This window comes from Pseudonaja textilis, chromosome 12 (genome assembly GCF_049901715.1).
Source record: "Pseudonaja textilis isolate UNSWEBS1 chromosome 12, rPseTex1.2, whole genome shotgun sequence".
Lineage (NCBI taxonomy): Eukaryota > Metazoa > Chordata > Lepidosauria > Squamata > Elapidae > Pseudonaja > Pseudonaja textilis.
In genome coordinates this window covers 20,403,720-20,527,343 of record NC_142001.1, presented here as the reverse complement: position 1 = coordinate 20,527,343, position 123,624 = coordinate 20,403,720, and the positions used below count along the sequence as shown (strand labels likewise).

The window sequence follows — 123,624 nt, the reverse complement described above, 5'->3', positions numbered from 1 at the left end:
CGCGGCTGGGCTGGGCTGGGAGTTGGTGGCCGAAACCCGGATTTTATTAGCCCTTCCCATTGTTTCCCAAACCCCCCCCCTTAAGAAAAGCCCAAGGCCTGACTGAGTGGACATGGCTTAGTGGTCATGTTATTGGCTGGGCGTGGCCAACTCAACATCCCTCACATCGGGGCACGCATCTCCTCGCCTGGCCTCTCATGACTGTGGGGATGCTGCAACAGTCGTAAGTGTGAAAAACAGTCATAAGTCACTTTTTTCAGTGCCATTGTAACTTTGAAGGGTCCCTCCACACAAGCAAAGTACTAGGAAAGGAGGGGAAAAATCTCCAGAGAAGTTCCTGGGACAGGAAGTCTAGTCCTGCCAAGAATGTAATAAGGGTTAATGGAGAGGCAGTTTCTGTAAGCAACCCCAGAATGTTTCCTTCCTGCCTTCCTTACAGGATTAGGCCAGTAATTCCTTCTAACAACCGGTTCTCCGAACTGCATAGAATGTTTACAACCGGTTCTAGCGAATAGGTGCGAACTGGTAGAATCCCACCCCTGGCGCTATGGCAGAAAGGTCTGAACAAAACCAGCGTGTCAGTCACTCCTTTGTAGAGCAGGATGATGGTCTTCAGTGCCCGCCAACCTGGCCCCTGCTTGGCTCTCCCGTGCCCCAGAAGCAGAGGTCATCCCAGGACCAAGCGCTTCGGAGCCAGCTGTTCCCACTCCAGGGCCTGAGAAATGAAGAGCATTCCTGGCGGCTCCCCTTGCAGCTGTGCCTGCTTGTCCAGCAATTTGGCCCCTTCATCAAATTCCAGGAGTTCAGGTAAATCAGTCTCGTATCTAGCAGGGTTGTTTACTTTGCAGATTGAGTTAATTGAGGGCAAAAAAATGAATCCAGCATCAGCTGGAACCTTTTTTTACGGCAGTTCAAGGAGTTGGAACATCAGTGGTAATGAGAAGAGACACTGCTGGGAATTCCTGCCATAGACCCCGTCAGAGAGAAAGAGAGAGAGAGAAGGAGAGATGAGAGCGAGATAATAGATGCTACCAGAGAATCTCCTCCACACGGTGGCATTGGATCAAAGGTACACAAACAAAGCAACTTCCCAAGATGCCACCTAGGCCTTGAGAAACTTGTCATGGTTGCAGCCTGGCACGCGACTGTTATTTGGGCCCTGAGTTGGTAGCAACGCGATCCAGGGCTCCAGAGAATATTTTGTTTACCTGCAAACCAAAGGGCCGTTGCATAGAATTGAAGGAGCTTAATCTAACTCTGGGGAAGTCAGAGTGGTGCGTAAACCTGCCACAAGGACGGAAGGCTTGTGGGGGGCGGGGGAGCCTGCCATGTCTTTGCACCCCTCCTGTTCTAGGCATCCCTTGGTTCGCATAAACAGGAGCTCTTTTGAAAACTAAAATAAGTGAGTGCTCCGTATGTCCAAGAAATATTGACTACACAATCGCGCCTGTGCAGGGAGGAGAAAAAAGCTTTCCAGATCCATAGAAAGAGCAGTTGGACTCCACACCCGTCAGAGAGGCAAAATGGGTCATGCTAGGAGAAGAGAAAAGAAACCAATTTTGCCAGATGCCGATGAAACCCTGGATGGAAAAGTCTCTCTCTCTAAACGGACAATCGCCAAATCATTTGGGGCCGGCTGGAAAGCCCCAGAGGAAGAGATTTAATTTCCCTCTTCTAGAACTGGGGCAGGGGAGGGAGGGAGCGAGCGAGCGAGGGGAGGGCTGGCAGCAGCGACTCTGAGAAAGCCAAAAATTACCCCTTTTTTTTGTGTGTTTTTTTGGCAAAACCCAGACTGGTCCAAAATAATCCACTGCCACATGACAAAGTAGCTAAGCCTTTGCCCAGAGGAGGAACAGCTGCCTGGCATCTGCCGGATGATGGAGAAAGGAGGCAGAACCCAGAGGAGGAGGAGGGGAGGCAACGGAGTGCGCGAGATGAGGGCTCGCAGGGTAGCCTGGGAGAGCTGAATTAAAGTTGGTGCCACCACCTCTTGCGGCAAAGCCTGCTCCCCAGCAGCTGTCAGTCATGGAAACATCCAGACAGTTCAGTGCTGGAGGGGGGTGGGGGTGGCGGCTAAAGCCACCCATCCCTGCTTGAGGATAATGGAAGCTTCTCCCTTCTTCATCAGCCACTCCAGCTGATGAACTTCTGGCAGTCCCGATCCCCACAAAGCCGGAGACACACTCCAGGAGAACTCCTGGAAAGCATCTCTGATGCTCTTTGGCTACTGATCCTGCACTCAGCTCGGCCTCTCTCGCATAGCGTGCACCCCTAGACCCTCTTCCCAAGAGGAAGTCCCCGCAGAAACTCCTGTGGGACTTGTGCCAAGTAAGGAAAGGATTGAAACGCTACGCCTTTCGGTCCAGGTAGCATTCGGACTTTAATAACTACGTGGACCTATAAATAACGCTCCGGGATCAGTGCTGTCCCTCTTCCTCATCCTGAATTTCATGGCAATCACCCCCTTCCTTGGCCTGCCCCAGATAGATTCCCAAGACCGCCAAGTTTAGCAGCCCATGCGAAACGCGGCGACGTAGAACATCCGAGCATCGGTGGCCTTCGCTCCACAGGGACCACGCGGGCTATTAGGATAATTCAGGCTATTTTGCAAATCCAATCTGGGGAAGCAAATTAAAAACCTCCAAACCCCTTCATTAGATCGCAGGGGGTGGATTTCTCAAGAGGGGCGGAGAGCTGGCACAATCGGGGCATGGACGAGCCTGGCGTTGAATCCACCCGCTCCTTTCCAGCAGAGAAACGAGGCGACGCAGCCGAGCTCCAGAGGCAGGCCAGAGAGCGGCCAAACGGAGCGCCTTGAATCCCAGCTCATGGAGCTGAGCCCAGCTGAGGGTGCAGGATTTGCCCTTAGAAGGGAAGCTTAGCCTGGGCCTGGCACACGTGCGTTTCGCCCAGCTAAAGCTCCAAGCCTTAAAAAAAAAGAAGAAGAAGAAAGAAAGGATGGGATGGCTCTTGGCAAGCCGACTCTGCCCAACTGGTTCTGCTGCTCCCCAGAGGAAGGAGGGGAGGGCAAGGCGTGGCACCCTCCCTCCACGCCACTTTCTGCACAGCCTCAGCAAACCGGCCCCTGCGAAAGGCTGGGTGAGCCGCCTGCAGGACGCTTTCCGTGGGGGCTGCCGGGGGAAGGCGGCTGAGGGCAGGAAAGAAAACCGGTCTGCCATGCTGCCACCTGCTGCGTCGACGGCACTGGTTCCCAGGCTCTTCCCGCTCCTGCTTCTGGCATGGGGGAAAAGATCCGCGTTTGCAAGGGCAGCATTTAAGGAACTGCCAGCTCCCACGTTTATAGTTTCACTGATTATTCACCGCCCGTCCAGGGAGTTTTGGTGGCTCCTCAAGCATTTCTCCACACCCATTCCTTCCCACCTCTTCTCCTTGTAGTGCCAGAAAGGCGGCCATGGCCCTACCGTGGGTTTAAACCCTGCAGCCTGTAGTTATGCTGTTGTTGGGTTTTTTAATGATTTGCTTTGTAGCTTTTGGTTTATCGTTAAGATGCACCATTTCCTTTTCTCCCGTGAGAGCAGGGCTTAAACCAGAGGTGGGTTTTCAGGTTCTGACCAGTTCTGGAGAACCGGTAGCGGAAATTTTGAGTAGTTTGGAGCACCGGCCAATCCCACCTCTGACGGGAGATTTTACAGTAACCTTCCCCTGCCACGCCCACAGAACCGGTAGTGGAAAAAAATTGAATCCCACCACTGGCTTAGACCCTCCTGCAATAGGGGAATTGTGATGGGGTTGAAAAAGGAAATAATAGGAACTTTGGAGAGTCGGGAATCAAAGCTCTGCTTGCAAAGGAACCCATTTCAACCCAAGACCCTGCTCCTCCCAAACACCTCACTTCAGACGGTTGCAGTTGTCTGGCAGGCCTGCAGCTCCTTCTCGGTTCCGTCCTTGGGAAGCGGAAGGGAATGTGTGTCATTCTTGTGAAGCCTCCCGAAGGACGAAGGCTTGAAAAGGAAGGGCAATTGGAAGTCTGCTTGTAAGTCGAGGGTTACAAATTATATAGCCCATCCCCATAAGGATCAAGGCTTTAGATCAGGGCCCCCCACAAGCTTGGCTGGAGAATTCTGGGAGTTGAAGTCCACAAGTCTTAAAAGTTGCCAAGTTTGGAGACCTCTGCTTTAGATTAATATGCCTTCTCTCAGGCCTGTGAACTTTAAGGCGGGTGGACTTGAGGTTCCCAGAATTCCCCAGCCAGCCACAGTTGAGTTGCAAACTCATGAGGTCTTGGAGTTAGCAGCTCTTTTCCGCATTTCAAAATTCATGTGAAAGGCCACCGGAAAGGCAGAGCCTCCAGTAGGAGGAGCTGACAATTCTGGAAGCAGCTGGCGGATCCATGCATCTTTTTGGACAATGAAATTAAAATCAGACGACTGGGGGAGGGGGAGAAGGAAAGGGCCCTCTATGAGAAATACTATAAATCCCATTTTCTTTGCTTTACTGCCCCCTGCTGGCTCTTTTCTCTAGCTGCAGGGGTGCGGATGGGGGCTTGAAGTCTTTGTTCGAACCAGGGAACAATTACCTCTTGCGCATATACACACTTCTGTTAGGCAACAACTTTGGAGCAGGGAAAAACGTCAGGGGAGTTTTCCATTTGCCCAAAAGCAACCGAAGGAAATCTTTCTGCGCGAAAAAAAACAAAACATTGATGGCTCAAGCATTTGATAAAATATGCATACAGGACATGCCTTAAGCCAAATAAGTGTCCTAAGTAATTACATGTTTTCTCCCTCCTAATGCTCATCGAATGAACTGAAACCAGCAATGATGATGTGGAGACTTAACAAACTTTGCCCCTATTTTCAATTGCACCCTTTGAAATTCTATTTATTTTGGTTTTCACCATGGGAACGGAGAATATTTTGACCGAGATCGCTGTTGAATTGGCTTCTGGAATGCTCTTGTGGGCTGCCAAAATCTTCCCCCAAACTTCTTCTGAAGTTGGTTCAAGAGAAATTCTAATATTCCCTTCCTGGGAATAAAATCCTGGCTTCTTGTTTGTCCCAAAGATGCTTTTTGAAAAGGCAACTGGACTTCCTTGTTTTTTCCTTGAAGGGGAAGAAGCTGAAGAAGCTTCTTGGATGAGAAGAGAAACGTCTTCAAGGAAAAACCAAGTCCAGCTGCCTCCCGAAAAGGCCCCTTTGGGGAAATCCTGGCTGCTTATTAGTGTTGGAAAGAGACAGGCATAAGTAATACTCAGAATATCATCACCCTCCCCTCCATTAAATGCAGACTGACATTAATCACGGGGATTTTCTAAGTGCATCCACTGACTTAACCATCTGGAGAAAATAAATATACAGGCGGTAATAAAACTCTTATCTATGATCAGAGGTGTCCTGCCCCCTTGTGGCCACAGAGATGCATGCAGCCTCCTTTCAGGGCTGCTCTCCAGATATCCAGGAGCTGGAATGTTTCCCAGGTTGCAAGATTTACCTTAAGGAAGTTGGTCCCTTGGATGCAGAGGTGGGTATTCAGGTTCTGACCAGTTTTGGAGAACCGGCAGCGGAAATTCTGAGTAGTTCGGACAACCGGACAACCCCACGTCCGACTGGAGATTTTACAGTCTCCTTCCCCTGCCACGCCCACCAAGCCACGCCCACAGAACCGGTAGCAAGAAAATTGGAATCCCACCATTGCTTTGATGGTCCCCTGAAGTAGGCACTGGGATACCTCCGCTTTGATTTTGTCTACTGTAAAATGGGGCAGAGAGAAATTTGCCCAAGGTCTGTGATTTGGTGCCCTGATATTATCTAGACTGGGGTGTGCGTGTGTCTCCAATCTTGGCAACTTTTTAAGACTTGTGGACTTCAACTCCCAGAATTCCCCAGCCAGCTCTGTTGTGCAGGGGAATTCTGGGAGTTGAAGTCCACAAGTCTTAAAAAAAGTTGCCAATTTTCGAGGCTCCTGATTTGGACTGCAGGGGGGCTATGCTGTTTTTTTCACACACCAGAAACTCTTTGATTGTGACGGTTTGTTCTTCCTTCTTGTTCTTAGCCGCGATGATTCCCGTTTTGTTAGCCAGCTGGGTTTCCTATGAAGATGTTAGCGAAGAGGTACCTGTCCTTGCAACCGATCCAGCCAGAGCAATTTCAATAACCAACCCACAGTCGAAGACAGTAATTCAAGTTTATTTTTATCAACTCTATTGATAAATGATGCCATCCGAGTCCATTGAATCTGGCTAAACCCCTCCCCCCACTTCCCATCTTCGCCAGTTGTAAACCTATACAGTAACACAGAGGCCTATACTGGAAACCAGAAGAACTTGTATGGTTATGACAAAAATCATAGGCATACTGACCCCTATATACAACAAACAGTATACACAAAGAAAAGGGGTTTTTGTTGTCATCGCCGTCGCTGCTGTAAACCATGCACACCACAGCATAAGGACAAAATTGTGTCTCTTGATGGAAGAGCTGTTCAAGGGCGTGGAATCAGGTCAGCTAATTTGTTGAGAGCCGAGCATCTCTCCCTGTTAGAATCAGTGCTAGATGCTAGATGCTAAATAAATATTTTGTTTATTTCAGTTTTAAAAACACTATGCAAACCCCACCCCCCGCCGCTTTTTTTGGCATTTTGCTAAAGATATGCCCCACCCGGCTCCTCTTGAATTATTAAAGTTTTAGGGCTCCGAAGCAGCGTTTCTTAATATTAGCAATTTTTAAGATATGCTGGCTGGGGGATTCTGGAAATTGAAGTCCTGCTATCTTAAAAAGATGTTGCTGGCCTAAAGGAACCCCCGTTGCAAGGAACTCCAGATTAACTTGGCCCCAAGTTCTACATTGGTTCCTTGCTAACTTTGCGACCTCCAGATCTGTCAAACAGGACAGAATTCTGTGGACTTCAGTCCCAGCACATCTGAAAGGAGCAATTGGGCCAGGCCAGTTAGCCTGCCAAACCGACCTCCAAATTATGTCTTTCGCCTCAAGGCTTCTTATAATGTAGTGTCTCAAATTTTAAAAGACTTATGTTTTCCCCCCCAAAGGCTGGTTAATATTCAGTATGCCCAAAACAAGGGTCTCAACTTCCTCAGAGTCGAGAAGGAAAGTTACATTAACTTGTACAGCAATGAAGTACATAAGACTGAAATGAGCCATCAAAAAGCTTCCAAAACACAGAGCTATTTATCACTGCAGTCTTCACAAAGAGGTTTTGCATAGAGATTCACACTGTCCAAGTGCATCCAGTTTCCCGGTTATTTCTGAGGATCAGGAAGAGAGAAAGAGAAAGAAAAAACACCAAAGTGGAGCTTTTCTTAAAGGGACCAAGGAACAAAAGCCCTCAACGGATGCCAGGCTCATTCCAAAACATCTGGAATGCTGTAACTCCTGCCCCTATTCTAGACACCCACCAGTCAACGGGGAGCCAATGCTGTAGGCTAGGGATGTTCAACCCTGGCACATCCAGTGGACTTCCATCCATGCTGGCTGAGGAATTTTGGGAGTCGGAGTCCGCAAGCCTTACAAGCTGCCGCGGTTGGGCACCCCTGCTCTTGTAGACTTGGGATTCCTGCCTGGAGAACTGTGCGCTGGTTTCCATCGGTGCAAACACCGAACGGACATTACACACCAGGGACAGGAAGGGCTATTTTCCAGAAAGAGACCAAGGATGGAGGGAAACTGAGCCAGCTCTCAAGCATCTGTGGATCCTCCATCCAATTCTAAAACCCAACGCCTTGAAGGACCCAAGGGCAGAGCCAAGGAAGGAAGCTCTGCGGGGACGGAGAACCCAGAGCATCAAGACAGATGAGACCATAATTCAAGATGACCACTCGTTTTAGACCCCTGGAAATGACACCACTGGACATTTAAGAATCTGTATGATATTTAGCAACTGCTTCAACTCTACGTCCCCAAAGGCTGTCCTGACACCTTCCTGGGTTTATCGGTTCAGTTAGTTTTTCAGGACTTTTATCTTCCTACTTTTCCATCTAGACAACCACCACCGCGTAACCAGAAAAGCTGAATTCCTTTACACAAAAATTGCTGTGTGCCATTGGACACAACGCGTAGGTGTCTGTCTCTCCCTTGTTGACAGATGTATGGGGCAGGCAATTTTCTTACACCCCCTACTCATTGGATATTCAGGGCACGGATGCAGGGTTGTGCGCGTGTACGTCTAAGATATGGCCAACTAACCTTACTTGGCAAATAATTCCCATATGCAGGGGTCTAACCTTGGCAGCTTTACGACTTGTGGACTTCATCTCCCAGAATTCCTCAGCCAGCATGTCCACAAGTTATAAAGCTCAATAGTAGCTACCCTCAAGAGTAGCTACAAGAGCAGAGGACACTTCCTCAAGACCTTGTAAGTCCGATACTGAGGAAAGCCGCCCCTTTCTATTGGTGGTCTCCTCCTTGCAAGCAAAGTTCGTAACTGCCTTACTGAATTGGTCCAAAATACAAGCAATATTGCATCATCCTTATTTTTCCAAATCTGATGATAACTGGAATCCATCCTCCCAAATGCTCAAAAGTCACGCTGGGTCATAAAAAGTGTTTGAAAAGCAAAACGAAGGCTGGCGTTGCCCCCTCTGATGAAGATGGCTGCTTCGATTGGGAAACAGCTTCTGCTATAATGATTCAAAAAAAAGGAGAATTTTTCCAGGATAAAAGCTTCGCCACCCCCTCTCCCTTCTAAAAGAATACACAGGTTGCAAGAATTATTATTAAAATGGACAGAGGGCATGGAAGGCCACCTCTCTTTCAAAAAAAATGTTCACATGTTCCCGTATACTTTTAAAAATGCATTAAAATCCAGCCTCCTCAGAGAAGCCTACGGTTGCGTTTTCTAGTGCCAACACTCAGCAAACCGTTGGGGCTTTCTCTCGCGTTCTCGCTACCTTGAAAGAAAACAAAGCTTGGGCTCCATCAACGGCCGTGGCAGTCAAGGTTTTTCTTTTTAAACCCCGATTAAATATTTATAGGCCAAATCTTCTTATCTTTGCTAAAAGCCAATTTACACCACCAGGTCCTCATCAACCGCTTTCCTCCTCAGGTTTTTTTCCACTCTATACTTCAACCCATCAGGTCTTTTTCTGTTTTGTGGCCTTTTGCATCCTGTCAAAAGATGTTGATGAAGCCAACACCAAACTCTTTTTTTTTTTTTTTAAGGATCTGAAATGGGTCTTTTTGGAGTTTTGAAAAAAATCACTTCGGGCAGGGAGGGTGCGTGTGACAATTAAGCCTTGTATTCCCACTGAAATGAGGGTGCTGAATCCATTCCCCAGTAGGGTAACGGACCTTAGAAGCAGAAAGAGACTTGACATGACTCGACAGTTTGTGTGGCAAGGCTGACCCAGGCAGGTCATTGAGGCTTTGCACTCACTTTGGCCACCCCTGTCCATGCTTTTAGTGGCCAGAGGCAGCCCCCTCCTACCTGGGTTGGCCGGATGTCGGGTGGAGCTTAAGAGAAGCCCCACCTACTCAGCGAAGACGCCTTCCAGGGCAGGAAGAAGCTACGGCCAAGAGGCACAGCACAGTTTTTGCCACGAAAAATATTAAATAAAGAGTATTAAATGGAACCGTTGGCTTCTCCAATTGACAATCCTGAAAGGCATAAGCGAATGGATCTGCAGCTACCCACTGCCCAATTTAATCACCCCTTCCCAGGTGTTTCCTGATCTCTGAGACCTGGAGGGAATATAAAAAACGTACCAGAATCTCGGGCCACTTTATACAATGCAGAGACGGCTCCCCATCTCAGGAAACCCTCCTCCTTCCCCCCATCGTAGTCCTTTTAGCGCAGCCTTTGCTGTTCCCGCTTGGGATCTGCCAAGCCATCATGGTGGACCAGAGCCTAGCCCAAGAGGCCAAACCTTTCTGTCTTTCTTGGCAGGGACAGGTCCGAGACAACACAGATTAAAAGGTTCACCCACCGACAGCACAACACTGAATGCAAAAGGCCTCCAACCCTCGCCCCAGCTCTGTGCCCTTCCTCTCCTGCCCCCTCCTCATCGCCACTGTTCCACGTTCCCGATGTAATCTGCGGTCGCGTTCCGTCCCTCCGCCTCCCGGGTGCGGCCCAGCTTGCCGCGCGAGACCTTCTGCTGCTCCTGCCGTTTCCGCCGGGCTTCCTGGTGCTCCTTCTGCCTGGTGAACTGGTACCGCTGGAGGAAGAGATCTTTTGCATAATCGTAGAGGTCCGTGTCTAAAAAATTGAGGGCCTTGATCCGCTGCTGGGTGGCCCCCTCGATGTCCACGCTGGAGGCCCTGGTGCTGTTGTACTGGGTGAAGGGCGAGATGAAGTTCATGCTGAAGGTCTTCTCAAAGAGGTACTGGGTCTTCCGCTGGAATTCCGTCAGGCCGAAGAAGGCCATGCGCTTGAGGTTCTCCTTGGCGCTGTCCAGGAGCACCTGGTTCCGTTGCTCTTCCGGCATGACGGACAGGTTGTAGCAGCCCACCAAGCTCAGGTCAGCCAGCATGCGGACTTGACGGTTGTTGGCCAGGTTGTAGGGGCAGTCCATGAACTCCTGCAGGGAGCAGCCCGACCAGTCGTCCCCCGAGTAGCAGCTTGGAAGTTCCTCGGAAGTGGGGGGCCGCCCATCGCAGACGTGCAGGGAGGCCTTCCAGGTGGCTCCCCTTTGGACATGCCTCCATTCGCTCAGGTAGCGGGAAACCGGGTCCCTCAGGATGGTGATGTAGTAGTAATTCCTGAGGGACGAAAAGAACGAGAAAAAAGCACCTTTAAGGAGAGAAGGGCTCTGCGGGACGTTCATCGATAAGCAACTGCAGTTGGGCTACGTCCCTGCCCAATTCAAACCCACTGAACCGACTTGCAGGGAGTTCTCGGCTTACGGAAGCGCATTTAGTGACCGTTCAAAGTTACCACAGCACGGGGGGAAAAGTGACTTATGACTGCTTTTCACACTTAATGATAGTTGCACACTTAACAACGGTTGCAGCGTCCCCATCATGGTCATGCGGTCAAAATTGGCAACCGTCTCAGATTTACGACGGTTGCCGGCCCCCGGGGTGTGTGCCGTGCAATTCCCCCTTTTGTGACTTTAGCCAGATTCGCACTTAACAGCCACGTCACTAAGTGAACAGCCGAAGTGATCCACTTAACAACTTTGGCAAGAATGGGACCCAACTCACTTCACAACCGTCTCGCTCAGCAACAGAAAATTTGGTCGTAAGTCAAGGGCTACCTGCATTTATCGTTTCAAGCTCCTGAACAGGCAGAAAAGGAGACTCTGAAGGAACCACTACCGAAGACGTCAGACCCACTTAGGCCCAAAGAACTGTCCCAAAAATAGAACTGCAAAACTCACACACAAAGTAAAATTCTTTAATGTCAACCCCCGTCTTGCTTGCTTTACTAGCGTACACCACAAGAGGTCGCTGTTCCACAAAAAGAAAAGGAAAAAAACCCCCAGAGCCCAGGGTTATTTTAACAGAAGAAAACAGCTAAAAAGTAAACTTTCTCATTAAAATCTGGAACAAAAAGCACCATCTCTCTCAGATGCCCCTTCAAGAGAACAGGACCTGAACTGTGCCAAGCCTTCAGAGAGCCCAAAGCAGATCGCTATACGGAGACTTATGGAGAGCTGCAGATGCCAGTGAATCAAGTTGGCTTGTTTTCTCCCCCTCTGTGGACTGAAAATCTGCAGATCCCACTTTCCTTTTTGACTGATGACATTTTAAGTGTTTCTTTCCGACTGGCAGAAATCAAGCAGCATTGAAGCAGAAAGAAAAGGGGACATAAACATTGCCTTAACCCATCTACCTACCCAACAGGCACCTTTTCACCCCAAAAACACAAAAAATGCACCACCCCAAGCCCCAGCACATCAATAACACAATATGCATCACCATGTAGGTACCTGCAGAGTGCAGTAAAAAAAAAAGGAAAATCAAGATAGGAGCTACAATATTGTGGTTGAAATCCCACCTGTGTTTGATGCAATAGCAATAGCGCTTAAGACTTATTTACCACTTCGCAGTGCTTTCCAGCCTTTTCTAAGCAGTTTATAATGTTTGTCCCCCAACAATCTGGGTCCTCATTTTATTGATCTCGGAAGGATGAAGGGTTGAGTCACCCCTTCAGCCAGTCAAGCATCAAACTGCTGGCAGTGGGCAGAGTTAGCATGAAATGCTGCATCCTAACCACTGTGCCACCAGGAAGGAGAATGAAAAAGGGAATAAGAGGGAGGGAGGAAGGAAGGAAAGAAGGAAGGGAAGAGCACTAGCACTCAGGCTTTTCCCCTAAAACCCTCCTCCAAAATAGCAAGGAAGTTTTGGAGGCTTCCTTTGGGCGTGCAGCAACAGGGTCTCTTGGCCACGTTCATTAAAAACACCGTCTGCAGGAAAATGCCTCCTCCCCTCCCCTCTTGTCTTAGAAGTTTTTTCAAATATTTGATTAAGGGAAGGAATAAAGGAAGCCCAGCTTAGTGTGCTTAACTGGGGATGTGCAAGCACATTCAAAGCAGGAGATCGTTTTTATGAAAACGCGCATTGCTATTTTAAGGTCCTACAATGCAGCATTTTTTCTCCCCCTTGCTTGAATTTTAAAAGGAGGGGGGTGGGGAATGAAGAAAGGGAAAAATGAATATCTAAGCACATCCAAAGAACGCAAAGTGTTCGAAAGTTAATTACAGGTGAGAGTGCCAGGGCATTTTAATAATAAAATTGTGCTTTTCCACTGGCAGCAAAGCTATCTCACACTGCCATTGTCCACTGAGCCCCATTTAACCCTCCTCGGGCTGCATTTTCACACAAAGCGCCATTTTTCCATCAGGAAATGTTCTCCGCCTTTTAGATACAGATTAACAGACTTGGAAGGGACCGTGTAGGTCATCTAGTCCAACCTCCCCACTCAAGCAGACCCTTTGCCACAGTCCAAGCTGTGGTCCTGTGTCGATTGTTACAAAAAATCAAATCTTTTGATGAGGAATCTGGCCTCGAGCCTTCTTGGCTCGGAAAGGAGGGGCCATTTGATGGCGGTCATCCTTGAATTACGACCATTCATTTGAAGTTACGACAGTTCTGGATGAAGGGAGTTACGAGCAGTCCTCACAGGTGGCTGGGGGATTCTAGGAGTTGAAGTCCACCGGCCTTAAAGCTGCAAGGTTGGAGTTCTCCTGGTTCAGACCCAGAGCTAACGGGGTCTCCAACCCGCCACTCAACCCACAAAGAACACACACCATCCCCAAGGGCCAAAGACGTCACCCCAGCCCTCTCCATTCCCAGCACAGGGAGTCACTCTGCAAACATTTCTCTGCTCCCACCAGCAGAAAACGCAGACCCAGAGACTCCCATGCGAGGGACACCATTAGAGAAGAAGATCCGGCTGTTGTAATTAATACAATTAAATACAAATATCTTCCCAGTCTCAAGGCAAAAAATTAATTTTTTTTAAAAAAACCCGGACAGGGTGATCAAGCGGTGCCAGCAACCCCCAGTAATTTTAATTTAAGCTTCCACTTAAGGCAGCTTGGGTAGGTGATCTGGGAGTTGGTCTCAATTGAAGCAAAATAAGTATATATTATCGTAGCCCACCAAACAGCCCTCCGGTATCCTCCCCGCCTAAGCGGAAGGGGATTCTCCTTTAATTGAATTGGAAAAGCAACCCGTATTAGCTAAGGAAACTTAATCAGCAGCGTCAAATTGAAACGGGGCCGTCCGGCAAGTGCCGCATCCCTGATTAAGTCGCTCGCAAACCGCTTGGCAAGAACTGCAGAGGCTTGTAATGATCTCAAGTCCCCCGGACTCCCTCCGGAGAGGAAACGGGAATCTTAGAACTGGCAATTAGAATATTTTATGCGCATTTTTTCTTTCTCTCCCTTGCACGGCACAAGGGCCCCTCGCTCCTTTGCCAAAAGAATTGAAGGGCTAGCCAGCAAAAAAGAAAAGCCCATCATTTCTTTTTTTGCATGCTCTATTTTTCCTCTAGTCCTCCCAATTTTAGGAAATCAGGGGTGAGGGGTTTCTGCCCCCCCACCCAGAGGACTAAATCCAAGGGATGTTCTGGAGAAAGCCCCACTGGGTCAGGGAGGGAATCTCTTGGTCGACCTCTGATTCACAAGATCCTCAGGCCTGCAGGACGAAGTCGCCCGATGAAAAAGAGGATCGATCCCTAACTTGAAATGCTCGTTTCATTCGAGGTGCTAAAACTCGTCTGCTCCCAACAGCTTCTCAAGAGAGGTTGGTTTTAGCTTGATCTGATGCCTCCAGGAGTTGTGGGGGCCTTTAAGAAGAGACTGGACAGCCACTTGTCCGAAATGGTATAGGGTCTCCTGCTCGAGCAGGGGGCTGGACTAGATGACCTCCAAGGTCCCTTCCAATCCTATTATTCCATGTCCAGTTCTCCAGAGCCCCCGAGGGCGGGACAAGAAGCCACAGGATGGAAACTCATCAGGGAGAGAAGCAACCTAGAACTAAGGAGAGATTTCCTAACAGGGAGAACTCTCAACCAGTGAAAGAGTTTGCCTTCAGAAATGATGGGGGCTCCGTCACTAGAGGTTTTCAGGAAGAGATTGGACAGCCATCTGTCAACTGAGCTCCTATTTCAGCAGGGGGCTGGACTAGAAGACCTCCAAGGTCCCTTCCAACTCTGTTGTTCTTTATTCTATCACCCCCATCCTCCTTGGCCGCTGTGGGCAACAACTGTGGTGGATAATGGGACATTGATGGAGGGGGAGAGAGGGAGGGAGGAGGAGGGAGGGAAGGGAAAGGAGGGGAGGAGAGGAAGAAGGGGGAAAGGAGGGGGAGGGAGGGAGGAGAAGGGAGGAAGGAGTGAAGAAAGGGGGAGAGAGGGAGGGAAGGAGGAAAAGGGAGAAGGGAAAAGGGCGAGGGAGGGAGGGAGGAGAAAGGAATGAAGGAGGAGGAAGAGGGAAGGAGGGGAGGGAAGTAGGATGGGGGAAAGAAGGAGGGAGAAGGGGGAGGCTGGATGGAAAAATAAAAACAGTTTGCTACTCATTGTTCTACAAAGCGGGGCGGGGGGGAAGGGGGAGCAAATTAAAAAGGCTGACAAACACTCCCCGATGTTGTCAGCGATGTACAAACAAGAAATCCATCAGCTCACAAAACCGAGCCCTTCCCTTCCAAGCAGCCGAGAAGGCAGCCGTGCCGCCTTCAGCTCCTCTCTCCGTGATGGGTGGCTTGCCCCTTCCCTTCGGAGTGGGGGAGGCTGGGATGCTGGGCTCCCCCCCACCCTGGAATCTTAATCAGGCTCATCACAGTTCTGTAAAAACAAATCAATAGATGCTCTTGGCAGGATAAGTTAATTAATACCAGCGCACCTCTGCAGCTGTCACTCTTGCCCCCTTCAAGTGTGCTGCTTCCACAAAAGAAAGGAAAAGAAAAAAGAAAGGGAGGGAGGAAGAAAGGAAGGAAAAGAGAAGAAAGAGGAGGGAGGAAGGAAGAGAAGGAGGAGGGAGGGAGGAAGAAAGGAAGGAAAAGAGAAGAAAGGAAAGAAGGAAAAGAAAGGGAGGAAGGAAGGTGAAGAAAGAATGAGGAAGGAAAAGAGGAAGGAAGGAAGGAAAAGATAGAGAGGGAGGGAAGAAGGAAGGGAAGGGCCAGTCCTGAAGCTCTGAGCCCTTGGGCCAGGTGCTCAGCAAAAGCTGAACACTGATCTAAGTTGCCCCTTTCCGACATCACAGGCAGGCAGAGGCGTCAGGCTCACCAGACAGACTTGCTCTTAACCCGCAAAGGTAGAAAACTAGCAGGCCCAAGTGGACCCCAGAGTCACATTGTGATGATGAGCAGCTATAAAAATCAAAGAAGGAAAGAAACATGTTCAAAAGTGGAGCCCTCCCTGGCCCACTCATGGATCTAGATGGAGGAAATTGGTGCAGTACCTGGATCAGAAGAGACCAGGTGATCTTTTCTCCCTACGCAGGCTCTGCGTTTCAGGATTTGTCTGCAAGATTTTTTTTCTTGAGGTTTTCTTTCAGAACGTTCCAAGATCACCAGGATTGACTCCCTAAAATACCCAGAGGATCAAATCTCTCCAGGCCAGACTCAGGGCGGAGAAAACCAAAGCTTCACCTCTAAAGATCCTTCAAATCAACCTGTCAGGATTCCGGCAGTTGCCCTAACTAAACCAGGAGCCTCGAGCCAAGCTTCAAAAACTTCCAAGGATTTATTAGGAGTGAACACCGTCAGCATGACCTGTTTGAAGCCGATTCTGAGGCACGTCATTCACTGTCACCCTCGACCCTGGTTTTTCCCCACCCCTCTGGGTGTATCTTAATTCATATTCTCCAACCGACACACGTCCATAGCCAAGAGTCATCAGTCACATTCTCCAATTAGAGATTTGTGTGGCAGAAATTCCGGTAGCTGAGTTATAACCTTTGCAAGATAAGAATGGAATGCACTTTTGGTTCCAAACTGCTGCACTGCTCTTTCAAATTTCTTCCCTCTCCCCACCATGGCAACTCTAAAACAGGCACAACAATTAAAAGCAGGACAGTTGTCTCACACTCCTGACAACCCAGCTGAGACAAAACCAGAAAGAAAAATGGACCACCTTCCTCTGAAGTGTCATATATGGCTGTCCGCTGTTCTATGCTTCTCATCTCTACTCTGAGAGTTTAACAGAAGGTGTAGAGAGCCTTCTGATAGCCAAGGCAATAAGATGGTTTCCTTCAACTTGGTTCATTGATTCTCCCCAGTTGGCGTCCCACCACACAATCACAAACGAGATGGAAGTCAAACATGGGATGTGGGTGCAATCTTGACAGTCTTGCACCAACAAAAAATGGGCAGGAGAAGCATGAGGACCAGTGTTGGCCAGCGGAAAACTTAAGACCCAAAGGCTGGTTGTCCAAGCAAGGCCACCACTGTTCCTGCAGCTACACGAAGAGAGGAACAACGCAACCGTTTGACACACACTCCACATTAATTACACAGTGGCGCATGTGAAAAACATCCATTTCCACCTGCACTTCCAAGAGTGGACTTTTGGTGCCTCCAACAGACAGGCATCTGGATCAGAGCTGAAAGCACCGATTAATTGACATGAGTAATTGGCTAATTCATTAATTGCTTTGGGGGGGTGGGAATAAACCACCAAAAAGCAGTTAGACACCAATGGCATTTCTAGAACTGTCTCTTCAGAGACAATTCCTTCCCCCTGGCATATACTCACACGCACGCACAGCCAAAATAAATGATTGCTTTGCCTTATTCTGTAAGCAGATATATGAACACAATTACCAATGCCTAGTCAGAAACTAAATCTGGCAGGAATTTATCTATGCATGGAGAAAATTTATCTATCAACCAGTTGTTTAATTTATAGAATTCCCCGCCAAATAACTCAAGAGAGCCAATGGCTGAGACAGTGTTCAAAGAGAATTAAACAATTTTATGGAAAAGTCCCTCCACAAATTTTCCAAAGCCACATTTATAAGCAACAGGACTACAGAATTAATAGAAGATCCTTGGCCCCACCACCAATGGTCTTCATCCCAGAGACCCCTGGTAAACAACCTCAGGGATGATAAAGGTTGGATCGCCAACATGACTCAATCAATCGGAATAGAGCTGGAAGGGATCTTTGAGGTCTTCAGTCCAATCCCCTGCTTAGGCAGGAAACCCTATGGTGTTGGGTTGAGCACTGGGTTGGACTAGAAGACCTCCAAAGTCCCTTCCAACTCTGTTATTCTATTCCATTCAGTTGCCACGATTTAATCTTTTTAGATACGGGTCATGCCTACCGGGACCACCCTATATTGGGCATTTGCAAGCTCTTCTTCCATGCCAACCTTTCTGTGGAACCACCCACCACGTGTCCCCAATACACCTCCAGAAGATCCATCATCCAGGCAGAGATCTTTTCATCAAGGAAGCCCCATCCAAGATCTCCCCTGGGGTTACAAGGGATCCTTCACCTCAAGCAAATCAGGAACCTGGTTTGCAAATCACAACCTGTTCGGCCTAAAATACCCACTGAGTCACCTGGGAGGGTTTCCATCCTTCCTCTGCCCCCACTTGTCAGATGCCACTCCTTAGCATGGCCAATGCTCGTGACCACATGCTCCAGAAATTGTGATCCTCATAAATTTTCTCCACAAGGACAGTGGATTTTGGAAAGCATCTTTCTTCACTCCAATCCATATTTATAGGCCCCGGAATATATTTGACCTGGGTTTATTTATTGCAACAAAGACCAATAAAACAGGAAAATACATCATCCGGACGCCCAGGAAATACAGCAACCAAGAACAAATTTGCATTCCCTTGAAGCTGTATTTCTCGCTGCTGCTGCTGCTCCTCCTGGCAAACCTCTCCTTCCCAACCGTATCTAAGCAAGCTTTCTTACTTCCGTCAGGTCAAGGAGGATGACCACCGTAGCTGAGATTAACACCCACCTTGGCTTTTATTTAATTACAGAACCATGTCGAGACTCAAAAGGAACACAAGTTCAGCCAAGCGTGTGCCCAAGAACCCTTCCTCCCTTTAATCTAATCTACGAGAGTCGTTCTGCCTTGTAGAAGTGTTTTTGTTCAGTTCTGGGTCTTTATTATGACTACCCAACAGGAATTCGGCAAGCATTTAGCAAGGACCAAATCCTCAGCGTCTTCTCCGGGTCCCTCGTGGAGACCCAGGCCTTCCTGACAAAAGGAACCCATTCCAAAAGGGAGGTCAATGCTCAAGTCCCCCCAACAAAACCCCCCAGCCTTCACAAGAAGGCCCTGCAAACTTGTATGACAAAGTGGGGTGTGTGTGTCTCAAATACGACGTTTAATTACGTAGAAGAAATAAATACCCTTGGGGTAATCCTACTGGTTTATTTAATTCTGAACTATTCATTTTATTTTATTGAATTGGTGTTTGATCTCTAGTTGGCCTGGCTCAGGCGCTACGCCGGGTCAGGCCCGGTTATTCCTTGGATGGGCGATCCAACTGCAAGGCAACGGGGTCGGTTAATCCCTTTAAATAGTTCCTGTACTTCTCAGGAGAGTGAAAGTCATGCTGAAAAAATGTCACAGCACAAAGCCCCAAACCCCCAAATTATTTATGCACGCCTGCAACCTGCTCAAGCATTTAAATAGACATTCGGCTCATCTGACGTTGAATCTGTTTCTTAAACGAAAGGGAGGAGGCTGCTTTGCTTCAAGGTTCTCGGTTCCCCACAACTTCAAAAACACCCCAGCTTTCCTCTTTTGCTGATTCGGCTTTGTGCTGAAACGGACCATCTGTGTCCCCTGAAAGAGGAAACCAGAAGGAAGCCGAGTCATCTGGACCAAGGAGAGACAGCTGGGCCTCTGCGGGTTGCGGAGACGTTCAGCTGGCGAGGTGGTCTCCCGAGGGAGATGGCTGATTTTTCTCACAACCAAGGATCCCCCCCCCCCCACGAACATGGTCTGATAACAGCCAACGTGGCTTGAATGTGATGGTTTGTGGTGGCCTTCTTCAGCCTGGAAGAGTTAGGGGTAAAAGGAAACATGGCTGCCAAAGAACCCAACGGCTGGAGACCATCAAAGCTGGCCTCAGCCCAAGCACAGAACAACTCAGAGAAGTCGCGGAGGGTCAGAAGACGTGGAGAGACCTGGCCCAATGAATCGCCAAGACGCGGACATGGCTCAATGGATAACATTACCAGCACCTCCTCTTACCTGGAGCTACCTTTCCTAACCCTATGTACACAGATATTTTAGACACCAAACCCAGAATCCCCAGCCAGCCCTGATCCTAGGATTCCAAAGCCGTTGGAGGCATCCGATGTGGGAACATTGGCTCAGGGCTTAAAGTAGCATTTCTCAATCTTGGCTCCTTGGAGAGGCGGGAGGGCGGACTTTGGACGAGCTAAGCTGGCTGCGGGATTCCGGGAGTTGAAGCCCATCCGTCTTCAAGAGACCACAATTGAGAAACGCTGACTTAAGAGACTGTTTTAAGAGGCCGCTGCAAACCCAACCGCTGGATGTTTTATTCAGCAAGCGAAGATTAGAGCGAGGGTGAGAGATGACCTACTAACCTTCCTCCGATTCTAGGTCAGGATCATTTTTCCATTCTGGATGCACAGAAATTCCATTGTGTTCAGGACAGGAGCTATTGATTTTCCGTCACTACAGCTAATAAAAAGTGTCCTTGAAGGGCTGCTCTGATGTTTAAGGAGACTCTGCAGCCCCTGCCTGGGTTGGTGTGGAAATGTGAAACTGTGAAGACCTCCACAGAACAGAATTCATCAAAGCCTGCCATGGTGGAGGTGCGCATGGTGATGTCAGAAGGCATCTTCCACCAATTGTCCTTCCTAGTCCCCTGCCTCAACTTCCCCTTCAGGAGACCTGATGCAACCACAAACCAGCTCCTCTGTTGATAGCTGAACGTCAGACCTGCTTTCCTGGCCTGTGTGGATGAAGGGACTGGATACCCCAGACAATCCCTGGCAGAATTAGAGTTAAACCATACCAAGAAAAATGAGTGTTCCAGTGCTGAACGATTAGCCCAGCGGTTAATTATGCAATTCGCCTGAAATAGTGCTAGGCCCCTGGGATGGCTTCCACTTCCATTGTTTAGTTTGTGTACCAGGAAGAGATATTCCAGGCAGCTGCATAAATCCTTCATAGGTATTGATAGGGCTTGAATGGCAAGAGCTGTTATGCAAATGGATCGTTACGAATAAGGAGGGAAAATCCTAGTTCAGTGCCTCTTAAGAAGATTCATGCAGCCAACAACAGGGGTAAACAAAGCTATCTGGTTTTTTTTCCTTTCAGATCTTCCTTCCTTTAAAAAAAAAACCCTGCAATTGTAAGAATTCAACCTGCCAATCCCTAGTTCCATGTGGCTAAACACAGCAGGATTGAGAGAGGAGGTCCATCTTCCTAGCATATGAAGACATTCAAGTTGATTGAGGCAACAAAACCAAAGGGATTCCTGCCAGCATCTTCCTGGGAAAACTCATTAGTCAGCCAACTTCAGGGAAGATTAGACACATATGTTGAATTGAGTAGATCCCACCCAAGGTCCCACGGAATCTCCAGCACTCCACCCACTTTCCCTGTCTAAAAAAAACAACGTCCAGTTTATCTACCCCTGCATCTTGCTGGTTGGGTTCCTCTGGAGGCATCTGGCTGGCTTCAGTGGAAGGAGAATACCAGTGCAGTTAGACCTCTGGCCTTCTCTGACTCTGGGCTCCCTCGTTTTTCTCTAACTCAGGAGGACAAATGTACCCTTTGTCCTGCTCCCAAGGCTCGGCTCGCCTACTTAAGAACCCTTCTTCCACCACATTGGTCAGAGCACGGAGACTTCATCCATTCGAAGGGCCAAGGGCCAAGGTCTGGTGAACGCCGAACAATTGTGGGCATGTATTCCGAAAGAACAGTGAAGCACAGCAGCGCACGACACCTGCCTGCTCATGTCTTTGGTGAGCTTAAAAAAAGCCAAGCTTGTACTTATTACCTTCTTCCTCAGCTTGTTTCCAGATTCCAGGCATATTTTCTTGCACGGTAATGATTTCTGGCAACTTCCTGTAGTCAACTTCTCAATGTAGCTCCGTTCTCACTTTCCTTCTTTAAGGAGCCCTTAAATCTCCCGAGACTCTGCTCAGAAACCAGGCAAGAATAATGGTCCCTGAGCTACAGATTGGGTTCATATATCACAGAGCTAAGCCATTAGGTGGTCGCTTCATTGTGGCTTAAGAGTGATGGATAAACAGTCACAGGTATGTAGAGCGGACAGCTTTGTAACGGTATGAACCCAGCTACGGTAGCTTTCTCAACATGCCGTGGCTCAATGTTTTGTGTGCATTTGCGGCTCTAAAATTTAGCTATACTGCCTAACTACAGCTAGAAGGGGAAGGCTGTAATCCTGGCTTAAGCTACTCTAACAGTGGCATGAAACACGGCTAGTGTGAAATACAATATTCACTCAACCAACCGCCCCAAAAGAAAACCAAACCCCGATTAACAACTCACACTACCCAGGGCTGCCGTGAATAGAATCTTAACCAGGTTCATTCCCAAGAAAGCCAACCCGAAAAATCCCGCGTGAGGCAGGAGACTGGGGTCTTGTGCAATTTGTGTCATGAGGATGTAGCCAAGACATGGCTACTCCTAGTCCCTTCAATCTGCAGCAAAATTCAGGCTAAATTCAGAATTGCTGGGAAGACACACACACACACACACACACACACACACACACACACACACGAATAAAGCCACCACTCGGTTCCAAATTCAGTACAATTTTAGCTCTTTTGTTCTCCAGTGATCACGCTGTCGAATTGCTATTTCTGCCTGGCATCCAATACTTGGCTGGAGACTTCAATACATTTTCTACTGATTTATTAGAGCTCAGCACGGTGGGTAATTTTCAAGCGTCTCACTTATTCCAATGTTATCCAAAGCAAACATCGTAACAATAGTAATAATATCACATGTCAAACTCCGCACTTTGCGGAGAATGAAGGATTGTAGAAAGAGCAGAACTGCAGAACTGGGGAGAAGGTGATGCTACGAATCGTGGGGGATGCTTAATGCTTCAGTCTATCTTGATCGAGGGGGCTGTCTTGCTTCACAGCAGAAATTACAGAATTATCCACCATCATCATAGACTGCCATTACTCATTCCTGTAAGTATGGCCTCAGATGATAGAAACATCTCCCAAAGCCAAGCTTTACACTGTTAGCCTGCCTTAAGATGGATTGTCCAAACAGAGTTTTCACTGGGGAACACATATTTCCAGCCAGCCAGAATTGAAAGAAAGAAGGAAGGAAGGAAGGAAGAAAGGAAGGAAGGAAGGAAGGAAGGAAGGAAGGAAGGAAGGAAGGAAGGAAGGAAAGAAAGAAAGAAAGAAAGGGGAAGGGAAGGAAAGGAGGAAGGAAAGAAAAGGAAAAACATCTGCATCCAGTTGGAAGAAGGCTGAGCTATTTCCCCCCAAAAGAATCTGGTCCAATCCAGCTGCGTCTTCAACTTACATCACCCTGAGAGAATGTTCTGTAAATAGACACACACACTGGATGTCCTCAGAGGACATTCCTGCAATTTCCCCCGTGAGTAAAAGCGGCTTTGAACAGCAGCCCTCCTTCCCAGACAAGTTAACGGGTTGTCTCCAGCCTGCATCCATCTTGACTTCCTTTTAATCTCTACATCTTGGAACCTTTGCTTGTAAAATTCTGACCTGGTAGAAGATGTCAGAACCTGGACCATAAACATTTTATTTCAACGCTTCTACGGTTCGATGCGGCGCCGGTAAAGCTTCTGTAATCAAGTGCTCTAAAAAAAGAGGCGAGTCAGTAAAAGGGGTTTTTATTTATAACCCCTAAACACCCCTTGAGCCCCTGGTCTCACCCTCCCGATGGAAAATGCCAGGAAAAAGGATTCTGAGATACAAAGGTGGCCTCGTGCAAGCAAGGAGATAAATGCACACACACACACACACACACACACACACACACACACACACACACACACACACAGTATATATGTTTAAAGCCACCTACAGCCACTTAGTGCCCAATGGATAGAAGGAAGGAAAGAAGGAAAGAGGAAAAGAAGAGAGGGAAGGGAAGGAAAGGAAAGGAAAGGAAAGGAAAGGAAAGGAAAAAGGAAGGAAGTTAACCCTAATCTGGTTCTTATGTCCATTGTATGTGCTGGGTTTCGATCACCTCATTGAAAGAAGTCATTTCTCATAAGACAGGAGCCATTTACATTTGATAAATAAATAAATCTTGATCCTTTTTTATCATTCCCAGTGGATCTTCCTGGGTGGTACATTTCTTTTTTAAAACAAAAAAACAAAACCCCAAAATGGACTGGAAATGAAGTGAACATGTAACCATCATAAATATTCACACAAAAACAAAGCATGCGAAGACTACAAAATGCTCCGAGAAAAGGCAATTTTCTAGCTTCTCAAAAACAAAATAAAGCAAAGCCAAAAAACAAAGCGAGATTTCATGCCTGGATGAAAAGAGCTGATTGCTTTGAAAGGGCCAGGGATGAGTAAGGAGAGAGTTTGCTTTTCCTGCCAAGCAGCTCCTGTCTCTTAAGCGTGCACTCTGTACATGCTCGTCTTTACGCTGGCTTCTGCGGCAAGACCAGCCCGAATTAGCCCAATTGGACGGTTTGCAATAGCCACAGCAATAGCTCTTAGACTTATATACTGCTTTCCAGTGCTTTACGGCCCTCTCTAAGCGGTTTTACAGAGTCAGCCTCTTGCTCCCCCAACTATCTGGGTCCTCCTTTTACCCACCGTGGAAGGACGGAAGGCTGAGTCAACCTGGAGCCTGGTGGGATTCGAACTGCCAAATTGCAGTCAGCCGGCAGTCAGCAGAAGTAGCCTGCAGTACTGCACTCTGACCACTGCGCCACTGAGGCTCAATAGTGGGGACCATCTGTAGCTCAGGTGGAGAATGAAGGCAGGGGTCTGTTCTCCAAGCTTGTGGGTTGGTTTTTCAACGTTTTGTTACCATGCTAGGTAACATCTTCAACTCCACTGAAGTTCTTACCTAGCCTGGTAATGAAACGTTCAGAATCCAGGCCACAAGCCTGGAGAACGGACCTCCGCCCTGACAATAATGTGTGTGGAGATTCTCAGCCGTCCAGGTGATGGTTGTCCGAAAGGTAGCTGACTCTGAGACACATCATTCATTGTCACCCTTGACCCTGGTTTCCCCACCCCCTTGGTTGGGAAAAAGGGTGTAAAACCCACCGTCTGCTCCCCCCCAAAATCAGAGTCTGCCTCTGCAGAACCACACTGGATTTAAAGGAGAAACCTCCCGTCTGTGTTTCGTAGCGTAGCGTAGAGTAAAAGCAGCGCTCACGAATGAATTCAAATAGTTGAAATTCATCTAAAACCAAAATAGCAATCAAGAGAGCCAGCCAGCTCAAGGCTTCGAGGACGGCATCTCAATAGGCTGCAGAGTTGGTGGGGAGAATTTTTTTAAAAAAGCCATGCAAAACAGAACAACTCTGACCAGGAAAAGGAGAAAAAGGGAGAATAAAGCTGTCAACCATCAAATATTCATGACAGCATTAAAAGAATGACAGTAAATCCCCATCCCGCAAGTGCTGCAATAAAGAATAATTTGCTGGAATTAGCTTGTTGGAGAAGAACATTTTGTTAGCCATGGTCAGCTCCTTCCGCAATCTTAACCAGGTTTTGTCAGGGTGGAGTTTCCGTCCAAGCCGCCTTCTTGCAATTGACCCACAGGCCTCAACTGGGATAGGGATGCGAAGCATGGTTTCCGGAATTAATCCTAAGGCATTCTTCACTTTGAGATCCCCAAGGCTTTTCCGTTATTTTTCAAATTGCCGAAACAAAGACTCGGCAATAAGCTCATGGATGAGATGGATATACCTGATTAGTTACCTGCCCCCCAAATGAACTTCAATGTCTGATCATAGCATGGAGCAACACCCACATATAACCTCTTTTTCTAGTCCAGTGGCCATCGGATGCCCCAAATATGTGTATTTTTGTTTGCTGGTCATTGCCTCCTCAAAAGGTTCTTGCCTTTATCTGATACAAAATTGATTTCTCGTCCTTCCTCGTCCAATTTGTGACTCTTAGGTAGCAACCATGATCAAATTCTTAATCCAGGGACATCTATCTTCTACCTCCTTTCTTTCAACTCCCCAACAGCACTGGAAAAAAACACCTCTCTTTAACTATTCTGAATTCAACTGTCGTGGAAACGTCCTTATCTTTCCTGATCTTGTCTAAGACGGGCACTGCTTTCTTTGCTATAATTAATCTCTTTCCTTTGTCAGGAGACTGTTGATTTTCATACTCCAGCCCAAGAAAGCAAAATTACCTATCGCCTTTGTTTCTTCTCCATCGATTCGTAAGTTCCCCAGTTATACAAGATGACGTTTCCTTTGTCTGGATATTTAACATTAACCCCGTTTTGCTCTATTCATATTTTACTTCAACAGAGAGTTTAAGTCTCTTGCCTATATGAAGACAGGGTTTCGGTGGCAAATCCCAGCTATTAATGCTGCCATTCTTAGATTTGGATTTGGGGTCTGGATTGATGGCAGACCCTCCCTCCCTCCCTCCCTCCCTCCTCCTCCCCAGTCTCTTCATCCATCCACCTTTTCCATTATCATATTGACGTAGAGCAGAGCGTCTCAGCCTTCTCTAAATATCTTTTGTGGTCACGGACTTCCAAGATTTAACTCAAGATTTAAATCATAACATTTTTCCAAGCCTTCGTGACCCACAAGTGGAGAACCACTGATGTACAGGATTACTTCTCCAGGTGTTCCTTTTTCATTGTTTAATTTCTAGTTCCATTATTTTATTTCTGTTCCGTTTACACCTCTTTCGTTTTCTTTTTTTTATTCTTGTAAGTTGCCTGGAGCAGCGGCAAATAAATTTAAGAAACAAATACATAATAAATTTGTGCTATAAGTGAAAAGGATAGGGCAATAATAAAGAACCAATTTTCATCCTTGGGTGCTTGGGGGGGGGGGTGGACTAGATGACCTAGAAGGTCCCTTCCAACTCTGATTATCTGTTCTGTCCTGTTCTGGATCGCTCAGTTTCCCCAAATTCGGTTTATACAGTAGTCGCTGCAAAGATCCCTCAGAAGAATAATTAGCCTCGATTGCTCTAATATCTTTTACATAAGTCCAACCCTGAGCACTGATAGGGTGTGTGTGTTTATGTGTGTGAAAACAGCTACTGCTGTGGTAAATTTCTTTCATCTGCGGGAATTATTTTATGCCCCAAAATTAATTTTGGCATTTTGGGGCAACAGTTCCCTGTTCAGCATTTTCTTACTGTATTAACGCAGGTAAACCTAGCTAGGAAAATCTGATTAAAATTAATTCCTGCTGCAAGGAAAACTTCACCTTTCATCACTCAGTTTTCAAGGTTACTGAGAGTTTTCTGGCCCTTCTACATAATTAAAAAGAGCTGGTGTCCCCAGCCAAAATGTCAATTCAAATTTCAGCCCACGGAAAGTAATTTATTTGCATGTTCAATGAACAAACCAATTTTGGTGGGGTCAGTTGCAAAGAGCTGCTGCGTGATGGATAAAGGGAAACTTAAAGGTCAGGGGATTTGGGAAAGAAAGTCAAACTTCAGATTTTCCAGAGCTTTTGAATTCCCAATCCCACCCTTATTGGCTCTTATTTAATTAAAGCACCAAATAAAAATACCCAGTCTGCAATCCACTTTGCATAGATTAGCCTAGCGACAGGATACTTACTATTAAAACTCTAAATGGAAGGCTTATTCGTTTATAATCCCATCTTTTAAAGGAGGGGAAAGTCACACATTTTTGACTCGCTGATCACCAAAGCGGCCACAAACATTTGGAGCAAAAATAGGCTCCGTAGCCATGGGTCAAAGCTGAGAAAACATTTCCAAAATAAAACCTCAGGAATATCCGGAGAAATTGTCAGGCCAGCTGGCCATGAAAACACAGCTAAGGGGCTTTGAAGCACCCTGTGCCTGTGATGGACCCATTTCAACAAATCCAATCCAAAGTCTAGCAATGGAAGAAAGAAATAGGAAGGTGTTGATTTTCTGAGCCTCTTACGCTCGTATGATCTTTGAGAAGCTACTGCAGATTTTGCTCTCCAGCTGTATCAACTGTAGAAAGAAGTTTTAAGGACAATTCTTGGAGGTGGCTAGATAATTTGGGGGGGGGGTTCAGAACGGATCGTTTAAAGCAGGAGAGCTGAAGATATCCAGGGCGACCATCAAAATGTCCTCCAAGGACAACCTTGACGACTTCAAGACTTGTGGACTACAACTCCCAGAATTCCCCAGCCTGCATGAGGAATGGCTGGCTGGTCAATTCTGGGAGTTGAAGTCCACAAGTCTTAAAGTTGCAAGGTTGGACACCCCTGTGCTAGACCTCGTTCTTAAACTGATCCCAGCCTCACTTCCCAAACTCCTCTTTTTCCTGGAGAACAAACCACCGGTCTATATTCATCCGAATGAAGCTCCTCTCCTCCGAATGAAGCTGCTTCTCTTTATTTGTGGTTCTGGGTGAATTACCTATTTTACCCTGGACTCGGTTTGCAGAGCGTATCTTAGAGGGCAGATAAGGAGTTCTCCGATACCCTTAGAAACCCATCAAAATAGCCAGCCCTGAAGGATGGCGCGGAAAGAGGCAGCGATAAATATCTCACGGCGTTTATCTAGGAGGAAATCTTATTTCTGCTTTATGAGAGGCTTCGGCTATCTATCTTGGCCTCCTCACGGGAAGACGGGAGGTCCTGTTGCCTGCTGAAAATTCTCCTTTCTTTCAAAGCGCACGACAGATCTTGGCTGAGGCCACACAATGGACCAAATGCTTTCAGCCAGCGCTGGTCCATGGGGCTCCAAAGGGAGTTCGGAGGCGCCTGGAGGACCCACTGAGACGGGGTCGCAATGAAATGCTCGACGATGCTCTCAAAAACCCCCCCCCCTGGTTTTCATGCGGACTAGAAACGGGATTGGCCCATGAAATAACACGTCCCTGATGCTGGGTGACAGGCTTCAATCAACGGAGACAGCCGCCCTCAATCGGCTCCCTCTGACTTTCCTTGTTGAGTTGGGAAACCCCCAATGGCCTCTGGGTGGGAACTTGGGTGGGTTCTCTCCTCTCCATCTCACATCGGCCATGAAAGAAAAGGAAGCTGCATCACACACTCACACACACACACTCCCAAGTGACAACAGCTCCCGACTTTCCCCAGCTGCCAATGGGGGTCCATCCTGGCCTGGCCGAGCGTCCGTGCCTCAAGCTCCTTGGCTAAATTTAGCAGGCACCTCTCCCCAAAGCCGCCTTTGGTTTCCGGAGTGCCCAGTTGTTGCTTCTCCCCTCTCTCTCCCTCTCTCCTCTCCCTCTCTCTCCCCTCCCTCCCGCTCTCTCCCCCTCCCTCTCCCCCTCTCCCCCTTCCTCCCTCTCTCAGAGCAGTTGCTCAGCAGCAGCTCACCTCCTTATCTTGTTCTGCAGGAATGAGGCGGGGGGTGGCGGGGTGGGAAGGGAAGGAAGACAACTCTACTCGGGAGTAAATGATCTTCAAACCACCGAGGGATGGAGAGCCTGAACATACCAGCCATTCCTTTTTCTTGACAGATGGGGACACAGCGCTAAGCAAAAATTGGGGTGGATTCCCAGTCACAGCCTTTCTTTTCCCTTTCTCCCTCTTTCTTTTGCTCTCTCTCTCTCTCTCTCTCTCCCTTCCTTCTCTTTTCACCTTTATTGTTTTTACAAATAATTCAAGGTGGCAAACATATCTAACACACCTTCGCCCTCCTATTTTCCCTACAACAACAACCCTATGTGGGTTGAGAGAGAGAGAGAGGGCGGGGGGGCGGGGAAGGGAGGGAGGGGAGAGTGAGAGAGAGAAACCCTCCGTGCACCGACACACACCTCCTTTGGGGCACACAGCGCACAACTATTGCAATATTGGATCAGGCAAAAGAAATAGGAGCCTGGGAAAAGCCTCAACCCACTGCACATTTGGCTCGTTTGGTTGCCTCCTTAAAGTTGAAGGCAGATGTAATAACGGAGCAGGTAGGAAGCAACTTCTCTGCATTAAATTGAAATCTACCTTGTCAAGAATATTCCCGTTCTGGGGGTGGGGGGGAAGCTCAGCATTCGATGCTTGCAGCAGAAATCCCCTGCTGCAAAGGATTGTCAGGGTGTGTTTTCAAAACGCCCCTTTTAAGGACAAGGAAGAGAAGTCGGCAAGGCAGTTCGGAAGAGGGTGGAATAAATGGGGCAGGAGAACAGGAAGCCCATCGCTTGGAAATGCCTCTGAGATGTGGTACCCCGTGATCTTCTTCTATGTATCACCTTAGTGAATTAAAAGAAATCTTCATGTAAGGATGCTGAACCCCAAGAACGAGCTGTCTTCACCCAGGAACCCCAGAACTATTTCCAGGTCTTAAGATTGTCCTTCCTACATCTGGGGATTCAAAGGGGGCATTTTAAACCCCAGATGTAGGAAGGACAATCTTAGAAGCTCCGCAGGACTGTCATACACATTTTATCCATCCCTTGGTTTTCTCTTTTAAAATGGGATTTTTACCCTTGTTTCGATGAGAATCTGAGCGGTTTCTATCGCTTTGGTTAGTTCCTTCGTGAACCTTCTCGGCGAGCCGCGTGAACTGATGCCGCAAAAGAAAACGAAGGATGTGATTTCGAAACGAAAGAAACTTATTTATTTGGAAAGCCATCTCGTTCCTGGAACCCAAATAAGGTAGGCTATAAATGTCACGACAAGCAAGTTTAAAAATCCGAAGGCTCGGCCTGTTCAGGAGGATGAGAAAGGACCAGACAAAGAAACAGAGGAGAACAAAAAGAAACATTTTAGTTTGTAGTAGAATACAAAACTTATATAAGAACAGAAGAACAGAACAGTGGGGGACAAAGCTGACTTAAAAACAGCCCTGGAAAATGATAAGCAAGACCAACTGGTGTGCTCCCGATATCCATGATGAAAGCTTGCTCCACAGGTGCCGAACAAGAAAGCATCTCTTCTCAAGCTGCAAAAAACATTCGTGCATCTTTGTTTGACAGAAACCTAACCGGCTTCCTGATGCTCTGACCCAAAGGACACTCAAAGCCTTGGAGGCATCACGTGAGGAGTCCCTCGCCAGAGAGGCTGGGAAAAGAGGGCGGTCACTGCGGATCCGAGGGGAGCATCAGCGGAGGCCTGAGTTGAGCTGACAGTTGTCATCTCTTTCTCGGCACAATTGAGCTGTCCCCGCACGACAACACACCAGAAGAGCTAAGCTGGATCCAATCCAGGCTGCATCTCGCTCAGGTCTCAGCCTGGAGTGGGTAGAATAGAATTCTTTATTGGCCAAGTGCGACGCACAAGGAATTCGTCTCCGAGGCAGAAGCTCTCAGTGTGCGTACAACAATAACGATAGATCATTATCATAGCCATTGTAAAAAAATGCATTCATCATAGATCAGGTAGTTTGGGAAAGATCTCTTCAGTGAATCCCTGCCCAGCACAGCCCATGAAATTATGATTTGCTTTGTTCCTCCCAGTTGGTCCAGCCTGCTTATAAACTAGCTTTTGTCTGTAAACTCTGCTTTACAGCCTATAAATCACCATTTAGTCATCCATCCCAGATCAAGCTCAGCAGGGTCATGTAAGCCCCAAAGAATCCAGGTCTCCAAACTTGGCAACTTCAAGACTTGTGGGCTGCAACTCTCAGAATTCTCCAGCCAACTAGGCTTGAAATTCAAGTCCACAAGTCTTAAAGTTGTCCTAGACACACTAAAGCCAAAAGCTGGAGCCAATCCCAAGGGGTCGGTCCATCCTGTGGCCTCCCTGGAGGTCAGAGAGAGGTCAATTACCCGGTCTAGACCACTAATTGCCTCTCTGGTGGGAAGCCCTTCCAGGAGCAGACGCCACCTGGGGCAAGCCAGCTCATGTGCACACAAGCCTCTACACCTCCATGACGCATCTTCGGATCAAGGTTGCTTGGCGATCCTTCACAAAACACACAGAGCTCCTGGCTCATTAGTGGGCAACACCCTTCAGGGCCCATCTGTAAATCTGCGTACAGTTCATACCTGCCACTTTCATTTGGTTATCTCCCAAACCTCCTCCAGTCTTTGTTACAACAGTCCAACCATTCCGTTTAGTGACCATTCAAAGTTACGACGGCATTGAAAATCCTGTCAGGATTCCAGCAATTGCCCTGATTAAATCATGATTCTGAAGCCAAACTTCCAAAAACTTCAAAGCATTTAATTGAGGCAACATACTGGCACTGCCCTGTATGAAGCCAACTCTGGCATACGTCATTTACAGACCCCAGTGACCCTGTTTCCCCCCTCCCCCCAGGTGTCTCATAAACCAGGTTCTCCAATTGAGCCTGTTCACAGGCTGGATATCATCATTCACGTTCTCCAATGAAAAATATTCCTGGGCAAAAGCTCTGGTAGTTTAGTTACAATCTTTTAAAGAGAAGAGTTGGAATGTACTTCTGTTTTCAACTGCTCTTCCAGATTTCCTTCCTCCCCCTTTTTTATGGCAACTACTAAAACAGGCCTAGGAATGTTTTATGAGTTGACATTTGGCTCCTCTCACTTCTTGAAGGTGACCTGTATTAAGCAAAAACAAGCTGAGTGCAGATATAGAATTTAGGGTTGCTATAAGGCGATCAGCCTGGACGTTCTCTTTACCCAAGAGGCCCCTAATAATGGGTAGCCCTTCCACTTGATTTGCTGTCAGGATTCCAGGAATCACTCTAATTAAATCATGATTCTCGAGCCAAACTTCAAGAAGCTTCAAAGGATTCATTAGAGGCAACATACTGGCACTGCCCTGTATGGCGCCAACTCTGGCAGAGGTAATTTACAGCCCCCTGTGACCCTGTTTCCCCCCTCCCACCCTGGGTGTCTCATCAACCAGGTTCTCCCATTGAGCACCTTCACAGGCTGGGTGTCATCATTCTCATTCTCCAATCAAATATATTTGCAGGCAAAAGCTCTGGTAGTTTAACTACAACCTTTTAAAGAGAAGAGTTGGAATGTACTTTCACTTCCAAACTAGTGCACTGATCTTCCAGATTCCCTTCCACCACCACCCCTTTTTTGGGGGGGGGTTGCAACTACTAAAACAGGCAGAGGGATGTTTTACTAGTTGACAAGAGACTCACGACCGTTTTTCAGAGTTACGACCTCTCCAGCATCCCCATAACCACCAAATGCAGATTCGGATGCTTGACAACTGGTTCATTCTTATGACCGTCACTGCGTCCCAAGGTCACATGATCCCCTTTTGCGACAAGCCAAGTCAACGGGGTTCACACTTAACAACAGGGTTACTAACTTACCCATGGCAGTGATTCATTTAACAACGGAGGCAAGAAGGGTTGTAAAAGGGTAGGAAAAACCTCAGTTAATGAACATCTCAATGACAGAAATGTGGGGTTTGATTGTGGTGGCGGGTCTAAGGCCCAAGATTTCCTAGTTGTTCAAATACTCTTTTGTCCCCAATGAACAAGCAGGCGCACCCAACGCTTTGTGTTTTACAACCCGGGTCGTTCCACTCCTCTGGTGAGAGAAAAGCACCTCCGACAGCATCTCTCCGACAGCACCTCCAATTATGGGTATCAGTGCAAACAAACATTTCAAACCGCTACTTAATTAAGTCTCTAAGGTTCTCCCCATTAGAATTTTCTTGTTTTGCTTTCGAAGCGACCCAAATCTTTGGTAATTCGGCAGGGCTGCACAACTTTCTTTGGAACACACTTTGCAGCGGGGGGTGGGGGTGGGGATGTTATGCTGAGCCAAACCCTGGTATTTTCTTTAACACTGAACCCTGTCACTCTCACCATGACCATCAACTGGGCTTCAGGTAGCACTTGAAGCCAGAAGCGACCATTAGAGGCAGCAGGTCCCATTTCATCCCACCTGTGCCACAACTGTGAGAAGAGAAGAGAAGAGAAGAGAAGAGAAGAGAAGAGAAAAGAAGAGAAGAGAATTAGAAATAATAGAATATAGAATTAGGATAGTAGAATAGAATAAGAATAAAAATAAGAATTAGAATAGAATTAGAAATATTAGAATCGGAATTCAAATTAATTAGAATTAGAATAGAATATAGAAGAGAAAAGAGAAGAGAATTAAAAATAATAGAATAGAATATAGAATTAGAATAGAATAGAATAAAAAAGTAGAATAGAATCAGAATTAGAATAGAATTAGAAATATTAGAATCAGAATTCAAATTAATTAGAATTAGAGTAGTATATAGAATAGAACATAGAATAGAATAGATATTGGAATAAAGAACAGAATAGAGTACAGTAGAATAGAATGGAATGGAATAGAATGGAATAGAGAATAGAACAGAACAAAACGGAACAGAACAGAATAGGGCTGGAAGGGACTTTGAAGGTCTTCTAGTCCTACCCCCTGGTCAAGCAGGAGAATAGGGATAAAGAGCTGGAAAGGACTCAAATTACTGAATCCTGATCTCCCTAAATACAAACCCAGCCCAGTTGTATTTTTAACTGTTGCAGTTGTATATTTTAATAGGTTGCGAGCAGGTCAGAGTCTTTTAGAGTGGCTGGCCACAATAAATTTAACAACATCGACTAAAAACCACCGTGAGGCTGTCACCGCATTTATCTTCCAGCCAAGTTGATAAATAGAGCTACAACAATTTTTGAGGAGCTTGAGCCTATTCATTGTTTTCATACTGATCTTCATGACTGGGTGATGATGTTCCTTAATTATTATGTTAGCACTCTAACAAGCAACACAAATGGGGTGTTGTTGTTGTTTTTGCACTGTTTGGGTAGGCCTCCCCCCCCAATATTTTCCACTGTTTGGAAGCTGCCTTTAAGGAGCTGGAAGTTGGAAGCTGACATCTTTTAATTGACTTTATTATGGCACAGACAAAAAAAAAAAAAAGCAAAAACCAGCTGTGAGAACCCACCTTTTCTCTTTCCTGTCCTTCTAAAGCGAACACAGCTGAAATACAACCCAGCTGAAGGGCTTGCAAGAGGAGGAAAATTAAGATTTCTAGGTTCAGATCCCAAGTCTTGGCAACGTTAGGCACACACCTTGATCAGAAAGAGGTCTCTCTTTGGTCTGCCGCTCAGAGAAAACCGTCACTAAAGAAATCAGTAAGATGTTGAGTGCGCCAGATCCCTAAAGGAATTGTGAGGAGATCAGCAAAAAAGGCTGCAGACTCTTGGATGATGGAAACAGCAAGAAAGCAACCATGTACAACATCTTGGCTGATCAAAGGCTGCTTCCACACACACACACACACCCCGAACTCATGACTGTAGGACAAATGCAAGAAACACATTCGAAGCAGCAAGTCGTTAAGAGGGTTGCACGTTCCCAAGGAGAGGGAGAAGGAATCTGGGCACACTCAGAAAGCAAATGCCAACGCTAAGGGCAAAAAAAGCGAGAAAGAAACCAACATTTGGGGGAAGACAAGGAAAGAGCCCCTTTGCCATCTGCCTTTTGGAGGGTGCCAACCTCTTTGAGATCTGGAAGGTTTGTCTGGGCACAGCAGCATCTCAGCTAAAAATCCGACAGGTGCCATTTGTATTTAATGTTAGGCTGGAAAAAAATACCCGGCAAATAAAAGAATATTTGTAGCTCTGGGTTGAAATGAAGAGTCCTTGCTGCTCTCTGATCTTGGTTGTTTTCTAGCAGACGTTTTATTACCCAGCTAGATAACATCATCATTACCCATGAAGTCCTGTGGGGTGCTTATAGCACTGATGATGTTACCTAGTCCGGTAGTGAAACGTCACCAAGTTCAGAGAGCACCAAGGATCCCTGAGATGAAATTCAAACTGAAAAAAAGGGGGGCAGGTGTTGGCAAGGACTCCTCTGGTTCACAGCCTTCCTGGGACCCCGTAAGGCCTTTTTTCGCCCTGGATTTACTCCACATGCTAAACTACGAAAGTTACTCTATTCAGAGAGTTCATACAATACACCGAAGCACGCTGGATGGACTGCGCAAGATACCATTTCATACAAACCACAAACCACATATCGACAAGCACAGCTGCAAGGTGGGGAAAACTCACCGGAGGAGCTGATTCCACAGATTTTTGTGACCATTGCTCTCATGGGCACTCAGGTAGCACCTGCAGGAAACTGCTTAGAACGAGCTTGAGAAAAGAGCTGGCTAATCAGAAGGACAGAAGGATAGGGGAACAACAGAATAACAGGCACAAAATCAGGTAGGATTGGAAAAGGTCAGGAAACCGACCCTGCAAGAATTACAGTGTAATAACAGAACCTTAAAAGGCTGCCTGGCTTTCTCCCTGCCCCATCAGATACCAGAGAGGATCAAGGCAAAAGTCCATTGACTTTCCTTCTCACCTTTTCCCTCTTTCTCCTGTTTTTTCCCCTGAATGGCTCATCCAGGCCTTCCTCAAGGTGATCTCTACCTTACAGGCTGCCTCTCAGCAGTTAATTTTTCAGCTGAAGTCGGTTGTTGTTGTTTTTTTAAATTATAGTCTCTAGTTTCCTGCCTCTGTTTTTACTTTCTACCGCACATCCTTTTTTTCAAAAGTTGGGGAATGAAGAGCAGCCCCCTCGGGATTTCCAGAGACAGGCTAGAAAAGAAAAGTTGCCAGGGTTTTCAATAAATATATTTCCGAAGGGTTGGCTCCGATACCGCTGTGGTTTGCGAGGCGGCTCCTTGTTTTCTTCCTTTGCCTTCAAAATGAAGCAAGAATAGAGGGAGGGAGAATCACCCTTAAAATGGTCCCCACAGGAAAAGGAATAATAAGTAAAAACTATATCCAGGAGCATCAAAGTTCAGAAGAACACACTGCCTTGGATTTTGCATTCTGCACAAAGTAATGAAACTCCAGAGTATTAGAAATTCATGATGCCGTGGAGGGAGGAAAAATTAAATTGATTGGATACGGCCGATCTGCTCCCTGAGTAGAAATGAACATAAACAAAAAGCAGGAATATAACGCCACCAGTTAGATCTGGTTATAATTTCCAGTGATTACAGGCCAGGAATACAAGCAAGGAAAACCCCAAGAATCTTGAACTGGGGATGGTGTTGAGGAACTACAAGCCGTACTTACATCCACACATACGTAAGAGCCAAGCAAAGAGAGAATCTTAGCTGTCCTAAGAAGTCTCGATCACCAAGAGACCCCTATAATCCTAAATTGCATTAACAGAGGGAATCAATCAAGATCAAGGGAGGTACTAATACCACTTTATAAAGCCTTAGTAAGGCCACACCTAGAGTACTGCATCCAGTTTTGGTCACCACACTATAAAAAAGACGTCTAGAGTCTAGAAAAAGTGCAGAGAAGAGCAACCAGGATGATGACGGGACCGGAGGCTAAAACATACGAAGAACGGTTGCAAGAACTGAATTATTGAGTCCGTCATCTGCACCTCTATAACTGTCTGGTTTGGTTCCGCAACCCAACAAGACAGACACAGACTCCAGAGGATAATTAGGACTGCAGAAAAAACAATGGCTACCAACCTGCCTTCCATGGAGGACCTGTATCCTGCACGAGTCAAAAAGAGGTCTGGGAAAACATCTACAGACCCCTCACATCCTGGACATAAACTGTTTCAACTCCTGCCCTCAAAACGATGCTATAGAGCACCAGAACAACCAGACACAACGACAGTTTTCCCCCCGAATGCCATCACTCTGCTAAACAAATAATTCCCTCAGCACTGTCCAACTATTTACAAAGTCTGCACTACTCTTACTATTAATCTTCTCATCACTCCTTAACACCCCCGCTCCCACTTGTGACTGTATGGCTGTAACTTTGTCGCTTGTATCCTTACGATCTATATTGACTGTTTCCTAGTAGGATTTGATGACTTATTGTACCCTATGATTATCATTAAATGTCGTATCTTATGATTCTCAACACTTGATGAATGTATCTTTCCTTTTCTGTACACTGATAACATTTGTGCCAAAGGCAAATTCCTTGTGTGTCCAATCACACTTGGCCAATAAAGAATTCAATTCAATTCCTATTCCTATTCTATTCTTGTTCTTATTCTTTCATTCCATTCCATTCCATTCCATTCCATTCCATTCTATTCTATTCTATTCTATTCTAGCGAAGAGAAGGACCAGGGGAGACAGGAGAGCTTTTTCCAATATTTGAGGGGCTGCCACCGGGGTGTATGGGGGGTGTCAAGCTATTTTCCAAGGCACCTTTGAAGGCCAAACAAGGAATAATGGATGGAAACTGAACAAGGAGAGATTCCACCTGGAAATAAGGAGAAACTTTCTGACAGTGAGAACCATCAACCCATGGAACAGAAGTTGCCTTCGGAAGTGGTGGGAGCTTCATCCCTGGAGGCTTTCAAGAGGAGACTGGACTGCCCTCTGTCAGAAATGGTGTAGGGTCTCCTGCTTGGACGGGGGGTTGGACTAGATGACCTACAAGGTCCCTTCCAACTCTGATTATCTGTAAATCTATAAGCAGTCCTTGACTTATATTCTTTTAGCGACTGTTTGAAGTTACGACAACACTGAAAAAAGTGACTTACGACCATTTTTCACACTTAGGGGAATTGCAGCCTCCCCCACCGTCACGTGATCCCAATTCAGACGCTTGGCCACTGACTCGTAGTTATGATGGTCGCAGTGTGTTCTGTGTTCCCCTTTCACAACCTCCTGGCAAGCAAAGCCAATGAGGGAAGCCAGATTCACTTAACAATCATGTCACTAACAGGGATTCACTCAGCAACTGAGACCAGAGAGGTCGTAAGATGGGGAGAAACTCACTTAACGACTGCCCCGCTCAGCCACAGCTATTTGGGCCTCCATTGTGGTCGTATGTCGGGAGGATTACCTGCATATATCTGGGTACTTACAGGCGGTTCTCAACAACCGTTTGTTTAGAGACCGAAGACCAGCTGCACTGAAATGGATTCCTCCTAACGGTTTGTTCCAGCTTGCGGGAAACAATGATCTGGCTTTTCGGTCTGTTTAGCTGCGTGTTGATTAATAATGCAAAATATTAAGAACGCAAAGAACATTAGTTGGATTACACCCAGCCTCCATCTGTCTCCAATTACCAGGAAGCAGCAAAGAACATTGTGATGGAGAGGCCCTCGCTGGCGCTTGACCCTTTGCAGCCCAAAGGGAAACGTTCTGAGTTGGCTGGAAAAGAGCTAAGAAACGTCTCCTGGCCAGTGGCCCAAAGCTACAGCAGCCAGGCAATTATTCTGGCGCACGCGGAAATGGAGCAAAATCCTAACCCGGATCACAGATAACTCCAAAGATGGTTTTGCTAAACCATAAATGATGACATCAAGAGCAGACGAGACGACAGCGCTAGAGGTTCCAAAGAGGTCTCAGCCTGTCCATCTGGCCTGGTCCTAGGGCTCCAAATATTAAGTGGACAGCCGTGTCTGGCCCTGAAGTCCAGAAGGCTCATTGTGCAATTTATGCAAATGTAAAAAAAATGACTTCAAGATGGAAGCGGCTTGATAGCAGGAGGCACTTTTCATCAATAAAGGAGAATATTTGTAGCTCACGGTTGAAATGAGGGGTCCTTGATGCTTTCTGAGCTGGGTTGTTTTCTTGTAAACATTTCATGACCCAACTAGATAACGTCATCAGTGCTAGAAGGATTGGTGAGAGGAGGAGGAGGAAGAAGAGGAAGAGGAGGTGGAGGAGACTGTAGGGTCCTTGGTGCTCTCTGAGCTGGGTTGTTTTCTTGCAGACATTTCATTACCCAGCTAGGTAACATCATCAGTGCTTGAAGGATTTGTGAAGAGAAGGAGGAGGAGGAGGAAGAGACGGCTGTGGGGCCCTTGGTGCTCTCTGAGTTGGGTTGTTTTCTCACAGACATTTCATTAACCAAACTAGGCAACATCATCAGTGTAACAACAAATGGGGTTTGCTCTCTGTTTATATTTTATGGGGGATTCTGGGAATTGAAGTCCACCCACCTTCAAGTGGCCAAGGTTGGGCCACGCTATCCTCGGGGAAGCCAGTAGAATATAAACGGAGAGTAATACTGGCGATGTTACCTAGTTTGGGTAAGGAAAGGTCTGTGAGGAAGCAGTCAAGCTCCAAGGCACCGAGGCCTTTTCCTCTCGTGCATATGAATGGGCCACTGACTTCAAGAGAACTTTATGCTGATCTAAGAGGGAGATAAACTTGGGTTTTAAGCAAGAAGGTCCCGATAAAGAGGAGGAGTTGAAGGTTGAAAGAAACAGGCCAGTATCTTTTAAATCCAAAGGATTATTCTTTGTAGCTTTTAAGGATTACTGACAGGCTGATTTTATCGCTCCCTTCTTGTTCAGGATGTGCATTTACATCTCGGTCTACTCCACAGCAGAGGAGAAGGGAAGAGCCTTCATTTTTCTATTTTTTAAAAAATGGGAAACTTCCCTTCATCATTTAAGGAACAGAATGCTTTTCTTTGCCCTCCGAGAAAAAAAAAGAAAAGAAAAGTAGTCAATTAGCTAAACGTTTTCCGGTGGTTGAAAAAGAGACACAAGTTTGCGGGTTAAAATCAATGGCGGACGGATTTCGGTGCCCAGAAACACATCTGTAATCAGAAACAGTTTTTTTACCTATAAAGGATGCTGGGATCTCTCCTGCGAAATTTAATTTGCTTCCGAGGCTATGGACTGCTCTTTGCAAAAATTCTTTGGAGGTCCCGTTCTTCAACCTGGCTCGTAACCACCGTGTTGAATTACACTCTTGTTCCCAGTCAGATTTCCAAGGAAGGAAATCAAGAGTTGTGCAATTTACACAAAATCAAGACACTCCGGAAATACTAGGGGCCCACCTACTTGGAGCAGAGTTCCCTCCGGGGTCCAAAAACAAGGGCTAAGAATGACAGACCGGATACAACATCCCTTCTTGTGTGGAGGTTTGCAAGGTCATTTCTCTTCACCGTTGAAAAGAATCCAAAGGACAGGTGCTAAACAAGGTGTGGGCAGACAGGTGACCAGCAGCTAAGCTGAAGGAGCCCCTAGTTTCAGTGGTGGGATTCAAATAATTTAACGACTGGTTCTCTTTCCCCTAATGAGTTCTTCCAGCAACCAGCTCACTAAACTGCTCAGAAAGTTAACTGAACGGGTGCGAACTGGCTGAATCCCACCACCGCCCTAGTTATTGTTCAAGTCAACCTACTGACAACACCAGCCCTAAAACCAAAGTCTTCGTTTTGCCTTTTTACATTTGTTCTTCTTTTCTCAAGAACTTCCCCCCAAATTACAGAAAAAAAAAAACACCTTCCAAAACACATTCTCCCTTCCTCCTTATTTCTAACGGGTGGGCCGTCTCTACTAAAACGAAAACTGCCTTGGCCGGTGCATGTATCATCTGCAAACAGGATCTGCTGCTTCTCCTTCATTAAGGTCTTCAGTTAAATGCATGCAAATTAAAGTAAATGAGCCAATGTTCGTGGGGGCTTTTTTTTGTTCTTTGTTTTAGCAAAACAATGCTCCTAACTTTGCATATTTGCATTCAGCAGAGAAAGCACACACTATACGGCCAGCCAGGCAGGTAGAGATAACCAAAAGGAAGCCAATTTCTTTTCCTGTCAAAACAATTCTTATTTTTCCCCCTTCAAAGGTGCAGCGTCATGCATAAGAATATGCAGTATCCCACCAAGTTCATTCTCAGCTCATCTTGCCAAGTATTTACACTAGCGGGTAGAAGCATCTGGTAGACTGTGTCGGGACTAGGAAGCTAAGCAGCATTTGTTTCGGTTCCTCCTTTGGATGGGAGATCAAGGAGGATCAATCCGAATAAAATGTGAGCAGGTGTCAGTGGAAATCCATGTCTATATTGTGGCCACGAGAACCGCAGAGCCCTCTCTGGAGAGTCCATCAGCAGCCTGAGCTCAACCTGAGGACATTTCTATGTTTACCTGCCAGAAGATAATTTAATTAGACCGGGAATCAGATCCTCAAAGGCGCAGAAGTTTATTAAAAAAAAGCTAGTCACAGTAGTTCTGCTTGACAAGAGCGATTTACGTATGAATCAGTACTTGGACTAATTCATTATTCAGAAGGCTTGTTATTCACAGCCTACAACAGCTTGGTAAATTATTTATACCCAACCGTCCCTTGTCTATGCGTGCTTTTCTCCCTTAAGAAAAGAAAAACATTTATAATGGTCCTCGGAGGGAGATGTTCCAGTCAGAGGTGGGATGTTGATGAAGCTGAGGGGGGTCTCATGGTTCGCTCCTTGCAGTTTGCTCTGTTTTTCTTTCCATCCAACTAGCGATGGACTTCCTAACGCGCAAGCCACACCATAAACGTGCAGGATTTCCATGCTTCTCGGTTACCATGAGCATAGAAGCCCAATCTACGTTGAAGACGTTCTCAGGATTGCTTGACATCTTAGAGGAGTCAAGATTTGTTCTACTATCTGCCTTTCCTTCTCTTGATACCCATGATTTCCTCTACAGGTGGCCATATTTGAACCAGCAGGACACAACAAGGTCCACTGTCAACTCGTAAAACATTCCTGGCCTGTTCTTGAGTTGCCATAGGTAGGAGGTGGCGGGGAGAACTGATGGAGAAGCTCAGTTGCTATGACCAGAAGCACATTCCACGCATACCTTTCTCCAGATTGTATCCCAGGTTACTAGAGCCAGCCAGAGAGGTATATTTTCTACAGCCCGTGAAAGTGCTCCGTTGGAGAATGTGATTTATGACACACCATGGGAGGAGGGGGGAAACAGGGTCATAGGTGACCAGTAAATTATGTGGGGCAGAGTCGACTGCACTTGCCGACATGTTGCTCCTAATAAATAATTGGATTCACTTTGAAACTTGGCTCAAGGCTCATGAATTAATTAGGGCATCCATCGGAACCCTGACATCTACATTCCAAAGGAAAGGAAATTACTTTTCTCAACTGTCTTCTCACCTACCTAAGATCTTGGTCACAACAGTGGAACTGAAGACCGAGGAAGATGGAAATCTTTGTTGTTGTTGTTGTTGTTGTTGTTGTATGTGTTTGCAGAGAGGCCAAATATTTGTCTGAGAGAGATGTGGTTTTGTCCAAGAAGAGGATTGGACAACCACATCCTAAATGGCATCCTCCATCTTTCACATCTTCTGAAAACAAAATGCAGAAACCACCACATCCTTCTGCAAAACCCTGGCTCGCAGTTTATCCAAACTGTTTGGAATGACACAATCCTGTTTCAGGGATTTATTGTGGTTCTTTTTAAGCAACACAACCACAGTGAACAGGCCCAGCCCAAGGACGAAGTAGAACAATCCAGCCAATGTTCAGCTATTTGCCCACACCCAATAGACAGAATCTTGCCTGATTAAACCTATACTATTCTAACTCTGATGGATATAACCTGGGAGATCCTAAGGAGTGGCTATCCTAACTCTCTTCCTCAGTCATCTATCCGGTTCAGGGCTGCTCTGCATCTTGTCTTGCCCCCGCTCCTTCCTTGGGATGTGATACGCCTCCTTCCTGGGAAATGGCCGCTTCACATCACCTCCCCCTTTGTAGACACGATCCATCACAGCAATTCTCCAGTTCAAAGTGGACAGTGAGTGAATGGTGCAGTGGCCTAGGGGCGGAGCTCTCGCCTCACAATCAGGAGGCTGTGAGTTCGATCCTAGGTAGAGACAGATATTTCTCTCTCTGGGCACACTGAGAATATATCTGCTGAAAAAAATAACTCAGCCCTGGCAACAGGAATGGCATCCGGCCAGTAAAACATTCAGCTCCAGTCAGTTGCCCAGACTCCACGCCGCAAGGGATTGTGGGGACATTGAAAGAAAAAGATGAGTGGGTGAGGATCTGAGTCATTAAATGCATAAACGTTTGAGTACATTTGAGGAGCAGATGGGTTTTCTGGGGAAGCAGGTATGAAACAAGCAGGGATACCTCAAAATCCACCAGAGAGGCCCTTTCTGGGCTCCCCAATCCTGGACCTTTGACTCTCCTTGTAGAAAAGTGTTGCCTCCTTCACTGCTTGTACTTCATGAACAAAGAAGCTTCTTCTGGCCTTAATTAATGGCTGGACAAGAAACCCTTGAAAGCTGTAATTGCTCTAGAAGTTTATGGTTACGACGTAATAAATGGGAGGCGATATCAATAACGATTATTGAACTGTTTGCATTGGGAAATGCTGACAATTATGCCAGCATGGCATGTGAAGGGGATACAACACAAGAGCCATCAAACCCTAGTCAATTTTTTTAGAGGTGATAAATAAATCCAACCATCACAACATGCGGCCTCCCTCCATAAAAACGGTCTCTCCTTCCTGCTCAGAGCCAACCTCAAGCCCTAGAGCAAAGATCCTCAAACTTGGCAACTTTTAACACTTGGGGAGTTCAATTCCCAGACTTGTGCAGTTCAACTCCCAGCTGGCTGGAGAATTCTGGGAGTTGAAGTCCACAAGTCTTAAAGTTGCCAAGTTTGGAGACCTCTGCCCTAGAGTCACTTTGGGTAATGAGACGGGCTGCATATAAATTTCATAAATAAATAAAATAAAAAGGGCCAGGCATCTGATATCATGAAGGTACCTTCCAGATGTTGGGCTATACCCTCGTCCTTCCTACATCCTCATCCTTCCTACTGGTAGTAGCAAACACTGCCGTATCTGGCAGTTAAGCTGGCCAACAGAAGGCGCTTCTTGGTGGTCACTACCTTAGGGAATGAAGACCCACCTAACCCAACTTGACACCTTCTCTTATGACACAAGACAAATTTTCCAACTGATGTGGACCCGTCTGCCAGGGGATTCCGCAAATCCAAGTCCCATGAATTCTTCAGGACAGCTATTTCTTCAAATCACAGCCTGAAGTGTGACAGGCTGGCCCTTTCTCACTAGGGTGATGTTATTTGGGATTGACTGAATCGTTACATGCGATCAAATCAGTGTCAACTCTTAGAATAGGTCTTTTTTCCCCAGGAGGTTCTTTCCCCAACATGGTTCTTCAGATCTTCCCCAGCACCAGAGTCCTCCATCTTACCACTAGTTGCTTTCTACTTCTCCTCTTCCCTTCCACCTTTCCTACCATTGGAGACTTCTTCAAGAAACCAGGTCTTCAAATCACATCTCCAAAGTTTTATTATCTTAACCTCCTCGTTTGTGCCTCCAAAGTAAGAGCTCCAGATTGACTAACTACAAGGATCTATTCTCTGTTTCTTGTACTGACAACCCCTCCCGACTCGGTGTTGTTCTTATCACACCTGTTCAGCGCTCTTCCTCTAGGACTTTTCTCTTCTCTCTTTGCAATGCCACTGCTCGCTTCCCCCACCACACACACACTTCCTTTTCACACCTGGAGCTCTCTGTAGCAGAGAGCCCTTACAATGAGCATCCAGCCAACTCTCCTTTGCGCACATGCATGCAAGCACATCCACGGGCTGCCTCTCCCACATCCTCCTCCTCCTCCTCCTCCTCACCGAACTGGTGAGATCGGCAGGTGGGTTTGCAGTCTTCCCTATTATTTCGGCAGACAATGCTGACGGCTGTCCCTTGCACAAGCTCTAACTGTCACCTCTCCAAGTGGGCGTCTGGCATCCCCTCCAATGACAATGCCGTGCCTGCCAAATGGTGCTCAAAGTGGCACCGCGGATATGAAGGCTCCCTGCATGGAAACAGAAGGAGGGCAACACAGTTGTCGATTCATGCCAATCACAACTCCTTCCCACCCGCATCCTCAGGGGTGGGGGGTGGGGGGTGGGGGGTGGGGGGTGGGGAAGAAAAGTGGGCTGGAGCCTGTCTTTTGCCGAGAAACAAACCCTCTGCCTTCTAAGATGTACCTTGTGGCGCTTTGACGGCAAGGATGGAAAAAGACGGGGGCGCGAAAGGCAGGAAGGCTATGCATTAAAATAATAGGATTAATGGGCCCCTGTTACTGAATGGAATAAATAAATTAATGAATCCGGAGGGAAGAGAGTAAAGGGTTGTAGGAACTCAAGCAGTGGGCAGCAACGGAAGGCCAGTGTCGCACAACCCGGAGAGAAACCCTGAAATGGCAACAGAGCATTTCCAATCACATTCAGGGACGTTTCTCCAGTGCCCAGGCAAAAATGCAGCACCTAGAAAAACTGCACAGAAGGGAAAGGAGGCAGGTCCTCTGCCCCCCACCCAGACACACCCCCTCGGGAACCAAAGAGGGCCGAGCAGAAGACACGCGGAGTCACCAACACGGTGGTGAAGACTTCGGGATACCACCGACCTTACTCCGTCCCCGGCTTTGCAACTCTCCGATGTTTATGTGATGGTTCTGAGCGCCCGTCAGGGGCTGAAAAGGATGACAGGCAGAGCCCTTCCTCTCGGTTACGACTCAGCGGTTGAGTTTTTCGCGAGCACCCGCCTTTCCCTTTGTAGGCACTTAGCTGCATCCTTGACAGTCAGCAACTAACCTTGTCAGGGAAGGGGGTCACGTTCTTCATCGGGGAGGAGAAGGACAGGAGAGAATAGGCAGGGAAGTGACAAATTTGACACCTGTCGGATGCGCGATGCTCGGTTCCTTTCCTCTCTGATGGTTATCAGAGATTCTAACGGGTTTTTTTTCGACACCCAGCCATGCAAACGATGCCTCTCGATTGCAGCCAGGAAAGAGGTGCCATCCAAAGGATGGAGCCGGCACTTCCTCCATCCCTGTCCTAGGATCTCCCTGGACAATCCGATTTCGGAGTGGAGCAGAGCCCAGCCAGAGAGATGCTTCCCCTGGTGCCCCATGCATGATGAATGCGGTGATTGTTTTTCAAGGAAGCCAAAACTGAGACGGGCTCATTGCTGAAATATGGGAGGCAGGAAAGGACCTCCCGGTGGAGACTTTCGTTCCAGCACAAACGTGTTCTTCACCGGTGAGAAGAGCATGTTGTACATCAGGGGTCTGCAACCTTCAACACTCAACCTTCAACATTTGGACCCATTTCCCACAGACAAGAAAACATCGGGAGCCACAAAACTTGGGTGGGCATGGCCAACTCAACGTCACTCCTACCCAGTCACATGACGCACCTACCCAGGTTTTGTGGCTCCCAGTGTTTTCTGTGGGAAATGGGTCTCTCTCCCTCCGTCCCTCCCTCTCATTTCTGTTTTTTGTGTTTTACCTTCTCGGGCCTGGCGAGGAGTGACTGGGAGGAGAGGGCGAGGCATGGAGCCAGCCAGTGGTGGGATCACTCAGCAGGGAGCCACAGCAGAGGGCCCAAAGAGCCCCATGCGGCTCCAGAGCTGCCGGTTGCTGACACCCGTTCTACATCAACGTGATTAGGGGAAGGGGGGTCCAACCTTGGCAACTTGAAGACTTGTGGACTTCAACTCCCAGAATTCCCCAGCCAGTGCCGGCGGGGAAATTCTGGGAGCTGAAATCCACAGGTCTTCAATTTGCCAAGGTTGGACACCCTTGAATTAGAGGGCAAGTCAAGCAGCGTCATGGAGATTGGGGTCTTGTCAGCCACAAAACTGAAATTTTTGATCCTGGGAACCAACCAAGATATGATTTTTTCCCTCCTTTTCCAAATCAAAATCTCAGCCTCCTTCAAACAAAGGAAACACATTTGAATTATGCAGGTTGCATTTTGGAGCGTTTCAGGTCTCTGATCCTTACCAACCATCTCATCTTCTAAATCTCATCTATCTATCCAAATTCTTCGACCCTCCCTCCACTCTTTCAAATATTGTTTTGGAAGCTTCAACGTCTTTTTAAAATTAGAACGCCTTGGCCCAAACTGTTCTCCTAAAATATACCAGTTCTCACCATTTGCATAATTTAAAGACGCAGCATCTGTGCTCCTACACTGCAGTATTGGATTTCCCGCCTCTTTGTTCTTTAATTGATTTTCCTTCATCGTGAACAGAAAGTGGCTGGGTGGGTTGCCTCACCGTACAAAAAAATATACTTGATATCCCCCCCAAAATTGGAAACATATCTGACCCCTCTTAAAGAGATGGATGGAATTTTTCTAGAATTACCTTTTTAAACCAAAGTGGGTATTGTCCTCTCTCCTCCCCTTCCCTCCTTTCCCTTCCTTCCTTCCTTTTTCTCTTTCTTTCTTTCTTTCTTTCTTTTTCTTTCTCTTTTTCTTTCAAAAACTTTGTGAGAATCTATTCTTTTTAGCATGTGCCACACTTGAAAAAGGCTACAGTGGCCTTTGCAAATACCACTTCCTTTGCACCACACACGGGGCTAATGAGTAGCCATACACAGGTACTTTCTACTCCATCTTTCCTTTTGGAAAACACATCTCTAGTTGTCTTTCCTTCTTAAGTAGTTTATTCACATAGTGTTAGATTATTTCCTGACAAGCACCACCCTGGGTGAGTCCAGGTGTAACAACTGATGGGAGAAGTTTGAGGAGGTCCATGAGGAGGCTGTCCTCAACTACTCAGGATTGAAGTCAGCCAGATTGTAAATATCTACTTAATGTTTCTCAACCTTGACAACTTGAAGATCTGTAGATTCCAACTCCCAGAATTCCCCAGCCAGCGATGTTGGGACTTGAAGTCCACAGATGGAGAAAGACTGATCTACGGTACAAATTAAATATATTGGAGTCCAAAAGAACGGTAGATCAGGACTCAGCCACTTTGCTATGATAGTCTGCACATGCCTTTCTACTTGTCTACTTTTTTGCTTTTTAGCAAAACCCAGCTGAGTAGTCCTTCCATGCTTTGTATCTCAAAGGTATCAAATTAAACCCCTCATGCCAGCATTTTTAAAGTGTCACAATGGGCAAGATTTTTGCCATATATTCTTCTCCAGCACTACCTACCACAACAATTGACAAAATGGTGCACCCACAATGGCACAATCAGGTGAACGCTGACGTCACAGACGTTGATTCCCACGTCTGATGCGAATTCAGGAGACCATTCGAATGATGAGATTCTCACGCATGTGTTATCTCTGTCCACCTCCCTTCAAGGATGCCCCTGTCAATCATGGGATGTCCTTTTCGATCTACTGGCCTTACAGTATTGAATTCTAAACAAGACAAGTTTATAAATAACTTAAATAAGTCAATAGTGAAACGGCCACATTTCTAAGGACATGGCGAAGAATCTCAGAATTGTTGCTGATCAGAACAGGGTAGGAGATAGTGATGCAAACGATGCAAACAACAGCTGCAGTCATGACAACAGAGTTTACAAACCACTGAAAATCAAAGGTCCATTAAATTCTTCACTAACATTAGGTTGAGGAAGGGCAAGGAAGATCTTGGATCAGGTTAAGCAGCCATGTTCCTTTGCTATTACAGACCAAAAAAACCCTAAGCCACTAGGTGTGTGTTATACTCTCACGTTACCTACACCCCTCACAGGTGTCTCTATATTTACTCACCAAGACCAGTTTCCAATTTACATCCTTTGAAACCCTACATATTTATGACATTTATTCTTTCCACCTTTGGGCCTCTTTCATTTGTTGCTCAAGAGTTCACCAGGAGAACAAACTCCGCTGAGAAAAATCTTCAGCAAGGAGGGAAAGAAATCAATGCGAAATCAACTATGATTAATGCCGGTTTGACCATTTTCCAACATTAATCACATTCCTGGGCTCTGGAGCGTGCAAAGCGGAAAAGTCTATACTCATAAAGAGTGTAATTGGGAACATTCTTTCTCCTTACTCCGAGTTGGGGAGGCGGTGGGTGGTAGCGCAGCTCGGAATTACAAAGCCGCAGAATCGTCTGTGTTGAATAAATATGGATTTCTTGGTCCCAAAGTTGGATGCGCGTTGAAAAAGACACAAACGCAAGGAGAACTCATGAGGAGCTGCCCTTCATTCAAACTTGAAACAGCTGCTTCTCCAGCTACAGTTCTGTGCAGGACTTAAATTGCAGCCCAGCTGTATAACAGACACCCAAGGATATTGCTGACTCGCAATCGCGCCCTCCCTATTGTCCAGAAAGTTATCACAAGAACACCAAGGACAACTGTGTCTTAATGTCACAACAATCTACCTCCAAGGAAGGCAGCCCCTTGGCTCTTTGCAGGCACGGTATTGAGTGACCCTGAGGATAATAGAACATTCTGACTGATTTGGGATTTAATCTAATGTCCTCTCTGGACAGAAGTATATACACATTTCTGGGAAGAAATTGCTATATATCATTCATACATACATACATACATACATACATACATATATATATATATATTTATTCTTAAGTTTCCGTGGTACTTACATTCGCTTTTCAGTGGTATTCAGCTTTGTTCAGGTATTTTCCCATCTGTCATCATAGCGACACAATACAGAAGCCTGATGATGGCAGATTTTAAAGTTGCACAACTTAGCACATATTGACGGGAGAATCTCATCAAGCTGCCATCATCATGTACCAAACACAAAATACAGATATATATACATACATGATGGCACAGATGATATATACACACACACACATATATATATATATATATAATATATAATGATATATATATTATAATAATATTATTATATTATATTATACAATATTATATTATATAATATTATATTATATTATATTATATTATATTATATTATATTATATTATATTATATTATATTATATTATATTATATTATATTATATTATATTATATTATTAATTATATTCCTGGGAATGAAAGGATTTCTATATTCTGAGCAGGCTGAAAAAGAAGCAAGGCTTCAATGCTGAATAGTCTGCAATCAATACTTAGGAAGAGAATGAAGAATTTTCCCTTTAAACCTCCCCTCCTTTTTTTCCCCTTGTTCTTTGTGTTTTGTTCTTTTCTGAAATTCGATAAAGTTATAGGGAAAAAAAACAACTACCAGGGAAAAAATAGTTTGTCTCTAAGGAGACTGTGGTGTGGAAGGTAGATTTGTATGGTTCCTCGCTGAACATGATGGAAGACAGAGTTTTAACACTCTTAGGATGCTACAAGTTGCTGATTCAGGCAGGATGGCTAGAGTTCAACCTTCAGGGCTGACTGTCTAATATTAGGAGGGTTAACTCCCAGTTGGATCTTTGAGAAGAAGGGGGCTGGTGGAAACAAGACAGGCAAAAAATCCACCAGGAGGTTGTCTTTGGCGCCATCGACATCTTCATCATCCTCATCCTCATCCTCATGCCATACAGGAATATTTTTTAAAAAAACAGGAATTAAATTCAGCTATTAAATTCACCCAAAGAAAAAGCTACAGAACAAACAAAGAACATTTTGATGAATTTCACCGGATCTGAAGAAACAGCCCAAGGTCTCTATTTTCTAAATAGGGCAAATGAAATCCTACAGAGACATTCACACATTTTCATTCCAGGGTCAGTCTTCAGTTCACCCAGAGATAGGAAAGCCACAATGTTAGCCAATCGTCTTCTCTTAAACCCAACAGCTCCAAAAGCCAACCTCTGCACAATTTCACAGAAACCCCCAATGCACCAACGATTTCCCATTACAGATGTTTCCAGCTAGAGCTATTGATTTCTCTCAAGATGTCTGGAACTAAACTTTACTGACAAGCATGAACTTCTACCAGAGCTAACCTAATATAAGACTCTACACACACACACACATACAAGCACACACATACACAACACTCCAGCGTCCAGCACTAGACTTCATGTCAGGTGGGATGGTAAATCAATTGTTTGTTTGTTTTCATGTTGGAAAGCTTCATTCCTGGACAGGTTGGACAAACCCACGATCTATTCAAATCTGATGGGGCTTCCTTGGAAGATATTTCCAAAATGAAAACAAATAAACAAAAATCCCCAAAGAGGGTGAATTCTGAATCAGGAGGAGGAGCCAAAATAAATTCAGGGGTCAACACACCCACATCGGCATCTCTTCCTACAATTGTAGGATCCCCACAAATACTTGTGAGCTCGAATAAACTGTTCTGAGATGATGCCAAGTCATTAGAGTTAACATGGGTGAAAAACCTATCAATTATAGGGAGAACCAAAGAGTACCCAAGACCATTCTCCTTTTCCTCAAGTTTTCCTTGGGTTGAATCAAGAGCAAGTTAAGTTACAGACCTCCAGGAACCCAAGTTGACCATACAAATTCTTCCCAAGTGTTGTCCTCCAAACTCTGAGAACTATGTTCCAAGAATTGGAGAAGACTTATCCTTCAGGTCATGGCTTTTTAACCTATCAAGGGTTAGACATGAGACAGAGCTATTTTCCTTCCTGCCTGGGGTCTTTCTCAACAGATAATTCTCAAGAGCCTCTCCTATTCTCCTGTGTTCACTTTCCCCCTTCCTAAGCTACCGTTCCTTCCACGCATTTCCGTCAGCCATCTTATGCGTGGTGACGATGCCCATGGCATGGGCGATTTACTGCTTAATTAATAACTTCACTGTGTCGAAAAGGAGATAATACTTTTCTTTCTGCATGAAAGCATCCATTTTTCCTTCAGCAAACAGTTGAATGCGTACAGTAATTAAACAAATGTTCACTTTAGTGCCCTATTTTCTTCCAGCAATCATCGCTTCCACTCACTGCTCAAATTTTACTGCTTTTTCATCACAGCCCCCAAATGCAGGAGACACGCAAAGGAGAGTATTGCCATCCTTCCCTTCATCGCTGACAATTCCTCTGTGAAAAACTGAAGATCTTGAACAGCAATGAAAGCTCCCTTTTGAGCTAAAAGAACGAGAAAATTGAATTCAATATAACTGAGAATTCAGAGTGACTTGTATTTGGTGTAAATCTAGCCATATTAACGTTTTTTTAATCTTGCCACAATCACAGTAGAATCTGGGTGGGTTGCTATAATGTCAAACAAGACAATTTAACAACAAAAAATATATTAATACATTAAGACATCCCAGAATAACACCCGGCATAGGAGCCCCAAAGTCCTGCAGATAAGTTTTGCTTTCCATTTTTTCTGGACGTCTGATAATCCTGGAGACTTGTGGATCTCCAACAGGGAAGCATTCTTGAGAACGATCTCCATCATGATGGAAAACCAACACTCCTGAGCTTAGTCCCCCAAATCTCCTGAAATTAGGAGACAACCCACTGCTTCTCCAAACACAACTGAAGTTTCAGGCTCAACTCAAATGGGGAAATGAGGTCTTGCTATGTTGGTACAGACTGTAACCCAGAAAAAGACTAAAGGGTAATGTGGATAACCCCATAAAAACATCAAGCCATTCAACGGATTGGATCAGTGGACGAACCACTTGCAGATTCCTTTGAATGGCAAACAAATCCTTCAGACAACATGCCAAAGAAAGAAAGAAACAACAAATCAAGTTTAAAACCAATCCAGATTAACAGCTGCTAGCTTTGGAGCAGACTTGGATAAGGAAGCTGTGTGAACCTGGCCACTGTATGAAGGAGAAACTAAAATGTTCCATGAAACTGTTGCACAGCAAAGCCGGACTGATGACACCAGATTCAAGGCCTCACTTAGACCTCATCATCCCTGGGTGGGATTAGGGAAGGTCTAAGATTGATGTGAAGATAAAATTGGGAGTCCCACAGAAATTGAGTAATAAATGGCAATAAAAAACCAGTGAGCTGGACTACTGCCCAGATTTGCTGTCAGACGGGCAGCCTTATAAATCTAGCCTACAAATAAAGTGTTAAATTTACGGCTATCTTCCAAGACTCTGGAAAGGCCACCTCTGAAGGTCGGGGTCTGCTTTCTTCTCCAGAGCCCTTTGGGAAGGGGGCTTATTCTAGGCAGCTTCTGAAGGTTGACACCACAGGTGGTATTCACCTGGTTCAGACCAGTTCTGGAGACCCAGTAGTGGAAATTTTGAGCCAATCCCACCTCTGACTGGCCCCACCCCTGTCTATCCTCTGCCTCCCATCGAGTCCCAGCTGATCAGCTGGGTCTCCTTTGGTTGCCCTGCGCAGGAGAACAGAGCTGGAAAGCGGGTTAGTGGGGTGGGGAAGGAGATTTTGCAGTATCCTTCCCCTGCCACACTCACCAAGCCACACCCATCAAGCCACACCCATAGCTGATCGGCTGGGTCTTCTTTGGTTGCCCTGCGCAGGAGAACAGAGCTGGAAAGCGGGTTAGTGGGATGGAGAGGGAATGGGGATTTTGCAGTCTCCTTCTCCTGCCTCCCACCAAGCCACACCATGCCCACAGAACCAGTAGTAAAAAAATTTGAATCCCACCACTGGCTGACACCAACGTAACGCCAGTCTAAAAACTCGTCTCAAAGTCTTCAGGTATCTTCTGCCTTCATCCTATGCTTCATATTCAGTTTTACCCGTTTTTATTGCATAAACTGTCCTTGTGCTCAGAAGAGGAGGGAGATAAACGTCATTTCTTTCCAGTAGCCTCCAAGCTACTTCTCTGAGAGTAACTTTCCAAACACAATTATATTCTTTTGCTTTAACAATATAGACCCGCCTCCTGGTATGGAGTCATTAGTGGAGGGGGAGCAAAACCGCAACTCTCTTTTGGAAGGATTCAATAAAATTAGCCAAATGGAACGGCAAGAAAATGGCAGATAAAAAGTTTCTCTATAGCTGATTGCAGCCGGCTCATTCTCCCTCCATCAGCATTTAATTCGTTCTAGGATCACAGATTCTAGAAAAGGCCTCGATCATCTGGATCAACTGTGGAACGGTGGGCTGGGGAGGAAACTGGGGTGGGGTGGGGGGGGGACAAGTAGGACCAGAACCAACCAAACTCTCCACAGCCCACTTGGCGGAGACATTTGCCAAGTCAATGCCAAGTCAACAACTTCTTGCAAAAGTTTGGCATTCCTGTTTTGTGTTGTGTGCCAGCCAACAGGTACAAGGGTGGGTATGTTCCCAGATGAACAAAAAGGAGGCTGTGTGCAGGTTGGGTAAACAAACATCACACACAAATACACACACACCTCGACACACCCTGGCGACCTAAATCAAAATTTTAATGACGCAATGTGACTAACGGATCCCTCAATGGCAGAAGCCAAGGAACGTCAGAAAGGGCAGAGCGCGGCAGAGATGGGCACCGGATGGGGGGCACCAAGGAGAGCATCCAAGGGAAGACTCAAGTTGAACACAGAGGAGACCAGAGAAGAGATCGCATGAGCTTCAGCAACACACACCTGGACTTCACCTGTTTTTGTGACTTCGTTGCTTTTGTATCCCACCCTGGGTCATCACAGGCCCCGTGGGACACCGTCAAAGGAGGAAACTGCCCCCCAAATATTTTTTTAATACATGTACCACAGCCTCCTCCTTTCTCCAGCTTAATGGCGCGCATAGCTGTGAAACATCAGTGCGCATAATTATATTTCCCAGGAAATGACTGAGCGTTTAGCAATTAGGCTGCAGCAGAGACACCAAACAATTCTTTCCAGAGGCCTGGACTGTCAAGGGAAGCACCCAGGGGCTCCCCCTTTTAGAGGAAGGGGTGGCTGAACCCCCAAACCCAGAATTCCTGAATATATTTTGGGAAGCCGGTGCATTTCTGACGAAGACCGATCCATACTGGGAGACCGCAGGGTTTAACCTGGTGCCAGAAGAAGTCATTACGGCCACTGCAGTCAAACTTGAAGCCAGCCACAGAGAAGGCCGTCTCACAGATGTTGGAGGCCAGGCATTTAATAAACTTCACCAGAGGCTGCCCTGCAACTGGTGGCCCACCTCTGGCCTGCCCGACCGACCACTGGGCAGAAATTCGCAGAAATTTCCAACAACAGCCCGAGAGCTGGGGAGATTAATTATTACCAATTACTTTTCGAAACAATCAAACAGCAGCATAAAATTGCCAGGTGGGTGTTGAGCCTCACAGCGCCAAGCCTTGAACTTCCTTCTCTACACCCAGTGTGTGTTTGTGTGTGTTGTTTGTGCACGCAACACACACGCCATTCCAGATTTAGCCACGGGGGTGGGGGGAACCGCAAAGGAAGGCTGGTGGAGAAATACATTTTTTTTCCTGCCTATTAAAAGTTTCCTACCTGGAGACCAGCCAAGGCTGGGAATGAGAGAGAATATCCTTTAATACGTTGGTAGTGGAAGACTGGCAGTGCCCCCCCCCCCGTGCAAGCTTAACAACTCGTAGTACATTACAGAAGCAAGAGAAAGACCCAGCCCTGCTCAACCAAAGCAGAATTATGGAATTATTTCTAAATGACAAATGGATGCAAAAGGTTTTTAGGGACGTTAAAAGCAGAGGGCATCCAAGGAAGATTTTCTGCCGAGAATAGTTCATAACCGGAGGGCTAGCAATGAAAATGATTGATCCTAGGCCGGGGTTTCTCAACCTTGGGAATATTAAGACGTTGTGGACTTCAACTCCCAGAATTCCCCAGCCTGGGGAATTCTGGGAGTTGAAATCCGCAACGTCTTGAAGTTCCCTCAGTTGAGAAACGCTGCTCTGGCGAGGCTAACCGAAGGGATCAGAAACAGACGGTGGCAATTACAAAGCGAATTCTTCAGGAAAGTAGCTCCAATTTCCCACCTTCTTCCCATCCTTCCCTTTCCATCAATTTTGCCTTTGCCTTTCCGGCGCCTCCTTGCTCCTCTTGGCGTCCTACATCTAAAAATAAATGAATGGGACGCTAGATTCCCCTCGCAAAGACGCTGTGAATGGAGCCTCTGAAATGTGCCAAATTTCCCCTCCTTATTTTGCCAACAAAACCCGGGGCTACAATTGAGCCTTCTTCGCGAGAGCGTTTCCTTTCGGAGAGTAGGAGAAACACCACTGCAAACCCAAGAAGGAGCAGGCAGAGAACAGAATGGAAAGGGAAGGCGCCCCGAGACGGAGGCAGAAGCATAAAAATCTCTCCCGGCGTGTCACTCTTAATATTGTTTTTAAAAACAAGCATGAGACTCCGCTGCCAAGGAAGTGCTTCTAAATGAAGACGAGAAGAGTTACCATCTGGAAGAGCTGAGAGGAAGACAGAGGAGGCCTTTTCCAACACTGTGAACCCCCAAATGAGTAACTAAGCAAGTGGAAGCAATCCAAGGCGGTAAGTTAATTAAGAAAAAAACGCGGAGGAAAGATTACAGGAAATGCACCATCAATTCCAAGGCTTCCGTTCTATCCATCCCTCAAGAAATCCCAGGCAACTCCATCTCTGCAGCTTCCTTCCCAGAAAGAGGTCTACAGCAAGTGGTTGGTCCTCAAAGGTGTTGTGCTATGTTCTGGATCAGGGGTCTCCAACCTTGGCCACTTTAAGCCTGGCGGACTTCAACTCCCAGAATTCCCCAGCCAGCTTTGGAGGGAGTTGAAGTCTGCCGGGCTTAAAGTGGCCAAGGTTGGAGACCCCTGGACTAGGTGATCCTTCTGGTCTCTTCCAACTCTATCATTCATGGATGGTTGGAGAATTGTGGGAGTTGAAGTCTGCCGGGCTTAAAGTTGCCAAGGTTGGAGAGCCATGTTCTGGATCCTGTAACCAACATCTTCAAAATGAGTTTGGGGAGAAACCAGGCTGAGTGAAAGGTTGGAGTCCGAAATTATGGATCCATGGGCTCAAGGATCTCAGAATCTGAGGCCTTGCACCAAACACAGTACCTAGCCACCATCAAACAGGGTATGGTAGGAAAGGTGGAATTATCATGGCTTGTATTTGGACCTCCAATGCATGTTCTTTAACACCACCTCATACTCATTGGAAGGGCTACTAAGACCAACAAATCTAACCACCCATGATCTGTTCTACACCCTCCAGACATCTCTCTCAAACATCCTTGAGTGACATCAATCCAGTGGGACACCTCCTGGAAAAGAGAGCCTTCACCACTTCTCCAGATCTCTGCTTCTGTTATCAAACTGTTCATTCTCCTAGGAAGGATTTGCTAACATCCATCTGACATCTGCTTTCTTTCCTATCCTATCCCTTTTGGGGGGGATGGTAGGACTCCATGTGATGTCTTCTTCTGGGCAACAGATGGAACCCAAGGCAACTCACGTGGACAAACTAGTTCTTCCCAAACCATCTGCTTCGCTGCTCCAGGGTCAGCATCAGACCCACCAAAGCCATCTGGGTCCATTTTGCAAATCCTTTACAGTGGAGAAAGGCTTCATGTCCAGGCACAACAAGGCTTGCTAATATTTTCTCTGAAAAATGTAACATTACTGACCAAAATTGGAGAAGCGTGAAGTCCTACCTTCTCTCGATGCATGGTTAGAAGACTGGAGTGCTCAAAGCATTCAAATAGTCACCAGAGATTCCTGCATTAATTCATTGAGAAGAGATAGATCCAGACTAACTGCATTCCCAAGGGGTTGGACTACAAATCCCATCATTTTTAGGGATGGTGTTGGCTTGCAGACAAGTCCGACAAAGTCCAACAGTCTAGAAAATATATTGCAATAGTCGTCCCCAGATCAACTGTTTAGAAAAAGCCACTTCCAATCCGTGCTGGAAACACGAATGACAAAAGGGAACATTCGGTCATGTCTGGTGGATTTGTTTTAAAAAAAGCTAAAAAAGGCATACACCGATTCAGAGGATTCTAAAGATTAATATCCAACTAAGACCAGGGGTTTTTCTTTTGGGATTGACAAACAGTGGAGGAAAAAAAGTCAGTGGGACGTTGTTTTCATTATGGGATAATTGCAGCAAAGATTACCTCCACAATGGAGCAATGGATGGGGAAGATGATGGAACTGGCGGAGATGCCCAAATTGACTTCTTGGATCAGAGGAAAACCAATATCTATCTACCTTTATTGCTGACTGGAAACCCTTTATGGATTTTGCTTTTTCAGACATGGCAAAACATGAACTCATGATTTATGGGTTTTGACGATTAGACAGAATTGATTATAGAGCGAAGAAGTGATGTTTAACCATAGAGTAAGAGGCAAATTTATAATCGGAAGAGCTGTAAAGTAGATGTTTAAAAACTGGTCTTTCCAGAAAGGCTGGAGACCTAACCTCTGGAGGGCATCATCGTGTCAGAGAAAACTGGGGCACCGGCCTTTTCTTGAAGCTCAAAACAAACCCAAAGGGATCTTTGACCAAGATGCTACTCAACGCTCTTTTCAATATGGATGAATTGGATGAATTAACCCTCACAGCCGCCCTTGCAAAGGTCCCCCTGCCTCCAAACACCCCCCTTTTCGTCTCGGGGACACTAATGTGTTCTTGGAAGCCCAAGTGCCAGTCAAAGAGCCCAAAGGGGATCCAGCTTCCAATCCTCTTATGCTCCTCCTGGATGGCTGCCAAGAGGCCAAACCACATGCGCAAGCGGCAGTCATCCATCATTCCGACAATCCCTGTTCCCAGAGAAAGCAGCTCGTCCCTCCAGGCTGGCATTCAGACTTGAACCTTTTAAGAAAGTCTGGCGTCTTAACCTGCCCCAATGCCCCCTCCCCAAAGCCCAGGGGTGGGAGCATGCTTTCCACTCCTTGGGCCCTTTTGAAGATAGACAGCTTGGTGTCTTGTGTGTGGAGCTGCCTGTCCAGCTGAAGGCTAAATAAATACTTACTGTGGCCCAGCAGAGTCGGACAGTAGCAAGGAGGTTGGGGAGGAACCTGGGCCAGTCTTGGAGGCTGAGGGGGGCTCGGACGAGGGCTCTGCATCAGAGGCAGAAATGTGGCCAGGACAGGCTGGCAGTCATCAGCTGCCTTCAGACTCAGACAGCAGTGAGGTGGGGGGGCTTCTGGAACCGGTTCCCAGCCTGCGCATGGACAGGGCCACCAGAAGACAAGAACAATTGAGAAAGCAGGGTCGACTCGGGAGTAAGGCCCATACCTCGGAGATGATTGGCCCCTCCCAGTGGACATAAAAGAGGAGCAAACGGGACGCGAGCTTTTGCAGGAAGCAATTAGTTCGTCTCGTCGGTTCAAGCGCTGAAAAGTCCCGTTTGACTCTGTGTCGAGTTTGGCCTTGCCCTGCGTTTGGCAATTCGTTCTCTGGCCGCATTCCAAGTGCGATAAGGGTGGGTGTTTATAAACATTCCCCTGAAAGACTGTTTACCAAGCCTTGCAGGCTGTGAATGAACGTAATTCACAGCTGTGGAAATAAAAGAGGTTTTGCCAGGACTGAGATTGTGTCTTATTCTTTCTAAGGAAGCCAAGGTCAGAACAATACTGGACATTCCTGAACCCCAGATTCCCGGCTCTGGTTCCCCAAAGGCCTCCTCAAATGAGTCCTCGGTCGGCATCAACGTGCCTTGCAGACGTCGCGGTGGCTTGGACAGGAGGAGAAGACCTCAGCCATCTTCTTCTGAGAAGAATGGGCCCATTAATTCAAACACACATCAGTTTGGAAAGGAGGAAAGGAGGGGAACGCCACCTAATGTTGTGCTTTACTCCTGTAGGAAAACTGCGTGAAAGCAAAGCTGGCTGGGGAATTCTGGGAGTTGAAGTCCTCCAAGCTTAAAGTTGCCAAGGTTGGAGGCCCCTGCTTCAACAAACGGGTTCCACTCACCTGCTGTCACAAACAAAGCACAATCCAGGTGAGGCTCACAGATCAAAAAGAAGGTTTGGCACCCCTTCTACAAGTTCTCCTCGCGACATCTCCTCCATCCAGTGTCAACCACAGATTCTGACATTAAACTGGGGTAGCCAAGGACACCCCCCTCCTCACCCTTCCAAATTCACAGAATCAACCCAGCAACAGCCCACTCAGATGTCTCCCGAGTGCCAAAATGCTTGGTGCTCTTTTATTGCATCCAGAGGAACCATCTGGCTTAATCCCACCAGATTAGCGCTTCTCAGACACACAAACAGATCACACCTACGCTACTCTTCCTCTTCAAAGCCAGGTGCTTGAAAGAAGCGTAATGCAATCGGAATTGCACCCCAGATCTTCCCCGGGCATCTGGGCCCCATAATTGGCTCATTAACCATTCCACAACGGGAAGCATCAAACAGCCCACATGCCATGCAAATCTGGCCTTGCAAGATTTATGGGAGAGGCAGGAAGAGAGCCCATAAATCATCCCAGCGGCTTAAAAGTTCAGCAAAGAGAGGTGCCTGAATGGACACTCTCCCACCCCCACAAAAAACACCCCCCCCCAATCCGTTCAAAAAACAAAGTGCTAAAAACCTGGGGCCCAAACTCTTCTTGAGATTCTGGACCGCCAGCTGTTTATTTCTCTTCTAAAACAATGAACGCTTGCTTTTTCTCACGTCAAAACCACACAGGCAACACACACACACACACACGCACACACACAAGCATACAAAGAAACAGGCACTTCTGGAGAGAGTCCAGTCTCTACTTATCCCCGAGTATTGTTAATCCTACTTGCATAGAAGCTGCCGGGAGAAGTTGTTGGAAGCTTACCAGCAAAGACTTCTGGGGTGCCGCCTGCCCGTGTAATTCCTGCCCCGGATTATTGTTAAACTTGGCTATTTCCCAGGCAAAGCCTTCAGGAATTCCTCCAAGCTAAGCTAAGTTTGCTATTCCAGACTCTTCCACTTGATGCAAATCAGCGCAATGCACACTTCAGCTCCTCCAAGTCACTCATCCATTACGGACCGAGCTTCTTGCAAAGAACTGTTCCTCAGGCCCCTCAAGGCCCCTCGGGCCCTCAAACTGAAAAAGCAATCGCGTTTACTAACATGCTCCTTGTAAAGGACACAATTCTTGGCAAATTCCAGTTTAAACACACGAGGAACCAACGAGGCTCGGTGCGCGCGCACCCACCAGAGTGGAAATCTGCATGCCTTTGCTCACCATCACCCGCGTTTTATCTTCCTCCAAATCAAATCACCCAACCATTCTCCTTCGGAGAGTTGGTCATTTCATAGAACACGATGCCAAATCCAGGACGGATTGCAAGCTATAAATATGAATCTCCTGTACTGGCTCGATGGATTTCCACACCATTACAAACCATCATTGACAGCTCTGTTTTCAAACGGATCGTGGCCCAGGGAACGCCACAAGGAATGCCACACGTGGTGGAGAGAAATGGCTTCGGTTGCGCCAGGTGAAAGGCGGGCTCACTAGTGGGAATTAGCCACAGCTAAGATCCCGCTCTGTGGCTGGGACCACGGAAGGGATGAAATGCGACAGGATGAAAAAGGCATGCCAGCTCGGCTCACCTAGAGGCACATCTTCCCCTAAACCCAAGTTTTTCAAACTTGACCACTGTTAAGTTGGTTGGACTTCAATTCCCAGAATTCCCTAGCCAGATGAATTCTGGGAATTGAAGTCCACCCACCTTCAAGTTGCTAAGGTTATGAAGCGCTGCTTTAAAATGTGGCTCCTGGATGCATTCCTACCTAAGTTAGGATGCGTTTTCCACAGCAGTGAACCCGATCCATTTGCGTGACTGGCTGGGGAATTCTGGGAGTTGAACTCCCCCCATCGTAAGATGGCCAAGTCTGAAAAACACTGCCTTAAAATCATCACCTCCTTTTCAAGAGGGTTTCCCCTTATTATCCTGTGTTTCTTTTTAGTGTTTATCTAGACAGGCAGCGCTGCAACTGAATTTCAAATAAAAGAAAATACGGTTCCTTTCCATCTGGATTGGAAAGATTTCCAGGATATTTGCCATTCATACCGTTACCTTGAAAATACAACCTACCCTGAAAGTAAATCATAGATTTTTACACGTTGCCCAATATAAGCCCTACCCCCCCCAAATAAGCCCTAATTAAGATCCCGCCCACTCCAGAGTACACGGCTTAAAAATTAAGCTAGGGTGGGGATGAGGGATGGTGGAGCTGCCCTACTACTTAACTTTGGACAGTTGTAGCCAGCCTCGCACACCCCGACACCTGCCTGGCCGGCCCATTTCTTCTGCAGCTGGCAAGGCTTTCCTGAAGGCCTCTGTAGCTGAGAACAAAGCTCTGGATAGACCCAGAGCTCTGTTATGGGCTGCAGAGGCCTTCAGGAAAGCCTTGCTAGCTGCAGAAGAAGTTGTTCCTGAAGGCCTTTGACAGCGAAAAGGAAGCCAGGGCGTGCGACACATGCAAGTGAGGTTAGTTAGTGGGTGACATCCTCCGAAAATAAGACCAGGTGCCTTTTTTGGTGCCAAAAAAAAATACATAAGACAGGGTCTTATTTTCGGGGAAACATGGTAGCTATTGCAAGACCGTGAACTAACCCAGCTTTGCTACAACTCTTGCTGTGGTTCACACAGCCTCTCATCCCGGCCCACAGTTTCACACCTTGGTGCATCGAGTGTAGCTAATTCCATCTTGAATGCACCAAACGGACATTTGCAATGCAGCAGGGAAAAGCTCTTTAAAGAAAAGAAAAAAAATCCAGCCATCGCCACCTTTCCAATTCTTGTCTTCACTCAAGTGGAAAAGAGGGATGAGCAGACGAAGCAGATGGAGAGGCCTTTTGCTGAGGGCAGCAAAAAATTCCAGTCAGTCAACAAAAGGAGAGATCTTCCCAGCTCATCTACGTTTATGACCAGCCAACCCCAAACGACAAGAAAGGGAGTCATTCCGATAGCAAGAGACGCACCATTGTACAGACGCACAGGTAGTTCCCAACTTACAATAGTTCGTTTAGTGGCTGTTCAAAGCTGGATCTTTATATTTTTCCAAGTAATAATAATAATATTAATAATAATAAACCATCGATCACATACTGAGCTGTTGCAAGACAATCGCTCAGATTGTCTACAAACAACGTCACAACACAGTCTCTCAGATGGTCCACTGGAACTTGTGTCACAACTAACCATCTGCCTGTAGCAAAGAACTGGTGAGACGACAAGTCTGAAAAAGTGGTCGAAAATGAGCATGCAAAACTACTGTGGGACTTCCGAATACAGACTGACAAAGTTCTGGAACACAATACCCCGGATATCACGATTGTGGGGAAGAAAAAAGTGTGGAACGTGAACCCGGAAAATTTCTCCTTCTTTCTAGGTTGAATCTCTTCCTTGATCAGTTTCCATCCATTGTTCTTTGTCTGGCCTTCGGGGGCTTTGGAAAATAGCTTGACCCCCTTCCTCCTCTCTGGGGCAGCCCCTCAAATATTGGAAGATGCTCTCCTGTCTCCCCTGGACCTTCTCTTCACTAAGACTGGCCAGGCCCAGTTCCTGCAACCGTTCGTCCTATGTTTTAGCCTCCAGTCCCCTCATCATCTTGGTTGCTCTTCTCTGCACTCTTTCTAGAGCCTCAACATCTTTTTTTATAGTGTGGTGACCAAAACTGGATGCAGGACTCTAGGTGTGGCCTTACTAAGGCTTGATAGAGTGATATTAGAACCTCCCTTGATCTCGATTGAATCCCTCTGTGTTAATGCAACTCAGGATTACGTTGCTTTTTTGGCTGCTGCTGCACACGGCTGGCTCCTATTTAGCTGGTTGTCCCCTAAGACTCCAAGATCCCCCTTCTCCCAGTTCCTGCTATTGAGCCTGGTTTCACCCAGTCTGTATGTGTCCTTTTGGGTTTCCCTTTCTCTCCTCCCTAAGCAGCAAAGGGTGCCCAGTTAGCATCGGTGGAACTCCTAGCTAGAAAACGGGAGGACGAAAAGCTGCCTTCTTGGCCTGAACTCTCTGAAGAAAGCTTTGCTGAAGTCTCCCCTCCAGCCACCGGGCAGTTAAAATCAACAACAGCGAGAAACAGAGAAAAGTGCAGCCAACAGGTGTGAGAAGGAGGAGGAGGAGGAGGAGAGGGAGCATAAATGCCTGTTTCACACCCAGGTTTCCTTTTTTAGCGTGCACAATCTGCAATGACAATAATTGCTTGTCAAGTAGACAGTGTTTCAGGGAAGGTGCCACCCTGGCTACGAAGTGGCTGTGCAATTATTATATTAAATCATAATACAAGAAAGGAAAGGTGGTCGACTAAAGTCCTATTTTTTTCCTCGCGTCTCTCTCCAGAGGTAGAAACATACGTACATGGTTTGGCACAGCTGGAAAAGCGGCTTCTGCTTTGCCCAGATGTCATAAACAAGGAGGGAGAAGTGTTCACATCTTACATTAAGCCATGGTTTGCAGAATAAGCCCCAACGGCTTGGGTTCCTACCGGATCTGCCTAGAACCTCTGAAAAAAATGGGCAACGTATAAGCCATGTTGCTCCACCGAATCAACCATAATTTACAAATCAATCAGGGGGCCTTGATGGTCTATTGAGCTTGGCTGTTTTCTTGCAGATGTTTCACGACAGTAATGAAACATCTGCAAGAAAATGACCCAGCTAAGAAAGCACCGAAGGGCTCCTCATGTCAACCCTGAGCTACAAATATTTCTCTTTTTATCAGTACAAATCAATAACTCTAACCTGAACCCCAGCCCCACATCAAACGCAGCCTGCAAATTAAAATATCTCCTCCCAGGTTCATTTTTTAATGCCTTTATATTCCAATGTCTATTTACATTTACTAAGAAGACTTCAATGCCGTGAACTCCCTCTGCACTCAATTACTACCCCTTGAATGAAGAGAACGATCCAATGTTTCAAAAGTTCATAGGAAATTTGCAACTTATGTCCTGCGCACAATGAAGTAATTGACAAATGCATATCCTGGGATGCAAATAAAGTCAGTTAATGCAGTTGTGCAAATGTAAGTCCATTATATGCCTGTTCAACAGTCCTCTGAATCTGAGAATCCCCTATCCCAGGGGGACCCTTTAAATAAATACAATTTCTGTTTGCCTACAGTCTTTCCCATCCCAGAGCAACCAGCAAAGTTCAGAGTTTCCCCTCAACCAGTTTTATACTCACGACCACCCTGTGAGGTAGGTTAGGCCTTCAGTGACTGGCTTAAAATCACCCCGTGAATTTCCATAACCCAGCAAAATTCTCAGCGCCACTTCTCCAATATTCTAACCGCGGCAGCCACCAACATTGTCTGCGCATGGAAAGGAAGGCTTGAGGCGGCTCTATTATTTCCCCCAGGGAATCACACATTGGCTACTTGAAAGCATCCATTCCCAGCAAGGCTTAACTGCTCCAAGCAAAACCAAAATTAAAAATGAGCCCCTTTTCATTCCGTTACACCAGAGGTCTTCAAACTTGGCAACTTGAAGACTTGCGGACTTCAACTCCCAGAATTCTCCAGCTGGAGAATTCTGGGAGTTGACGTCCACAAGTCTTCAAGTTGCCAAGTTTGGGGACCCCTGCATTACACCATTACTTAGAAGCAACCTGATGTCGGGTGAGAGAGTGGTTGGGGAGGTCACACGTTTTCCTAAGCTGTAACCTGATTTCATCCCAGTTTGCTGAACAAAGCTATTGACGACTGGGTCCACGCAACAACACACTAAGCCATAAATGAAAGTTTATAAACCAGAATGGCAGCCTACACCACCTGAAGTAAATACATCAAAGTGGGGCTTAGTGTTATCTTGTAGAATTGAGCGAGGCCTACCCTGCAAGATTGTTGTGAGAGTGAACAGGAACCACTCTTAGTCACCCTTGGTGACATTCATCACGCATGGAAACACTGTTGTTGTTTTTTTGTAGAAAAATTATGCTCAGAAATGCAGATAAACCAAAATTTTAAAGTCGGGAAAGTGAAAAGTCATGTGTGTGTGTGTATGTGTTTGTGTAAAAATCTTGCGTGGTTGGTTAGTCTGTTTGCTTATAAATTCTGCAAGGCTTTCCATAAATAATACAATAATAAACAAACACACAGCACACAGTCACTTCCATCTTGGGTTAATTCCTTAAACCAGGGGTCCCCAAACTTGGCAACTTTAAGGCTTGTGGACTTCAGGTGCCAAGCTGAAGACCTCTGCCTTAAACACAGGCCATTTGTCACAAAATTCTTCCTAAGACACACAACCGGGCCAGTATGCAACCAGATACCTTCTGTTACATTCCAGATATCCACTTTTATCCATCTTTGCTCCTCTTACAACCTCCTTTTTCCATTTCCCATCTTCCCGAAAGACCAGGTTTGCTCTCAGCCAGAGATTCAAGTGGTTGTCATTAGTATGATTTATTTGCTGCCCAAATCGTGGTTCGAGACAAATCCGACCTACCCATTTCCGCACACCAGAAAAGCTAAAAGGACACCGGAAGGGTGGGAAGACAAACCACCGGAGCGCATTTGGCTAAAAAGGGGGAATTTAACGAGGTTCAGCCCCAAGGATGCCTTCTTCAGCCAGGTGTGCCCCCAACCTAAGGAAACAGGCGTGAAATGAAGACGAGGCAGAGGCATCCACAGACCATCTTGGCTTTCCAAGACAGGCCGGAGAACCATCTGAAAGGGTTAAAAGTGGCTCTTGTCAACGTCAAGCCCTTGCGAGACAGACGGGGCCCTGTTAACTAACCAGCATCAACTCGGTTTCCCTGCTGTGGTCCGGGGCCAAAAGAGGGAGAAGAACTTTTTTCTGGATAAAACCAAAGGCAGCAGCTGCAAACGCTGGACGTGGCTGCGGTTAAGACCCCCCACCTCGGAGGTGAAGGGTGCCAAAAACAATGGAAAACCCACCCAAAAACTTTCCAGAGAAGCACCCTGAAAAATTCGAAGACTAGATTCTACCCAGGGAGGAAACGGGTGGGTGGGCTTCCCAAGAGAGAGAAAAGCCCCCCACCAGCAGCTCCCAAGCAAAACTGTGGGGTCCCCATCTGCCTCCCCAGCCCCCTCCAGGCTGGGGGAGGTTTCCCCACCCCACCCGCCCCCTCTGAGTTGGGGGCTGAGTTTGTGTCCTGAAGCCCAGGAAGGCCAGGCAGGGCTTAGCTTCTCTCCCTCCCCCCCCAAGGAAAACCATGGGTACAAATATTGATCCCACCCCCAAGACGGGACGGAGGAGTTGAAGCAGGGGAAGCGACCTGCAGAGGCAGCCGCCGGGGTCGCTCCTTCGAGCCTGGCGCGGGGCAGGAGGCTGCGGGACCCCCATCTAGGGGCGGAGTGGGGGGTGGGATAGCCCTATTGACCCCCCCTTTGCACCCTTCCTTTTTCCTTCCCTCCCCTCTCCTCTCCTTCCTTCCCCTCGCAGAGGACCCCCTCCTCTCTCCTTCCCAGCCCTTCCCTCCCTCCCTCCCTTCTCCTTCTCCGGGACCCCTCCCCTCCCCGGCGGGCGTCTCCCTCCCTACCGGCTGGGCCGGAGCCGCGCGTCCCGCTTGCTGTCCAGCAGGGCCGGCACGCAGTTGGTCAGCTCGGTCCAGTCGGCGTGCAGCCCGCAGCTCCAGCCGGTGGAGAAGCGCGAGAAGAGCCAGGTCTCGCGCTTGCCCGGCCGCAGGCAGGTGCACTTCTTCTGCCCGGCGCGGCACTGGCAGGGCTGCTCCAGCTGGATGTTGCGCACCAGGTGCCGGCCGAAGGTGGTGCCGCCGGTCTTCTGGATGTGCAGGAAGACGATCAGGTCGTCGCCGGCGATGCGGAAGTCCACGCGGCGGAGCAGCTCGGCCGCCGAGAAGTTCAGGCGCGGCACGAAGCGCGCGGGGCTCCCGTCCTCCGGCCCGTAAGGGTCCCCGGCGCCGCCCGGAGAGCGGCGGCGGCGGCGGCGGCCCCGGGACGGGCGGGCGCGGCCGCCGCCGCAGCACCAGCCGGCACTGGCTGCCCGGACAGACGTACTGCAGCACCAGCCCGCCGAAGAGCAGCAGCAGCAGCAGCAGCGCCGCCAGCCCGCGGTGCCAGCGCTCCTCCATGGCCAGGGCGGGCGCATCGCCCCGCCGCCCCCGTCACCGCCCCGGCCCCATAGCGGCGGCAGCGGCAGCAGGAGGAGGAGGAGGAGGAGGAGCGCGGCCCCGGCCAGCCAGCCAGCCAGCCCCGCCGCCGCCGCCGCCGCTTCCCGAGACGCCGCCGCCGCCGCCGCCGCGCTGCTACCGCCCGCCCGCTGCGGCTCCAGCGCCGCCCCCGGCCCGCCCTCGCCGGCCAGACCCCGCCCGCCCAGCCCCGGCCGCGCCGCCCGAGCCTTTGTCCGCCCCGGCGCGCTCCTGCCTCCGCTCCGCAGCCCGCCCGGTCGGCCTCCCGGGACTCCTCGGCGCGCCCCCGCCCCGCCGACACACCCCCCGCGCCGGCCAGGGGCGCCCCTCCCCGCTGATGTCCAGCCAGGAGCCCCCTCCCCATTGACTCTCCGCGCGCCCCCTCCCCTGTCTCCATTGCCTCTCCGGCCAGGGGCGCCCCTCCCACTAATGTCCGTCCAGGAGCCCCTCCCCACTGATGTCCAGCCAGGGGTGCCCCTCCCCATTGCCTCTCCAGCCAGGGCGCCCCCTCCCCACTGATGTCCAGCCAGGGCGCCCCCTCCCCACTGATGTCCAGCCAGGGCGCCCCTCCCCATTGACTCTCCGGCCAGGGGCGCCCCCTCCCACTAATGTCCATCCAGGAGCCCTCCCTCCCCATTGATGCCCGTCCAGGAGCCCCCTCCCCACTGATGTCCAGCCAGGCGTGCCCCTCCCCATTGATGTCCATCCAGGAGCCCCTCCCCGCCCATTGACTCTCCACGCACCTCCCTCCCCCCCCATTGCCACCTCCCGGCCCCACTGCGATCCTTTGGCGCTCCCGGTGGAGGAGGAGGAAGGGTCGTCCCCGGAAGCACCTTAACCGGTGTCCAAACCAGGGAGCCCCGCGATGGAGCCTGGGCCCCGGGCAGGGGCTTCAAGCGGACGGCCTGGTCGACGTGGCCAGGAAGGGTAGAGTCCTGCTGCGCCTGGAGGTTCCTTTGGGAACCCCGAAAGGTGAGAGGCGCTCACCTGGCCTGTCTTTTGCCCAGCAAAGGGGGGAGGGGCTCCCCGTGGGTGTCAGATTTCTACTGCGCTGTTAATGCCGGTTCCTAAGGAAAGCCCCCCCCCCCACCTTCTTTCTCTGGGCTGGGGTCTGAAAGCTTTCAGGTCTCACCCCATCTTGATGCCCTCAGGGTGGCCCCAAGATCAGAGGGCTCTTTCTGTCTTAATAGCAACACAGAAGCAACTTCTCATCCTCAACAAACCTTGTATTTTTGTATTTCTTGTTTTATCTTTTAAAATTACTAATTCGGTTGCATTTTGTTTTTCCCAGGTTAGTCGATGAGGCCGGCAAATGTTTGACTGCTGGCCCAGCGGTGACTTTCTTCCCTCCTTTCCCGAGCTGATGTTAGGGTTGGCGCTGTCAGCATTTGGCTTGGAATAAACAATGGCTTAATCCGTAAGCCTGGCTTCAAAACCCCTGTTGTTACACAATCGGGGAGCTAATCCCGTGGGCTCTTCACAGGGTTAGTGTGATGCTTCCTTTCATGACACACCTCGAAGAGGTTGGGCTCACTAATTAAAACGCCAAAGGTGAATTAGAGCAGCATTAAAAACATTTCCCCAATGAAAATGCAAGTGGACAAAGGCAGAGCAGCTTCCACAGAGGCCTGGATCAAGTTCTCAGTGATGTCATCACAGACCCTATGAATATTTTAGGATTCATCTATCCATCCATCCATCAGAAGGAGATGAAAAGGAAAGAAGGAAGGCGGGAGATAAGGGAAAGAAGAAAAAAGAGGGAAGGAAAGTAAGAGGAAGATGGATGGAGGGAAGGAAGGAAGGAAAAAGATAGAAAAGGGGAGGAAGGTGAGAGAAAGGGAGAAGGAAGGAAGGGAAAAAAAGTGAGAGGAAGAAGGAAATCTCCTAGGAGATGAGAAGGAAAGGAAGGTGGAAGGAACAAAAAAGAAAGAGGGAAGGTGAGAGAAAGGAAGAAGGAAGGAAAGTGAGAGAAAGAGGGAAGGAAGGGAGGAAGATAAGGAAAGGAAGAAGGTGGAAGAACGGGAAGGAAAGAAAAAGACAAAGAGGGAAGGAAGGAAGGAAGGAAGGAAGGAAGGAAGGAAGGAAGGAAGGAAGGAAGGAAGGAAAGTTCCAAGAGCTTGTGGAGGAAGGTTTTTCCTTCCGTACGGAGCTGCCCAGGGTGACTCTTGCTCCGTCCAGGCTGTGATGGGCCTCCACACCTGGCTTGCTCTCGGCAGCTCTTTCCTCCTCTGAGAAATGGGGCGCTTGAAGAAAGTGAGAAGTCTGAATTCAGTGACCGGGGGGGCGGGGCGGGCAGGATGGAGGACGGGACTCCTCGCCCATTCAGAACCGGTAGCGGAATAAATTTTGAGTGGTTCAGAGAACCGGCCAATCCCACCTCTGACTGGCCTCGCCAACCCCACCTCTTCTCTGCCTCCCATTAAGTCCCAGTTGGGTCTCCTTTGGTTGCCCTGCACAGGAGAACGGAGCTGGAAAGCAGGTTAGTGGGGTGGGGAGGGAAGGGGGATTTTGCAGTATATCCTTCCCCTGCCACGCCCACCAAGCCACGCCCACAGAACCGGTAGTAAAAATTCTTGAATCCCGCCACTGCCACAAACAGAATAAAATCCAGCATTTCCAAAACTTTTGGCAGCTCATTTTTGCCCACAACCCCCGCCTCCCAGAGATTCCACACCTCACAAGAACATTTGCATCCATTTTTAACATCTGAATACTGAAATAGAGATTTCATGAATTATGAACAAGCCAGATATTATTATTTTTTTGCTCCTTGTTTTGGGGCTGTTTTTCAAGCGAAATCAAAAATCGTCCTTTAGAGGCGGCGGAGAGGAGTCTGCCGCAGGGGCTTACAACATCGCCTGCGCTCTTGGGAACACCTAACGAACCAAATTATTGTGTGTGGGGTTTTTTTTAAAAAAAGAAAAACCAGGCAGGGCCGAGAGGCAGGTGAAAAGGTTTGCTGGATTCTTCTGATCCTGCCTTGGAAAGAGGTCGGTTGGATGCCTGGAGCAACCTTTTGACATGCCTGCTATCTCCAAGGGAGCGTCTATTTGCATTTTCAAAGCAGCTAGTCAACTTTGAGACTCTGGCTTTTGTCTGCAGCCTTAAGATTTGCTCTTTGGACTTGAGAGGGCGGGTGGGAAGCCTAAGTAAACAAGCCAGCTCCCCCCAGCTCCCAACGTGGGAGCAGAAAAGGACACCATAAGGTGATCTGTCAAACGTTTGCAAGCAAAAATACCTGCAGGCAGCAGAGAACATAATGAAAATGCCATCAAAAGGAGGATTGATCTTTTGGGAGCCGAGACAGATTAGGGTTCTCCGATTGGCTGAACTCCCTGCACTTCAAATCAGCAGGCCTAGTGGGGAGGGACGAAGGAGGCTGTAATTCAGCTAAATAAACACAACAATCTCAGCCAAACCGTTGGTCAAACAATTGCAAGTGGCGTCCTATGAGAGATGATCCTTCTAAATTGGGCTAAGCCTAAACCAGGATGTGGCTCGGAAGCTAAGCAGGCTGGATCCTTGGATGGGGCACATAGACCGACAAACAACCATCTCAAGAGAAACCAACGTTCAGAAACTCACCAAGAGTTCAGATCAATTGAGATGTTTTGCAAGTTCAGAGTCCGGGACAAAAAAAAATCTGGGAAAAAAAAAAAGAGAACAGAAAATTGAGTAACTTACGGATGAAATAAAGGAGGGACAGAAATTAAACCCGCCACCCTCATTTGTAATTGATTTAGGATATCTAGTTTGCAACTCAAACAATATGTTGAATTTTTCCTCAGGTAACACAGAAAAGAAGAGCCCTTTGTAGGTCAGTTGACACAGGCTGGAAACAGCCCAGTGGGGTCCTTGGGAAGCCCAGAATTCGAACCGCTTTGAGAAATGAGAGCAGGCCTTCACAGAATTCACCCCGTGAACCAGGGCTTGGCTAATCAGGGTTTATTCATCATCATTGACTCCATTCAGGCAACCTGTCATGCCCCTGCCGGAGTCTGAATCTGAGGAGAAAGCCAAACAGCTGACAGGGAGCGGGAGTTTGGCTCCCGTTGGCTGTGGAGGAAACTGGGGGAGGGCAAAGTCTGGCTGGGCAGAGCAGGGAAGAGGTAGAACAAGGGAGAGGGAGTTTGGAGGAAGACCCAGGCCCAACCCCTGTTCATCCTGGGGCACGCAGGGAGGAATGGAGAAGGGAGCAACATGGGTTGGGTGGCTTATGGGGAAGGAAAGGGCCCTGATTCCCTTCATTAGCCACACCTGGGAATGAGAGTTTAAAAGAGATGCAAGCTGAGAGCAGCTTGCTGGGAGCAAATGTGAGTTTATCTTGTGTTGACTTTGCTTATCTGTGTTCCTGGCATCCTCCCAACCGTGTTGAATTACTGTCGTTCCTTCATGTCTCGAATTCCTGCTCCTGCCCTGCTGGATTAATTACCTCCTCTTGCCTTGATTGGACTTATAGTTACAGTTTTTGTTGACCACGTTTTGGACTTGATTCTCTGCAGCCAAAGGCTGTTCCTGGGAGAGTTTTTCTCCAGCCCAGAAGGTAACCTGGACATTGGGGGCAAAGTTGGAGCTAATAAAGGGATTACTACGGATTACCTGACAGTGTGGCCTTTGTGCCACGCCCCTTTGGGTCATCACACAATCCGCTAAACCCAGCCACTTTTCAGCACTGCAGAATGGCAACAACTGGGGAGGCTTGGCAGCATCCTTGAGGTTTAATTAGCAGCACTTCTTCGTCGTGGTTATTTTGCTGCAAACTGGCACCAGCGGCGGTATTTCTGCCAAGTACCGAAGGATTTCTGAGAGCGGATGCTGCCGCTGCCGCTAGTCACGAGGCCGTCTCCTTCAGCTGGGCATCTGAAAGCCACACACTGCAATTGGCATCTCAGGGGGGCAAGAGGAGGAAAGTAAAAATACCTTCCCACCTTACACCCCAAACATTGTTAGGTCTTGGACACGATGCTGCAGCCGTGGCTGATGGGACCTTGGCATCCATTGGAAAGAGATTACTGTTAATTAATTTAACTTGTCTGCGAAAGAGAGAAGTTGGCTGCGCCTTCGTTCCTGCCATCTGGCACGCTCTCAAGAAATGCATGGATTTCAAAGCGCACAGGGACATGCAAACAATTCAGCACAATCTGCTGTTTTTTTTAAAAAAAATGCACAATTATGTTCCTTTTTCCAAAAACAGCATCTATTTCAAGCACATACTAGCGAGGGAGGGCCTGAAAAAAATATAGCAGTAGCACTAACGCTTAGACTTATATACCGCTTTCCAGTGCTTTCCAGCCCTCTCTAAGCGGTTTACAGAGTCAGCCTCTTGCCCCCCAACAATCTGGGTCCTCATTTGACCCACCTCGGAAGGACGGAAGGATGAGTCAACCTTGGGCTGGTTGAGCATCAAACTCCTGGCTGTGGGCAGAGTCGGCCTTCCTGACACTACATCTGGGCAAGACTGTCCTTCAGCAACTGAAGACTGGACAGCACCATTTTTCCCAAGGGGACTAAAAAAAGGCAATTGCATTTCTAGATAAATCCAGTGGCCACATCTACAGTATCGTTCTGACCAAGACTTCCCGAGACTGTAATTAAGCACATGCTTAGTGAAAACAAGTCTTGTTTTATTTCAACACTGGGAATTATGTGCACTCCCAGCCTATAATGAGTCCCAAACAGTCCCTTGAGATAAGCACCCACCTTTCTCTCCTTTGAATGGCTGCCGGTAACTGAAGTGCCAAATTAATTATAAAATAAACCAAGCGAAGTGCAAAGTTCACATAGAACTTCAAGGTTTAATCTGAACAGAATGAATGACTTTGCTTCCTGCAAAGGTTTCTCTAGCTTTGCCTGTCCTTTATCCCTTATGGGAGGGGCAATCACCTCCCAGCCTTACTCCCAATTCACCCCTTCCGCTTCAGCTGCTCTCGCCTTCTGGCAGCTCTGTGCAAATGCGCCCTGGGAACAGGCTCCCTTTGTTTCTCTGCCTCACTGCTGCCAGACTCCGAAGGATCTGGAATCAGCACCCCACTCCCAGACGGTCCTGGCCCCATCTCTGCATCGAACACAGGACCCTCGTCCAAGTCCTCCCCAGACTCCCGGGCTGGTCTCCTTTCTTCCCCATGGTCCAATTCCGCTGCCGTCTGCATCGGCTGCCAGTGAACCACAACAAGCGTTTCCCATACGGCCAGGGAAGAGTGGCCCCACCCACAGAAACAGCCGAGAGGGGCACTGCTATTTCCCCCTACTTGTATTACTGCCCCCTTTCCAGAGCCAACTGAGAAGAGAACAGCACGCCCTCCATTTTCTCCCCTGCCAAATTCCAACATCTAAAGTGACAGAAGGGAAACATTATTCTCAGTCCAGAGGCCAGTAATGAGTCTAGTTGTAGTTAATCAACAGTATTGATTTTCTTCAGCATCAAGGCCTTTCAATCCAGGGACGTGTCGTCCTGGCTTTGCATACGTTCAAAGTAGAGTTCTCAAAGTTCCCAGTTCTGGCAGCTCAGCCCCACACAGTGGTTTTATCCCAGACTAAGGAGGCAATGCGGTTGGGTGGAACATGAATGAATGGATGAATGAATGAATTCTTTATTGATCAAGTGTGTTTGGACACACAAGGAATTTGTCTTGGTGCATATGCTCTCAGTGTACATAAAAAGAAAAGAGACATTTGTCAAGAAATCAAGCAGGAACCTTGATAATCCTGGATAATTGCAAGATATCTCTGTTAGGAGCCAATTTTGACCCACAGAGATGACTTAATCCAGGAAGAGAGACAAGAAGTTTAGACACGAATGGCTTCCTCTAATAGCGTTTCTCAACTTTAGCAATAAGTGGATTATTGATTCCCATAATTTTCCTGTCAGCCATGCAGACTATGGAACTCTGGGAGTTGAAGTCCTCCCATCTTAAAATGGCTAACTATTTCTAGTTAGGCTTAGGCTTAGGATAGAATAGGCTAGAACAAGGGTCTTCAAACTTGGCAAGTTTAAGGCTTGTGGACTTCAACTCCCAGAATTCCTGAGCTAACATGACTGGAGGAGGAATTCTGGGAGTTGAAGTCCACAAGCCTTAAAGCTGTCAAGTTTGAAGACCCCTGGATTAGAACAACAAGAGTTGGAAGGGACCTTGGAGGTCTTCTAGTCCAACCCCCTGCTTAGGCAGGAAACCCTATACTATTTCAGACAAATGGTTATCCAATCTCTTCTTAAAAACTTCCAGTGTTAAGGATAAGATCTAGGAAGTCCTTCAACCATGAAGTCCCTTTAGCAGCCTAGAAATAGCAGTCTATTTCATGGTGTTGGGTGGTTGTGAGAATAAAATCTAGGGAAGACAGGAGCGGGTGGGAATCATACAGGCCAGTTTGAGCCTGGTGGAAGAACACCGGATAGAAATAATAACCAAGAAAAAGGAGGAAGTGCTGCTGAATCCTTTCCGGCAGCGATGCTCAGGAACAGAATATAATCTACACTTGAGAGAGAAAAGCAAGTCCGTTGTGTCCATTGCAATTGTACCCGTTGTGTTGTCCTTGGATACAGCTTTGCCTGAAACGCATTTGTTTCCAGTGCGCCAAATCACAACCACAAAGCTGCCAACTTTGGCAACTGAAATTTGGTTTTGTGCCTAAGCAAAACGGAGAAAGATTTTTTTCGCCTCTTTGCTGATGAGTTGCAGGTCCCAGTGCCGGGATGAATCAGCTGACGACCTGCACCCAGACAGACTGTCTGGGTGGGCTCCTCTTGATGGCAAAGATGACAGACACAAAGGTTTCTTTTGGTGAGAGGAAAAGAGCCCAGAGCAAACTTTGCCCCTCTCTTTTATTGTGCAGCAAGCAGGGGGTGGGTTTAGGTTACATGAGGTTAGACAGGAACAGGAAACACTGCCATATATGGTTAATCCTTATGCTATAGCTGACTCAGGATTTTGTACAGGAACAGGAAACATTGCCATATATGGCTAATCCCTAGTGACTCAGGTTTTACACGTAGCTGTTCCTATAGTGTCACCCTATATATGTATTGTATGTGTATTGGGTTGTCTGTGTACGTGACTTCCTACTGATGTGTCATATCGCAACATCTCCTCTGTTTTTATCTTGTTTTTAGGGCTATTTACTCACTATCCTCACTGTTATGTCCAGTCTAGGTCCTCCGACTCATCCTGTCATAGGTTCATGAGAATTCGTGGTTCCCCTTGGCAGCATCTTTGGTGAACTCGTTATCAGAGTCATCGAATCTGAGGAGAATTGCAAGAGGGCCTTTTTCTCTATTAGCGCATTAATTTGTTTTTGTTTGAGTATAAATCCGAATCAGTTTGGCCAAATTTTTTTCTTTTAATGATTTCTAAGAATTTACCTATCACACATGGTCCAATGGTACATGCCAACAAGAGAAGGATAAGTGGACCAGCTATAGCAGATAACAATGTTGTTAACCATGGGGAAAGGTTAAATAGTCCTTGATACCAAGTATGTTGTGAAGTTCGTTCCCTTTCTCTTAATTTTAATCTGGTGTCTAGTTCTTTCATGGAATCTAGGACAACTCCTGAGCTATCAGCATAGAAACAACACTCTTCTTTAAGAGCAGCACATAGTCCCCCTTGTTTCAAAAACAAGAGGTCTAGGCCTCTGCGGTTTTGTAAGACCACCTCAGATAAAGAGGTAAGAGAAGTTTGCAAGGCAAGAATGGATTTTTCAACCCTTCTAAGATCTTCATCTATGGTGGCACTTAACTGGCGAAGATGCTGATCAGAAGTAACAAGGCCAGCTATACCTGTGGCCGTCCCAGAAGCCCCCAATCCCAGCAGTACAGTTAGCATCAAAGCAGTTACTACTTCTCTTTTTGCCCTAAGGTTATATTGTCTAGTTTCTAGTAAAGAAACAAAATCTTCTGAATTATATACATCAATTTTGGGAAACAATTGTACCTGAATACAAAATGATTTTTTTGTCAATAATACATAATCATTTCAGCAAAGTCAAAATGTAATTTGGGGAAATAGGAAGAAATCATGGTGTAATTAGTTGTAGAGTTGAGTATTTGTCCATAAGCGTCCTTGATGACCCATGTGATGTTGTAGGGCGATGAGCGTTGTCATGAGGTGATGAAAGTATGACTTCAGGAAGGAAGCAGCAGCAAAGAAGCAAGAGGATCTTCATCCTGGTCAGTGGAGGCGCCTTTTGGAGAGGAAGTGGAGAGCGAGGGTCACGGTGGTAGGGACGAACACACCTGGCTGGGATCCAGAGTACTCGTTCAGGGAGTTGGACGGCGGCGTAGCCTCGCCCCAGGTGATCAGCTCAGCAGGTCCCTTCCACGCAGGATCAGGCAACTGTCTGTAATAAACAAGCGGTCTCGAGGTGGGAACAGGTGGTTTAGTAAAGTGTCGAGACGCAGCAGACAGGGAGGGGGTGCCAGTGAGATTAAGGAAGTTAAGCGTATACAGACAAACATTCAAAATATTTTGTAATACTGGGAGGCTAGGGGGCCTTTAAGGCCTTTTGACCCCATGTATCGTTGCAATGCCAATTTTAAGGTTTGATGAGCCCTTTCAACAATAGCTTGCCCCTGGCTATTGTAGGCAATCCCAAACTTGTGGATAATGGACCAGTGATAGCAGAACTCAGAGAATTGAGAGCTGATATAGGCTGGTGCATTATCTGTTTTTAGATTTTTGGCAGTCCCAGTACTACGAAGGTCTGAATACAATGATTGATAACGTGCTTTGACTTTTCTCCCCTTTGAGGGGTGGCTATGATGAACCCTGAATAGGTGTCAATAGACACGTGAAGGTATTTCAAGGGGCAAAGGTGAGAATTGAGTGACATCCATTTGCCATGTCTCACAAGCCTCTATGCCCTGGGATTAATCCCTTGAGGAAGCGTTTTTGCTTGCAAACTGCAAGTGGGACATTGTTGGATGATTGCCTTTGCTTCTTCCAGAGAAATGCCAAATTGTTTAACCAGAGCCTTTTTGTTTTGATGAAAATAACTATGACTTTCCCCTGCTGATAGAGGGGGAGGTTGAGGCATCTTAATACTGATTGGAAGTATTTTACAAGCAGCATCAGCTACCTGGTTTCCTTCTGAAAGGAAACCTGGGAGATGTTGATGACTACGTATGTGGGCTACGAATAGAGAATGGGTCCTAGATTGAATGAGCATTTGCAGCTGAACCAACAGTGTCATTAATGATGGTTGTATAGAAGGAGATAGATATGCCTCAAAAATATGTAAGACCAATTGGGAGACATATAGACTATCCGTTATGATGTTAATTGGTTGTTCAGGAAATGTTTTCAAAGCCAAGTTAAAGGCAGCCAATTCAGCTTGTTGTGCTGAAGATTGGGGCTTTGTCAATTGCTTGTGCCAGTTGCCTTGATCATACCAGACACAGGCACCATGAGTTTTAGAGCCATCAGTGAAGATTGTGATGGCTTGAGTTAGTGGAAAAGCAACTACTGGAGAGGAAAAGGTAATAGGTACCGTTTTTATTAGCTGCAAACGAGGGTCAGAAGGAAGATGGCAAGAGATGGGACCAATCCAATTTTCCAGAGCGTCCTGTAATACATCAGATGTCTGAAAAAGGGGGTCCCATTGAGACAGTTTGAAGGGAACATGTATTGCCTGGAGATCATGGCCGAGTAGGGCCTTAGCTCGGTGACGCCCCTTAGTACAGAGCAAGGCGAGCTGAAGGGCCCGGGAGGTAATAGTTGCCCTAGGAGTATGGGGAAGGTGAAGCCATTCAATGATGCACAGCTTCTTTGTTTTGGGGTTGTTTGGAAGAGAATAGCTGTGAGGAGAGCAGGTGTGGGCAAGATAGCCAAAGATAGCAAACAGTTGGGGATGATGCGATCCACCCACACTTGCTTTAAGGTATTGTTGACTTGGGCTAGTGCCTCCAAGTGCTGTCTTGTAAGATGGACCACATCTGAAGGATGTTTCAAGCCCGTAAGGGCATGGAATAGAGGGGAAAGGGTTGCAGTAGTGACAGAAAGATAAGGCCGTGCCCAATTGAGCGTGCCAAGATATTGTTGAAGTTGTACAAGGGTTGAGAGGAAGGAAGGAGAGTCAGAGAAGGTAAGGCAGGAGTGGCAGCAGAAGACAGGAGTTTGTGACCAAGATATTGAAAGGGATAGTGAGATTGTATTTTTCAGGGGCTATGTGGAGGCCTGCTGTGGTCAAGAGTTTAGTGAGGATGGGAAGGGTTTTGCAACTGTGCCTTTAGGGCCTTCAGCTGCGACCAAGATGTCATCCATGTAATGGTATACAAGAAAGGAGGGATATAGGTTGCGATATGGTTGGAGAGCCATGTCAACATAGTGCTGACACATAGTGGGAGAGTTTAGCATCCCTTGAGGAAGGACTTTCCACTGATACCTTTTGGTGGGTCTGGAGTTATTCAGTTCTGGGACAGTGAAAGCAAATAGAAGCCTATCTTGGGGTTGAAGAGGGATGGAAAAGAAGCAATCCTTAAGGTCAATAACTAAAAGGTCAAAATGCTGTGGATAAGGTTTGGATTGGGAAGTCCACATTGCAAAGCACCCATTGGTTGAATGATAAAGTTTACGGCCCTTAAATCTTGAAGTAGACGAAATTTCCCAGATTTCTTTTTTATAACAAAAACTGGGGTATTGTAGGGCTGGTAGAAGGTTCAATATGACCAGCACTTAATTGTTCAGAGACAAGAGCAGTCAGAGCAAGCAGCTTCTCTTGGGGAAGTGGCCACTGATCTACCCATACAGGAATGGATGATTTAAGGGTAAGAGGAGAGAAACAGACATGATGAGAATCAAGGAATGTGAAAGGTAGCTCCAAGCTGTTCTAAAAGATCCCGACCCCACAGATTGTAAGCAAGGGGAAGGATATAAGGTTTGATGAGAGCAGAAGCAGAAGCATTAGGGGTAATGGCCGTAAGCCAATTAGAGCTGACCTGAGCGCTTTGAACTCCACCAACACCTTGGACAGAAGGTGATTGTTCAAGGGGCCATTCTGGGGGCCATTCAGTGGTTGAAATTACCGAGGCATCTGCTCCAGTGTCCACCAGTCCTGTAAAAGGACGACCATTAAGAGACACTGTTAGCAGAGGTTTTGAAGCTTCTATAGAGCAGTCAATAGCCATGAGGGAGGGGAAGAGGAAGTATGGGATGGAGGAGGAGAATGATAAGAGTGGCTACGATAGTGTTAGCAGGTAATGAGAAAGGTCTATCACCTACTGCTGTAAGAGAGAGGCAGTTAAGAGCGGATGAGTCATAAAGAAAGGGGGCGCGATCACCCCTTCCATGATCAAAGAGGAGTTTGGGATGAGCAAGATGGGCGTGTGAGGTGAGAGTGGGCGGGGAAGTGTAACTGTGAGAGGGAGGGTAAAGACAGATCCAGGATCCTCATAGATGATAGCAGTTGCAAGCAGAACAGGGAAAGCTGATTGGGACGAAGTAGATGCAACCTTGGAGGCAGGGCTAGTTGCTGGCCCCGAAATTAGTTTCCCGAGGGGGCATTTGGAGAGGGATGTGGATTAGAGCGACATTGGCTAGCCCAATGGAAACCTTTACGACAGCGAGGGCAAACTGTTTTTGGCTTGACAGAGGAAGGAGGAGGTCCCCTTCCCTTGGGTGCACTGCCACCTCCTGGCGAACGGCACTGAGACTTAAATGACCAGGTTTGCCACAGTTGAAACAATTCCCTGCACGAGGGGTGGTCATGGCAAACGAGGAGGTAATGGCTGAGGCAAGGGCAGTGGCTTTATGCGCCTCAGTTCCCACGTTCTGACATGCTTTAATATAGTCAGCAAGGGTCTGATGTGGAATGGACTGAAGAGGTTTCAGGATTTGTTGGCAATCATCATTAGCATTAGTCACTGCAAGCTTTGAGAGAAGCTCAGCTTGCGCATGGGGGTTTTCTATCTGCCGGTTAAGTGCATCTGATAGACGGTCAATGAAAGAGGTATAAGGTTCAGAAGGACCCTGAAGAATTTTATGAAAAGACAAAGAGGGTTGAGATGGGTCAGGAACCCTACGAAGGCATTAAGAGCAGCATTACGCATGATAGGATAGCCCTCAGTAGCCATTTGAATCTCATCTTGTGGGGTGATCACAGCTCCTTGGCACAAAGGTGATCCAAGGTGACACCCTGGGAAGCCCTGCTGTTGCAGCCATGGAGACGGCCAAGCGATAATCGTTGTGCCACGCTGCAAGCTGGGAGGACGTCAAAAGCATTGAAGCCATTGTTTGCCATTCAGAAAAGAGAATATTATGGTTGTTAGAGATATTCTCCAGCATGGCACGCACATAGGGTGACTTTAGACCATAGTTGGTGGTGGCAGATTTAAGATCTTTCATAAGATTCCATTCCATGGGGGCATACTGAGCAACTGGATTGCCTCCTGCCACTGGGGCTTGGAGGATCATGGGGAAGCAAGAAAGATCTTCTGCATTAATCTTCCCATTAGCTAAAGCTTCCTGAAAGGTGTTACGAAGCAAGGGGGAGGGGTATTAGAGGGAAGGAGTCAGGTTTTGTAAAGGAAGATTTTGAGGCTGAAATGCTGTAGGGAGGGGAGGGGGGAAGGGGGAGAGGAATGCGAGGAATGTAAGGCTTTTGTTGAAGGGGAGGAGGGAGGGGGGCGGGGGGCGTTTGGAGACAAAGAGTAGGTGGGTGGAGTTTCTGCTGGAAGAGGAGAGGGGATTAAGGGGGAGGAAGGAGAGGAATGTAAGGCTTTTGTTGAAGGGGAGGAGGAGGGAGGGGGCGGGGGGTGTTTGAAGACAAAGAGGAGATGGGTAAAGTTTCTGCTGAAAGAGCAGGGGGAATTAGACAAAGGAGCTGCTGAAAGAGCAGGGGGGATTTGAAGAAGGAGGGAGGGAATCTTGTTGATTCAAAGTTGAATCAGGAGAAGGATAAAAAATATCAATCGCAGCCATGAGCGCCTCCAGGTACAGAGAATATGTGGCGCTGCCCGAGGAGGTTGATGGATCCATTTCCCAATTTTCTCCCATGTGGAGCGTTTAAGAGTGCCATCCTCAGGAATAAGCTGGGCAATGTTTTTGAAGATAGAGGAGAAAAGATATTATAGCTTTCCTTGAAAGAGGAAAGACTGTCATGCCATTAGTTCTTTGCAGAGCATTGGCCTTCCTGACTAAAAAATGAAGTTCATCCACATGCTTGGACAGAACTTTGGAAAGTGGGAGCCCATACTTACGAATGCGCTTGCTGTTGCCCAGTGGGTAGTACGGGAGTCAGGCGACGTCTCCCTAGAAAAGGAGCACGCTTGTGAAATCACGCCGGGTCACCAGTTGATGAGTTGCAGGTCCCAGTGCCGGGATGAATCAGCTGACGACCTGCACCCAGACAGACTGTCTGGGTGGGCTCCTCTTGATGGCAAAGATGACAGACACAAAGGTTTCTTTTTGTGAGAGGAAAAGAGCCCAGAGCAAACTTTGCCCCTCTTTTTATTGTGCAGCAAGCAGGGGGTGGGTTTAGGTTACATGAGGTTAGACAGGAACAGGAAACACTGCCATATATGGTTAATCCTTATGCTATAGCTGACTCAGGATTTTGTACAGGAACAGGAAACATTGCCATATATGGCTAATCCCTAGTGACTCAGGTTTTACACGTAGCTGTTCCTATAGTGTCACCCTATATATGTATTGTATGTGTATTGGGTTGTCTGTGTACGTGACTTCCTACTGATGTGTCATATCGCAACACTTTGCCTCCTGGATTCTGCTTGAATTAAGAAAATCTTTTACATCAATGCTGGAATAAGAGTTTGCTCGGTTCCACATAGTTTTTTTTCCTTGTGCTAATCCAAGTGCATTTTTAAAACTTCTTTACATGATGGATGTGTTGCCAAAAAAACCCAACAAGAGCAGTCTTGATATGATCATAATATATTCGAGACATCAAAATATATATATATATGTTTTCTTAAGTTTTTGCGGGTACTTACATGTATGGTATTCAGCTTTGTTCGGGTATTTTCCCACGTCATTATAGTTGTGCTTTTAAAGTTGTAGCAACGTTTCAGCAGACGGGTACAGGTATGTAGGTCTAGGTGTGTTTGGGTCTTTTCCCATGTAAGATTAAGAGTCCCACTTGCCATCCTCAGGCTGGTGCTTTCAGAAATATATAGAGATATATTTCTGAGGTTTTCGCGGGTATTTGTCTGTGGATCTTTGGTTATTCGGGTTTTGAATCCCATCACTGGTGAACGCAGGTCCAAAGTCTCTTTTTTTCAGGGCTGTTGTAACTTCAAACAAATGGTCGTAAGTCGAGGAGTTGGCTGTAAGGCTGTGGCTGGAACTACGGCTTCCACAAAACAGCATTTGACAAAAGTTAAGTCTGAAATCTCTGGCACGGGTAACCCACGGAGCTGAATGGAGCTGAAATTGTGCTCGTTCCCATCCCGGCTTCGTCCAACACAGCCGCCTCTTTGTTGCTTGTCTCATCCAGTGGCGCTGGAGCAATGCTTGCACAGCGGCCAACGAGGAGGGAGGTTTTGTGGTGAAAAATAGGGAAGAGTGCTGACATACGGGGAGCCATTCTTTCCCTTGCGAGTTGGAGGAGCCATTTCCTGGCCATTATCTCCCCGGATGCACTAAAAGTGGATGATTTATGAAAGGAGATGCATGCACCCTGTTTGGAGTGACAAAGGAAAAGAGGGTGACCTGCGTGATTCCTGGTCAACTGTTGGCCAGAATTGGCTTGCCAATTCTAAAACTAACAATGCATCTGATTCCCAGGAGGCAGCCAGCAGGATGCTGGAGGGCTCAGGTGAAGAAATTGGAGCCGCAATTTGGGGGAAACAAACCTTTCGAGGTTTTGAGGTTTGGCAAGACCCCAGCATCGACTCACGGATTGTCCATTCTGGCTGGACAATCCAAAATTATCCCTCCGACAGAGACAGGCAAGCAAGCTGCTCAGTCTCCAACCCAGTTATTGTTTCTGTCTCTCCTAAGGACACCCTCGTTCCAATCTAAAGAGAAAAATATCTGCAGACGGCAGCCCCAAACTCCGGTTCCAACTTTTCCAGGCCTCGAGGCTTCCAAGAAGCACCAGACCAAATGGCAGGTTCATCCATGCGTCAGGCAACTTTCGTGAGTGAGAAGGAGTAGGGAGGAAAAACAGCCCACCTGGCAACAAATCCAAAGCTAATTCTGCATTTCAGGGCAAATCTGCATTAAAAACCGGCCCCTTCCAAGCAATTAGAGGTAGCCTTTTGGCTTGCCCAAGTTCATTTAGTGACTGCTCATATTACAACGGCACTGAAAAACGTGACTTATGAACGTTTTTCACTCTTTATGTCCGTTGCAGCATCTCCCTGGGCACGCGATCAACATTGAGATGCTGGTTTCCTATTTATGATGCTTCCCAGAGTCCTGGCGTTACGTGATCCCCTTTTGCAAACTTCTGACAAGCAAAGCCAATAGAGAAGCCAGGTTCACTTAACAACCGTGCAACTAAGTTAGCCGTTGCAGTGATTCACTTAACAACTGGGCCAAGAAAGGTACAAAATGGAGCAAAATTCACTCGAAGAGCTGCCTCGCTTAGCAACGGAAATGTTGGGCTCAATTGTAGTCCTATGCCATCCCGTGCAAGTTGCGGTTGGCGGAGAAGCATCTTAAAACTGGCTCCGAGGAAAACAAGCCGGCTTCTTCAGCACCCTGGAGAGCAGCCCCCCCCTAGCAGGGCCTTCTTTGCTTCTGCCCCCCTCCAGCCTGGAGTTTCTTCCAATGAGAGCCATGGAGATGCCATGGCAGACCCAGCCCATCCCGGCTCTTTTGGAGGGCTGTGCTGAGGTCTTCCAACCTTCCTTGGAGGGAAGGGTCCCACCAGAATCCTGGTGCTGCCAACCAGGAAGGAGCCTGTGAGGTCTTCCATTGGGGGAGTCGGGGGAAATGCCCCCGTTTTCCTTCACTTGATGTCCTCCGCAAAGTGTCTCGCTTCTGGAATTAAACAGGATGAAGCCGAGCAGGGAGGAAGCAGTGATGAATGGGTTGGCGGAGATGTGACTGTGGAAAACACACATCTTAAGGCCGCTTATCTCAATGACATAAGAGAACTCGAAGGCTGGAGAGGAAATGGATGGAAAGAGGGGATGGTGTGAAGGAGATGTCACTCAGGGAATTGCTAAGCAGCCTCCAGACCGGGAGAGGCTTCCTCCAAACAGCGCTGAAGATTAATGATCCGAAAGTAGAACGTGGGCTCTCCCGCATAAAAAGGTCGCCTTTGCAAACCAGAAGAGCCTCTCTGGCTTTCTTTGCCGAAACTTTGTGCTTGACCCAGGAAAGAAGCAGATGAGCCAGCTTGAGAAGTAGGAGTGACATAAGCCAAAGACCTCCAAAGGACCCGGGCTGGCCTGGGTCTACCATGGCTTCTCCATGGCTCTCCTGGGAGGAAACTCCAGGCTGGAGGGGGCCAGAGGCAGAGAAGGCCCTGCTAGAGGCTGCTGTCCAGGGTCCTGAAGGGGGCGGCTTGTCTTCCTCGGAGCCAGTTTTGAGAGGCTTCTCCCCCAACCGCAACTTGCAAAGGATGGCATAGGACCACAATTGAGCCAACATTTCTGTTGCCAAGTGAGACACCTGTTAAGTGAGTTTCGGCCATTTACAACCTTGTTAAGTAAATCCTTGTAGCTGTTCGGTTGTTAAATGAATCTGGCTGTCAGGATTCTGGCCGTTACCCCAATTAAATCATGAGTCTCGAGCCAAACTTCCAAAACTAAACAGGATTTATTGGGAGTTGACATGCCAGCATGACCTGGGTGTAGCCGACTCTGAGACACATCATTCATTGTCACCCTTGACCCTGGTTTTCTCCCACCCCTCTGGGTGTATCATAATTCATATTCTCCAATGGGACACCTCCCTAGCCAAGAGTCATCAATCATGTTCCCCAGTTAGAATTTTGCATGGCAGAAACTTCGGTCACCTCGTTACTATCTTTGAAAACATTTATGGAATGCACTTTCAGTTTCCAAGCTGCTGCACTGCTCCACTCTCCCTTTCTGTTGGCAATTATAAAACGGCCATAAAAATGTTTTATGAGTTGACACTGGCTTCCCCATTGACTTTGTCAGAAGGTCTCAAAAGGGGATCAGATGACCTTGGGACCCGTCATAAATAAGAATCAAGCACCTGAGCCAACGGTCATAAGTCAAGGACTACCTGTATAGGGAATTGGCTTCCCGCAGAATCCGTCTTCTTATTCTCTGCTGCTTCCCCTTCCCCCCACCCTCAAAACACACACACACACACACACACAAAAGCTGCCTAAGGAAATAAGAGGATGCGTGGTTTATTCCGCTTGGTCTGTGTTTCCCATCCCTCCCCAATTTTTTCTTCCAGAGACCCTGACAGCCCCAATATACTAATTTAGAAGCTGCAAGCCGATGACCTACACCTCAAAAGGGTGCCCGGCTGGGGAAGGCGATCTAACCCCTGCAAACGAGACTACAGCCCTCTTCTCTTTTCCAGAAAAGAGGAGACTTTGAAATCTGGAATTACAGCATAATTAGAATTACGCCAACTGGAATGCGGCCAGGAGATCGGGCTAAATGGCTGTGCTCCATTTAACATGGAGCGCCACGAGATTTTTAATGATCACCAGTGGTCAAGACCTTGGTTTTACATCTCATTTATAAGATAATAAAGTCATCTCCCATTTATTCTTCGGTCCTAAGGGACGCGCAGACAAATTGTACGTGTCAGAGGGAGCAATGGCTTGAAAAGTTGGGTTTTCCTTCCCCCCAACCTAAAATATGACCTACCCTGAAAGTAAGTCCTAGCTTGATTTTTACACACGTGCACAATATAAGCCCTACCCCAAAATAAGCCCTAATTAAGATCTCACCCACTCCAGAGTGGACAGGTAAAAATTTAACTAAGGTACGGATGGGGGTAGAACTGCCCTACTACTTACCTTTGGACAGTTGTAGCCAGGTCTCACACACCCAACACCTGCCTTGCCGGCCCAATTCTTCGGCAGCCAGCAAGGCTGGCCAGGCTTTCCTGAAGGCCTCTGGAGGTGATAACAAAACTCTGGATTGATCCAGACTTCTGTTATTGGCCACAGAGGCCTTCAGCCTTTCTGGCTGCAGAAAAAGTTCCTGAGGGCCTCTGACAGCAAAAAGGAGGCTGGGGGTGACGTGCGCAAATAAGGTTAGTCAGTGGATGATATCCCCAGAAAATAAGACCTGGTGCCCTTTTTGATGGCCAAACAATTATAAGGGAGGGTCTTATTTTCAGGGAAACATAGTAGAAATGCAGGGGTCTGACACAACCGCAGACACCTAAGGGGCCAGGTTTTTATGCAAGTCTGGTTAGCATCCAGCTAGCCCCCCGATCTTCAGCGTCTTTAAGCGTCGTTGTTCTTTAAGTGTGAGCCGATTCTCCCGTGCGTTATTCCTCCTGCTCAAATGTACATGGAGTTTATAAAGCTATCTCAGCGATAAATGGCCAGGCTGTACCATTCTCCTGTGAAGGTGAGATGGAGCAGGTGAAAACAGTATCCATCGTTTGAACATAGAGTCATGGAGATGTTAACAAATCAGGATCTCTCAACTTTGGCCACTTGTGAAGACGTGCGAATTTCCACTCCCCAAAATTCCCCAGCCGGCCATTTTTAACTTCCCAGAAACTCTCTGCATTTTTTGCTGCGCTGTTCGAAGTCTCTTTGCTTCAAGCTGACAAGGAAAACGAAGCAAGAGAAATGCCTGCTAGGACGACCCTGTTGGGCTCTTGGAGCAGGTGAGGGTTTGGGAAGATTATTAAAAATCCGGACAACGCTTTGGCTCCGGAAGAAGAATGAACTGGGCTTGGATATTGATGGGAAAGCGTTGTTTTTAGCCGAAGCACGTCAAATGGCAAATACTGAGTGCCGCTTGGATCGATATCAGAATCTGTTTAATTAATTTGCATGATCAATAACTCAGGAAGCTGGAAAGGGCTGGGAAAAGAGATTTCGGCTTGTACAGGAGAGAAATACGACACCTTCTTTCCTCTCTGTTGCTAAGACTTGGCTTCCTTCCATGGAGTCGATAGAGGAAAGAGACATTTTAAGAGAAGCTTTTCCTGTTTTGTGGTTGGTAAGGTGCCTACAGTTTACTGGGAGTGACGGTTATAATAGATTTAAATAAATAAACGATAACGTTACACCGTGAGTCATTGAAGCATTATTCAGCTTTGCCATTCATCACCGTGTTCCCAACACACCTGTGTCTTCTTAATAAATCAGGACGTGTCAGAGCAAGCCACCAGATTCTCCAGGCCTTATAAAACCACCCTTATTTTCCATAACCTTAATGGTGGTTTGTTGAAGTTCACAGCTTTGTTTGGAAGCCGGCACACCTGCCCAGGTGAAAGTGAAGGCAGTGTGGAGATGGATTATACAAGGAGGTACGTGAAAATGACCTTGTGGGACAAAAGAGCTGCAGGCCATTCACACAAAAGGTATCTGAGTCCACAGAAGGAGAGGGAGGGGCATGAGAAGTCTTCCAGAAGGGACCCTCCCTCATTTTCCAGGGAGTAAAAGGAAGGGGGTCAGGAATAATTCCAGATTATTCTTCTAAGATTCTGTTAATGTGACCTTCAACAAAGACAGAGCAAATCTTTACTTAGAGGTACTGTGTTTCCCCGAAAATAAGACCCTGTCTTATATTTCTTTTTTTGCCACCCAAAAAAGGCACCAGGTCTTATTTTCAGGGGGAGGCATCCACTGACTAACCTCTCTTATGCCCATCGCCCCCGGCCTCCTTTTCACTGTCAGAAGCCTTCGGGAATTCCTTCTTCTGTTCCTAAAGGCTTCTGCAGCGGATAACGGAGCTTTGCTCTCAGCTCCAGAGGCCTTCAGGAAAGCCTGGCCAGCCTTGCCGGCTGCCGAAGAAATGGGCCAGCGAGGCAGGTGTTGGGGTGTGCGATGCCTGGCTGCAACTGTCCACAGGTAAGTAGTAGGGAAGCTCGAGTGCTCTTTGGCCTGAACATCTACGACAAGTCAGACACTCAACCAATGCTTTCCCGCTGGGAGCAAAGTTGCAACGTTGGCATTCTGCTCAACCCTGACCCAGCCACAAATGCCTGGTCAATCACTTCACATCTTCTTCTCTGTGGACACCGGCAGCTTTTCCCACAAGGGCTGTTCTCACCTGAGGCACTGAACTGATCCATGAAGAGAACATTTTCATTTCATGGGTCTTCCTTACCGGAACCTCCTTGGCTGCTGTGCACCAATAGACGATTAACCGAGAGGATCCAGGGAAAGAATTACAGCGGGGCAGCTGTCCCCAGCTCTGAGGAGCTGAAATGTTTTCCATACTAGGGCTAAACTAGCAATTAATTTTCTTGATGAGCTTAAACTAACCTTTCTGCTAAAAGAGCAAGGTAATTTCCCCACAAACAATATCTAACGTGACATTTGCTGAGTACAATGGGGAGAAGGTGCCCAACTGAGAAGCAATTTGAAAAACAGCAGTTGGTAAACACAACCAATTTGCACCTTCCAAGCTGTAATTTGGAAAAAAAAAAAGGCACTGAAGGCTCCCGGCAGTCGTCAGGTTACAAGAACTGGTGTGACACCAAATCTAAGAGAATTCTGCAGGCCTTCACTGTCTTTAAAGGCCTTGGTTTGCAGAAACCAAGAGCAGATGTATCATTTATTGGTTAGATTTCAATCCCACCTTGATTTTCTACAGCTCAAGGAGACACACCTAATGCTCCTTCCTCATATTTCCACCACCACCAAACCTTGTGAGATAGGTTGGGCTGAGAGAGAGGAACTGGCTCAAAGTCACTAAGGCTACTTCCATGCCTAAGGAACATACAGTCTCCTGCTTTTAAGTCCAGCATTGTCGGTCACCCCAGAGAGAGGAGAACCCAACCTTTCCTTAAAAGATCTGCACCGTGAAGCAATGGTACAGCTTGGCTGTTGATGTGGTGGGAGATCCATCACTAGAGGTCTATGGAGATTCTCAGTCCTCCAGGTCATGGTTGCCCCAACGGTGCCTTTTTTTTCAAGAGGCGACTGGACTTTCTGGTTTTTCTTTGAAAATGTTTTGCTTCTCACCCAAGAAGCTTCTTCAGCTCTGAGAGAAACTGAAGCAGCTTCTGAGAGAACCTGAGGAAGCTTCTTGGATGAGAAGCGAAACCTCTTCAAAGAGAAACCAGAAAGTCCAGTTGCCTCTTGGAAAAAAAAATGGCACCTTTGGGTCATCACTGGAGGATTTCAAGAAAAGACTGGACAACTGTATCCAGAATGATATGAGGTCTCCTGCTTGAGCTAGATGTTGGGCCAGAAGACCTCCAAAGACTTTATCAACCTCAGGATTCCATGATCCAGCAAAGGGGGCCTGCAACTTTTTTCTTGGAGATTTGCAACTCTCCGTCTTCTGTAAGGGTTCTGTTGCCTGCTTTGTGGTAAGAAAAAATACCAAGAGATAGTTTGGACTTCCTGACATGGTCTCTTCTGGCCGGATCATTGATGTCCACATGGGCCCAAAACAATGGGGGACAAACATCTCTTGGACATCAGAGACTATCAGAGGAAACTCCGTGCATGGTGGGGAGGCAAAGGATCCTTGTGTCCTACCTGTCTCCCAAGCCCTAAGAAGGATCAAATCCAACCCTTCCACACCCAGTGATCCTGTTTCACTTCCTCCAGACAAGGCTAATCAACATTTTTCACACATTCTTGGTTTGAAAATGACCTTTGTAGCTTTTCCAAGCTGGACAAATGGCGACCATGCTGGGCGGGGGAAAAAGAGAGAGAAAAGGTATCTAATTTCCCCTAATTGCTCTGTCAAAGTGTAATTAGACTAGCCAGAGCTGGGCTGTTAGGGGCAAACTTTGTGAGCCTTGAATGTCAGAGCTATCAGGGGGCTTCCTTGACCTCCCAAGCAGCAGCCATCTTTTAAAAAAAGTTGGCATCAAATTACTTCTGATCATCTGCCATCTTCTGCCGTGGCACCGGCGGAATAAATGGGCCATTGTCAGGGACTGAGTGGAAGGAAGAATGGAAGATTCAGCTAAATTTTGCTGGATTAAATTCCATCCTGTTGGCAGACGCAGCCTTCCTTCTTCCCTTAAACAGGGCAGACAGATACAGAGTGAATGCTATGTGCAATCTCCATGTGGAAGGACTTACACGATTTCTACTCCTCCCTTTTCTCTGTTTTTACACCCTCGTTATCATGTAGTCTTTTTTAAAAAAATAATCTGAACATCAGAAGGAGTTGGAACTTGGAAGATTTAGACCCATCGAGAATACAGAACTGAGGAATCCTGACGTAGCATTAAAGTGGACGCCTCTTAATCTTGGTGATTAATATCTGTAAAAGCACCACATCTGTTCAAAAACAGATAGTCTTCAACTTACAATCGTTGGTTTAGTGACTGTGAAAAGTTACTGGAAATTTTTACTGAAAAAAAAAAAAATGACTCATCCATATTCAACATCCCCAAAGTCTGGGATCAAAATCAGAGCGCTTAGCAGAAGATAATAGAGATAATTTGAATGTATAATATAACAGAAGCAGAGATTAGTGTTAAATAAGGAAAGAAGAGCAACAAAGTACATATATACAGTGATAGAATAAACAATGTAAGAAACTACATTATTGCATAATTAAACTGTATGAGAATATAGTACCAAGCGCATAAAGTGAGCATTGTCATAACGTAATACAGTACAAATAAGCAAATAATAGTGATAAATTGGAAGCGTAACATGATGGAGAGAGTATATTGTGTGATAGACTTAATTAGGATGTATAACATAATGGTGTGGGGGAGAAAGAGACCAGATGTAACCAGTACACAAAGATGTTGTATAATTGGAATGGTTATGTATATTAAGGAAAAATGTACAATAAAATTTATTTTTTTTAAAAAATGGGTCGCTTGGCAACCAGCAATTGTTTACAACAGTTCCAAGCATCCTGGGGTTAGATGGTGGTAATAGCCGTTTGCAACGTTCCCCGCTGGCTTTCGGAGATTCCCAGACTCAATCCAGCTCCCCTTCCTTGGCTCCCGCCCAAGCCAATTTAAGTGTGTTTGCTTGTTTTGCATTGCAACCTTCAAGGCCCCTGAGTCGCTCCCGGGGGGGTGGGCTCTGGAGTGGCTTCCTTTTTGATTGATGCTCGCAGAGCTCCAATCTGGGCTCCCGAGCCTTCCTTCCTCCTCCTCCTTTCCACATTTCATTAAAGTGTGCTGATCTAGCGAGAACCATGGGTTTCCTCCAGCAGCGACAGAGACATCCCTCCTTCTTCCCCACCCCCCACCCCCACTAAGTAGGAGGAAAATGATGTCCATCAGCCCTCAATCGGAGTCCTTGGCTCTTCATAGTCTCAGGAAGCAGGAGAAAGGGGGAGGCTACGCTCCAGGCTTCAGCAGATCAGACCGAGAACCCCGGAGCCCGCTTCTTCGATAAAACCTAAAAAGCAGCTCTGAGCTGTCATTTATCTTGACCTTTGTGAAAACTGACCGTGGTGGAATTGAGCGTTTCAGCTGTTCTGGCCCAACTGTACGGGGACATTGTTAATCTTGGTTGGAGGGACTTATAGGTCCCTGGGAACCCCTGAGGAGAGTGAAGAGCACCCCAAGAACTAGCTGGGCACAAGGATGCTCAGCAGAGGTGGTATTCATACGGTTCTGACCAGTTTTGGAGAAGCGGTAGTGGAAAGTTTGAGTAGTTCGGAGAACCGACAAATACCACCTCCCCTGCCATGCCCACCAAGCCATGCCCACAGCACCGGAAGTAAAAAAAAAAATTGAATCCCACCACTGATGCCCAGTCAGTGGATCAGCCTGGCATCCCATTAATAGGATCAAACAATGGTGGGATTCAAAATTGTTTACTACCAGTTCTGTGTGAGTGGCTTGGTGGGCATGGCAGGGGAAGGATCCTGAAAAAACCCCAGAGGAAGACCCAGGCCTCTCTTCATCCTAGGGCACGCAGGGAGGAACGGAGAAGGGAGCAACAGGGGTGGTGTGGCTTATGGGGGAGGAAAGGGCCCTGATTCCTTTCATTAGCCACACCTGGGAATGAGAGTTTAAAAGAGTGCAGGCTGAGTGTGGCAGCTGCTGGGTGAAAACATGAGTTTATCTTGTGTTGACTTTGCTTATCTGTGTTCCTGGCATCCTCCCAACTGTGTTGAATTACTACGGTTCTGGAATTCCTTCTCCTGCCCTGCCAGACTAATTACTTCCTCTTGCCTTGATTGGACTTACAGTTACAGTTTTTGTTGACCATGTTTTGGACTTGATTCTCTGCAGCCAAAGGCTGTTCTGGGAGAGTTTTTTCTCCAGCCCAGAAGGTAACCAGGACATTGGGGGCAAAGTTGGAGCTAATAAAGGGACTCCTACGGATTATCCGACTGTGTTGCCTTTGTGCCACGACCCTTTGGGTCATCACATTGGGTCTCCACTCATCACCGGGACTTTAATGACTCAGGCAGCTCTCGTCGAAGCAATCTATTGGTTCCTCCCAAGGGAAATCGAGCCCTTTAACCATTCGAGGTTTTCCATTGGAGAACGTTTGGGTTGTATCTTCAGCCTGCCCTGATCTGTGAGAAAGAACCAGAGGAAGCTTGGAAACACCAAATTGAGGCTTGAAATACTTTTGCAAATGCTTTAGCTAGCCTTCTCTCCTGGGGGTTGTGTGAACCCACTCGAGGAAGGGAAACTATCTCCTAGATCCTGTGATTGGCACTTCCGTCGGCGTCATTCAAGGAAAGGGGGGGAGGAGCTTTCCCAAACCGCACTGCTCTTCCTGGAGCTAATTAAACTATTAAATTGCACTGGCCAATAAGCATTTGTTATTGTTGATCTGTTCTCAGCCATGGAAACTCACAATTGCTTAAAACACACACACACACACACACACAAGAGGTGCCTGATTGACGATCTCAAACAAAACACCGTACCTATTGAAGAAATGTTGTAGGTGAGATTATTATTATTATTTTGAAATACAAATATATTGCTTTCATCCGGTTTTAAGGGACACATTGTAGCATGGGGGGGGAATGGGGCCAGAAGAAGAAAGGTCATTAATTACACCCCTGAAACATTTTACTGATCGAATCCATGACCCCGACGGTGCTAAGGTCGGCCGGTGATAGATTAGTGTAGCCCAGAATACCATGGATGAGTTTGTCCTGGGAGCTCATTACAAAAAAGATGTCAGGCCGTGTAAATCATCGGAAACAAACAGTGCCATCCATCAGAGATGGGCCGATAACGATTACAGGCAGCAGAGTGGAGCGGGATTATTATGCAAAATTTATTTTCCGCTATTAAAATGTGAAGAGATGAGTCAAAATTGTCCTTTCCACAAAGCCAGGCGCTCTCTGCGCTTCCCGGGAAGGAAGATCACGGATTAGGTGGGCCTTGGATGTCTCTCATAGGCCAGGAAGTTGAAAAGGAATGACAGAAGAACAGAGCTGGAAAGGAGGTCTTAAAGGTCTTCTAGTCCAGCCCCTTGGCTCCGGCAAGGAGTCCTTGTATCATTTGAGACCAACGGTTCTCCAATCTCTTCTTTAAAACCTCCAGGGATGGAGCAGCCACGACTTCTGGTGGCAAGTCGTTCTACTGGTTCATTGTCCACACCGTCCGGAAGTTTCTCCTGAATTCCAGGTTGCACCTTTCCTGGATTAGATTCCATCCGTTGCCTTCCTGTCCAGCCTTCTGGTGCTTTGGAGAACAGCTTGACCAAGAGGAGGAAGGAGGATAAGAAAAGAGGGGGGGGTGGCCTTCAGCCCAGTGTGGTTCTCTGTGTCTCTTCCCCCCACCCACCCACACTCCATCTTATTCAAGCATTTCCACAAGATGTGGCTGGGGCAAGATAAGTAGGAATAAAAAGACATAATTACTGTTCATGGGCCATTTGTTACCGATCGGATCCTCGGCTCTATTTCCCACGAGCCTATCAGCTGAGAGCAGCTACCTGTTTTTTCAAAGAGACGCTTGGGGGTCATTTCAGGAAAATGGGGCGGGGGTAGCCACTGAAAGGGAGGCTCTCTTATCACACAGACACCCCTGTTCAACAAACCCAGTTTAAAGCAGCCCTTGAAATAGGTCAAACGTTGATAGCTTTCAGCCTCCTCTCGGGGGGGGGGGGTCATAATAGGGTTCCACAGACCCTTTGCGGGGTGAGAAATCTGTCCTTGTCGAGGGCTCATTTCCAACCTCCCCCTTAAATTGGCTCTGTTTCCCCTCCCCCCAAAAAACCCCGCAATTTTGCTGGGTGTGCCATTATACTCAGGGACCCCTGCAAGGAGAGCTGGTTTCACAATTACAATTTTTTACAGCGAGACCCCAATGGGGGTGGGAACGGCAGGAAGTCCGCTGGAGAACTGTACTTATTTGACAGTCACAAGAAGCATTTCTGCTTTGCTGGAGGAGAGAGAAAGTGGTGATATTTTTTTTTTAAATGTGATAGAGAACAGATGCAGTTACCTGTCCAATTTGTACCGATCACAGAGACAACATGGTGCTCCAAACCTAACCTTCCTCACATCGGAGAAACATAGGATTTTTTCCCAGGTCCTGAAAATGGCAAACAAAATATGCTAATGAAATGCAACTCAGCTCCAAAATTAGGTGACCCTCGGGAAAAAGCTTTTGTCATGCCCCTGTCGGAGTCTGAATCTGAGGAGGAAGATGAGCGGCTGACAGGGAGTGGGAGGGTGGTTCCGTTGGCTGTGGAGGAAACTGGGGAAGGGCAAAGTCTGGCTGGGCAGACCAGGGAAGAGGTAGAACAAGGGAGAGGGAATTCAGAGGAAGACCTAGGCCCACCCTTTCTTTATCTTAGGCATGCAGGGAGGAGCAGAGAAGAGAGCAATGTGGGTTGCATGGCTTACGGGGGAGGAAGGGGCCCTGATTCCCTTCATTAGCTGTGGCTAGGAACGCAGTGTATAAAAAAGGCAAGCTGCGTGCAGCAGGCTGTTGGGAGCAAACATGAGTTTACCTTGTATCGTTGTGGCTTATCTGTGTTACTGGCATCTTCCCAACTGTGTGAGTTTTGCTGTGCTTTCAAGTCTGAAATTCTGTTCCTGCCCTGCCAAATTAATTACTTCAGTTTGGCTTGTTTGGACCTTAAGTTACAGTTTGTGTGTACCTTGTTTTGGACTGAATTTTCTACAGTTAAAGGTTGTTCCTGGGAGAGTTTTTCTCTGGCCCGAAGGTAACCTGGACACTGGGGGCAAAGTTGGAGATAATAAAGGGACTCTTATTGCTTATCTGACTGTGTTGCCTTTGTGCCACGCCCCTTTGCATCATCACAGCTTTCTACAAAGCTTTCATACCTGGATTAAGGAGAGAGGGTTTCTGAAGATGTAATTTACTTTACAAAATATATTTTTTTAAAGATCTGGGGATATTTTTTTTCCATCCAAAGGGTACTTGGATTGCTATACATTTTTTTATTCCTGGCTCAAAGCAAAGGCTGCATTCTCTAATTTCCAGGTGCTTCAAAAGTACTTCTCCTGAATAGTTTCATTGTTATATACCTAAAGATGTATTTTGAGCGTGTAAAAAGGTAAGAGAGCTGCCTGCTGTTTCTACACGGCTATGACGCATCGCTTATGTATTCAAAGAATTTATAGACTGCCTACTGCCTACATCACTTATGTATTCAAAGAATTTATAGACTGAACATGGCCGCGAGGAGTCCCATAAATGACAAACACATTCAAAGCAATTAACGGACAGTCAAGAAGATTGACAACTCAACTCATAATAATGCTGGAGCCTTAAGCAGGTGCTAGAAGCAGGAAGTCTGGGGCCTAGGGTGGAAAGTTCCAAAGTGTTTCTTTCTTTTTTTTTTTCTTTAATAAATCCGTATCAATGGATTTGGCAGGTTTGTTTGTTTTTTTAAAAAATGCAAATATCTTCCCTGAAAAATCAGCAACAAAATCAGTCAGTAAAGAACCGAAAACAACACCGAGCCCAGGCTGAACCAGCCATAGCAAGATCAGAAATATGAGAGGATCTTCACAAGGGCGTTAAATCCAGGCCTGAGACCCCACCAGGGAAAGGAGGAAGGGGGTCAAGCTATTTTCCAAAGCACCTGAAGGCCAGACAAGGAATAATGGATGGAAACTCAGCAAGGAGAGAGATTCAACCTGGAAATAAGGAGACACTTTCTGACTGTGAGAACCATCAACCCATGGAACAGAAGTTGCCTTCGGGAGTTGTGGGAGCTTCATCCCTGGAGGCTTTTAAGAAGAGACTGGACTGCCATTGGTCAGAGATGGTGTAGGGTCTCCCGCTTGGGCAGGGGGTTGGATTAGATGACCTACAAGGTCCCTTCCAACTCTGTTAATCTAATTTAATCTAATCTAAAAGCCTCCTCTTCAAATAATCCCAGTGGGAAAATGTGTTTCAGTACCACAGACAGCAGCTTGAGGGAATTCCATGGGTGAGCTGTGCCGCCCCCCCCAAAAAAAGGTCTCCCACTTCACCTGGCTGTGATATTACAGCCCTGGGCACACAAGCTTTACAGAAAAGTGTGGTATGTCTCCCCTCAAAGGACAGATCGGCCCCTCCAAGGATCCCCAAAGAGAACACAAGCCATTCCCTAAATTTTGATTCCACACAGATGCATGGAGTCACACAACACCATGGACCAATGGATGCTGTTTTTCTGGAATTGAAGCCCATACATGCTGGCTGGGGAGTTCTGGGAGCTGAAGTCCATGTATCTTAAAGTGGCCTCAGTATTGGTTTAGGGTAGTAGGAGTCTCCAACCTGGGGAAATTTAAGACTTGTGAACTTCAACTCCCAGAATTCCTCCGCCAACATGGCTGGCTAAGGAATTCTGGGAGTTGAAGTCCATATATCTTAAAGTGCTCTCAATATTGGTTTAGGGTACATGCAGGTCCATGATTTGAGAACCGCCTTTATCCTTGACTGGCAGAAGATGCCCGGAGGCCATTTATGCTCCTCTTTTGCCCTCCCTCTCTGTCCTTCCACCCTTTGCCTTCGCCAGCAGTGATTTATACCAAACGGTTCAGTTTTACCATTTTTTAAAATATACTTTCTGGCTTCCCCCTCCTTCGCCTAAATGCAGCTTCGCCCATCACTCTGGCTGCCGCCAGAGTTTATGGCGGTGATGCAAACAGGCTGCTCATCCCCACGGTGTTATTCACTCCTGTTTATTCTCTTCTGCTCCCATCCACGAGATTTATAATGATATTAGTTTCCTTCCCGTGGGCTCATTTCATAAGACTGCAAGGCAATCATTCTGAAAGCAGAGAGATGACAAGAAAATGAGATAATGGCAGCAGGCCCCAATTCTAACCGGTATCACCCAGGAGGAAACTGAGACTTCAGAGGGCAGGAACATCCCAACAGCCTTCACCCTGCTCTGTCCTGGCTATGGGTTGGTCAGGTGCCACTTTCCCCAAAGTCACATCCTCCAGTTAATTATGCATTGTGGTGAAAGTGTGGTGTGTTTTTTTATTAACTGTTTCCCAGGATGTACAACACAGAACAAGTGTGCCAACACAAAAAAATAACAACCCAACAACATCTGGATCCTGCATCCAGTGGAAAAAATTTCGCAAGCACAGATTTCACGAGAAGAGTCCTCCACACCTCTGCTCGCCACAGAATACCCTACACCACCAAGCTTGAGATTTTGGGCTTGGACAACCTTGAAGTATGCCGCCTACGCTTAGACTTAAGCGTAGTTAATGTCCTTCCAGTCAATGATTACTTTAGCTTCAACCACAACAACACAAGAGCACACAACAGATACAAACAATATAAACTGCTCCAAACTCGATTGCAGAAAGTACGACTTCAGCCACAGAGTGGTCAATGCCTGGAATGCCCTACCTGACTCTGTTGTTACATCCTCTAACCCCACCACTCCTTTAACCTCAAACTAACCACTATTGACCTCACCCCATTCCTAAGAGGTCTGTAAGGGGCATGCATAAGTGCACCATCGTGCCTACCGTCCCTGTCCTATTGTCCCCATTTATTCATATTTATTTCCTGTATTCTTACTGATGTTTATTCTTATACCCATTATCTTGTAAGCAACTGACAAATCAAATAAATAAATAAAAATAAATACGAGGTGGCTTCAAACACAGTTGAATTTGGGGGCTTTGGAAGTTTCTTTTTCATCAAAATATGCCAAGTCCGGGTTTGAATGCGCCAGTCCTGCAGGGCGGTTATTTTGCCTGCTTGTTCTTTTCCAACAAAAACATAAATTAAATTGAACTTCAGCAGCCAGTCTGGGCTCTCTAAGATCCGATGGATCTGTCGAGGCATGAAGTTAAGGCAAAGGGAGCCCAAACTGGCAACCGCCGCATCTCTTTGGCCTCTTTCTCCTCAAACCTCCAGATGTCGGAGCTATCCAGGTTGTGTTCCAAGTCTCCTTATTTCATCCAGGAATCCGGCCGCAGGTTACATCTCTCCGACCCCGGGAAGCCACGAGGAGAAACCTGCAAGCCGTGCTGGTGCGTTTAATCCCCATGGTGGGCCGGCTTAAATCTTTATCTCCGGCTGGCGATGCCAAATGCTGAGCAGGCAGAGACCTTATATTAGATTATTAAATCAATGACACTCCGGTTATTAGTCACCCTTGTCCGCATTACCTGACTGGTAATGATCTTCTATTTTTACTCTCCTCCTGATAATGTCCCAGAGGCCTTGAAATTATGTCCAGAAAATTAATTTCTTTGCATTGGGACGAGAAATAAAACGGGGAGGGAACCATTCTGAGGTGGAGGCCCTTCATCCTGGAGGGAAACCTGGCCAGATGGTGGTTTCTTTGCTCCACGGGGCAGGCAGTCTGTTTTTCTTGGAGGGGTTTATGGATCTGGAGCAGCTTCAGAGCAGAAGCTCTGCCTGGCCAGATGGTCAGGGAGCTCCTCTTCAAAGCCTCCTGAGAAAATGCTCAAGTTGGATCATAAAACCATTTTGTTGACTTCATCCATATTTTCACTTTAAGGGGTAAGGCCTTCAAAATACGCTGATCCGTGGTTGCAAAGAGCAGGTTCACAGACGACCTTCCCCTATTCCAAGGTGCGTCAAAACTGCAGTGGTGGGATTCAAAAAAATTTATTACCGATTTGGGAGGGTGTGGCGTGGCTTGTGGCTTGGTGGGCGTGGCTTGGTGGGCGTGGCAGGGGAAGGATACTGCAAAATCCCCCTTCCCTCCCCACCCCACCAACCTGCTTTCCAGCTCCCTTCTCCTGTGCAGGGCAACCAAAGGAGACCCAACCGATCATCTGGGACTCAATGGGAGGCAGAGAAGAGATGGGGTTGGCGGGGCCAGTCAGACGTGGGATTGGCTGGTTCTCCGAACTAGTCAACATTTCTGCAACCGGTTCTCCAGAACCGGTCAGAACCGGCTGAATGCCACCTCTGGTCAAAAGAGGAGGGGAAAAAACCTTCTGGCAGGTTCTCCCCCCTCCCCCCGGTGTGCTCACAACCGCACACAATCATTAGCCCTTTGAGTAAGCTCTCCAACTTTGATCAACAGCCTGCAGGCTCAACGGCATCATTAGAGGTTGCAGGAATGTAATTTGTCTTCAGTCTGCCTTTTCTTTTTTTTAGCAGGTACAATATGTTTGGCCAAGTTTATAATTAATTCTGACGGACGGGGGGGGGGGGCAGGGAGACAAATGGCGTTTGATGGATGACCTGGTGAGGGAGCAGCCGTTGCCCCACCCGACCCCCGGGATGCATCCCAGATGAAGTTCAAGAAGACCATCAGCGGTGGGGGCAAAAGATTCAGACCCTTGGCAACTGACTCGTATTTGTGACGGTTGTAGTGTCCACATCAGTGGTGGGATTTAATTTTTTTTTACTACTGGTTCTGTGGGCGTGGCTTGGTGGGCGTGGCAGGGGAAGGATACTGCAAAATCCCCATTCCTTCCCCACCCCACTAACCTGCTTTCCAGCTCCGTTCTCCTGTGCAGGGCAACCAAAGAAGAACCAGCCGATCAGCCTCAATGGGAGGCTGAGAATAGATGCAGTTGGCAGGGCCAGTCAGAGGTGGGATTGGCCGGTTCTCCAGAACTACTCAAAATTTCCTCTACCGGTTCTCCAGAACTGGTCAGAACCGGCTGAATATACCACCTCTGGTCCACATGACCCCCATTTGCAACCTTCTGACAAGCAAAGTCGATGGAGGGAACCAGATTTACTTCACAACCATGTGACTAACTTAACGAATGCGACGCTTCACTGAAAAACCGCGGCAAGATAAGTCGTAAAATGAGCCCAGATTCACTTCACGAACGTTTCGCTCAGCAACGGACATTTTGGGCTCTGTTGTGGTCATAACACAAGGACCACCTGTAGTCAATCTTACAAAGTCAAGACTCCTAAGATGGGGGTGGACGTGAAAGAAGAAAAACGAGCTCTGTTTTTCTAACCAAGCTTCCAGGCCCCACAACTGGCCACTGGCCACAAAAAGAGGACCAGCAAAGGTGTCCCTAGCTGGAACTTAAGACTAACCAAGGTGCTAGTTCCTCAGGTCTCCCCTTGACCTCCAAGGGAGTGACGGATATTCAGTCAGCCATTTTAGTCACTCTGTAACTCTTCTGTGAGGTGTTTTCAGTATGCCAAAAAAGCTATAATTAGACCCAATTAACATCCTTCCAGCTTAGGAAGGATTCATTTTGACTGTTGAGCAAAGAAAAAGTGAAGAATAGAATTTAGGGTTTTGGTGTGTGTCCACATACACGCAGACATCCATTAAATTCTTGGGAGAGAAATGTGTCCCCGCTGAAGAATTCCAAGCCAATATTTACCTGCTGCAAAAAAATCTTATTTACGCCCCCTGGAACTTATTTCTTCTGCTGACAAGAACCAGGTTTATATGCCGGGAGATATTTTGGACCCACAAAAGTCGCGAAAAGGACATTTTCTCCAGCAAAGCCATCACAGATTTATACACAGCCACGTTCCTTTTGTTCTGCAGGGTGTTTGGATAGAACAATGTAAGGGAATGTAGATCTCGTTTTATTACCTTCCTCAAGGTTTGGCTAAATCAAGAAAGAAAAAGAAGACCATCATTTTGCTTAAAAGAAATCGCAAAATGATGGAGGCCCGGAAGTTTCCTGCGTTCTCCACCGCCCAGACTATTTGGGACTGAAAAAGCAGCAGACATTTTTTTCTGAAATTGTCTGAAGATGCCTTGTTTGCAGCGATGGTGGGGATGCGATGCAAGATTCCTGAAAAGCGAACAGGCTGAACAAAACAAAATGGATGAGCCAGTTATGTTTTCCTAGGAACTTTGACGGCTTTAAGCGAGGCCTATAAAGAATATATCTGTCGTGAGTTTGGAGTTATGTAAAATGTTGATTATTAGTCAGAACGGTGAGCTGAGCTGAGCTGAGCGGAGTGCTTTCCACCCCATTCACTGACTCAGCTAATGATTCGTGCAGGATTATGGGTTACCAACTTTGCAAAGGGGAAGTCGAGGTGTTCGCGCTATTGTGCAATTGGATTTCATGCTATATTAGTGACAACGATGGGCAATGATACAGAATGCAAAACCGAGGCCATCAAGAAAAATCTATAGAGTTCTTCTGCTGTGTATTCTACGGTTGCCTGCATGCTAAAATACACACACACTTTCATTTGTGTGTGTGTGTGTAGGCCAGCATCTTCCTGGAACCATTTGCAAAAAAAAAAGTAATTTTGCCAGGCCTGAGGATACAGCGGGCAAATCTGAATTTAATGCTTTCTGAAATTTTCCTGTTTCTTTATCCGTCATCACCCCCAAAAGAAGATAAGGAAAACAAGTCCAGCAATGGAGGAGAAGGAATGCCTGCTTAATACAACAGAAGGCTGCATTTATTAAAATAAAAGATGGCTACCCAAATATAAGTGGTCTTCTTTGGCCAAATCTTGCAATCTTTAGATACCAACATGCCCAAAGCATCTACAGAGTCGGGGGCGTGAGAAACACGACAGAATGCTGTTACTGCTCTGCAATCTTACAAAGAACCATCACAAATATCTTTGTTTAATTTATGGTCTTTTGGAATCCTTACAACTGGTAGAATTGGGTCCTACATAGGTTACTTTGAAGATGGAACTGGCTTTTTTTCTCTCGTGCAAAGTAGACGATTTTGACTGGAACTAAAACCCCAGATGGGAGCCTGAAGTTGTCATTCTTTGACCCAAGTGCATGATGGGACCCTGTGTCTAAAACCTGCACTGGAAAAAGGACTCAAAGATCCGTAGGGGTGTGGATCCATAATTGAATGAGAAGGTCAACCAGCCGCAATATTGGTCCATCGTAATCTGGGAAAATATGAGAATCTCCAACAAGATCTAACCAAATACCAACATTAAGTAGACAGTGAGTGACCTAAAGGTGTTTGTCCTCAAACTGGTGTCTTCTAGGTAGCTTTGCATCTAAACCAACCTATTTTCCAAAGCACCAGAAGGCAGGACAAGAAGCAATGGAGGGAAACCAGTCAAGGAACAAAGCAACCTGGAATTAAGGAGAAACTTCCTAAGAGGGAGGACAATTAACCAGTGGAACAGAAGCTGCCTTCAGAAGTTGTGGCCGCTCCATCACTGGAGGTTTTTAAGAAGAGACTGGACAACTCTTTGTCTGAAATGATACAAGGTCTCCTGCTTGCGCAGGGGTTGGACTAGAAGACCTTCAAGGTCCCTTCCAGCTCTATCCTAATTGAGTGATTGACCATCCAGTGACACCCACCCCCCCAGCCTAGGAGAAGCTAATTTAAATGTGACCACCTTACTCTTACTTACTTCGCTTACTTTTTAGTTACAGAAGACATCCTGCCACTGATCCAGGTCAGTGGTGGGATTCAAAAAAAATTACTATCAGTTCTGTGGGCGTGATGTGGCTTGGAAGGCGTGGCTTGGTGGGCGTGGCAGGGGAAGGATACTGCAAAATCCTCATTCTCTCCCCATCCCACTAACCTGCTTTCCAGCTCTGTTCTCCTGTGCAGGGTAACCAAAGAAGACTCAGCCGATCAGCTACGACTCAATGGGAGGCAGAGAATAGACGGGGTGGGGCCAGTCAGAGGTGGGATTGGCCGGTTCTCTGAACTACTCAGAATTTCCACTACCGGTTCTCCAGAACTGGTCAGAACCGGCTGAATACCACCTCTGGTCCAGGTGTATTAAGAAGTCAACATTATTTTGGTCACACAGAGCTCCTCCTACAGAGTTCGGTGGGTCTTCTCTTGACTGAAAAGTTACAGGTCACATCATCCTTCATGCACAACTGGAAAAAAATGCTTGATCTGCCAGACCAAACTCATATCTGACAGCGTCACCCAGATTACAGCACCAAAGTATTCCGACTTTTGCTCTGTTACCAGCAGCATTTTGCTCCGCTACAGTCAACAGGGAGACAAAAAGTTGGCAGTACATCAAAGGAAACCTGAAGGCTGAATGACCCACATTCTTTGCCTGTGCAACCGTAGTGAGGGCTCTTTGCAAGCAGCCCAGGAAAATTGCTAATGGCAAGATGAATGGGAGGCACCTTCCTAACCTTGCAGAAAAATCTCATTCCAGCATCACTCAGGCCTGGAAGGAAGTCGCTTCTCAGAGACAAGCAAGACTAAAAGGAGGCTATGAATGTTTTTGTAGCAATTGCAATGCGGTGTGGGAAGGTCTCCAAACTTCTCCAGCCAGCCAGGCTTGAAGTTGAAGTCCACAAGTCTTCAAGTGGCCAAGTTTGGGGATCCCAGCTTTACATGTAGAACCAGGAAAGGGAAACATTTATTATTATTTTTAATGTTTTTGCTGTGGTTGTTAAATCAGCCTTAATGGAGGAAAGATTTGCCAGCATTAGTTATGGGGGTGGAGGGAGAATGGGAAATGTTTACGGTGATTGGTACAAGCCAAATATAGATAATAAACTGAGGATTTTTTCTTCTTCTTGAGAAATGCAACAGCAGAGCCACATATAACATTTCATTTATTTATTTAAAACATCCCTACCTCACTTCCTACTTAAGACATCACAAAGAGCTCTTACAGTAAATTATCTGGAAATCTACACGGCCTTTTCTGGAAAATATGCTGAGCTACCCCTGAGACTCAGTGTGTCAATCATTCCAGACAAGCGATTTGGCAGCTTTTCAGATCTGGAGGCAGACCAAAACAATGATGAAAATAGTTAAATGTTTCAACTGCGCTCACTTATTCAAAGGATATATTTAAAAGACGGGTTGTGTGGACACTGTCATACTATAGTCTTATCACTAGGTGGCAGAAGATTCAGAAGTGGCTGGGCAGCCATGATTTCCCTCTGCCGTTTACCGGCTGTTTTTTATCCTCAGAGAGTTTTCCAGACCCATAATGCTTAACTTCTGTCTTTCTTCACTGCTTCTGGCCTGAAATTCCCCGCCTAACTTGTCTTCCTAGTTTGTAACATCTGAACTGGAGGAGAAACCAAAAATGGTGAAAAACAGCGGGAAGGACAGTCATAAATTAGAACACTTGCTAAGCAACTGGCCATTAAATGAGGACCACTTATATTTGGTTTGCCAGTCACATGGCCACCTAGCCACGCCCAGCCCAGTCACATGACCACCAAGCCACACCCACAAATTAGGCCAAACCCACAGAACCAGTTAAGAAATTTGAACCCCACCCCTGACCATGATACAGTAGCAGCTTCTAAAATGAATTCCTAGTTTGCAGTGGGCCTTAAGTTTAAATGAACACACCTCAAAGGGCAAGAAAATAACCTGTAGCTGGAACCCATAAACCAGGCGGTCTTCAAACTTGACAGCTTTAAGACTTGTGGACTTCAACTCCCAGAATCCCTCCTCCAGTCATGTTAGCTCAGGAATCCTGGGAGTTGAAGTCCATAAGTCTTAAAGCTGTCCAGTTGGAAGATCCCTGCCATAAACAGATGAGGGACGACCCTTATCTCCCCACCAGACAGGCAACTAGTATCTGAAATTCAGCTGGGGAAACCATGCCCTAGAGTGAACTGATCGCTTTGAGGGGATTCATATATTCTGGTACTTCATGTTTCGGGTCCTGTGTGGCATGAAAGAGCAGGTCCGTTAACAATGAATGAATGAATGGGAGCATTCGTCGGAACCCTGACAAGGTCCGCATGTGAAGGTCCAATCAAACGTGTTGTTAAACCGCCTATGCAGAGGAATCTTCTTAACTAACAGCTAGCACCTGCTTCGAGTTAGATAAGAGTCAACTAAATTCAAGGGAGGTTGAACTTGTTGCTTGTGGCTACGTAGGGATTCTAGGCTGATTCCTCTTTTAACTCCACCCTCAGGTTCTGCCACTCCATCTCCTACATTACTTTTTCCACCGTTCACAAATGCAGCCCCACCAAAATAGTTATTCCCTTTAATTTCAACCCCCTCCCTCCTTGGCCACATTGGTGGCCCCTCCCCTGAACCCACATTTGGGAAACATTCTTTTGTAAATTGGTCGATTTTGTAAAACAAAAACAGGACATTCTTTTTTTAAAAAAAAACTTGGCCAAAGCATACACTGGAATTCTCTGGATTGTATGATGGCATCAGGGGCCGAGTGCATAGGTGGCATTAGCAGCTGAAGGCTAAAATTAGCATGGCACCCGACGCTGACAGTTCAGCTGCAGAGACCAAAAATAGTTTTCCTTTAAAAGCCATGTTAATTCTTTTTTTTTTTTTGCCACGTTCCATTAAAAAAGCTAAGTTGAGTCACAATCTATGTTGGGCCCATGGAATAAATGAGCAGAAGCAGCGCTTGGCTGTTAGTGGGAGGTGCCAGCCCCAACTGTCATCGAAAATAAGGAAATATCCTTAGATACGAGTTGCCATAGAAGATTCACAGGGTACACACACACACACACACACACACACACACACACACACTAATCAAATATTGCTTACTTCACCGTGGCTTCATTAGATCACCATTGGCTGATTCTGCAGTACTGTGTAATAAGCCATGGTTAGCAATGTGTGCATTCAGCCCTTGATTATTCTCAAACAGCGCCACCTATTGACAAACCCATAGGATAACACTGTCCATGTGTATTTTCTCTCTCACCAATACTGAGCGGTGGCCATTGTGATCATTTCTCCTTAAGATTCCCCTGTTGTTCCTAGGTCTCACGGAATCTTGTGGATCAGGCAGGGATGGGTCCCCCTGTTGTGGCCTGCTGGCCACTGACCCCTCCAGCAGCCGAATCAAAGGAGAAGGAGGTGTGGGAGTCAGGGTCAGCATCAGAATAAACAGGGAGCTCCGAGGGGGAAGAGGGGATGGAGCTGTCAGAGAGAGAGAGGTGGAGCCTGGGCCATCCATCAGCCCTAGATGGAGAGTCAACAGCCCCCAGGTCTGGAAGTGGCTGATGAGGAAGAGGAGGAACAGCCGGGTCCAGTGCCTGACATGTGAATGCGCAGAAGGCAGAGGAGAGGAGAGCAGTGGAAATCTATGGGTTGGTCCTTGGGACAGAAAAGCCACCGCTGCTAGCAAAGCCCCACCCTAGCTCTGGGGATAAAAGGCAGGGGGTGGAGATGAAAAGACGTGGCAGGCAACTGTCCATCTTCCGGCCTGATGGACTTATGAGCCTGAGGGGAGGGAGAAACCTTTTGCCAGGGCTGCCGGCGTTCCTAATTAAAGGAATCTTTTGAGTTCACGTCAAGAGGGTTTGTTGCGTTTGGGGAGCTGGCTCAGAACACCCCCATTAGGTTCCCCACATTTTAAAAGGCAAACTTCCCTCCACCTCTTTTGAGGACCAAGGTTCTTTTCCTCTGCAACCACCACCCTAACTCCTCACAGAAATAGCCTCAATATTTATGGCACCACAGATGATGCCAATTTAATGCTGGAGTTGAAATGCAGCCAAGGAGGGTTCTGTTGTCTCCATCCAGCGTCCCAGAACAGGGTGTTTGACCAATCAACCAGACACCATCCTCATAACAAGTGGGACACACAGTAATCCTTCTGAACTGAAGTCCAGTTAACGTGGTGCATAGTAATTACCGAGAGCTGACAGGAGACAGTGTCTCTCTTTGGCATTAAATCCAAGGCCTGACCTTTTCAAACATAATGACTAACTCAACCTTTACATAATAATACATGTGATATTTGGAGAACGTAACGTAAGGTGCCATTTTAACTAATTGGAGGGAAATAGATTTACAGAAGGAAATGAAATAGCCAATCAGGAGGGCCCTCCCTTCTTATCTCCTTGGTGTCATAATTATCAGCTTTTTTTTTGGATGTCCAGATTCTGGACTCTCAATCCACAGGTTACCATGTCCAAACTTGAATCCAGATCTTGTGATAAAATTTGGGCTCCGTCCTTGCAAAGGTTTGTGATTAGAAAAAGCACAGGTCGAGATAAAAGGGAGAATAGACATTTTTTTTCAAACAAACGAAGAGTTTGCATGGATGGTTTTGGAAATGCATAGATTGCAGTGTGTGAAATCCATATTGCCAGAAGCTTCATTGGAAGACGCTTCCACAACCATCATGTCTTCTTACAATGACAAATACAGGAACTAAGATAAGGCAACCAAGTTGCATGATTCACTTCTTGGGAGTTGAATCATCCCCAGCCATCAGGTGAAGTTCCAAGCTGCAGAAAGCCAGACTAGGCCGCCAATCCTCCATCCCATTTCCTTCCTCCCTCCCTCTCTCCCCTGGATTTTTCACCGGAGTGTTTCCACCGCTTCCCTGCCATGCTTGGCCGGGTTCCTCCACCTTCTTTTCACGAGACCCTCGCTGCTTTCCTTAAGTGGACAATCAGTGGGTTTTATGGTGACAGAATGGCCCAATCCAGCTGCTGCAAACCCTTCCCGGCCACTAAATGCTAAAACAAGATCCCAATTGGCTCCAGAGTGATAAAATGACCTGGCCAAGTGAATTGCACTGTGAAAAATAAATGTAAAAATGCCGCTGTAGATGCGCAAATGATTATTTCATTATCTGGCCAATGTACAAGCGACAGATACAAATTGTTCCAATCATACAGTGATGAAAAAGTAATGAGCAATGGATTCTCGAACGAGCCCAGGAAGAAAGTAATGAATTGCAGTTTAAATGAAAGCAGGAATCAATGGAGTGGAGCAGAGACTGTCCTTCAATCCCCAAAATACTCTTCAAACATTGTCATTCCCAGACAAAATGGCCTTAAAATGAAAAGGGTCGCATTCAGACGGAGGACGGCCTGCAGAAGCCTAGAAAGGTCAACCCACGATTTAATCGTCCCAACAACCTCCAAGCACCTGATTCTTAATCCAAGGCTGAGTTTTTAATTCCAATTTAGGAGATCTCCAAGCTCTTCTCTTATAGCAGAAGCACTTAGACTTATACACTGCTCCACAGTGCTTTCACAGCCCTCTCTAAGCGGTTTATAGAGTCAGCCTCTTGCCCCCACAACAATCTGGGTCCTCATTTTAGCGACTTCGGAAGGATGGAAAGTTGAGTCGATCTTGAGCTCCTCAGGATTGAACTCCTGGCAATGGGCAGAGTTAGCAATAGCAATTATACTTATATCCCACTTCACAGTACTTCATAGCACTCTCTAAGCAGTTTACAGAGTCAGCCTCTTTCCCTCAACAGCCTGGGTCCTCATTTTACGCACCTCAGGTGGACAGAAAGCTGAGTCAATCTTATCCAGCCACCAACCCATCTCCCACGTCAGCAGATAAATTTCCACGCTGAGGCAGCAGTGGGGAAAACAGTTTTTAAAAAAGCCGTTGAGAACAAGGGCTGTACTAAACCCAACTATTTCCTTCACGCCCAAAAGATAGCTTGGATCATCTGGAGGCCCCCAATCCCTCCAGAAGACCCCACAGGATTTCCAACTACATCCACAAGGTTCCTCTTCTAGACAGACATGATCATCAAAGTAGCTACTGCAAATTAGAAGGCCTAAAGGCTTGACCTGAGAATCAATCAAATAATCTTCAGGGAAGGAGCCAGGAGCGGTTGACCTTCTCATGAGTTTCAGGTTTGGGCAGAAAGAGACAGACATCCTGCTCTAGTCAAGCCAAAGTTGGAAAGCCCTGAAGATTTTGGGGGGTCAAGCCATCTAGAAGATGGCATCCTTCACTTAATCCTCTCCAAGGAAAGACTGAAGGCAAATGAAGGCCCAGGCAGAAGAAGAAGAAGATCCATCATGGCTTCAAAATCCAGGAGACTGGTTTGGACAAAACTCAACAACACTTTTGTGTGTGGCTGTTGATAAAAATAGGATTGCCAACATGGTCGCCAATGTCCGATGACGGATAAGACACAAGAAGATCTAGAAGATGTCTCTAGATCAGGGGGTATCCAGACTTGTGGACTTCAACTCCCAGAATTCCCCAGCCAGCCAAGTCCACCAGTCTTAAAAAGGTTGCCAAATTTGGAGACCCCACCGATCCAGATTGTTCTGAAGTGTCACCTACCCTACAGTGGATAATTGTGCATTCTATACCGCATCTCATGTTGCATTATTTAACTCTCCAAGAAAGTAATATTTTCAAACTAAGTCCAATTAAAAAAAAGAGTGAAAAAAAATTCAACATTAAGCCATTACTGGGGAGGAAATGAATGGCCTGAAAACTGAAAATACAATCGCTCACCGTGACCTTTTCAAGAGAGCATGATGAGAAATCGCAGGTTTTGGGTAAAAGCACACAATGCCCCTCCTCATTGGGACTATTTATAATAGTTATTTAATGCAGGAAGGGAGGAAAGAAGGAGGCGGAAGGGCCCTTGCAAAAGCCCAGCCACGCTCGTAAATCTTGCATGAATAAAACACAGCACGGAGGCAGAGAAGGTGAGAAGAAAAAGCAAGAGAGACCAGAGAATATCAAAACCCAACTCTTAGTACATTCAATTTGCTAAAGAGATACAGGTAGTTCTCGACTTGCAACGGTTCATTTAGTGTCCGTTCCAAGTTAAAACAGCACTGAAAAATTGACTTACGAATGTTTCTCACGCTTACAAGCATTGCCACATCCAACGGGCACGCAATCAAAATGTGGACCTTTGCAACGGACTCAGGTTTATGACGATTGCAGCGTCCCAGGAGCAACCTTCTTACAAATCAACGGGGAAGCCAGATTCACTTACTGACCACGTTACTCCTTGAACAACTGCAGGGATTCACCTAATAACCGTGGTAAGAAACATCGTAAAAATGGGATAAACTTCACTTAGCTGAACGGAACGGAACTTTGGGGCTGTTTTTTATTTGTTTATTTATTTTGCTTAGTTTAATTTGTCAAGCATGTATGAGAAAACAAGTATGAACATAACATATAAACACATAAGTATAAACATGTTGTGGTTCACTGGCAGCCGGTGCAGCCAGCAGCAGAATCGGACAGTGGGGAAGAAAGGGGACCAGTTAGGGGGTCTGGAGAGGACTCGGATGAGGGTCCTGCAGAGATGGGGCCAGGACCATCTGGGAGTGGGGTGCTGCCTCCGGATCCTGCATAATCTGGCAGCAGCGAGGCAGAGGAACAAGGAGAGCCTGTCCCCAGTATGCGTGTGCGCAGAGCTGCCAGAAGGTGAGAACAGCTGAAGCAGAAGGAGCAAGTCAGGAGTAAGGCTTGGAGGTGATTGCCCCTCCTATAAGATATAAAAGAAGTGCAAAGGGACAGGAACCTTTGCAGGAAGCAACATCATTTGCTCTGATCGGATTAAACCGTGTCGTTCTGTGTGGACCTTGTACTTTGGTTGGCTTTTTACAGTTAATTTGGCACTTCAGTTGTTGGCAGCCATTCAAAGGAGAGAAAGGTGGGTGCTTATCTCGAGGAACTCTTTGGGACTCATTACAGGCTGGGAATGAACATAATTCCCAGCGTTGAAATTAAACAAGAGTTGTTTGGACTAAGCGTGGGCTTAATTACAGTCTCAGGAAGCCTTGGTCAGAACAGGTTACTTGAAGAAGTTTCATCACCCACCTAAGGAACATCATCAGTGCTAGTGAGCATGGGGTTTACTCGCTATTTATATATAGTCATTTGCCTTGTCAGTGCTGGTGGGAGTGTAGTTTTCTCCTGGGTGGTCCCTTGATTGGGGTATTGTTTGTCTGGTGTTAATCTCTGCTTATCTGGATGTTAATTTCTGGCAAAGTGGTATTCTGGTCTTTTCCTTCCCTTCTTAGCTTTTTTTAATTGTCTCTTTTGAAGGGGGTGTAAATGCTCTTTATCTCAACGTGCCTGCTGATGGCCAATTTGTCCGAATGCCAGCCTTCCAGTAATTCCTTAGCATTTGGGGGCGGGGGGAGTTTAGCTTGGCCCAGAATGCTCGCAATTCCCTAGTTGAAACTATGGTCGCTTCTCTTGTCCGTGTGCCATGAGGTTATGGAGCTTTCTTTGTGTCTTTTGACTGCTTTGTATGCTTGTCATATTTACTCAGGAGCACTGGATGAGAAGAGCAACCAACACAGACAATCTCTAATTGCAGACAGAGGAAGAGTTTAAGGAGGAAACAACTGTGCCAGAACAGAAAATCAGATGAGCTGTAAAGCAACTGGCAAATAGGACGGCCTCACGCAGCCCTTAAAGGAGGCTGGCATGAAAACAAGAACGGTCTTGAAAAACCCTCAGCCAACAAATAGGGGGAAACGCAGCCTGACACAAACGTTGGAAAACGCCTACTGGGAAAAGATCCCATCCTATCGTCAGGATTATTATTCCAAGTCTGCCCTCTCGTGGCTACAAGCAAAGAAGGCAAGGGGTGCTTTGCTCCCAAGAATTCAAATGCATATAAAATATATTTAATATATTAAATCTTTCAATCTTTCAAATATTCTGCATGGTGGAAAATTATTGCATGTTCTCCTTCCCTTGGAAAGCTGCATAACTGCAGATTTCTGGCAAAAGAGCTGGCCAGTGTAGACAGACACAATTTTGTTGGGACCACACTTGTGTTAAAAGAATAAAAATCAAGCCAGCTAATCTAGCCTTCCTTAAACAATTTCAGCCAATATGTCAAATTTATCAAGAAAAATGCAGATAGAACCAACTCAGAAGGGCAATATACTAGTTTAGTGTACTTTAGTCACATCAATATTATGCTTTCTCAAGCTCTCTTTCTTAAGAAGAGATTAGACAACCATTTGGCTGAAATGGTACAGCAAGGGGTTGGACTATTTGACCTCCGAGGTCCCTTCCGTCTGTTATTCTACTTTCTGGGAATTAAGAAGCATGGGTCATTTTCTCTGTTTAGTATTATTCCTTCCAACTATTATGCTCCTGCTAATAAGATCCTGGAAAACACAAAGCAAGGACGTAGAATTCTAACTGAATTCCAAAATTCAACTGAGGTTTTTTTTTCTTCAAAGCTTTTATCCAAATATGAGTCTGAAAATAGGCTGCAAAGTTCATCCAAGCGGAACCCAAATGGGAAGCAAAGAAGTTTGCTAAAAGTTGAAACATCTCTGGAAATTTCCAGACCTTTCCTAGCTAATATCCTAGAACTAATATTTACAGAACAAAAGCACAATGTTTATTTCATCAAGGAAGTTTGGCAAATTGTGTGTCTCCATGCAGGGCACAGAATTAAACACAGGCCCCCATTTTTAACCAGATATCATATATGCAACTCACATTTACAGGGATTGAGGTGGGATACAACCTTCTTACAAAGCGTTCATTCTGCTAATATTACAATTGCCTCTCTGATGACACAGACACCACAGCTAAATGAACATTGCAAGCCTGCATGTCGTGCAAAATTAATTTTCCAAATCTTTAAAACATGCCTTAATGTGTCAGTGGAGGTTGTTTATCCTCCAAAGGTCAGCAACACGGCATCTACCTCCCGTTTCAAAACTCAGTTTTATTACAATTGCACCTCCAAGACTGATTTTTTTTTTTTAAAGCGTGAGGCCAATGCTGAATACCGGCAGCGGTAGCAACAAGAACAGGCACCGCAGAAGTTTTAAATTCAAGGGCATATTTAAATCCAAAGGCAGGGAAGGCAGACTTAGAACATGCCCAGAGAATTAAATCCTTCGGCAGAGCTTCGTCGGATCTGAATTTTAATGAAAGTGCTGATTCCTTCGGCACCCCAGAATTATTTGCGTCCTTGTTTGAACAAATCAAGCTGCTCTCTTAGGAAGATGAAATGTTTGTCTTTCATTTGTCTGTATTTGGAAGAAACCCAGAAGTGAGCACTCAGTCGGATAAAACACGGTTTCTCCCAACCACGACCAACCACCGGAAGGGCTGGAGTTAAAGAAGATAAAAGTTTGCGTAACTAAATCTTTAGCAAAGTCCAAATTAATGGGAAAGAGTGGGCAAACATCATAGGGATTAGTGTTTCCCCATTGGCCACCCTTTGGATATGTTGGGACCAACACTAATTGTGTGTGAGAACATGTGTGGTTGTGTAATGGGCTGGGAGGATAACCTTGGAAGACAGGAGGAAGAGCTGCAGTCAAGGCAGGTGTTAGATAAGAGAAACCCAAGTCCTGGGCAGGAAAGTGGGTGGAGGAAGCATTTCAGAAAAGATCCTCTCCAGTTCTCCGAAAAGTAGAGATAGAGGGTGGAGGCAAAAGTGCTTCAGTCTAGGAAGATTCTGTTGCTGTAACTTTAAAATAAATACAGTATATATTATTAGTATTCTTAGTTTGGGTTTCCTGGTTTGGACTTTCTTGAAGTACAAACCCAAAAAAGATTGACTGACCATAAATTTTGTTTTTAGAAAGACTCATGAGGATGTCATAAATACCATGCAGATTCTGTTCAGATTCTCAATTTGTGACACCAACCTTTAATCTTAATAAAAAGGTGAGCTATGAAACAATCTGCCAACTTCATCCGTTTCCAAAAATCCACCTTTTGAGAACATAGATTACCTCTCCCCAGAATAATTCTCCTGGCTGACTCTTGGGACCAGTCAATGTGTCTCCCTACAGAAACCGTTTTGTGAGAGAGCCCACAAGAGGCTTTTAAAAAGTCTTCCCTGCCTCCCCCAAAAGTTGGGAAACCTCTCTCAATGTGTAGCTGGGGAAATGCCCCTTTTTAATGACAGCTGCGGCCAAGCATTTATAAATATTCTGTTCTAAAATAATTCTCTAAATTCCTCCTGCCGATTTAAGCAACTGCGTCAAAAGTTTAAGTAATCCAATCTGATTATTGTTTGCCCCTTAATTTTAATTTTTAAAAATCTCTTTTCAAAACGGGAAGCATTTTTGGCATAAGCAAATGCTGCTTCCAAGATCTGGGGAGGGAGGGAGGGAGGGAGGGAGGAAGGGAGGGAGGGAGGGAGGGAAGGAAGGAAGGAAGGAAGGAAGGAAGGAAGGAAGGAAGGAAGGAAGGAAGGAAGGAAGGAAGGATGGAAGGAAAGAAGGAAGGATGGAAGGAAAGAAAGAAAGAAGGAAGGAAGGAAGGAAGGAAGGAAGGAAGGAAGGAAGGAAGGAAGGAAGGAAGGAAAGAAGGAAGGAAGGAAGACTGGAAGGAAAGAAGGAAGGATGGAAGGAAAGAAGGAAGGATGGAAGGAAGGATGGAAGGAAGGAAGGAAGGAAGGAAGGAAGGAAGGAAGGAAGGAAGGAAGGAAGGAAGGATAGTATTCTTAGACACTCTCCCCAAAAGAAAAAAAGAAACAGCAAAGTATTAGCCGGCATGTCCAAAAGCAAATAAATTGGTTTGACAAGTGAATCCGATATAATTCACTTTGCAGTTTCCATCAAACTTTCCAGAAAGGGATAAGAAATTCTTTTGACATCTTGAATGGCCCCTTCGCATTGTGATTTTAATGGCACAGAAGCCGGAGGGACAAACACCCCCACATCTCTCTCCCCACAAAGCCCTCAATACACACAGCTGCAGAGATGCAACACGCACACACACACACTCTGACCTGCCCAAGAACCAGACGCTTCTGAGGGAATGACATGATGAAAACACGAAACCGTTTTTGAGAGGGGGAAAAAAAAGAATGAAATGCAAGTCAAACGAATGACTCTTACAGCCCAGAGAAGGAAACCGATGGCTTCTGGGAAGAGCGAGCAATAAAATCAAACTGAAGGCTACTCTCAAGATCTAAATCTCCGTGTTAAGGTGGCGTTGGCATCACGGGCATCTCTCTTGGAAGAGCAACGAGGAGGAGACAACCAGGGAGAAAGGAAGAGACACCTGGTGGACCCAGTCCTAAGACCTACACAGCTAAGAGAGTCTCCTAAGTAGGTAGGGATGACTCCAGTCTTCTCCAACACCCTTGTTCCTAAGCATCACCTTGTTGGGGCTAGCAAAATCCTTCCCAAAACATAGCAAATGTGTCTAGATCAGGGGTCCGCAAACCTGGCCACTTTAAGACTTGTGGACTTCAACTCCCAGAATCCCCCATTCAACCATGCCTGTTGGGTTCTTTTCCTCCCACTCCCTAGAGTGGAGAGATTGCAGAGGGAGGGGTTACAAGAGACTAAGCAGGCGTAAAGTTGAAGTCGAGCGAAACAGGCTGGAGAATTCTGGGAGTTGAAATCCACGAGTCTTAAAGATGCCAAGTTTGGAGACCTCTGCCACGACCCCTTGCCGTCACGTGACTGCACTTAAGACATACAATTACCAGACATTATTTATGGATGTGTCCTGGTTTATGATAGTTTTGCCAGAAACTTGTGTTTGCTTCCAGCTTTAAGACTTGTGGACTTCAACTCCCAGAATTCTGGAAATTGAAATCCACAAGTCTTCAAGTTGCCAAGTTTGGAGACCTCTGGTCAAGAACAATGTTTCTCAACCTAAGCCCCTTGAAGACATGTGGACTTCAACTCCCAGAATTCCCCAGTCAGCTTTGGAATTCTGGAAGTTACCTCACGTTGCCCTTCAGATATCCATTCTTTGCAATTAAGGTCATCGCAAGGGTGTTTTGAAGACTCTTCAGCTATTATTTCAGCATTTCTTTCCTAGAAACCATGTTCTTAAAGACTCAACTTCCCTTGCTGGGTAATGCATGGTATTACAAAAAAGCCATTCCTGCTTAAATTTGTGGGTCTGTACCGTCAATTTGGCCGTTGGTGCATATTCCCCCATTTTGGCTCCTCAGTCAGCAGCCAAAAGCTTCCACTTTTTGCCATGTTTTGTAAGGGAGAACCTTAAGCCTTCAACCAATGTCTTCAACCTCAGAATTTCTGCAGCTCCAGGGGGCCAAAAGTCCATCTGAACTAACATTCGGTCTCTAATGGCTTTGGCCAACTGAAGTCTTAAAAGTATTATTATTTTATACCAGTGAGGAGCCTGTGCTACAATTTCACAGCCTGAATTAAGCCAAGCCAAAAGAACATGCCAGCCATCAATCAAGTGGATTTATTTTCATCAACGCACAAATGGGAATCAGCTGTATATCTTGGAGACAAGGAAGAAGATGGGATTTTTGTAAATTTAATTTATTTTCAGTTGAGAGAGGGAGAGGGACTAATCAGGGAGGGATGGCAGCCAAGTCCCATTAAAAATTTTTTTTAAAAAAATAAACATTCTGTGTGTGTATATACACATATTCCTCCTCTCTCCGTTCGCTCCCTTGCTCTCTGCTCCACCAAACACATCACCCTTTTGTCATGGCTGTTAAGCAAATCATGCCGTCATTAAGGAAATTTGCTGGTTAGAAGCCCCCTGGGAAGGTTGCAAATGGTGACCAGAGGCCTCCCAATGGGAAGCTGTAACCATTGTAAATACATGCCAGTTGCCAAACCCCTGAAACCTGAACGTGTGAATGTTGCAATGGTCATTAAGGTGAGGACTTATTGTGAGTCACTTTTCCCTGCTAAAGAAATGGTCGTAAACTGAGGACGGCCTCATTTCCAAGAGCAGAGATCAAGAACCGGTGTGGAAAGACCCTCCTGCCATTCCTTGCGCGCACACACCCACACACAGTGTGCAAAACACAACACTCTAGTCTAGTTTCTCGTGAGAAGCGATCCATTTTGGCAGTCCGGCCAGGGATATAAAGGTGGGAGGAAGGGCATGAAAATCATTTTTGCCCCATAATTAATCCCATCTGCTCAAACTACTAAATGGGAAAGGATGGCAAGCCAGAGGCAGAAATTGGGCTCATAAAGGCTGCTTGGGAACCAACTTAAGTAAAAGACAAAGCTTTGCGGGAATTTTAATTCACAGGAAGCAGAACGAGAAAATGTAATTATTACTTTTAAAATACATTACGTCTCTCTCGCATAAACCCAGTTGCTGTGTCACTAAGCGACTGCCTCGCTTAATGATAGCGTGGCCAGTTCCAGTTATGGCTGCTAAACGAGGATTCCTTCTGTTCGGGTTAGGATCATAATGGAGCCTCCCCATCCCAGTTATAACTTCCGATCGTTGCAAATCCTTGGGACTGATCCGATGTTATGACTTTTATTTATTTTTTTAGGATGGTTCGCGATGGCCATAGATTTGCCCTAAAAAAACTGGAAGCAAACACAAGTTTTGGGCAAAACTATCATAAACCAGGACACATCCATAAATAATGTCTGGTAGTCATGTGATGGCAAGGGGTTGTGGCAGACGTCTCCAAACTTGGCAACTTTCAGAACTTGTGGACTTCAACTCCCAGAATTCTCCAGCCAGCATAGCTGGCTGGAGAATTCTGGGAGTTGAAGTCCACAAGTTCTGAAAGTTGCCAAGTTTGGGGACCCCTGGGTTGCAGCAACTGTCACAACTTCAAATCCAGGTTATAAGCACCCCTCAGTAGGTCCACCAGCCGTTTTAATCTCATTTTGCTGGTTTTTGTGTCCGTCTGCCAAGGGCTGAGCATCACACCACCGATGTCCAGTCATTTGGCTCCAAGTAGGGAAAGGGCTGGCCCCCAAAACCAGCCTGGCGCCAACCTCCATCTCAGCTGGTTCTTCCCTGGTCTGGAGACCCAAAGAACGACTCTCCAACCAGCCCTTTGGGATGCGTTGAAGACTCTTCACACACACACACACACACACACACACACACACACACACACACACACACCCTTTGCAAAGAAATCGGACGTCTCCGGCCAGACTGGAGTAAGTCTCACCGCATCTTTTCCCTTATCAAAGAGAGGCAGAGTTTGGTCTTCAAAGGGAGCATCCATCTTCTTTCTCGTGGGTATAGGAGGTGCGGGGGGGGGCGTTCCTTGTTCAGATCTCCTGGGCTTTGCAGCAGCTGTGAATCTCTGCTCCTACACACACACAACCGACTTTCAGACACACTTTGAAGCCTCTCCTGCCTGCATGCATGTGTGCATGCACACACACACAGAGAGAGACAGACAGAGGGACAGAGACAGAAACACAGAGAGAGAGAGAGAGAGAGAGAAGACTCTGCCTGTGTGCCTGTGTCTCTGTGCTCCAACTCACTAAACTCGTCATAAAACAGGGCAAAGAAGATACACCCACATGCCTTTTTCCAGGAGGGCCGTCATCAACCCCACCCCCAACACACACACACGCCTCAGGAATCCACAGGGCTTTATCCAAAAGGCCAGGCGTTTTCTTGCAAATCAAAAGGCACTCAGGAAAATAAGGGGAGGGGGCTCCAGCCCCAGAGGGTGATGGGGCAGCTTTCAAAAGCATCCTGAAGAATTACGACCTAAAATTGAAGATTTTGTGGGGGTGGAGGGGGGACATAATTTCTGCCAGACAGAAAGCGATGAGCTTCCTGGCTTAGATTTAAAAAAAAAAAAAATCTTTAAAAATTGCTGGGATTGAGAAAGTGACACCAGCCAATCAATCAGTTAAGCAAAGGGTAGCTTAGCATAATAAAGCACCAACACTTTCTCTGTCTTCTAGTTCTCTTCTCCACCAAACCTCCTTCTGCGTGAACCCCTCGGGGGTCTGGCCCTGGCCCTCTGGTTCTGCTCCCTTTGGACCCAGGAGCCGGGTTCAAAACTCATTCTCGCTTGAGGTCTGCTGATGAAGCCCATTCCAAGTCCCCAAGGCAGGCAAATCATTCGTTGCAAGATGCGGGACTGCCCGCAAAGACGATTTATTATAAAAAGACAAGCCAGACAGAATCGCTTGGAAAAACTCCAGACTCGAGTTGAAAAAATCCTTGATTTCCCAGGAAAAAAAAAAAAATCCCTCCTGGGACCCTGGGAGTTTGCATTCGACAGCTTTTAAAAATTCTTCCCATTTCAAAAGGTCTTTATTTGCTCCCAGTCAGTTTTCAAGCCAGGCTGGGCTGGTTTGAATATTGAAAATTGGCAGGGGAGTGCCATCTAGTGGCCACGAGTTGTCCCTGCAAGGCGTTTTTTTAGGTTCAGTGTTTGATTTAAACTTGCAGGGTGGAATGTAAACAAATGAAACTTTCCCTGTGGCTGCCTTTACAATTTTATAAGGAGTATAAGGAGGGAGTTTCTTAGCTGTACCAGCGTTTCTGTCTTGCTAACTTCAAGATGTGTGTTCAACTCCCAGAACTCCCCAGTCAAGCACGCTGGGTGGCTGAGGAATTCTGGGAGCTGAAGTCCACGTGTCTTAAAGTCACCAAGTTCGGACACCCATAATGGTCTAATTATGCATCAAAAGCCAGTAAAAATTCATCTAATCTGTTGACATGAGATCTACTCTGTTTATAGCCAAGATCACCCAACGCTGCCTTTGTTCCATCACAATTACTCAATGCAGAAATATTTGCAAAAGGAGATTTCCAAGTTTTTGAGAGGGCAAAAAAAAAATTGTAATGCCTAGCCTGGCCCCATCCCTTGCAGTGGGCCAGAACAAAACCTGGCTGCCACATTGGGTGGAACTAACGCTCTTGATTTGTGAACGCTGGATTGTGGTTTTGCAAACATGTCCATTTCACGCTGTATTAGGTAAACATGGATAAAAACAACGATTTAGCTCAAGGTCTGGATCCAGTTTGGCTTTAAAGATGCTGCTGCTCTTTTAAATCAGGGATCTCCAAAAGTGGACCCCTTTAGGACTTGTGGACTTTAACTCCCAGAATTCCTCAGGCAGCATGCTGGGCTAGCCCATTCAGCTATCAACTATCATTCCAAGGCCACTGAATGAAAGTTAAGCCACAGAGGTATCTGGAGATATCCCTAAATAAGTTATGCGGGAGTTGTTAAGAAAGAATAAATGACAGCCCAGTCCTGGGAAAGCAGAACCTGTGAGAGAAAAAAACTCAAAAATAACCCCATCCTTGGTTCAAAGCCAAAAGTCATGCAGACGTTTATGATAAAGCTATAGTAACAGAATTTTGCAAGTCTCAATAATGCTTCTTTCCAATCTGTTGTTGACTCAAATTAGTTTCACCCCCAGACTCAAGTTTCTCTTATTTAACAATTGTCTTGGTTGCAGGTTTTCCCCTCAAGGCCACCCCTTTTCCCCTTGATGATGATATTGTCATCCATTCAGTCGGGGTCCAACTCTTGTCCATTCTATGGTCCAGGTCTCTCTCATCTTCCAATCTTCACTAGTGCTTTGAGTTGTCCTAGGCTCTGCCTGGCGTCAGCATTGATGGTGTCCAGCCAGGGGTGGGATTCAAATTTTTAACAACTGGTTCTGTGGGCGTGGCTTAGGTGGTGGGCATGGCTTGGTGGTCATGTTATTGGCTGGGTGTGGCCAGCTCAATATCATTCACATCGAGGCACGCATCTCCTTGCCTGGCCTCTCATGACTGTGGAGATGCTGCAACAGTCGTAAGTGTGAAAAATGGTCATAAATCACTTTTTTCAGTGCCACTGTAACTTTGAAGGGTCACTCCACACAAGCAAAGTACCAGCAAAGGAGGGGGAAAAAACTCCAGAGAAGTTCCTGAGACAGGACGTCTAGTCCTGCCAAGAATGTAATAAGGGTTAACGGAGAGGCAGTTTCTGTAAGCAACACCAGAATGTTTCCTTCCTGCCTTCCTTACAGGATTAGCCCAGTAATTTCTTCTAACAACTGGTTCTCCCAACTGCTTAGAAGGTTAACAACCGGTCCTAGTGAATAGGTGCGAACTGGTAGAATCCCACCCGTGTCCAGCCATTGAGTTCTCTGTCAGCCTGGTTTCCTTCCACTGCTAATTCTCCCCAACATAATTGCTTTTTCCAGTGAATCCACATAACGTGGTCAAAGTGTTTCCCACTACATAAAGGCACACTCCAGCAGCTTTTCCAACTTCTGTTATCATACCCTACAATAAACTAGCATTCCTGGAATCCTTGCAATGCCCATTTCCCGATCTGGCCTACCTCAAAGGGCTGACATGGCCAGAAGGATTCAGATTTCCAGACATTTGCCCCAAAACAGCCACACATTTAAACATCCCAGAGTGAGTCATTTGTCCTGGACGAACGCAGGGCCTCTTTCCAAAAGTCTTCTTGGCTTCAGCTGCCACATTCCACAGTCAAGACCAGCGTTGTGACGTTTCCCCTCTGGAGAGCTTTGTTAGAAAACATTCACACTCCTTCACACTTTCTCCTCGGTGGTGCAAGGATGGAGTAAACATCTGTTCCTCTCCAGAAGACACAACTCACTGCTGCGACTTCTCTTCCAAAGGGCAGAACGTCAACCCAGAAGGAAAACAGTATCATTCAATGGGACTTTAATCTGCATTAACAGATTGGTTCATCTTAAGGTGTCACCAGAAGACCCTTTTGTCAGCTCTGGAGCTGTACGGCGCAAGGAGGAAGAATAACCCATCCCCAATTTCCTAAATTAAAAACTTATTTTCCCCCCTTTGGAAAAAAAACACATTTTGCTTCTCAATCAAGAAGCTTCTTGCACGAGAAGCAAAACGTTCTCCAAAGAAATAACCAAGGAACTCCAGTTGCCTTTTCGAAAAGCACCTTTGGAGCAACGATGACCTGGGGGGGTTGAGTATTAAAATTACGAATATTCCAATGTTCTCCCCCAGGATGGCTCCTCCAGCTGCAATGGGTCCATTTTCAGACTTCACAGCTGAAGTTTGAAGCTGACCAGGAGAAAAACCTGGAGGAAATGCAACTCAGGCGTCAGGTGTTCCTTCGCTCCAACCTCGAGACCATCAAAAGGGCTGAGCTAGCCCATCTTGGCTCAAACCCATCTCCAGGAAGCGGGCAAGGCTACGGCATCCGTTTAGCTGGGCTCATTTGTGGCACAGCCTGGGCTCTCATCCATGTCGCCATGCAAGAAACCAGAAGCGTTGGGTTTTCCGGGGGCGAAAGCCGGCATGTACGCTCAGTTATTTATGTCACACAATTCCTTTAAGGGCCCTCTGGGAATCAGCAACCACAACCCAGATGGAGGGAGATGGGGACTGAGGTATTTTGGGAACTGCAGAGTCAGCCAAAACAAGAGGATTGTCTCGCTTGCACCACCAACATTGACTGGGGTTCAGCTTCTGACTTATTCCGGGAAAGCTGTGGTTGAAACCCAGGCTGGTCTACTCCCATCTTCAGGACTGGGCACATCGGGGAGCTTTGGGGAAGAAAATAGAACTTCAGGCGTGCAGTTTTGCTTCGTTTCGGGGGAAGAAACTTAAATTTTAACCCTTGTTCTCAAAAAAATCACTTTTTTAAAGTACATTGGGAGTGTTTACTAAATCTCACTCCAAGGCACTGCCTGAATGGTCCGAGTTTTAGAAAAGTATCACTTCAAGGGCTGGCAAAAATCTAGTAAAAATTACACCATCCCACCATCACCGAAATAAGAGAACCTTCTGGCACATTTGTTTAAAATGCAGTTGATGCAGAAGACAAAACTTCGCAGGGACGGATTCAAACGTTTGCTTGGCCTAAACTGAGACAATAAAGAAGTTTTTCCTAATGTGAACTTAAGCAGGAATGCTGAGAAACCAAACGTGGTCAGGGATTGACTCCTTCCACGGGGCAAGGTTTAGCCCGACTCCAGGGGAAAACGGGGTGCTTCTAATCTGGGATATCGAAAAGAACAGAATAACAGAGTCGGAAGGGACCTTGAAGGTCTCCTAGTCCAACCCCCTGCTATGCCATTCCAGACAAATGGTTGTCCAATCTCTTCCTAAAAAACTGCAC

The 123,624-nt window shown here is 46.7% G+C and overlaps 1 protein-coding gene across 1 annotated transcript; it reads right to left on the bottom strand.

Annotated features, from left to right (window-relative positions):
* Positions 1 to 6,125: 6,125 nt before the first annotated feature.
* HS6ST2 (heparan sulfate 6-O-sulfotransferase 2) lies at positions 6,126 to 67,833 on the bottom strand. The gene is given in 3 exon segments (XM_026716701.2): positions 6,126 to 10,673; positions 67,178 to 67,566; positions 67,568 to 67,833. Coding segments are annotated over 3 exon segments (1,251 nt in total). The 5' UTR covers positions 67,730 to 67,833; the 3' UTR covers positions 6,126 to 9,973.
* Between the last annotated feature and the right edge of the window lie 55,791 nt (positions 67,834 to 123,624).